The sequence below is a fragment of the Rattus rattus genome, chromosome 17 (assembly GCF_011064425.1).
Source record: "Rattus rattus isolate New Zealand chromosome 17, Rrattus_CSIRO_v1, whole genome shotgun sequence".
Taxonomy (NCBI): domain Eukaryota; kingdom Metazoa; phylum Chordata; class Mammalia; order Rodentia; family Muridae; genus Rattus; species Rattus rattus.
In genome coordinates, this window is record NC_046170.1 from 19,378,031 (window position 1) to 19,494,583 (window position 116,553).

The 116,553-nt window shown below is 43.1% G+C and overlaps 1 protein-coding gene across 1 annotated transcript; it reads right to left on the bottom strand.

Annotated features, from left to right (window-relative positions):
• Positions 1 to 1,148: 1,148 nt before the first annotated feature.
• On the bottom strand, positions 1,149 to 68,256 carry Frem3 (FRAS1 related extracellular matrix 3). Its single transcript, XM_032887859.1, is given in 10 exon segments — positions 1,149 to 1,600; positions 5,709 to 5,858; positions 9,092 to 9,343; positions 32,562 to 32,687; positions 32,908 to 33,138; positions 45,206 to 45,352; positions 61,050 to 61,142; positions 63,111 to 64,323; positions 64,325 to 66,816; positions 66,819 to 68,256. Coding segments are annotated over 10 exon segments (6,372 nt in total). The 3' UTR covers positions 1,149 to 1,370.
• Positions 68,257 to 116,553: the final 48,297 nt, after the last annotated feature.

Consider the following 116,553-nt stretch of genomic DNA (forward strand, 5'->3'; position numbering starts at 1 on the left):
ATTAAGAGCAATGACTGCTCTTCCAGAGGTCCTGAGTTCAGTTCCCAACAACGACCACATGGTGGCTCACAGCCATCGTAATGGGATCTGATGTCCTCTTGTGGCGTGTCTGAGGACAGCTACTGTATACTCAAAAAAAATTTTTTTTAAATTGTTTTTGTTTTTTGGTGGGAGAGATGGCTCAACATATAATACTAGCCACTCTTCCAGAGGACTCAGGTTTGATTCCTAGCAGCCACGTGGCTTTGTAACTTCAATTGCAGCAAATCCAAAGCCCTCTTCTGGCCTTGTGGGCACTGCATGCATGTGGAACACAGACATATATGCGGGCAAAACACCCATATTCGTAATAAATAAATAAAAATGAAATATGACTAAAAGACTTTTTTGGGGGTGGGAGATGGGTTAGCAGAGCTATGGTTTTTCTGGTGGAATGAAAACTGGAAAAGGCTTTTCTTAGAAACTGCATGGTAAAAACCTTGGACTGGGAAACACGGACTCCAGTACAGCTGCTAAGCTTCGGCTGATGGAAGTCATGCCATTACCCATCCAAATCACCTCAGTTAGGAGCCTTCTTACTCGGGGTGTGTCAAGTCGAGATTTAGGTCCCACATAGGCTTGGAAATCGGTTTACACGTGTCTGATAGAAACTAGATATAATGGGGCACAGAGATGTGGTTTAGAAATAACTTGGCGTGATGTATGCCTTTAATCTCAGCACTGAGGTGGCAGGCGGGTGCTTCTCTGTGAGTTCGAGACCAGTCTGGTCTGCATAGTGAGTTCCAGGACAGCCAGAGCTACGAAGAACTCTTAAAAAATGAAAAGTAATTTGGGAATTTTGATTTATGTACATTGCTAAGGTATGGAATGGTTAAATGCCAATTTAAAATTAGTTAACTTACTGGGTATTCTGGGAGCCATGCAAATCTTAAAATTTTTTTTCCTTGTCTTTTCTGCTGCTCTGTTGTTTTTCTTGTGTTACTGTTTATTGTCCTTTACATGGAAGAGTGGGAAATAGAAGATAGCTAATTGCTTTGATGAAGCTTGTGGATAGAAGTGAAGTAGTTGGCAAGAAGGAGTTTGGTATCTGCAGGTTTCAGCATCAGTTAGTAAACAGAACGCTGGCTGATTTAATTGATGACCATGGGTTTTGTTGGTCTAAAAACAAATGAAACAAAGTTTCCTTTTTTATTGGCTCAATCCTCTGTATAGATATTTCTATGTCCATGCAGTCAGACTATTCACAAAACACTATAGGGTAATATTGTTACAGCGGAGTTACTAAGCTCTGGCATGCCATATCTTTAGTTTGTGTTGGGAAACAGCTAGGATGCTATTCCCCAATTCAAGGTCTTATTTAGTCCAAGGGACTACACACACTCCTCTTCACAGTTGGTGGTGCTGTCATCGATGGTAACAGTGGTTTTATTTGGTTCTCCAAGCACTGCACCTGTGGGCATCTGGAGAAGCAATTCAAACATCTCTGGACCCTCAAAGGCAGGCTGTGGGAGGTCATCAAGAATTGTCACTCGGAGTCTCTGCACACTCACTCCTGGGTGAAAGTGCAGATTTTGGCTGACACCAATATAGTCTGTTCCCGCTGGTGTAGGGAGGAGAGAAAAGGCAGTAGTGAGACTGGGTTTTTAATGTAACTCTTGAGGGCCATGTTGTCTGTGTGTGGTTAGTATCAGATTCGTGATTGCAGTGGATTCCCAGAAGGGGCAGGAAATCTATGTAAACAAACGTGTAGTTCCCCATTCCATGCCCAGGTACCACCCCTACCGGACAAGGCTATCACCTTCTGCTGACTTCCACAGAGACTCCACACGTTACATGGAAGAGGCAGCTTCAGTTGGAAATAAAAACTTGCCCTTTAAACCCCATCTTGAAGGTAACATTTAATGAGGCTCCATGTCTCTGGTTCAGGCTCGAAAAGTTCCAGTTCACTCTTACTAAGCAGTGGAGTCCTGCCGTTCCCTGCCTTGGCTCACCAGCCATTTTGGCAGGCTGGCACACCTGACCATTTAGATTCTTGGGGACTTATTTAAAGGACAGTATGATGGCAGCAGCAATGACTAAGATAAGATCCTCTAGCAACACCAACAAAAACGTAATTTGAGGAACAGAATAGTTCTGTTGTATCAGGATCTCTCCGGAAGACAGTAATCACAAAGAAAATAAGCTAACTTTACAGTGGAAGAGCCTAGCAAACACCACTTGATCACACTTGATCAGGTGACAAGAGTTGGGCCACAGACAGTGCAATGAGAGCACAGCACCCCTGTGACAGTCTTGCTGAAGACGTGTCATTTCAGGCTCTCCATGAGGAAACCAGGCAAAGACGAGTTGAGTCATTCTGTATTTTAGAAAGACTAGCTCGGCATCTTGGAAAACAGCAGGGTGACGAGCGTTAAAGGAAAAAGGCGTGGGGCTGGCTCAGTGAGCAACGCGCTTGCCGCTGCAGCCAGGAGAATGCTGTGGAAAGCAAACGAGAATGGTGCACTCATTTCCCCTCCCATTGCTATGGTAAAGTACCCTGAGCAAAGCACCTTAGGCTAGAAAGGTTTCATTTTAGCTCCCAATTCCGGGTTATAGTCCATCATTATAGAGACGTCAAGGAACCAAAACCTGAAAGGATAGACATCCTTGGTGAAGGGTAGAGAGGGAACGAATGCATCCTTGTCTCCCCCTACCCCTCTCTTCTATAGCCCAAGACCCAAATCCAGGAAATGATGCCTCTCACTTTTAGGCTGTGTCTTCCCACACGACAACACCTGATGAGTCTCTGGCCTCAGAGAGAAGGGTCAGAAAGGAAGTGGGAACGATGAGGAAGAAACCTTTACATTGCTAGAAATTAAAGAGGGGCTGGAGAGATGACTGGTCCGTTAAGGACAATGGCTGATCTTTCGGGAGACCTGGGTTCCATTCCAGCAGCCACATGCCTGCTCACAATCCTCTTCTACTGCAGTCCCAGAGATCTGATACCCTCTTCTGGCACCAAGCATGTGGTTCACAGCTCTTCATGCAATCAAAACACATATGTAAAACCATAAAGAAATTACCCTAGATACACAGAACACATGAAACTCAAGAAGGATGACCAAAATGCGAATGCTTCACTCCTTCTTTAAAAGGGGAACAAGAATACCCTTGGCAGGGAATAGGGAGGCAAAGTTTAGAACAGAGGCAGAAGGAACGCCCATTCAGAGCCTGCCCCACATGTGGCCCATGCATATACAGCCATCCAATTAGACAAGATGGATGAGGCAAAGAAGTGCAGGCCGACAGGAGCCGGATGTAGATCTCTCCCGAGAGACACAGCCAGAATACAGCAAACACAGAGGCGAATGCCAGCAGCAAACCACTGAACTGAGAACAGGACCCCCATTGAAGGAATCAGAGAAAGAACTGGAAGAGCTTGAAGGGGCTCGAGACCCCATATGAACAACAATGCCAACCAACCAGAGCTTCCAGGGACTAAGCCACTACCTAAAGACTATACATGGACTGACCCTGGGCTCCAACTGCCTAAGTAGCAATGAATATCCTAGTAAGAGCACCAGTGGGAGGGGAAGCCCTTGGTCCTGCCAAGACTGGACCCCCAGTGAACGTGATTGTAGCGGGGAGGGCAGTAATGGGGGGGGAGGATGGGGAGGGGAAGCCCATATAGAAGGGGAGGGGTTAGGGGAATGTTGGCCTGGAAACCGGGAAGGGGAATAACAATCAAAATGTAAATAAGAAATATTCAAGTTAATAAAGAAAAAAAAAAAAGATTAAAGCAGACCAGACAACCAATCATAAGTGAGATCTTGAGTTGGGTTACTTGTGATTTGAGGCCCGTTGGTGGCTTAGACTGTAGGAATGTGTCAAGTTTGTTTCCTGGTTCGATGCCGGTGTTGTAGTTGTGTGAGAGAATATTTGCTTAGCAATCACATGCTGAGTTTTTAGTGATGATTCTAGATGGCTGAGGGAAAAAGTATGCGTGACTTGTGGTACTTTTCTGTCAGTTGGAGATGGTTTCATTGAGGAGCATTAAATAAATGACGGCATTAATAGAAAATATACAACTGTGATGAAAACCTCCAAGCAGGGAGTAAGAGAGAGAGAGAGGACTTCGCTTCCCATGCGTCTAAATCACATTTTGGGTCATTCCTTTATTGCGTATTTGTCAGCCTCATGTGGCCTCAGTGCCTTCAGGTGCAAATGGACATAGTTACAGCTGCTCTCAAGGTCATTGCGGCCACTGGAGACAATAAGTTATGCAGTCGCAGCAGCAAGCTATCTGGCAAGCATTGGGCACTGAGTATATAGAGTGAAGAGTACAGCCGTTCATCTATTTTAAAATATGTATTTAAAATACTTATTTAAATAGCTTATTTAAAATTATAAATTTATTTTAAAAATACATATGCAAAATGAGTATTACCGTCTGAGCAGCTTCTATAGAGTACCTGGTCTGAGCCGTTGTCTCTGTGTCTCTCCTGTTTAGACACGTGAGTTACCCACCATCCTGAAAACCATGAGTTCTGGTCCCCAAGGTAGCAGGACTTCTATGCAAAAGCTAAACCAGTTTAAATGTCTCCTCCAAATTATAAGCCAAAGGGTCCAGTGAACCAGTTTGCCTGTTCAGTTCTTCATTTCATAGACATATGTAGAGAGCAAGAAATGAACCCGTCTGCAAATTAAAGACAGGCGGACAGGTGAGATGGTTCAGTGGATGGAAACCCTTGATGAATTTGATCCCTGAAACCACAGACAGGTGGAGGGAGAGAAGTGATCCCCCAAAACCGTCCCTGGAGCTTCCTGTGTATACTGTGGTACCCGTACCCTGGCACACACATCTTGTACGCGCACACACATATGCACAGGTAATTTTTGGAAATGGAATAGATGAACTAGTCAGGGTCATCACTGCTGATTTCACGTATTTCCCTCTGATGTATTTAGTGACTGTTGTAATATCAGTTTTCCGAGTCTAAGCAAACAGGCACTGATTGTTTTCTTGAACTATTTCTGGGAATATCATGATACTATGTTCATATTTCATGCATTTTGCTGTCAGTATGTCTGGTTAGTTACTGCAAATGTTTAGATTGTTACTAGATTCTATTTGTTTGTTTACAGGGATTATGCTTCAAAAGTTATTTGTTTTACGTATGAGAGTATTATCTGCACGCCGAAAGAGGGCATCAGATCCCATTACAGATGGTTATGAGCCACTATGTGGTTGCTAGGATTTGAACACAGGACCTTTGGAAGAGCATCAGTGCTCTTAACCACTGAGCCATCTCTCCAACCCAGGCTTTTTCTGTTATATCAAAGTATTGCCATGTTTTTTTAGATACATAGGCTGCTGGCCCTGAGGTATGCTGGCTGGCGGTATCCCGGAACACTAAAAGATTCCAGCGGAAATGAGAAAACGCAAGCATTTATGTATTGGAGATGCCTATTTCTGTTGGGTCCTACTGTTTTTCCCTTTTTTGAGGTGAAGTTTCTCTGTGTAAAGCTCTGGCTATCCTTAACCTGCTTTGTAGACCTTGCTGATCTCCCAGAGATCTGCCTGCCTCTGCTCCCCACCTTACCCCGCCCCTCAGTGCTGGCATTAAAGATGTGTGCCACCATGCCCTGCATCTGGTTTTACTTTTATGATAAAGCAACCAACCATTAACATGAATAGTGATGATATGGCCTTCCCACGCCTCTCTCACCTTCTGCTGCCTGTTGCTCTGTCCTCCTAGAGCGCAGGACAACAGAAGACGCTAGCGAAAGGTCAGTGCCTCTTCTCCAGATGGCCACCTCCACAGAGCCAGCACTTTCCTTGACGTGGTACTCGGCGTATTCAAAGTGCAGAGCGGGCTCTAGGGAGGTACAAAGGGACAAGCTAAGAAAGGACGCGATGGCCTGCCAGGTGTACTTTCTGTCTTTGCTGGCCCGTGTGGGCCTAGACATTTGTCCCACCTGCCACACATGTCAGATCACACAGATCACAGGCCTCCTCCGGCAGGGGGAAAAATCCCCAAGAAAACAAAAAACCCAGAACTCAAAGAACCAAGTCAGTGGACAGCATGCTGTGACTCTTGGGTTGGGGCTCCACTTCCTCTTCTGTTTAAGGGCTTCCTGTCAAGTAGTAGGGGACTCAGTCGGTCAAGCAGATGCAGGCAGCCAACTACAGTTTTGGAAATGTAGAGGTGAAATTCATGCTTTACTTTCTCTTAAGAAACAGTTGAGTCACTGTTCTGAACTTGGGGACAACTACTGTGTTGTTGTTTTTTTTTTTTCCGTAGTATTCGTTGACTGCAGGGACAGACGGCAATCTGGAGCTGGGAAGGTGGGACTCTTGTTAGCTGAGACGCCAGAAAAGCTCCCCAGCGTAGTGGAAGTGGATTTGAGGAAGGAAGCTGAAGGAGGACAGAGTGGGCACCAGCTTCCAGGAAGCAAGCATCTTCTAGAAGGAAGGGAACCTTGATAAAGAGAATGTTAAGATTGGCCAAGTAAATATACTAGACTCACACTCTGACCTGACAACCCAACTATAGTTTATATGATGTTCAGGTCTGGCGGGTATTGTAGGGGAAGCCCCTCTCGCCACAATTAAGTTTTATGACCTGAATTTGATACCCAGGACCCAAAGGTAGAAGGAGAGAGTCGACTTCTGCAAGTTGTCCTCTGAGCTGCACGGGCTGTGACACACACTCCCAACAAAATAGTTGGACGACAGATAGATACATAGGTAGATAAATAAATGTAATAAAATTGAGTTTTAGGAAGTTTAGCTCCTAACACCAGATATATTCTGTCCAAAACGTGTTTTTTTTTAAAGTCAGGAAGCTTCAGCATGGAGGAATAACCCTGGAGATAGAAAGACAGAAAGCCACAGGTCAAGGAGATGGTTCCCTTGTAAGTATACTCAGTGAGAGCGTGTGTTTTAATTCAAGTAAACAAGTGTCGGGAGAGTAGAAGTCAGACTCATTTTAGTCCAACTTAGAAGTGCGGGTAAACTTTACAGAAGGTTCTGCGTGGCACACTGGGCCTCTGACCGCACAGTCCAACTTGAGTCTGGTTTTGTTCTTTTCCTCAGAAGTCACCAGAACCATGCTCCATGGAGCTCCTTTCTTCCCAGTTAGACTTAAGAGCTTGCACTATGCTCCCCACAGCACGAGTGAGTCACTGGTGATCTTCTCTGAGCTGGGGTGAGCTATTTTGACGACTGGGTGTTCTTCAACGCTTTGATGAGACATTACTGGGAACTGGGAACCCAGAGTTTCAGCTCTGAAAGCCATGTTGAATTTTCTCAGGAAATTGTGAATTCTGTAAGATGTGCTGTGTGGTTTATAACTGTGGGAATGGTCACTGGAAACTGACAACAGGCAGCATCCAGGGAAGGGTGTCCAGGCCACCTTCTGTTTCTGTACCCAAAATTCCAACCCCACTAACTATATAATGTGCTTTGAGCATATTCTGGCTACTCCCCCTTTTGTACTCACCCCCTCCCTTTAGTCCTTTTTTTCCCATAAACAGTTTCTCTCCTAGTTTTATGTCTGTACACATAAAACTTTATGGATCTGCCAGGCAGGTCTTTCTTGACAGACATCTTATGTTGTTGGTCCTCTCTGGTCTTGGATGGATGCAAAGCCAATTTATTTGTTGTGGAAATGTTGTGGCATCTTAGGAAGCCTGTCACTCTCACATCTGGGCATCTCTTGTTCGCAGTTTCTTGATAAGGTTGAAATGTCACCATTTGGGTTGCTCACTTGTCAATCCCACCTAAACCGGAAACATTAGGCGATGCCCTCTGTTGAGAGTGTCCCAGCCTCCAGGTGGCGCACTTGACTCAGCAGCACCTGTGGTAACCTCCCCACTCTGGACAGACTGGGAAGACAGCACAATCCCAGCAGGGTCCGCTCAGGTTTCTGTTCATAAAAGCAGCCAATAGCTTATGTCCTGGACTAGGGTCTTTCAGGCAGAGCAAGACCAACTCCAGGGAGCTGAAGCAGGGGAATTGAAGTCTATTATTATTATTGTTGTTGTTGTTATTATTATTATATTATTGTTATTATTATTATCCATGTCTCACTCTCTCTGCTTCTTTTGATTTTTTTCATTTTTCCTCTTCTTCTTTTGCTTCTTCCTCTTCCTCCTCCTCTTCCTCTCCCTCCTCTTCCCCCTTGTCCCCCTTGTCCCCCCTCTTCCTACTTCTAGTTTTTTGAGGCAAGGTTTCTCTGTGTAGCCCTGGCTGTCTTGGAACTCTCTGTAGACCAGGCTGGCCTCAAACCCAGAGATCTGCCTCTGTGTATCACCACTACTGGCTTCTCGTTTTCTTTTCTAACTTACTGATTCTTTGTGAGTTTCACATCATGCACCCCAGTCTTGCTCATCTCCCTGCCCCCTCATATCCACCCTTCGCCTTTGCATCCCCCCAAAATAACACACACACACACACACACACACACAAACAAACAAACAACAAACCAAGGCATAGGAAACGTCTCATGGTGGAAGCTGTAGCACATCGCAGTGTGTCCCGCAGTGTGTCCCTCTGTCCACACAGCTTCACTTGCGAATGTTCCTTGCAATGAGTCACTGGTCTGGTTCGAGGTCTCTGGCTTCCCTGACACCATCAATACTGGATCCTCACTGGGGCTCCTCCCAGTTATCCTGTTGGTGCCCTGTGCCATGGAGATCCTGAGGGTTTGGAACAGCAGGACTGGCCCTTTTGTGCACCCCAACCATTCTTAGATGATATAGATTTGGGGTGAGCCGATTCAGAGTCCTGGATCTGAGTCTGGGTGGTAGATGAGCTGGTCAGCTTTCCCCTATCCAGACCTTCAGGGTGAGCTCTCCAGCAGTGCTCTGGCTAGGTCACCAGTGCTGCCATCAGCAGGAGGGGGCCAGCTCTCCTGCTCTCTTGCCCTCAGGGTCAGCTCACTCAGGAGGCAGACATAAGCAGGATCAGAAGTTCAGGGCTATCCTTGGCTATCTAGTGAGTTTGAGGCGAACCAGAGCCACATGGGACCCATCTAAAAATTGTACAATTTACATTATAACTGTGAGAACAAAGCTGATCACCACTTAGAGCAGAAGGGGGACTTACCGTCCTCTCTGTCAGCCAGGATGGCTACCCTGGCAGTGGGGAATCGGGCTCCCAGCCGCCCTCCCACGGGCAGGCTCAGGGCAATGCTGAAGGACTCCTCCTCTTCGTAAAGGGAGTCATTGATAATCAGGACCTGGCAGGTCTTCTCGCGCTCTTCCTTCCCAAAGTGGAGCCTGCTCCTATTATCTTCTGGTCTTGAGATGTAATCAGACAACGATAGCTCCATGGAAGGAATTGTGCCAGTAGCAGAACCTGCAGGCCAACAGGAAGGTGAGAAGAAACAGAATTCCGAGTGGGAATTTCTTCCAGGATCATCCGTGTGTTTATGAACAGCAGTCAACTGAGTTACAGCCTCACCCCTACCATTCACGAGTGTTAATATTGCAGTTGTTAGGCTTCCACACGGACTACTATCTTGACATGGTGCACATCTACTGGTCTTTAAGTAGATGCCAAGTTTGAAGGATATTCCACCCCTACCCCCAATAAAAGGGCAGGCTCACCCACCGGGCCTAAAGTTGAGAATAAGCTCAGCTTAACTGGGATGATAGAAAGACTTCTGGCTGTTAGATAATAGCCATCCCTCCTCATGTGTTGGAGGAGTGTTCTTGTACTGTGGGGAGCTATGTCTTTGTCCTTCCTTGCCCGTCTAAGGCACCTTCTGATTGGTTAAAATGAAAAGCCTATGGCCTATAGCAAAAGGCAGGATCTTAAGGTGGAACATTTGGCAGAAATAGGAACTCTGGGAAGAAGTCAAAGGCTAGAGATTTGCCACCCAGACTTGGAGGAAGTTGGAGACATGTAGAATAGTATAAATTGGTCAATATAAGTTGAGTCAGTAGGGAACGATGCCTAGCTATAAGGTCAACAGCATTAATTAATAAATAGAGTCTCCATGTCATTATTTGGGGGCTGGTGTGAGCATAGAAAAGACCCCTTTGGTTACAGTCAGGAACTTGTGAAAGAGCCCATTCCCTTACCTCTGACAGGAGGGACATATGACTCTATTAACATATACTGTGGCTACACTTCAAAGCCCACACTGGCCTCCAGGTTCCCTTGGTCCCTACCCACAAGTACTTGCTGTATATCTTACCCACAAGTACTTGCTGTATATCTTACCCACAAGTACTTGCTGTATATCTTACCCACAAGTACTTGCTGTATATTTTGAAGTCCTTGCTCCCCTCCCATGTACTAGTTGGTTCTCTTTATAAGAGCAAGGTCGCCTTGTCCACTGTTGTCAGTGTTCTCTCTCTTACTCTCTATCTCCTGCTATTCTCTCCTTTCTCTCAGACAACCCTCCTGTGTCCGTTCTTTTTCTATTTCTCTTTGCTCTAGACTCTTCCAGATGTCTCTGAATATTTTCTCTTATGCACAATAAAAGCCTTTCCTTTAACCATATCACGGAGTGGTCATGTTGGCATTTTCTTTACTAACCCCCCTCGCATCCTATTAGCGTTTGGTTGCTATGTGTTCAAAGGCTAAATTCTGTAGGCTAAGATTTGGTTACCCCAAGATTCTAATGCGCACCAGCCTTTGCTATGGAAGCCTTGCCCCCAATTTCCCCTGAATGGTCAATAAAAGTTGCTGACAACTTGTAGCTGGGCAGAAGAGAGGTGGGTGGGGCAAAGGTTCCCAGGCTTGTGGTCTCAGGTAGGGACCAGTAGGAGAGAGTCAGGAGAGGAGGAAACAGAAAGTCATAGCCATGAGCATGTGGCCATGAGGGCTGGCCAAGGCAGGAGCAGTGCAAACGAAACATACGGTGAGTAACAGATTGGTGTTCGAGGCCTAGGAGGCTTAGAGGGTTGACGTCTGCCTAGCTCAGTGCTTTAGAGCTTACTGGAGTTTTCGAGGTTTCTGCGTCTTTTATTTGGGTAATATCTGGTTAAAAAGTGAGTGCTGTTGTTTTAGTTTCCAGCATTAGTTGATAACCACAGACTAGGTAAACCACGCGACAACACACAGTAGGGCAGGCTGAAGTTGGCTTGTTTAGATTAGGAACTAAATGAGCTGAAGGATGTAGAGTGCTACGTCTGGTTTAACCATCAACAGATGGGAGAATGAGGACCAGGACATTGTAGCATGATAATTGCCTTCCCTGCTTTCCTATGTCATAGTGACATAGCATTACATACACGGTCATTCACTCTCTGATTAGCGTTCCCTGTCTGCCGTTGTCATACAGACATGAGATTGCCTGTCAGCTTTTAGTGCAGGCTTGATCAGGAGACTTTAGCTGGGATTCAGTGCACTTTGTATATATGCATGTTTTTAGGTTTTTGTTTTGTAATTTTTAAATTGTGTGCATGTGTCTGCATCTGATCCTTTAGTATGAAACCTTAAACTGTAAACACAGTCCGAAGACAGACTGGGCACCTTATTTTTTGATTCTTTAACAGTGTGCTTTACAGAATACCAGCTTTTTGGTATGACTCAGTTTATATAAAAGTTTCATTTTGATACTAAGGGATCTTCAATTAATCCTTCCAATTCAAGATTTTAAGGCTCAAACTTAACATGGATAAAATTATAAAATCCTAATCTTGTAAAAGCTACTAACTTTTTGTAACTGTTAAAGATAATTAAGACAGACAAATTAATGATACATTATTGAATTCTTTAATGACTCCAGAACTATGCTTGGAATCACACTATGTACAAATGTAATTCATTTACAGGGACATGCTTTAGCCTTATATATATATATGTTGTCAAGGTTAAGCCTTAAGCCAGTAACTAAAAATGTGGTTTAAAATATGGTACATTTAATAGATTAGATGATGGCACTCAAATCTTCAGGGAGATCTGCTAAAATATCATTGAAGGTGTTTAATTAAAAAGGTTTCCCCTGACAGACAACTTACCAGCTTTTGGTAGCAGTAGCTGAGGCTGTCTCTAAAGAGGTTGGGCCCTAACAGACTCAATCCACAGTTTGCTTCAAGTGTGGTAACGCCGACCACTGGGCAAAGAACTGCTCGACTCCTTGGCCACCACCAGGGCCTGCCCAAAGTGTGGACACTGTTGGTTTAACTGCTCCTCTCTGCCTCACCAAGATAAGTAAGTTTTCCCACCTTCCTCTCTGCATGAAAATCTCTCAGATCTTCTACGTCTAGCTGCCAAGGGTTGATGCTGCCCAGAGTGCCAGCCGAATACGTATGCTGTCCTGTGAGACAGTCAAACAGTGACAACCTCTGCCCACAGCAAAGGCATCATGGTCACCAGGGGCGATGATGCTGGGAACAACATACGATGACAGGGACTGCCAGCAGTAGGCCGGGATGGAGACATCTCAGTAGCCTGCAGTAGCGCTTTGTAAAATCTGGTTGTTCCCATTTCTCCTACCCTTAGCCCTGGACAACGGCTGCATAATTTCATTTGTGCGTGACTGCCTCTCAGTTGGCCTTGGTGTGCATAATTATTCTATTATATCTGACTTTCCTACTTCTTTCTCCTTCTGCTCTGGTGAACTCTGTGAAACTAGATGTTCCTTGATGTTACGATTCTTAAACAATTGGAAATTGAGGCCTAGAGGCACAGCACAGCACAGCCCCAGTGGCCCAGGTGCATACCCTGTGCTCTCATCTTGGAAACAATGTAATAACTGCACAATGGTGGTTCCAGATTAATGCTTGACTTGCATAGAAACTTTAAAGAAATTATTAGAAAATGAACATTGGGACATTAATTGGCCAACATTGGGACCCTAAGAAAGGAAAAAGTTATTGAAGTTAAGAATTAAGTTTTATATAACATTTGAGAGTGGTTCTTTGATAAGGAAGTATAGAATACATAAAACTATATACTAGTAAACTAAGTCAAAATACTGGAACTCGTACGAGAGTCATTGTGTGCAAGGAACAGAAAGCTAGCAGAACTACTGAGTTAAGGGTTAATTTGTTTCTTTCTGGCCACTGCCTGGCCGCTTTACCTATGTCATTTATAATTAGAGCTTCACAGGAAAATGCAAGTAGCTGACCTGGGAGATCTGAGCTCTGAAGTATAATAAGTTAAAGTTAAAGTTTAAATAATGATAAGTTCGCAATTATTATTATTTTGGGCATAGGCCTGGGAATAGGGGAAGCTTGAAACTTTGGGGAACAATTGTAATTCTTAGTTCTTTGTGGGATGTGGTTATTCTTTTGAATTTGATTTGGCAATGATTATACAATGTCTTTTTTCTACTGCTTTTGGATTATCAATAAGAGACTGGGGCAAGTGAAAGGCTGGAGAGCATGAGAGAGAGAACGAGTGAACACGTGAAGAGTATGTGAAGAGAGAATGAGAAGAGCACATGAGAGCGAATGTGGGAGCGGATGAGAGAGCGAGTGAGCGAGCATGAGAAGAGAATGTGAAGAGTGAGTGAAGAGAGAATGTGAGGTGGGTATGAAGATTGTGTGTGAGTGAAAGGAGAGTGTATGTGGTGTGTGTGAGATATGTGTGAGGTGTGTATGAAGAGTGCGTGTGGGAATGAAAAGGTAATGAGCAGAGGTGTGAACGAGTGTGGGAGTTTGAGAAGAGAAAACCGCAATAAAAAAAAAGCAGAGTGCACAAGAGAATACAGAGTGTGTGCAGCCTCAAGCTGAGAGAGAGAGAGAGAGAGAGAGAGAGAGAGAGAGAGAGAGAGAGAGAGAGAGAGAGAGAGAGAGAGAGAGAGACTTTAAGCCTTGAAATTGCCTGTCAGTTTATACCCAAAGAGTAGTCTGTGTATATTTATTATGCGCCTTCCAGATATCCCTGCTTCCAGTTGAGAACTCCGATCCTGTGTCGAGGCTGGACCTGGCATGATCCCAGGGTGGTTGTCCGGGTACTGGGCAAGCCTCCGCTATTTTAAATGATACAGAGGCCGTTTGGATTATACTTCCTGCTTAAATGCGTCTGTGTCAGATCTCTGTGGTGGTGCTTATGGTGAGCAGGGACTTTTTATCAGTTTAGCAGCAGCAAACCTGCTTTAGCTAGCTCCTCCCTCTGAGGCTGCAGCTACCAGACCCATCCGTTTCATGTGTAAAAATCAGGCCTTGCTTTTCCTAGAGTTACTAGGTCTCCTGCTGGGAACGACAGAATCTCAGACAGGTTTGTCTTGCTGACAGATGAGGCTTCAGACTGGAAAAGAGAAACTGACAAAATGGGTTTCAATATTAAAATTCCAAGCTTTCAAGTTGCTATTACTAACTAAAAAGTTACCTGTTTTTTTTTTTTTAACTATTTTTTTAATTGGATTTTTTTTATTTACATTTCAAATGTTATTCCATTTTCTGGTTTCCTTGACATAAGCCCCCTATCCCATCCCCCTCCCCTTCTTCCATAAGGGTGTTCCCCTCCCATTCACCTGCCTCCCCCCCAGTTAGAGCCATGGGTCTGTCCATGTACAGTCTTTGGGTTGTGGTTTAGTCCTTGGGAGCTCTGGTTGGTTGGCACTGTTGTTCTTATGGGATTGCAAGCCCCTTTAGCTCTTTCAGTCCTTTCTCTAATTCCTCCAATGGGGGTCCCATTCTCAGTTCAGTGGTTTGCTGTTAGCATTTGCCTCTGTATTGGACATGCTCTGGTTGTGTCTCTCAGGTGACATCTATATCCCGTTCCTGTCAGCATGCACTTCTTAGCTTCATCAATCTTATCTAGTCTTGGTGGCTGTATATGTATGGGGCACATGTGAGGCAGGCTCTGAATGGCTGTTCCTTCAGTTTCTGCTCCAAACTTCGCCTCCATATCCCCTCCTATGAATATTTTTGTTCCCCCTTTTAGGAAGGAGTGAAGCATCCACATTTTGGTCATCCTTCTTCTTGAGCTTCATGTGGTCTGTGGATTGTATCTTGGGTAATTTGAGCTTTTGGACTAATATCCATTTATCAGTGAGTGCATACCATGTGTGTTCTTTTGTGATTGGCTTACCTCACTCAGGATGATATTTTCTAGTTCATTCCATTTGCTTATGAATTTCATGAAGTCATTGTTTTGTTTTTTTTTTTTTTTAAAGATTTATTTATTATAGATGAGTAAACTGTAGCTGTCTTCAGACACACCAGAAGAGGCATCAGATCCCATTACAGATGGTTGTGAGCCACCATGTGGTTGCTGGGATTTGAACTCAGGACCTCTGGAAGAGCAGTCAGTGCTCTTAACCGCTGAGCCATCTCTCAGCCCTGAAGTCATTGTTTTTTTGATAGCTGAGTAGTACTCCATTGTGTAGATGTACCACATTTTCTGTATCCATTCCTCTGTTGCAAGGCATCTGGGATATTTCCAGCTTCTGGCTATTATAAATAAGGCTGCTATGAACATAATGGAGCATGTGTCTTTGTTGTATGTTGGAGTGTCTTTTGGATATATGCCCAGGAGGGGTATAACTGGGTCCTCAGGTAGTGGAATGTCCAATTTTCTGAGGAACCTCCAGACTGATGTCCAGAGTGGTTGTACCAGTTTGCAATCCCACCAACAATGAATGAGTGTTCCTCTTTCTACACATCCTCTCCAGCATCTGTTGTCACATGAGTTTTTTATCTTAGTCATTTTACTATGTTTAGGTATGGGCCTTGAATTCCTGATCTTTCCAGTACTTTTATCATGAAGGGGTGTTAAATTTTGTCAAATGCTTTCTTGGCATCTAGTGAAATGACCACGTAGTTTTTTTCTCTGAGTTTGTTTATTTAGTGGATTACATTGATGGATTTTCGTATATTGAACCATCCCTGCATCCCTGTGATGAAGCCTACTTGATCATGATGGATGATTGTTTTGATGTGTTCTTGGATTTGGTTTCTGAGAATTTTATTGAATATTTTTGTGTCGATATTCATAAGGGAAATTGGTCTGAAGTTCTCTTTCTTTCTTGGCTCTTCGTGTGGTTTAGGTATAAGAGTAATTGTGGCTTTATAGACAGAATTTGGTAGCGCTCCATCTGTTTCCATTTTGTGGAATAGTTTGGACAGTATTGGTATGAGGTCTTCTATGAAGGTCTGATAGAATTCTGCACTAAATCCATATGGTCCTGGGCTCTTTTTGGTTGGGAGACTTTTAATAACTGCTTCTATTTCGTTAGGAGTTATGGGGTCATTTAGATGGTTTATCTGTTCCTGATTTAACTTTTGGTACCTGGTATTTGTCTAGAAAATTGACCATTTCCTCCAGATTTTCCAGTTTTGTTGAATATAGGCTTTTGTAGTAGGATCTGATGATTCTTTTTTCTTTTCTTTTCTTTTCTTCTTTTTTTTCTCGGAGCTGGGGACCGAACCCAGGGCCTTGCGCTAGGCAAGCGCTCTACCACTGAGCTAAATCCCCAACCCCCCTGATGATTCTTTTAATTTCCTCAGATTCTGTTATGTCTCCTTTTTCATTTCTGATTTTGATAATTTGGATACACTCTCTGTGCCGTCTGGTTAGTCTGGCTAAGGGTTTATCAATCTTGTTGATTTTCTTAAGGAATCAGCTCCTGGTTTTGTTGATTCTTTATTTAGTCCTTTTTGTTTCTACTTTGTTGATTTTAGCCCTGAGTTTGATTGTTTCCTGCCTTCTACTCCTCTTGGGTGTATTTGTTTCTTTCTGTACTAGAGCTTTAAGGTGTGTTGTCAAGCTGCTCATGTATGCTTTTTCCTGTTTCTTTCTTTTTGCAGGCACTCAGAGCTATGAGTGTTCCTCTTAGCACTGCTTTCATTGTGTCCCATAAGTTTGGGTATGTTGTGCCTTCCTTTTCATTAAATTCTAAGACGTCTTTAATTTCTTTATTTCTTCCTTGACCAAGTTATCATTGAGTAGAACATTGTTCAGCTTCCACGTACATGTGGGCTTCTGTCTTTTTTTTATTTTTTTTGTTGTTGTTTTTGTTTTTTGTTTTTTGTTATTGAAGACCAGCCATAGTCTGTGGTTATCCGATAGGATGCATGGGATTATTTCTATCATCCTGTATCTGTTGAGGTTTGTTTTGTGACTGATTATATGGTCAATTTTGAAAGTACCATGAGGTGCTGAGAAGAAGGTGTATCCTTTTGTTTTAGGATTAAATGTTCTATAAATATCCGTTAAGTCCATTTGGTTCATAACTTCTGTTAGTTTCTCTATGTCTCTGTTTACTTTCTGTTTCCATGATCTGTCCATTGATGAGAGTGGAGTGTTGAAATCTCCTACTATTATTGTGTGAGGTGCAATGTATGCTTTGAGCTTTAGTAAGGTTTCTTTTATGTATGTATGTGCCCTTGCATTTGGAGCATAGATATTTAGGATTGAGAATTCATCTTGGTGAATTTTTCCTTTGATGAATATGAAGTGTCCTTCCTTATCTTTTTTGATGACTTTTGGTTGAAAGTTGATTTTATTCGATATTAGAATGGCCACTCTAGGTTGTTTCTTTGGACCATTTATTTGCTTGGAAAATTGTTTTTCAGCCTTTTCCTCTCAGGTAGTATCTGTCTTTGTCACTGAGGTGTATTTCCTGTCTGCAGCAAAATGCTGGGTCCTCTTTATGTATCCAGCCTATTAATCTACGTTTTTTTATTGGGAAATTGAGTCCATTGATGTTAAGAAATATAAAGGAAAAGTGATTGTTGCTCCCTGTTATTTTCATTGTTAGAGGTGGAATTATGTTTGTGTGTCTCTCTTCTTTTGGTTTCGTTGCAAGGAGATTACTTTCTTGCTTTTTCTAGGGTGTTGTTTCCCTCCTTGTGTTGGAGTTTTCCATCTATTATCCTGTGTAGGGCTGGATTTGTAGAAAGATATTGTGTAAATTTGATTTTGTCATGGAATATCTTGGTTTCTCCATCTACATTAATTGAGAGTTTTGCTGGATATAGTAGCCTGGGCTGGCATTTGTGTTCTCTTAGGGTCTGTATGACATCTGTCCAGGATCTTCTTGCTTTCATAGTCTCTGGTGAGAAGTCTTCTGGCTTTCATAGTCTCTGGTGAGAAGTCTTGTGTAATTCTTATAGGTCTGCCTTTATATGTTACTTGACCTTTTTCCCTTACTGCTTTTAATATTCTTTCTTAGTTTTGTGCATTTGGTGTTTTGACTATTATGTGATGGGAGGAATTTCTTTTCTGGTCCAATCTATTTGGAGTTCTGTGTGCTTCCTGTATGTTTATGGGCATCTCTTTCTTTAGGTTAGGGAAGTTTTCTTCTATAATTTTGTTGAATATATTTACTGGCCCTTTAAGCTGGGAGTCTTCACTTTCTTCTATACCTATTATCCTTAGGTTTGATCTTCTCATTCTGTCCTGGATTTCCTGTATGTTTTGGGTTAGGAGCTTTTTGTGTTTTACATTATCTTTGACAGTTGTGTTAATGTTTTCTATGGTATCTTCTGCCCTTGAAAATTTCTCTTCTATCTCTTGTGTTCTGTTGGTGATGCTTGCGACTATGACTCCTGATCTCTTCCCTAGGCTTTCTATCTCCAGGGTTCTCTCCCTTTGTGCTTTCTTTATTGTTTCTATTTCCATTTTTAAATCCTGGATGGTTTTGTTCAATTCCTTCACCTGTTTGGTTGTGTTTTCCTGTAATTCTTTAAGGAATTTTTCTGTTTCTTCTTTAAGAGCTTCTACTTGTTTACTTGTGTTGTCCTGTATTTCTTTAAGGGGGTTATTTATGTCTTTCTTAAAGTCCTCCATCATCATCATAAAATGTGATTTTATATCTAAATCTTGATTTTCCGGTGTGTTTGGATTTGCTGGGATAGCTGGGCTCTGATGATGCCAAGGAGTCTTGGCTTCTGTTGCTTAGATTCCTGTGCTTGCCTCTTGCCATCAGGTTGTCTCTGGTGATAGCTTGTCTTGCTGTCTCTGACAGTGGCTTGACCCTCCTATAGGCCTGTGTATCAGCACTCCTGTAGACCTGTTTTCTTTCAGTTGGATCTGGGAACGGAGCTCTGCTCTTAGGTGTGTAGGTACTCCTGGTGACTGGCTTCAGCTCTCTGTGCAGGCAGAAACCTGAAGGGTCCTGCCCCTGACTGCTCCTAGGTCCCTGGACCAGGGGGCACAGACGGTACTAGGTGATTTCCCTTGGGTTGGGAATGTGGGCAGAGAGTGGTCTCCTCTGAGTTCTCAGGAGTGTCTGCACTTCTGAGGGTCCAGCTCTCTCCCCCATGGTATTTGGGTGCAAGGAGCTGTGTAGCCAGTTCAGTTCAGTAAAAAGGTACTTTTTTCTATTCCTGTATTTAAAAAGAACTTGTGTTTCAATGACTGCTCTTTGTAGCCTACGTATTTATGTATCTGTGTATCTATGTGTCTAAGTATCTATGACTGGATTTAAGAAAGGGGTTAAACTTACATAAGTAAGGAAAGGATTTAAGTTATGTGAAAATTGAGGCTTTAAAATGATACATGATGTTAAGATTTCCAAGCCCAGAGTTTGAACATATTAATCAATAGGGCTCTGATAAACTCTTTATCTAGCCTTGGTAACTGGCTACTGTCATAATCTCTGGCTCAAATTTTTAAATTTCCTTGAATAGTTTTCTAAATATGGACCTCAATATGATTCTAACCACTCTGTCCAATCCATGTACATCCAGACCTGCTTCATCTTGTTGACAACTTCAGGCTTTATTCTTGCCTTGGCTCTGAGGCACCTGTCACCTCCAGCGGTTTATAGACACTTATTAATTTGGTTTTCTACAAATAAGATCTGAGTACAGAGCACAGAGAGTAGTCATTCTAATATCTCTAAAACTTTTATCTCTTCTGTCAACTTTAAAAATAATCACGTTTCAGGAAGTTCTGACTTAATTTACCTGTTACAATCCACAGCCTAAGCCTTTCCACCTACCAAATATCTCTGAGGTGGTCTCTTTCCTTCTCTTGATCTTGGGACTTCTTTCCAACTGTTAGGACTTCAGGCCTGAGAGTTTCCCAGTGTAACCCCAGGATAAAGATTCCCCCACTAGGCTGGTTAACTTTATCTTCTGTCCCTAGTCTATGTCTGTCCCATATGACAGATATCATGCCGGAATTAACTGTGACCTGAAAACTGCTCCAAACAGCCTGCATCACAGCAGCCCAGGTGTTCCTGTAGAACTAGCAGCTCTGAACTTGTTGAAAGCTGGTGTAGACTGGTCCCAGTTGCTTCTGACGAATGCCCCCTACCATTGTGTGACTCCCTATTTCCTCCTGGCCTTTGACCCATATTCCAGCCCCAAAGACTTCCAAGTTCGGAATTTTAACACTTCCCACTATCTGGCAATATAACCGTGTCCTTTGCTCATTAGCCAGATGATGATGGGGCATTTCTATAGACAGCCCTCGGCTATTCTGAATTAATGCTTCTGTGAAATTCCAATGATGGTCTTTCAGTTGGTGTCTACTCTTACTTCTTTGAGATAGAGTAGCATTTCTAGAAATCGGTTTTATTTATTTATTTACTTACTTACTTATTTATTTATTTTTTGAGACAGGGTTTCTCTGTGTAGCCCAGGTTGTCCTGGAACTTGCTCTGTAGGCCAGGAAGGCCCAGAACTCACAGAGATCCACATGCCTCTGCCTTCCAAGTGCTGGGATTTAAGACATGTGCCACCACTGCCCAGCTTCATTTTTGGACAACATCGAAAACAGCAACACAATGGACTAAAGCTGTAGCTCAGTGGTAGAGTGTTTGCCTATCATATAGATGACCCTAGGTTCAATTCACAGTATTGCCAGAAGATAGCAATGAAAGCCAACAGCAAAGACAGATACGGTGTACACACCTGAATGGGTAACACTTGGGTGCAGGGCAGAGGATCAGGAACTTAAAGCCAGTGGATAAAAGTGCTTACGACCAAACATGGTGGCATGAATTCAATCAGGGACCCATATAATAAAAGAAGAGAAACAACTCCTACAAGTTGTCCTCTGATCCCTACTCATTTGCTATGGTGTGCGCGTGCTACCAACACACACACACACACACACACACACACACAACACGACAAAACAAAATAGAGTAAAAATAAACATTTCAAGACCATCCTGAGCGGTACAATGAGACTCTAAGAAAATGAAGGCATGACGCTGTAACTCAGTGGTAGAGACATTGCTTTCCATGGGCATAGGCCTTGAGTTTGAGCCTGTATATCACAGACTCCACAAACAATAAAACCAACAAAGTATCAACAATAGCATAGGCTTAGAGTCAAAATTGTGAAAAATAGTTGTAATAGTTTATGATTTAGGCAGAGCACGTCAGAGACTGTAAAATGTCTCAATATATTTGACAGGAAACTTTTGAGAAGTGCGAATATCTCCTGTCACTTTCTTCAGTATGAAGTAGTGGTTATAACTAATGAAAGCCAGTAAACAGCATTTCTTCATGGTTCTATTTCAGCTCCTGTTGGTTCTTGCTGTCTGTTTCTGCCCTGACTTCTTGTTCCAGAATATTTGGCCATGCTCTAAACCCTGAGATTGCGTTATTTACTGAAAAGCGTTTTTTTCTAGTTGTGGTGTGACACAAGCCTTATTACACACCTTTATTCCCTCTGGCTGGAACACAGACATGCTCTTAGCGCACACCTTTAATCCTAAACAATGAAGGTAAAGTTAGCTGATAGAAGGGAGTACCCTTGTTTGAAAGCGATGTCTAATTGAGTGGCAGACAAAGTGGTGAATCAGAGAAAGATTTGACAGAATAGGATATGACCAACTCTCATGAGAAGAGAGCAGAAAGGAAAGCTACTTAAGAGGCAGTGCAGACAGAGGGAAAACAGAAAGAAGGAGGGAGTTTTACCAGGAGAGTTTTACAGAGATAGGTGGAAGAGAGAAAAAGCTAGACACAGGTAAAGACAGAACAAGCCAGAGAGCGAGGAGCCATAAGATTACATACAATATGTTGTAATGGGGAGAGAGAGAGAGAGAGAGAGAGAGAGAGAGAGAGAGAGAGAGAGAGAGAGCGAGCAGATTGAATCATTCAGCATGGAGGGGAGTTTGAGTCAAAACAGCTGAGTTGACCAGCCAGCCAGAGATCAGAAAGGACTAGAAAGGGTGAGCTTACCCAGCAGCAAGCCTCAGAGACTGGAAACATTCCAGGCCTAGATAAGATAGTATGGGGGTTGGAAGCTTCCAGGATTAAGCCTAGGTTAGCAGACCGAGGCATTAAGCCTCAGAGATGACAATTACATCAGGTGAATGAAAGATAGGCTTATACCCTCTTCTTAAGGATGGCCTGTAAGTTGTAATCGGAAACAAACCCTTTCTCCCCAGGTTGTTTTTGGTCTGTGTTTTAGCTCAGCAACAGGAAGGATATTAGAACTCTACGCCTTGTTCAGATGACAGTACTTTACCCTGCTCCACCTCTTCCTCAGCTACTCCCATTTCTGTCTTCTCTGCTATGTTCTCTGAGCCTGTGCCATATATATCTTATGTAGGGCTTAGCTTTCAATAGTTTTTCTCAGCACTTTAATAGGTTCTGAGTCTCTGCAGTTACCATTGTCCACCCCACCAATATTTTCTATATTGAATATTTATGCCAATACTTATTAGAATTTCTTTTTTGTTTGTTTTTTTAGAACTGGAGCATGCCCTCAGGTCTCAAACAACCCAGCGGGGGCTTGGTTCTAAGTTGCTGCACTGTTGTTGTTGTTGCTGCTGTTGTTGATTTGTTTGTTTTGAGACAGAGTCTCAGGCTGACCTCCGCTAGCCTGCAGTTGAGGATGACCTTGAACTTCTGATTTTCCTGCCTTCAGCTCCTGAGTGCTGGACATTACAGGCTTGTACTAGCATGTCCAGTTTTATGAGCTGCTGGGCATTGGGCCCAGGTGTTTATCAATTAAGCGATATCCCTGGGCTTATCTGTGATTCTAATTTAATTCAGGAAACTCTTTGGCTAGGTACATGGGATAGTCAAGGACACAGAAGATTGCCATTTATATAAATAAAAAGTTTAATTTTATTAGAGGCAGTTTAATCTAGAGGGGAAAGCCTGGGATTGGAGAGAATGGGGGAAAAGTGGATCGAGGGCTTTAATCTCAGGGATTTCTTGCAACTTCTGCTCCCAGTTCTTGGCCAGGGAGACACTCGTTCAGAGGTGCTCCATTCTACAGCCAAAGCAAGGTCAACCATCTTGGCTTATCTGTGCTGAGAGAAAGCGAGGAAAATCACCCAGAGCCCCAAACAACAACAGAAACAGAAACAGAACATCCTGCTCCAACAACAACTATAACAACAACAACAACAACAACTACTACTACTACTACTACTACTACTACTACTACTACTACTACTACTACACCACAACAACAACTCCTTCAAGGTTCAAAAATAGAAACAAGAGCAATCATGGAACCTGAGGGACAATAGCTGGGAGTGTCAGAGGGGCCTTGAATTGGCACTGGTCCATGGATCAAGTGAAGTCAATCCTCCGTAAGTGAAGTTTCCAGAACTTTCACAGAAAAAATATATAACAGAAGATCTTAGCTATTAAAAAATCATCACTGCCAAAACAAAGATGAATTTTTAAAATAACAGTGGAAGTGAAGTGTTAAGATGCTGGGAAAAGACAGATATTCACCCTGGAGCTGATAAACAGGCCTTAGTCCACCAGAATAGACACACAGACCTTCTGAAGGATCTGATTTAGGTAGAAGAAAAATCCTCTGAGATGCAGGGTTTCACATCTATACACTGAAAACAAACCTGCAAACAAGTACATTGACAGCACAGGAAGATGTTAAGAGTGGTGCAAGTCTTCTTTCGCCTGGATGTTTAGAACTCACTCAGTACTTACCCACCTCTATCTACCTCTTATCAAGGCACAGATGAAAAAAAAGCCAATCAGAGAAGTGGGGCCAGGTGGCAGATGCCATCCAGGAAATGCTGTAGTGGAAAAGTGAGCTCACTGGAGATGGCCCACCATTTTGCTCATTTGCAATGGGTACACTCTGGTGAGGCACAGCCGGAGAGACTTTGTCCCAGTATTGCTCTTGCTGCTGATGTGCTTTCTCATGTTTGTCATTGCCATACTCCTCATTGATTTGGCATAGTGTGAGTGGACACTGGGAGACTTTTACTGCCTATAGCCTGGTGTGATTACTTCCTGGGTAATAGCCCACTTCATTGGACAAATTTCCTGCAGATCAACATGAAGATGAACTTTCATGAATTAATGCTGTTTAGATGAAGTAATGACTGACTTTATAAAATTCCTGATTTGATTCAAATCATTTTAGGAAGGAAGTTTAAAGAGATGGTTTTAGTTGTTTTGCCAGAAAGATGTAATAAATTTAGAATCAAGAATAGAATGAGCACTCTCCTCACAGAATAGTAAGTAAAGCCTGCATTATTAGGAATACAATGAGCTTTTATAAATTGCACTGAGAAGAGAAATAGGCTTGGGACAGGGATTTGTGGTCAAGTAAAAACATTCATTCTAGGTTAGGTCCAAGGTTGAAGGCACAGATGAGCATTATGGTAAAGCAAGGCCATGCGAAACTGTTGCTGTGAACTTATAATGAGCTTAGAGAAATGAAACATGCTTTGATTATGGACATTCTTCTGTTACTCCCCCTTTTGTGTAACATTTCATCTGTGAGGATTTTATAAAGAACTTTTGTCTAAGAAGGTATAAAGACTAAGAGAAGAAATAAAGTGTGGCTGTTGGGGCTCTGCTCCATCTACCAAATATGTGTGTTTTATGTATATGTATGTGTATGTGCAATATGCATATATGTCTGTCTGTCTATATATATGTACATACATATGTATGTAGGTATATGTGTATGTATACAAGTATGCATCTGTACTTGTGAAATTGACGAAACTGGTGGTCAGGCCCGGCCAAGTGTGTGTGTGTGTGTGTGTGTGTGTGTGTGTGTTTATGCATAACTTTCTATACTTTTCTTTCTCACTGACCTCTTAAGAGTTAAAAGCCTTTAGACTTTCTTGCTAATCCCAGATAATTGAGTTTGTTCCATCAGCAGTGTTGACCCCATAAATTGCCCGCTGCTATCAGTGGGGATCCTCATAGGCTGTGATTAGCATTGACATTAATTGCCAACAACATGTGCACTCCCTTTCTCAGTTACCTAGATGCTGAGTTGCCCCTGACAGTCAGGTCCATTATGTGTGTTTTATTCTAGCATCTTGCTCAACTGGATAAAGTCAATCATTGGTAACTTATGACGTACTCAGTTTCAGGCTGACTGAAACCATATGGTGACTCAACATTATTCCTGCTCCTCTGGGTTTATGGTCTGCTTTTCATTGACTGTTTCTTCCAAAAAGAGTAGTTTCCTAACAAGAAAGTGGCCAATAAATAAGAAAAGATAGATGATATCTACTTTGTGAACAATATTGGGCCAAGAACTATCTAATTAGCAAGTTTTTATATCATTAACACTAAAACATTTCACTGAAGAGCAATAAATGTTAGTTGGGCTGGCTGTATCTCCCAGGGGACATTTGTTAATGTCTGGTGACATTTTGAAGACTCACACCTGGAGCTGGTGGATGCTCCTGGATTCTAACATCTAGAGGCCAAGCATGTTTACATATAAATATTCTACAAACAATAAATTCTCCTTTGACCCTGAGGACTGAGGATTTGACAGTCTACATATCGTTTATCTTGAGCTAGTCACAATCAAGCAAAATGACAAGGCACTTGAGATGTATTTTAAAGGTTTTCGTGCTTTTGTGTTTGGCTGTCTATTCAGAGATGGACAATCTTGTGGCCTTTCAAGGGACTGGGGAGATGGCTCAGTTTACCCAGCTCTTCCTTTGCAAGCAAGAGGACTTGAGTTGAACCCCCAGTGTTCATGAAAAATGACAAGCATGACTTCGCAAGCCTGTAACCACAGTCCTTGGGGGACAGAGATCGGTGGATCCTAAGTGCTCACTGAACAGTCAGCCTTGCTGAAAGGTGAGCTTCAGGTTCAGTGAGAGACCAGGAAGCACATGGTAAAGGACAGCACCTGATGTCTGGCTTCTGCATGCACATGCATGGCACACACCTACACATTTGAAAACATGTAACATATGGATACAAACATATATACCTATACACAAAAAAGGTTCTATCTTGAAAACACCAGATACAACCAGATGCACATAGAATTTTTAATAACTCTAAGTTTAACTTAGTTTGATTCTTAAAATAAAAAAAACTAAACCTTTGCTATTATCATGAGTGTGTGTGTGTGTGTGTGTGTGTGTGTGTGTGTGTGTGTGTGTAACATGTACTGTGTGGTCACAGCATGTGTGGAGGTCAGAAAACTTTTGGAGTTAGTTCTTTCCTTCCGGGTTCTGGGGTTCAAACTCAGATGGTCAGACTTGAGTGGCAAGAGATTTTGCCCACTGAGACTCCTCCTTTCCAGCCCTGGGTTTATTCCTTTTTGGGTTTTGAAGGGCCAAAAGAAAATTAGGTGGGCAGAAGCACTCCATGAGGAATGGTCCTCCCCCTCCTCCTCGTCTTTCTCCTCCTCTTACTTCTTCCCTTTTTCCTCCTCTTCTTTTTCGAATCTGCTCATTTTGTTTTCCCAAGACAGGGTTTCTCTGTAGCCATTGTTATCCTGGAAATAGCCCTGTAGACCAGGTTGGCCTCGAACTCACAGATATCCAACTGCCTCTCCCTCTCCAGTGCTGGGATTAAAGGCATGAGCCACCACTACCCAGTGAAGTCCTTCTTTTTTGCCAGCCAATTACAGGGGCATGAACTCAATTCCAAAGAGCCCAGCATGTCTACAAAACCAATAACCATTCAAAGAGGGACCCACAAGGAGCACACAGGGCACAGAAAGTGCAGAGCAGCCTGGAACAGGATCCTTCTGCATCTAGATGCGTCTCCACCTGCATCCTAGAGCTAAGGCTGTCCCACATCCCTCAGCATCCAAATCCCACCAGAAGAGAGCTGGTCTACCAGGAGTGCTCTCACTCCTAAGATCACAGGCTCACAGGCCCATAGGAGGGACAAGTTCCAGTCAGAGACAGCAAGACCAACTAACATCAAAGATAACTAGATGGCAAGAGGCAAGGGTAAGAACCTAAGCAACAGAAACCAATGCTACTTGGTATCATCAGAACCCAGTTCTCCCACCACAGCAAGTCCTGGATACCCCAACACACTGGAAAAGCAAGATTTGGATTTAAAATCACACCTCATGATGGTGATAGAAGACTTTAAGAAGGACATAAATAACTCCCTTAAAGAGATACAGGACTACACAGGTAAACTGGTAGAAGCCCTTAAAGAGGAAACACAAAAATCTCTTAAAGAATTACAGGAAAATACAACCAAACAGGTGAAGGAATTGGACAAAACCATCCAGGATTTAAAAATGGAAATAGAAACAATAAAGAAAGCAAGCACAAAGGGAGACAACTTTGGAGATAGAAAACCTAGGAATGAGGTCAAGAGTCATAGATGCAAGCATCACCAACAGAATACAAGAGATAGAAGAGAAGAGAGAATCTCAGGGGCAGAAGATACCATAGAAAACATTGACATAACAGTCAAAAATGCAAATGCAAAAACCTCCTAACCCCCAAAATCCTGGAAATCCAGGACACAACGAGAAGACCAAACCTAAGGATAATAGGTATAGAAGAGAGTGAAGATTCCTATCTTAAAGGGCCAGTAAATATCTTAAACAAAATTATAGAAGGAAACTTCCCTAACTTAAAGAAAGAGATGCCTATAAACATACAAGAAGCATACAGAACTCTGAATAGATTGGACCAGAAAAGAAATTCCTCCCATCACATAATAGTCAAAACACCAAATGTACAAACAAAGGATATTAAAAGCAGTAAAAGAAAAAGATCAAGTGACATATAAAGGCAGACCTATCAGAATTACACCAGACTTCTCACCAGAGACTATGAGAGCCAGAAGATCCTGGGCAGATGTTACAAACCCTAAGAGAACACAAATGCCAGCCCAGGCTACTATGTCCAGCAAAACTCTCAATTCCCGTAGATGGAGAAACCAAGATATTCCATGACAAAACCAAATTTACACAATATCTTTCTACAAATCCAGCCCTACACAGGATAATAGATGGAAAACACCAAACACAAGGAGGGGAACTACACCCTAGAAAAAGCAAGAAAATTAATCTTGCAACAAACCAAAAAGAAGATACTCACACAAACATAATTCCACCTCTAACAACAAAAATAACAGGAAGCAACAATCACTTTTCCTTAATATCTCTTAACATCAATGGACACAATTACCCAATAAAAAGACATACACTAACAGACTGGATACATAAACAGGATCCAGCATTTTGCTGCATACAGGAAATGCACCTCAGTGACAAAGACAGACAATACCTCAGAGTAAAAAGGCTGGGAAAATTTTTTCAAATCAAATGGGTCCAAGAAACAAGTGGGAGTAGCCATTCTAATATCGAATAAAAGTGACTTTCAACCAAAAGTTATCAAAAAAGATAAGGAAGGACGCTTCATACTCATCAAAGGAAAAAATCTAACTAAGATAAACTCTCAATTCTGAACATCTATGCTCCAAATGCAAGGGCACCCACATTCATAAAAGAAACTTTACTAAAGCTCAAAGCACATATTGTACCACACACAATAATAATAGGACACTTCATTACCCCACTCTTATCACTGGAACGATTATGGAAACAGAAACTAAACAGAGACACAATGAAACTAACAGAAGTTATGAACAAAACGGATTTGACAGATAGTTATAGAACATTTCGTCCTAAAACAAAAAAACATACCTTCTTCTCAGCACCTCATGGTACTTTCTCCAAAATTGACCATATAATTTGGTCACAAAATAGACCTCAACAATACAAGAAAATTGAAATAATCCCACACATCCTATCAGATCACCATGGACTAAGGTTGGTTTTCGATAAAGACAAAAATGCCAGAAAGCCCACGTAAACATGGAAGCGGAACAAATCTCTTCTCAATGATAACTTGGTCAAGGAAGAAATAAAGAAATTGAAGACTTTTTAGAATTTAATGAAAATGAAGGCACAACATACCCAAACTTATGGGACACAATGAAAGCAGTGCTAAGAGGAAAAGTCATAGCTCTGAGTACCTCCAAAAAGAAACTAGAGAGAGCACACAGTGACCTTTAAGCTCTAGAACAAAAAGAAGCAAATACACCCAAGAGGAATAGAAGGCGGGAAGTAAATGCAGGGCTGAAATCAACCAAGTAGAAACAAAAAGAACTATACAAAGGATCAACAAAACCAGGAGCTGGTTCTTTGAGAAAATCAACAAGATAGATAAACCCTTAGCCAGATTAACCAGAGAGCACAGAGACAGAATCCAAATTAACAAAAGCAGAAATGAAAAGGGAGACATAACAACAGAAACTGAAGAAATTTTTAAAAATCATCAGATCCTACAACAAAAACCTATATTCAATAAAACTGGAAAATCTGGATGAAATGTACAATTTTCTAGGCCAGTTACTAAAGTTTAGTCAGATAAACTATCTAAACAGTTCCATATCCCCTAAAGAAATAGAGGCCAACCAAAAAAGGCCCAGGACTAAATGGGTTTAGTGCAGAATACTATTAGACCTTCAAAGAAGACCTAATACCAATACTCTTTTTCTAAAAAGATTTATTTATTTTACATATATTTTATGTAGCTGTCAGACATACGAGAAGGGGGCATCAATCCCATTACAGATGGTTGTGAGCCACCATGTGGTTGCTGGGAATTGAACTCAGGGCCTGTGTAAGAGCAGTCTGTGCTCTTAACTGCTGAGCCATCTCTCCAGCCCACCAATACTCTTCAAACTATTTCACAATGTAGAAACAGAAAGAATGCTACCCAATTTGTTTTTTGAAGCCACAATTATGCTTATACCTAAACCATACAAAGATCCTACAAAGAAAGAGGACTTCAGACCAATTTCCCTTATGAATATCGATGCAAAACTACTCAAAAAAGTTCTTGTAAACTGAATTCAAGAACACATCAAAATGATCATTCACCAGGGATGCAGGGGTGGTTCAATATATGGAAATCTGTCAACAGGATCCACTATACAAACAAACGCAAAGAAGAAAACCACATGATCATCTCATTCAATGCTGAGAAATTACTTGACAAAATTCAACACCCCTTCATGATAAAAGTCTTGGAAAGATCATGAATTCAAGGCTAATGACTAAACATAGTAAAAGCAATATACAGCAAACCAGTAGCCCACATCAAACTAAATGGAGAGAAACTTGAAGCAATTCCGTTAAAATGAGGGACTAGACAAGGCTGCCTGCTCTCTCCCTGCTATTCAATATAGTACTTGAATTCCTAGATAGAGCAATAGACAACAAAAGCAGGATAAAGGGATACAAATTGGAAAGGATGAAGTAAAAAATATCACTATTTGCAGATGATATGATAGTATACTTAAGTGACCCCCAAAATTCCACCAGAGACATCTTAAACTTGATAAATAACTTCATAAAGTGGCTGGCTATAAAATTAGCTCAAACAAATCAGTAACCTTCATCTACTCAAAGGATAAACAGGATGAGAAAGAAATTAAGGAAATGACATACTTCACAATAGTCACAAATAATATAAAATACCTTGGTGTGACTCTAACCAAGCAAGTGAAAGATCTGTAATGACAAGAACTTCAAGTCTCTGAAGAAATAGATTGAAGAAGATCTCAGAAGATGAGAGATCTCCCATGCTCAGGGATTGGCAGGATTAATATAGTAAAAATGATCATCTTGCCAAAAGTAATCTACAGATTCAATGCAATGTCCATCAAAATTCCAAGTCAATTCTTCATAGACTTAGAAAAAGCAATTTGCAAATTCATTTAGAATAACAAAAAACCCAGGATAGCCCAAAATTATTCGGAACAATAAAAGAACTTCTGGGGGAATCACCATCCCTGACCTCAAGCTGTATTGCAGAGCAATAGTGATAAAAACTGTAGGGATTGGTACAGAGACAGGCAGGCAGATCAGTGGAATAGAATTGAAGACCTAGAAATGAACCCATATACCTACGGTCACTTGATCTTTGACAAAGGAGCTAAAACCATCCAGTGGAAAAAAAGAGACCATAATGGCCCGGGAAACGGAGGGTGAAGGAGAGCTTTATCTCCGATACCTCAGATGAGAATGGCAGGAGTTGGCTCCAGTCCCACTCCCCTGGTGCCACAAACTTGACCTCCCCATCATCAATCGTAGCAAGAATTTATTACCCTGACAGTTATCAGGCTTCCCTCCTTGTTTGACCTTATAAGATTCCCCCTCCCCTCCAACAGTCCCTGAATATCCAGATGAAGCATCTTCCAACATCCTTTTCCTGGCTAATGGTACACAGCCACACAAACCTTGTCCTAGAGACCCTGGCCACCTCTCCAGGGGCATAAATGCCCCCTTTCTCCCCAGTATGCCTCACACTCACCGCTGACAGATCCTACCCGCACCCACCCATGCCCACTAAGCTTCTACCAGTCCAGCCTGGTGTGCAGCAGGCTTAGCTTCAGGGGGAAAGCAAACACCAGCTGGCATTTCTGGCCTCCATATGCCCATGGGTGTATATAATCACACACACACACACACACACACACACACACACACACACACACACACACACACACACACACACACCACACACACCGTGCGTAAATAAATACATACCCCACCCCAACTCCCCAGAACACCAGGAGCCCAGACAGCTCAGGAAGCTGAGTCCCAGATCTGCAGTAATCAGGACAAATGGTGAGGACTTGAGCCAGAACTCTCAGCTTCCACACCTTTTAATCCCCTCTCACTTAGGAACAACCATGGTCTCCTAGCCAATCACATAGGACACCCCTTACCTCTCTCAGCCAATCACACAGGACAGCCCTTATCTCAGCTCCAGCTTCCCCACACCCTCATCTGGAGTTAAGCCACACCTGACATCTTCCTCCTCTTCCTACCGCTCAGTTTTCCTGTCCTCCCTGCCTTCGAAACTCTGCCAAATGCCTGAGGCAGACTTCCTTGCTCTAGCCAGAACTAAACAAAAGCCTTTTCCTATTTCCACGTGGATGGTAGGTATTCAATGAACCTAAGGGGTAAGATGTAGGAGAGTTAAATCTTTCTCCCTATACATTTGGAGAAGCCACAAAGAATGGAACCGTATCTAGAGGCCAGCGAACTCCAGATCTCTAGGTCGGAGGCTACGTACAGTTGTAAGACTGAAAGGAAGAAGGAAGAGAGAGTAGGGTATTTCACAGTGTTGCTTTGAGGACATAGAGCCCGGAAAAGGTCTTGTGCCTGGCTTATATTTCCCATCAGTTAGTACCAACTCTTTTCAAACGTAGCTAAACACGAGAGCAGGCGTTCTTGTTCAGTGTCAATACATTTATCTCTGCTTGGCCGAGACCCGCTTGCTGGAGCACTCGGAAACCTGAGCAGGAGTCTGCAAGGACAGGAAACTGCAACTAGCGGCTGGGCTGAGCCTGGTGACCGATACCTGCCCCTCCGCCTCTCCACCCAGAATCCCACCCATTCTGATAGTCCCTGTTGCCATGTGCACCCTCCCCCCTTCGGATCCCCACGGAGTCTCAGACCTGGACGAGTAGAGCAGATGACTGTGAGCTCCTGGCTAATGTCTCCAGATCTTCTTACAGGGACCAGAAACTCCCCAACAGCCTCTGCCAGTTTGTATTCTGCCTCCGGAATGTAAACTGTTGATTCTAGAAAAGACGAGAAGACATTTCAGCAGGAGTAAAATACCAGGTCGGTGGTATTTTATCATACCTCCTCAGAAGCGTGCAGCCATTGGCTCCTATGTTTGCAACGACTAACTGTGCGGTTTATGAGAAGGACAGGAAGTATTTGTTAAGTAAGAAGCAGGAGAACTGAGTTCAGGAGAGCCCCTCTCCCGTCCCCCTTATTAAATCGTGTGTGGCATACCATCTTCAGGATCTACAATTTCAACCGTTGCCATCTCTGGAAACTCCAGTGCAGCCATGTCAGGTTCAGAGAGAACGATCTGGAACGTTTCTGAGGTCTCATACTTGGTGTCAGGTATAAGTCCCACCTTCCATGTGGCTGTAGACTGGCCCGGATTGAACTGGATCCGTGTAGGAGCCTTTCCTTTAAAATCCTTATTTTCTTCAGCAGTGTCTCCTTTGATTCCAATGCCTAAAGAAAAACCAGAAAACTCAACATAATTCTCAGGGTCTGAAGGAGTATTTTTCCCTTCAACATGTTTCTATTGTTGACAAACACAGATAACATAGTTGTTGCTTCTGTTTAGTGTCTGGAGAAGATATTTGTGGACACTGTTCCCAGCTACAAGAGTGAGCAGAAGTGAACTGAGTCAGGAGGAAAGCAGGAAGGAAGAGAGGGAGGGAGGGAGGGAGGGAGGGAGGGAGGGAGGGAGGACAAGGTGTAGCTCGGTGCTGGAGCAACAGCTAAGTGTGGGCCAGGCCTTGAGTTCCACTGCAAAAAGACGATCTGTTGGGAAGCATGGAGGAGGAAGGACAGAAGAAGGATCGGTGTGGGTGGATCTACCTTGTTTGTTTGTTTGTTTTAGCATATATTAACCCATGACCTCTGATTGGTCAAATCCTGAGAGTTCGAAGATGAGTGAGAACTTCCAGCCCCCAGAAAGTTCTCTGTTTAAATAGAACAGAGCGGAACATGAGTCCTGTGGAGGCTTGGGCTGCTGTTCACCGAGGGTGCTGGAGCTTGGTACACAAAATGTCCTCAATAAATATCACTGAGAGAATGATTATATTTGAAAGACTTCAATTTCTGCTATTCTGAGTATCTGCCTACCTGTCTGACTATCTGTCTGTGTGTCTGTCTATATCTATCTTCTATTATCTATCTGTCTGTCTATGTATGTATGTATGTATGTATGTGTCTATCTATCTATCTATCTATCTATCTATCTATCTATCTATCTATCTATCTATCTATCTATCTATCTAATCTATCTGTCTATCTGCCTACCTGTCTGACTATCTGTCTGTGTGTCTGTCTGTCTATATCTATCTTCTATTATCTATCTGTCTATGTATGTATGTATGTATGTATGTATGTATGTATGTATGTATGTATCTATCTATCTATCTATCTATCTATCTATCTATCTATCTATCTATCTATCTATCTATCTATCTATCTATCTTTGAGACAGTGTCTCACATAGTCCTGACTGTCCTCCAACTCTCTATGTAACTGAATATGGGTTTGAACTTCTGACCCTCTTGCCTCCATCTCCCAAGTTCTGGCATTATAGGCATGGTTTTATTAGTGCTCTGGATCCCAGCCAGAGCTTCCCACGTGTTAGACAGCTGTCCTTCCAACTGAGCCTCCCCCACACCTGCTTATTGACTTTTGATTGTGATCGTTGTAAAAATTGATAATTTCCGGACAGTTAGACCCCTGATAATTAAAATGGAGAGTTGGGGACTGACTGGAGTTCTTCTGGGAAGTAGGAATTAGTGACTTATGAAAGAAACCCATCAACAGCAATAAAAGCAACAACTGAAAACTATGTAAAATAGCCAGAGTCAGACACAGCACTCAAGACTCATTGACGAGCCAGAGCTGGAACAGGGAGCTGGACTTGGCACTTTTGTTTCTTTCTTCTTGTCGACCATGTGATCTGCTGCTAGACCCTGTCTGAGTGGTCTTGGGGAGCCAGGAGGGCTTCCAGGAGTGGCAGACTGAGGCACTTAGAGGTTCCCTTAAGGCAACAAAAGGTGGCTGTAACGGTCATGCCTTAGGGTTCCTGCCAGGGTAGGGTCAGCATTCTGCTGGAGAAGACAGACAGCAACACACAGGCCTCTTCTGTGAGGCAGAGGATGGCAAGCGCCATAGGATGTTGATTTAGGCGCACGGAAAGGCCTCCTGAGTATCTGTCTCACACAGCCAAGTGCTTCTACACACACACACACACATACACACACACACACACACACACACACACACACACACACACACATTACTTTAAAGCTGGAGTATGGAAATACTTCCTGACACATTAATTCAAACTCATGAGGAGGTCTTGGGTGACAAATTGCAGAAACCAAGTCCTTCAAGAGAAAGGAGGCTTATTTCAGCTGAAGAGCTTGGCAGCCATCCCAACCATGTGGTGATGAAAGGACCTAAGGTATGGGTGAGGTTTCCACTGACCTAAGAGGAGCCTGTTCCTAAAGCCTCCTGCATCACTCCTTTCCCTGACTAGCTACTTTTCCCTGCATCATGCTTCCTACCTGCCCTTCCCCGCCTTCGCTGGTTTTATATGTTGGCTGGATTCTAAGCCTGTCTGGGAGGCTCCTAACGAGCATTCGTAAAATGAACAACAACCACAAAAAAGGCTGGGTGCAGTGGCGCATGTCTTTGATCCCAGCACTTGGAGGCAGAGGCAGAAGGATCTCTGTGTGTTTGAGACCAGTCTGACCTACATAATTAGTTCTAGGATAGCCAGGGCTACACTGTGAGACCCTATCTTGAAATTAGCAATGTAGGAAAAAGAGATGAAAACAATGTACCCTTGTTTGATTCCTTGAGAGATTATACATATAAAGACAAAAATGACTTCCGAAGGATCTGGTAGCTAACAGTGCTGGGAAAATGTAGTGGGTTCTTAGGACAATTATCATTAATGATGACAACTGGGTCCTCTATGTCAGCCCTGCCTATGTGTTTACTCCAAAGAGCTATGTTTTGCCGGTAGGTGTTTGTAAAGTGTAGAAAATTTGACACTGCACATGTCCTTAAGCAAGTTATAGTCTCAGCACTGGGTTAAAAAAATTATACACAATCAAGCAATTAAATTTAAAACAGCAATTAAATAGAAAACAACACTTCAGAAGAATAGCTAGAACTAATGCATTAATATATGACCATATATTATTCTTTTTTTTTTTTAAACCCTATGAAGTTTATTTGAAAGTATCACAGTTCTCTGGGAAGCTCACTCACTGAAAATAACAAAGCACACTGACTGATGTCATCTGGTCTAACACGGTTTAAATATTATTAATGTAAGTTCTCCTTTCTATAATGCTTTAGAGAAATGACAAATATTAGATATTAATAGATATTATTCAATGGTTTTATGCTACCATAGCCCATGATCATAATTCTAACACCCCCTTTAGTTGTCCTTCCTACCTTTATTCCTTCTACCTTCCTTCCTTCCTTCCTTCCTTCCTTCCTTCCTTCCTTCCTTCCTTCCTTCCTTCCTTCCTTCCTTCCTTCCTTCCTTATGACACTGGGGTTGGATCCCAGAGTCTTATACTAGGCAATTGCAAATGATATTTGTGCTGTGCTCTATCTACAGATATCCCTTAATAGTATTGAATATTGAGAGTCACCATTACTCTTTCAGGGGGTGTTCTGTGATATTTTAGCCATGGTTTCAGAACTTACTATAATGTACTGAGTGGTCTTAATCACTTATAAGGAAACTTCATGTTTTTCTCTTCTTTGAGTTTCTACATTTTTATTTTCTTTTTTTTTTTTTTGGTGTATAATTGTTTTTTTTTTTTTTTATTTTATTATTAACTTGAGTATTTCTTATGTACATTTGGTGTTATTCCTTTCCGGTTTCGGGCAAACATCCCCCTCCCCCTTCCTTATGGGTGTTCCCCTCCCAACCCTCCCTCCCCCCAACAGTCTAGTTCACTGGGGGTTCAGTCTTAGCAGGACCCAGGGCTTCCCCTTCCACTGGTTCTCTTACTAGGATATTCATTGCTACCTATGAGGTCAGCGTCCAGGGTCAGTCCATGTATAGTCTTTAGGTAGTGGCTTAGTCCCTGGAAGCTCTGGTTGCTTGGCATTGTTGTACATATGGGGTCTCAAGCCCCTTCAAGCTCTTCAGTTCATTCTCTGATTCCTTCAGCAGGGGTCCCGTTCTCAGTTCAGTGGTTTGCTGCTGGCATTAGCCTCTGTATTTGCTGTATTCTGGCTGTGTCTCTCAGGATGATCTACATCCGGCTCCTGTGGGTCTGCACTTCTTTGCTTCATCCATCTTGTCTAATTGGGTGGCTGTATATGTATGGGCCACATGTGGGGCAGGCTCTGAATGGGTGTTCCTTCAGTCTCTGTTTTAATCTTTGCCTCTCTCTTCCCTGCCAAGGGTATTCTTGTTCCCCTTTTAAAGAAGGAGTGAAGCATTCACATTTTGATCATCCGTCTTGAGTTTCATTTGTTCTAGGCATCTAGGGTAATTCAAGCATTTGGGCTAATAGCCACTTATCAGTGAGTGCATACCATGTATGTCTTTCTGTGATTGGGTTAGCTCACTCAGGATGATATTTTCCAGGTCAACCATTTGCCTCACAATTTCATAAAGTCGTTGTTTTTGATAGCTGAGTAATATTCCATTGTGTAGATGTACCACATTTTCTGTATCCATTCCTCTGTTGAAGGGCATCTGGGTTCTTTCCAGCTTCTGGCTATTATAAATAAGGCTGCGATGAACATAGTGGAGCACGTGTCTTTTTTATATGTTGGGGCATCTTTTGGGTATATGCCCAAGAGAGGTATAGCTGGATCCTCAGGCAGTTCAATGTCCAATTTTCTGAGAAACCTCCAGACTGATTTCCAGAATGGTTGTACCAGTCTGCAACCCCACCAACAATGGAGGAGTGTTCCTCTTTCTCCGCATCCTCCCAGCATTTGCTGTCACCTGAGTTTTTGATCTTAGCCATTCTCACTGGTGTGAGGTGAAATCTCAGGGTTGTTTTGATTTGCATTTCCCTGATGACTAAAGATGTTGAACATTTCTTTAGGTGTTTCTCAGCCATTCGGCATTCCTCAGCTGTGAATTCTTTGTTTAGCTCTGAACCCCATTTTTTAATAGGGTTATTTGTCTCCCCTCTTGGTCTAACTTTTTTGAGTTCTTTGTATATTTTGGATATAAGGCCTCTATCTGTTGTAGGATTGGTAAAGATCTTTTCCCAATCTGTTGGTTGCCGTTTTGTCCTGACCACAGTGTCCTTTGCCTTACAGAAGCTTTGTAGTTTTATGAGATCCCATTTGTCGATTCTTGATCTTAGAGCATAAGCCATTGGTGTTTTGTTCAGGAAATTTTTTCCAGTGCCCATGTGTTCCAGATGCTTCCCTAGTTTTTCTTCTATTAGTTTGAGTGTGTCTGGTTTGATGTGGAGGTCCTTGATCCACTTGGACTTAAGCTTTGTACAGGGTGATAAGCATGGATCGATCTGCATTCTTCTACATGTTGACCTCCAGTTGAACCAGCACCATTTGCTGAAAATGCTATCTTTTTTCCATTGGATGGTTTGGGCTCCTTTGTCAAAAATCAAGTGACCATAGGTGTGTGGGTTCATTTCTGGGTCTTCAATTCTATTCCATTGGTCTATCTGTCTGTCTCTGTACCAATACCATGCAGTTTTTATCACTATTTCTCTGTAATACTGCTTGAGTTCAGGGATAGCGATTCCCCTGAAGTCCTTTTATTGTTGAGGATAGTTTTAGCTATCCTGGGTTTTTTTATTCAGATGAATTTGCAAATTGTTCTGTCTAACTCTTTGAAGAATTGGATTGGTATTTTGATGGGGATTGCATTGAATCTGTAGATCGCTTTTGGTAAAATGGCCATTTTACTATATTAATCCTGCCAATCCATGAGCATGGGAGATCTTTCCATCTTCTGGGTCTTCTTCAATTTCTTTCTTCAGAGTCTTGAAGTTCTTGTTGTACAAATCTTTTACTTGCTTGGTTAAAGTCACACCGAGGTACTTTATATTATTTGGGTCTATTATGAAGGGTGTCGTTTCCCTAATTTCTTTCTCGGCTTGTTTCTCTTTTGTGTAGAGGAAGGCTACTGATTTATTTGAGTTAATTTTATACCCAGCCACTTTGCTGAAGTTGTTTATCAGCTTTAGTAGTTCTCTGGTGGAACTTTTGGGATCACTTAAATATACTATCATATCATCTGCAAATAGTGATATTTTGACTTCTTTTTTCGATCTGTATCCCTTGACCTCCTTTTGTTGTCTGATTGCTCTGGCTAGAACTTCAAGAACTATATTGAATAAGTAGGGAGAGAGTGGGCAGCCTTGTCTAGTCCCTGATTTTAGTGGGATTGCTTCAAGTTTCTCTCCATTTAGTTTAATGTTAGCCACTGGTTTGCTGTATATGGCTTTTACTATGTTTAGGTATGGGCCTTGGATTCCTATTCTTTCCAGGACTTTTATCATGAAGGGGTGTTGAATTTTGTCAAATGCTTTCTCAGCATCTAATGAAATGATCATGTGGTTTTGTTCTTTCAGTTTGTTTATATAATGGATCACGTTGATGGTTTTCCGTTATATTAAACCATCCCTGCATGCCTGGGATGAAGCCTACTTGATCATGGTGGATGATTGTTTGATGTGCTCTTGGATTCGGTTTGCCAGAATTTTGTTGAGTATTTTTGCGTCGATGTTCATAAGGAAATTGGTCTGAAGTTCTCTTTCTTTGTTGGGTCTTTGTGTGGTTTAGGTATAAAATAATTGTGGCTTCATAGAAGGAGTTGGTAGTGCTCCATCTGTTTCAATTTTGTGGAATAGTTTGAATAATATTGGTATGAGGTCTTCTATGAAGGTCTGATAGAATTCTGCACTAAACCCGTCTGGACCTAGGCTCTTTTTGGTTGGGAGACCTTTAATGACTGCTTCTATTTCCTTAGGAGTTATGGGGTTGTTTAACTGGTTTATCTGTTCTGATTTAACTTGGTACCTGGTATCTGTCTAGGAAATTGTCCATTTCCTGCAGATTTTCAAGTTTTGTTGAGTATAGGCTTTTATAGTAAGATCTGATGATTTTTTGAATTTCCTCTGAATCTGTAGTCATGTCTCCCTTTTCATTTCTGATTTTGTTAATTTGGACACACTCTCTGGGTCCTCTCGTTAGTCTGGCTAGGGGTTTATCTATCTTGTTGATTTTCTCAAAGAACCAACTTTTGGTTCTGTTGATTCTTCTATGGTCCTTTTTGTTTCTACTTGGTTGATTTCAGCTCTGAGTTTTGATTATTTCCTGCCTTCTACTCCTCCTGGGTGTATTTGCTTCTTTTTGTTCTAGAGCTTTTAGGTGTGCTGTCAAGCTGCTGACATATGCTCTTTCCTGTTTCTTTCTGCAGGCACTCAAGCGCTATGAGTTTTCCTCTTAGCACAGCTTTCATACGTGTCCCATAAGTTTGGGTATGTTTGTACCTTCATTTTCATTAAATTCTAAAAAGTTTTTAATTTCTTTCTTTATTTCTTCCTTGACCAGGTTATCATTGAGTAGAGCATTGTTCAATTTCCCACGTATGTGGGCATTCTTCCCTTATTGTTATTGAAGACCAGCTTTAGGCCGTGGTGGTCCGATATTGCATGGGATTATTTCTATCTTTCTGTACCTGTTGAGGCCCGTTTTTGACCAATTATATGGTCAATTTTGGAGAAAATACCATGAGGAGCTGAGAAGAAGGTATATCCTTTTGCATTAGGGTAGAACGTTCTATAAATATCCGTTAAGTCCATTTGGCTCATGACTTCTCTTAGTCTGTCTACGTCTCTGTTTAATTTCTGTTTCCATGATCTGTCCATTGATGAGAGTGGGGTGTTGAAGTCTCCTACTATTATTGTGTGAGGTGCAATATGTGTTTTGAGCTTTAGTAAGGTTTCTTTTACGTATGTAGGTGCCCTTGTATTTGGGGCATAGATATTTAGGATTGAGAGTTCATCTTGGTGGATTTTTCCTTTGATAAATATAAAGTGTCCTTCCTTATCTTTTTTGATGACTTTTAGTTGAAAATTGACTTTATTTGATATTAGAATGGCTACTCCAGCTTGCTTCTTCCGACCATTTGCCTGGAAAGTTGTTTTCCAGCCTTTCACTCTGAGGTAGTGTCTGTCTTTGTCTCTGAGGTGTGTTTCCTGTAGGCAGCAGAATGCAGGGTCCTCGTTGCGTATCCAGTTTGTTAATCTATGTCTTTTTATTGGGGAGTTGAGGCCATTGATGTTGAGAGATATTAAGGAATAGTGATTATTGCTTCCTGTTATATTCATACTTGGATGTGTTATGTTTGTGTGCTTTTCTTCTCTTTGTTTTGTTGCCAAGACGATTAGTTTCTTGCCTCTTCTTGGGTATAGCTTGCCTCCTTATGTTGGGCTTTACCATTTATTATCCTTTGTAGCGCTGGATTTGTAGAAAGATATTGTGTAAATTTGGTTTTGTCATGGAATATCTTGGTTTCTCCATCTATGTTAATTGAGAGTTTTGCAGGATACAGTAGCCTGGGCTGGCATTTGTGTTCTCTTAGGGTCTGAATGACATCAGTCCAGGATCTTCTGGCCTTCATAGTTTCTGGCGAAAAGTCTGGTGTGATTCTGATAGGTCTGCCTTTATATGTTACTTGACCTTTTTCCCTTACTGCTTTTAATATTCTTTCTTTATTTTGTGCGTTTGGTGTTTTGACTATTATGTGACGGGAGGTGTTTCTTTTCTGGTCCAATCTATTTGGAGTTCTGTAGGCTTCTTGTATGCATATGGGTATCTCTTTTTTTAGGTTAGGGAAGTTTTCTTCTATGATTTTGTTGAAGATATGTACTGGTCCTTTGAGCTGGGAGTCTTCACTCTCTTCTATACCTATTATCCTTAGGTTTGATCTTCTCATTGAGTCCTGGATTTCCTGTATGTTTTGGACCAGTAGCTTTTTCCACTTTACATTATCTTTGACAGTTGAGTCAATGATTTCTATGGAATCTTCTGCTCCTGAGATTCTCTCTTCCATCTCTTGTATTCTGTTGGTGAAACTTGTATCTACAGCTCCTTGTCTCTTCTTTTGGTTTTCTATATCCAGGGTTATTTCCCTGTGTTCTTTCTTGATTGCTTCTATTTCCATTTTTAATTCCTTCCACTGTTTGATTGTGTTTTCCTGGAATTCTTTCAGGGATTTTTGTGTCTCCTCTCTATGGGCTTCTACTTGTTTATTTAGGTTTTCCTGGAATTCTTTCAGGCATTTTTGCGATTCCTCTCTGTAGGCTTCTACTTGTTCTCTAAGGTAGTTCATCATGTCTTTCTTGAAGTTCTCCAGCATCATGGTCAAATATGATTTTGAATCTAGATCTTGCTTTTCTGGTGTGTTTGGATATTCCATGTTTGTTTTGATGGGAGAATTGGGCTCCGATGGTGCCATGTAGTCTTGGTTTCTGTTGCTTGGGTTCCTGCCCTTGCCTCTCGCCATCAAATTATCTCTAGTGTTACTTTGTTCTGCTATTTCTGACAGTGGCTAAACTGTCCTATAGGCCTGTGTGTCAGGAGTGCTGTAGACCTGTTTTCCTCTCTTTCAGTCAGTTATGGGGACAGAGTGTTCTGCTTTCGGGCCTGTAGTTTTTCCTTTCTACAGGTTTTCAGCTGTTCTTGTGGACCTGTGCCTTGAGTTCACCAGGCAGGTCACTTGCAGCAGATAAGTTAGTCTTACCTGAGGTCCCGAGGCTCAAGTGTGCTCGCGGGGTTCTGCCCACAGGCTCTCCAGATGGCAGCAACCAGGAAGATCTCGCCGCGCCTCTTCCGGGGGCCTCCGTGCACCAGGGTTCCAGATGGCCTCCGGTATTTTCCTCTGGAATCAGTAATGTGTGCAGAGAGCAGTCTCTTCTGGTTTCGCAGGCGTGTCTGCCTCTCTGAAGGTTTAGCTCTCCCTCCCACGGGATTTGGGTGCAGAGAACTGTTTATCCAGTCTGTTTCCTTCAGGTTCCGGCGGTGTCTCAGGCAGGGCTCCTGCTGCTCCTGGGCCCTCCCCCACAGGAACCCAGAGGCCTTGTACAGTTTCCTCTTGGGTCAGGGATGTGGGCAGGGGTGGGCAGTGTTGGTGGTCTCTTCCGCTCTGCAGCCTCAGGAGTGCCCACCTGACCAGGCGGTAAGGTATCTCTCCCACGGGTTCTGGGAGCAGAGAGCTGCTGCTATATTATTCTTTTTTAAAAACATTTATTTATTATGTATACGTCATACAGCTTTCTGCCTGCATGTATGCTTGCAGGCCAGAAGAGGGCACCAGACCTGATTATAGATGGTTGTGAGCCACCATGTGGTTGGTGGGAATTGAACTCAGGACCTCTGGAAGAGCAGACAGTGCTCTTAGCCTCTGAGCCATCTCTCCAGCCCCGACCATATATTATTCTACACACAAAGGCAATTTTAAAAGAAAGTCATTGCAGATTTCTTCATAGTAGACAGAAACTGGAAAAAAACTGAGATGTGTCCCAACCAAAGAATGTACAGAGAAAACCTCCATTTACACAATGGAGTATGGTCACAGTCTTTTTTTTTTAAAGGACATCGTGAAATTTGTAGGCAAATGGGTGGAACTAGGAAAGAGCATCCTGAGTGAGGTAACACAGACCAGGAAAGACCGATGTGGAATGCACACATTTGTAAGTGGACATTGGCTGCTAAGCAAATGATACTCATGCTACAATTCACAGACCTAGAGAAATTAGGCAAAGAGGAGGGTTCTGGGGGATACATGAGTCTCCCCAGGAAGGAGAAATAGAATAGATTTTACTGATGGACTGGGGGTGGGTGGGGCCAGGATTGAAGGTATCAGGTGGGATGGGGATAAAAGGGTGGAAGGAGAGAGTTCAGGGAGACAGCTGGAATTGGGGGGCATTCGGGAGGCAGCGTGGAAACCTAGTGCAGTGGAAACCTTCTGGACTCTATGAGGTGACCCTAGTAAGGAGGTCTAGTCATGGAGGACACCGAGTCTGAACTGGCCTAGTTTTTGAAGGTAGGCAGAACTTCCAGGGGTGGGACTGGGTCACAGTCAGTTGAGTTGTTGGCTGAGGAGTTCACTCGGAGATCTCCAAACAACCCAGGCTGATGCTGGGACAGAAAGTCACGCTCTGAAAACTGACAGCACACCCCCATTGCGGAGGTTAACATCCACACTGCTCGTTGAATGTAGAGAGGTCATCTGGTGCCTGCATGGACCCTTTACTCCTATCTTCTAGTCTCTTTGGTGAAGGGAGGTAGTCACAGGCTACTGAAAGAGAAACCCAGACACCAACCCAGCAAGAAAACGCTGGACCTACAATCTGTCCTGCCTGCAAGACGTACTGGGGCAATGGTGGTGAAGAAGTTGTGGGAATGGCCAACCAATGTTTGGTTTAACTTGAGGCCCACACCATAAGAGGGAGCCCATGCCATACACTGACGGGTTAGCTAGGAATTGGAGACTGGGTAGCCCAGAGACCTAGGGCAGAACCAAACATGGCTGGGAGAAATCAATTAAATGACTCCCGATAATTAGATGATTTCTATTGATGTTCTGCTATAATCACAAATCGGTGCCTTGTCTAGTTCTCATCTGAGAGGCTTTTTTCGGCAGCAGATGGGAGCAAGTGCAGAGACCCACAGTCAGACATTATTCCGAGAGTCTTTATCGGGCCCCTCCCTTGGAGATCAGGGAACCCCGTGGAAGTTGGGGCAAAACGACTGTAGGAGCCAGAGAGGATAGAGGACACCAGGAGAGCATGGCTCACTGAATCAACTAAGCAGGTCTCACATGGGCTCACAGAGATTGAAGCAGCAAGCACGGGGCCTGCGTGGGTCTGCGCCAGGTTTTCTGCGTATATGTTATGGCTGTTAGGTGGGCGTTTTTGCGGGACTCCCGACAGTAGAAGCAGATGTGTCCCTGACTCTTTCGCCTGTTCTAGAGACTCTTTTCCTCTTACTGGGTTATCTTGTCCGGCCTCAACGTGAGGGCTTTAGCCTTGTCTTACTCTATCTTGTTTTGTCCTCTTCGGTTGTTGTCTCTTGGAGATCTACTCTTTTCTGAAGAAGACATAGAGGGAGAATGGATCTGAGGAATGGGAAGGTTGGGGGGAGCTGGGGGTAGTGGAGGGAGAGGAAACTGTGATTAGGATGTATCCTATAAGAGGAGAAATATATTTTCAATAGGAAAAAAGTTGGGCGAGCTGAGGATTGTGGGATGGCTAGGAAATGTCTCAATTTTCCTGGAGCTATTTGAATTATAGAAAAGGAAAACAATATAATCTGTTAGAGCAAGCAAACCACACAGAGAAAACAATCACAGCGTATCAACTGTAGCCTATCCTGTAGTGCACACAACACGGTTTTCCTGTAGCATTTGTAGTTGTTTCCATCAATCCAGCCATTGACTCTCCTCTAGCCTGCTCTCCTGAGGATGTCTGAAGCTCACACTCCATGTTTCCATGCTGACAGCCAATCCCAAGCTACTTACTAATGACAGATGTGCCTCCAAGGTATCCCCTGCGTGTGAGGGTCACTTCGAAGAATGGGGAGTCTTCATCCACAATGTAGTACTCTCTTTCCAAAGAAATCCAAGCCCACTTCAGATGGAAAGGTTGATTTCTTAACTGGCTTCCTCCTGTAATTGTGAGGGATAAAGAAGATCTGAGCAGAAGCGATGAAGGGCCTTATATATTGTTCTATTCTTTATAGAGAGGAAAGGTTCCCTGTTTTCTAGAGGACATCATAAAGGCTTAGGGGAAGAATACTACAGATCGTTGCTCACAAATTAGATACTCAATTCATGTCAGCTATTTTCACCAGGGTTTTTATTTATTTAGTCTTAATTTTCATTTGTGTGTGTGCATGGTGTGTGTGGTATGTGTATGTCTGTTGTATATGTATGTGTGTATGTGTGTGCAATGTGTGTGTATGCATGTGCGTCTGTAGTGTATGCATATATGTATGTATGTGTGGTGCATGTGTGTGTGGTGTATGTGTTTGTATAGTGTGTATGATGTATGTGTGTATGTATGTGTGGTGTGTGTATGTGTGTGGTATGAGTGTGCATGTGTGTGTGTAGTGTGTGTGTGGTGTGTTTATGTGAGTATATGGTGCGTGTGTGTGGTATGTGTTGTGTGTGGTGTATGTGTGAGTGTATCATGTGTGTATGTGTGTGTGGTATGTGTTTTGTGTGTGTGTGTTGTGTTGTGATGCATGTATGTGTATTTGTGTGTGTGTTTGGGTATGCACGTGTAGGTGAAGGTGCCCGTGGGTGACAGAAGAAATCAAAACATGTGGAGCTGTAGGCTGTCGTGAGCTTCTCGACTGTCACTGTCATTGTAAAGGAGCACGGACAGATTTCCACCAGGCTACCTACTCTTGGTAGAACATTTCTTTTTTACTAATAACTGAGTCATTTGTATTTAAAAATTTCTGTTAGCTATAAGAACAGCCCCCACTTTTATCACAACATCTCAATTCAAAGCAGTTTCTCCTCCCTTTGCAAAGTGTTCAATTTCAGTGCCTACTTCTCTCTGCCCAGTAGCCAGCCAGAGCAGTATTATTTGTTAATGCTTTAATGTTAATTTGCCTATCCTGGAGCTAGACAAGTAACGGTAAAAGTCTCCCTACCTCAGGCTGAGCTTATCAGTCCCTATGAGCCAACCTCTAGGGCAAGCCAGTGTTTTCTGCAAGCCCTTGATTGTCATGGGGCTGCCCATCAGTGCTCTGCTGGGGAAACGAGAAATGTCAGCAGTGTGCACTAAGAGAGCCTGCATGTGCAGACGTTTGCATCAGTGTGATCGGAGGAGGAGACAGAAGAAGCTGAGAGGTGAGGCTCATCTGTAGGCATTTGGAGGTTGTTACCATGGACAGTGCTAGATAATGCAGACTTCAAATAGAGAAGCAAATATCTAAGAAACATTTTGCTAGAGCTTCAGTGTAAGGATATATGGTGTAAGTGCATGCAGTGAGACACTGTGAAGAAAGAAAAAATCTAGTCATGAAAAATAAAAATCCCTAAGTGGTGAGGGAGCCTCAGAGCGTCCCCTTCCCAGAGATGAGTGGTCCACTCCCTCTGGAATATTGGTCATGACTCACAGATTGGTCCTAAATATGTACCTGTTAAAAGATGTTAAAGACATATTACATTTGAATTAAATATGGGCTTTGTCAATGACAATATTTGATGCTGGGGCTGGCATTTATACATGACGCTATCTTTAAGAGGTGGAGCATATACGGAGTGTTTGGTTCACTGAGCCATGAAGGGAATATCCCTACTCTAATGCTCTGAACCATAGGGAACCTCTTTATATTTTGATTCCATTAGGTTCTTTGTTACAGTGAAGAAAAAGCTCACCACCACAACTATTACCGGAGATAAACAATTGATTGCAGAATTTCTAACCTTCTCAAATGTCAACGACTGCTCTCTAGGTCTGAAGGATTCCAAACAGTTTGCCGTAGTATTTTTGGTGGGGGAGTGTGCTATTCTGTCCCTTCCACAGTGTGGCATCCTGCCAGATCTATGCCTGAGGGTGTGAAGTCCTTTCCACCTCTTGGGAAAGTTACACCAATCCATATCAGATTGACGATACCCATATGTGAGTAGCTGACCCCAAGGACCCAATCTAAAATGCACTTAAGCCTGGGAGTTGGACGTAGGTACAGAGAGCTTAGGTCATGAATGCACGTTGTGATAGACTACACTCTGACAGCCATTTCTCTGAACCTGAGAGCTCAGGTTGCCAGGGAAATCCCTGTTAGCCTTGGGGTTATGAAGCCACGTCTGCTGGTATGGACACTGGCTATAGAGTCAAGAGGACTCATCTCACCTTTAATCCCAGCACCCAGGATGCAGAGGCAGGTGAATCTGAGTTGGAGGCCAGCCTGGTCTACACAGGACAGCCAGGGCTACACAGAGAAGCCCTGTCTCGAAAAACCAAATAACAAACCTCAAACAACAACAAGAACAACACCCAGAACAACAACCAAACAAAAATACTGGAAATATGGCAACAAATCACATTTAGATACTTAGATCGTCTCTCTGTTTCCACCTAACTTAACGAAGGCACAAAGGAACAATTCCTTCATTTTGCAGTGCTGGGAATTGAACCCAGGACTTTGAACCTTCTAGGCAAATTCTCTATCACTGAGCTACATCCTCAGTCCCCAGCAAGACCCATATCATCACAACTCTCTTATCAGGCTGTGAAACTTGAGAAAATACATCAAATTTTTATCAGAGTACTCTATTCAGTAGTGTATTTTATATAGGTATCAAATTATCATATTTTGTAAGGGGAACACACACAAATACCACTCAGCAAAAAAGACAAAAACAAGCAAACAAAACCTCTAGACATTGTATCAAGGAAGACTCAGTGTCTGATTTAGCTTAGTTATTAAGTCTTATTGGTAAAACAAAGTTTCCTTTAAAAAGGAAAGAATTTAGAATTAAAGTTAAAAATAAAACTTGGGCCAGCAAGCACCTGCGGACAAGCCTGGTGATCTGAGTTCGATCCCTGGAACTCATAAAACAGAAGGAGAGACCCTACTCTTGCAAGTGGTCCTTTGACCGGCTCACATGTGCTACGGATGCACTTCAGTGGTGCAGAGTAGAAAACGAAGGCAAAGACTTTTAGCTTAAAAACAGATTATAGGGGCTGGAGAGATGGCACAGGGGTAAAGAGGACTCAGGTTCAACTCCCAGCACCCACATGGCACTCCACAGCTCTCTGTAACTCTAGTCCCAGGGGATCCCACACCCTCCCATAGATATATACTGGTAAAACACCAATACACATAAAATTAAAATAAGTAAATTATTTGCAAATAGGGATTATAAACAACCAGAGAAAAACTTGTAAGTACTCTGACTCCTTAATAGGCAAAATTAAATACCAAATGATAAATTAGCAGCTGCTGTCAAATGTTTAGGACTTTGAATGGGGGGGTAGGCATTGTTAACTAGGGTATTAAGATGTTTAATAATTTACACTCAATTTCACATATTTAGGTGTTTGCTGCTGTTGTTTGTTTTGCTGCATTTTTCAGGATAACATTTCTCTGTGTAATCCTGGCTGTCCTGGTCTCTGTAGACCAGGCTGGCCCTCAAACTCAGAGATCCACCTCCTTCTTCCACTGGAGTGCTGGGTGGGATTAATGGTGTGTGACAACACTGCCCAGTATATATTTATGTTTTCTGAGAGTCTATCACATGTTCAAATAATTTCAGTTGTCAACAGCACTCCAAGCCTGCAGCTCGCATCATGCTATAACTTAGTATGTGTCTGAATTCGTTGGCACTCTTTTATCACGACTTTGGGAATATAACCTAATTAACAGCTGTCACATAGTGGATGTCATTTAGAAAACACTACACATCCCTCATGGGGATGCATTCCTGTGAATTATGGTTTTATAGTCACAGTTACCTGGCCCAAGATTAAAAATGTTAACAGTGCCCCCCCCATCTATAAAGTTAAGCAAAAGGAAGAAATCTGAGATAGACAAGTTTGCTAATTAAGGAAAGATAACCCTCACTGCACATCCTTTGGGCTCCATTTGCTCTCTGCAGTCTTTCCCCAGGTGACTGGAGTTGTAGGGAACAGTGTCCAAAGTATGCCTTGTTGGATGAGTTACATCACCTTTTCTCCCAGACAGGATGCTCTTCCTGGGAGCTGTCATTTCTCAGGCTTTGGTTTAACTCATATTTATTCAGTTATTACATGGATCAGCCTGATTCTCCCCTCTCAGTGCTTTAGGGTACTGGGAGGGAGCGGAAACCTCCTCATTGGCACCACAGAGCTGGGCATTCTACTCCTGAGAGCTGGTAGACTTATTCTTGGGCCGTTGCATGTTAAGGCTTTCAGAAAAGAAGCAAAAAACTAAGACCAAAGGCTCTCAAAGGCTCGAGATCTTGGTAACTGCTTCTCTAGTAGTGACCCAAGCTGCAGCCCTGGCTGTCCTGGAACTCACAGAGATCCATCTGCCTCTGCCTCTAGAGTGTTGGGATCAAAGGCCACCATGCCTGCCCTATATTTTACATAGATGAACCTGGCACATGAACTTGGTGGCAAGATGTGGTGGGAAGTGCTGGACTCTGAGGGAGGGGACAAGATTGGAGTCTCAGCAATGTCACTAACTAGAGTCGGCTCTGCAGGTGACTTGCTTCTTGGGACCTCAGTGTCTTGCATATCATAGGGAGGAAGAGGAATTAAACCTTTTCTGAACTCATTTTCAGGCATCCCCAACATTTTTGTGTCCCATCTCAGTATGTGACACTGTCATTAGCATTTAGAAAAACATTAATTTATGTCCTATTTAGACAGTTTATATTACTTAGTGTCAACCCAAGGGAACTTGACAAGGGAAGTGTGAGCTTGAAGTTCTCTGGTGGTCCAAGCCCGAGTCAGGAGAGTAAGCTTTCTGGAAGGGACAGGAACTGTCTGAATTGTGCAGTCCTTTTCCTGACCGCACAGTGTTATTGTGCCTTTCCACTCCCACCGTCTCCTGTGAAAACCCAACCTGTAACAAGCTGGAGTAAGGATGCCAGGAATGGGAGAGCTTGACATTTGGCCAACTAAGTCGCTGTGGTTCTGTGACCAGGTCACAGAGTTAGTAAACAAACTAAAAGTTATGTACACCCTATCATGGTGTTCTTTTCTGACACCTCTTACCCCACTTACTGCCTCTGCAGAGAAATGTGCAATTTGTCACATTCGCTGTGCAGGGGCATAGCCTTGAAAATGCACACATCGGGTTATTGACAATGCTCCCCGGGTCATGGCTCATGTGCTACATGTCACCGTGGTGGCCCCCTCACAACACGCAGCTGTCCCCATGTTGATCTCGTTCTTGTTATGAAGCCGATTGCGGTTCGTGTTGGTGCACAAGCCACATCACTGGTGATAAATAGGGCCCCAGTAAGTACCTTATGGTGGCTGATGCCTCCTGGAAAACTCTCTTGCAAGTGGATGAAAGTGTAGCGCGGGCACCTCTAATACTGCAACCTCAGTTTGGAAAGGAGGAGAGAAAAGCCATTTCCTTTGTGTAAGCTGGGCACGGAGGCCAGATGCATGGCACAGGTAGCCACATGTCAGGGAGGGAACCTTTAGGGAAAAGGTATAGTAGCCTCAAGTGCCAGGAAAAGGTGCTTAGGTCTGAGCAGCACCCAAAAGAAAAGACGGAAGAGAAGACGTGGGAAAATTTCCACATTTCTGACTCAGGGGTCAGGACTCAGGCAAACACCATTTGGCTCAGCTTGGGATTGTGTGGTGAGGGTGGGGACTGTGGGAAGGAAGGCGTATTACCATTGGCTGATCATTCCTCCCGCCTCTTCTGCATGATGTAAGGTGATTGTGCCTCCCTGAGGTCCCACAGCCAGGCCATTGACCCTGTTCACCTGGAAAGCTGGGACTCCATCTCCACATGAGCCAGATTTCCCATTACGTTGACCAGAAGGAGGTTTCCCTCTGTTGAGCCTGCCTCACCCCCACTCCCGCAGCATAGCTGTGGTAGCCATTTCAGTCCATGCTTGCCAGTGATTTCATATTGCTGCTGTAATATGCCTGCCGGTCGTTGACACAGAGGAAGAACTTGACTCAGAGCAAGGCCATGCTGATCACATGTATCCTGTAAAGTTCTGTATGTTAATCTTATGAAATTCTGCAAAGCTTTGCATAGGACACATCAATTCAAGGTCAATATGAACTGTCAAGTCTCAAACGGCTTGAGTCAGAGCTGACCACTGGACAGTACTTCCTACACCTGCTCATGGTGATTTTTGTATAAGCTGACAGACAGAGCAAGACATTCGGGGTCGTAGTTCAGCCCTGAAATTCCAAGCTATGATCCTGATCAATCAGTCTTAGGGTGTGTGTTCAATAAATTATTCCTTTCTGACTGAAATCACTGTGCAGTTTGTGCGGTGACCCCTGGACCCCAACACCTTAATGGGCAAGAGAATTATTTATAGTATTTCTTGCTGGGAAAAGGGTTTCTTTCCATTAATCATTTGTTAATTATGTGATTTTTCTCACCAAGATTTTCTTAGGTTCCTAGACACTTAGGCTGGCTTTCTGTTGTCATCTTTGGAAATTCATGATTGAAAAATTAACTTTAAGTTGATTAAATTTAAAATTAAATTTATTAACTAAATTAAACTTTATTTAAATTAGATTTAATTAGTTAAGTTAATCTGTAGTGACAAATGAGGTCATGTCTTGCTTTATAAAGGTGGAGCTGGGGACAGTGCCATGCTTGATTCTTTCCTTGTTGAAAAGGTGCTACTCTCTGATTCATCTTTGCTTGGGTTTCTGAGTTCATTAAATTATTAACGGGATATTTCTAAAGCATGCACAGCCAGAATGACTAGAACATGTTGATTAATGTTATTGAACGGACTGGGTATGGCATGTTCATGCATTATCTCTTTTAAAATAGAAACTGCTTTTTCCTAATAATTGGAATGCATGTAGATAAGAAAATGTAAAAAAGTAAAAAGCAATAAAAGAATTTATAATACATTATTGCCATTATACACTAATTTTACTATCCCTGTATATACTGTAGAAAATTTCCTCTTCTTCAACATGCACATTGACAACACACACACACACACACACACACACACACTATCTCCTCACATACACAAACATACCACATACTTCATTCCCTTCCTCTCCATCACCTAATACTACAATCCCACACAGACATACATCATACACACATATATTCCTCCTACACCTATCCCCGCACACATAAGTACAAACCCATGCCCCCATATATACACAAACACCTCACACATACACAGACACATACCACAGAGACCGTACTCTGACTCTTTCACATTGCCCCACACCACACACATACAGGACACAGACACACACTACAAACTCCATGTCTCTTTTATAGACACACACACCACACACAGACACACACACACACACACACATTCAAAATTTTCTTTGTGTCTATACACACTGTTAGCCACTTCGATATCTTTATTTAATGGAACATTGATAACCTCTTTCCACATTTATAACTGTAGATTCATTATGACATCACGGATCCATGGAATGTTTTATATATAGTCTTATTAAAGCTATACTTTCCTTGATTTGGCAAGGAGCCAGAGAAACATAAGGAATATTTTATCTCATCACTGTGTTTCCCCTCAGGGATTATAATTGAAATATAACCTTTTGTGGCTACCCTCTCTTGAACCTCTTCCATGCCCCCAGCCAAATGGATAGCTTCTTTCTCTTTATTATTTTTAACACATGCACACACACACACACACACACACACACACACACACACACACACACACCTCCATAAATATAATGACATAGGAAGAAGACACATGAATGTGCCTAACAAGAGAAATCCCTGCTCCACCAGGGGCTTGCTTTCTTTCTTTTCTTTCTTTCTTTCTTTTCTTTCTTTTTTTTTCTTTCTTTTTTCTTTCTTTCTTTCTTTCTTTCTTTCTTTCTTTCTTTCTTTCTTTCTTTCTTTCTCTCTTTCTTTTTGGTTAAAGCAAATGGATTCATTTACATTTTGGCCAAAGTGTGAGGAGCATCTCATTTCCTCCCCACCACGCCTGTAGGCATCTCATAATTTATAGAAAGCCAGGAGACAAGGCTAGAGCACACACAATTTAACTATGAGATAGACCAATGGGTCCTGTTGCAGGAACAAGGAAATCTGGGTCCTAAGTTTTCTCTGAGAAAGGGTTTTTGTTGTTGTTTTGTCTGTTTTAATTTACATCCAGATAGAGAAACATGAGATCTTAAAGACACACCATTTTGAAAGAGAAAATAACATCGTTGAGTATAAGATTCTTGCCTGTTGTAGGCTTGATAACTGCCCATCTATGAAGGCAACATTTCTCATGGGTCCTTTGCTGGGTACAGAAGTCAAGTGTCCTGTTGCAGAGTTCTTTTGTTTGGCTCTTAGCAGACTCCATCTTCAGCAACTGTGTACACATCCTTCAAAATCAAACTTGACTGCATGGCAAGATAGGTTGTATGGTGAAATGAGACTAGGCTGATTTCTGTTCTGTCAGGAATAGTTACCTTTTGTCCTCCTTCCTCTATTGGCCGTCTACTTCCTCCTCTACTTCCTCCTCTTCCTCCTCCTTACTTCCAACTTCTCGGTCTGTGTTTGAATCACTGTCTCCTTCATCAAGGATTTCATTTTTAATAGCCTTGTACTTCTCTTCATTCTCCATAAAACTAGGACCCGTCTTGAAAACATTAAGAACATCTTCTGGACTGTAGTCATCTTCCAAGGAGAGCATATATGTAAAGTGACCACCCTCTTCCACTAAATCAAGTCCTTCCAGAATAACAGGGTGGTCCTTGAATCTGCCTTCAGCAAGCATCACTTCAATCATGTACTGAACTCTTGTGTCGATCTCCGAGTCATGAAGACTGTTTCCCAGGCATCAAAGATTGCACGGATTCTCCTTGGTGACACCTGGGTTAATTTGAGACCACACTCCTTGAGGAAGCCAAGAGCTACTTCAACACTGTCATCTGTTGGCTCTCTCAGAGCAAAGTGAGTGTCTCCAGGCACAGAACTTCATGTGACACATTCTGGTTAATAAGATGTGCCACAAATTTTGAAGCAGTCAGACAAAGTTGCTTATCATTCCTTTGATGTCCTTTCTAAAAATTAAGAATTAGTCTCTTGAGGATTAATTCTCCAGTCTGTGGGAATTTTGAGTCACCAGGGGCTTTCTTAGCAATCTTATATATAAGGAAACTTACCACAATATTAAAAAGCAGATGGAGGGCTGGGGAACACAGCTCAGTGGTAATGTGTTTGCCTAGCATAAGGCCCTGTGGTGGTTTGAGCAAGAATGACCCCGTAGGCTCTGAGATCTGAATGCTTGGTCAACCAGGGAGTGGCACTATTTGAAAGGATTAAGAAGTGTGACTTTGTTGGAGGAAGTGTGTTACTGGGGGTGGACTTCAAGGTTTCAAAAACTCATGCCAAGTCCAGAGTCTCTCTGTCTTCCTGCTACCAAAGGATCTGAATGTAGACCATGAGCTACTTCTCCAGCCATATCTGCCTGTGTGCAGCCATGCTCCCCACCACCAACTAAGCCTCTAAACTGTAAGTAAGCTCCAGTTACATGTTCTCTTTTATAAGAGTGGCTGTGGTCCATCCAAAGAAACTGGGTCATAAGGGAGGATACATGAATCTCACTCAGAAGGGGGAATTAAACGGTCATTGCAGGTGGATGGAGAAAGGGAACTGGGTAGGAAGGAGGTCAGGAGGGCAATGGGGATGGCAGGCAATCAGGTGGGAGGCGGGCAAGAGAGGTCCGGGAGTGAGACTAGAAATCAGTGCAGGGGCTGGGGATTCTCTGGGGACTAGCTGGAGGCCTGGGATGGGAGAGGATACCGGGAGTCTATGGGGTGACCCTAGCTGAGATTCCTACCAGAGTGGGGAATATAGAGAATGAAGTGGCCACCTCCTGTAGGCAGGCAGGACCTTCTAGATGAGGAAGGGGGACATCAATCCACCCACAAAACCCTTAACCCAAAACTTGTCTACAAGATGCACAGGGATAGAGATGGATCAGAGACTGAGGGGACAGCCAACCAATGACTGGCCCAGCCTGAGAACCCCTCCCATGGGAGAGAGCCACCGCCTGATGCTGTTAATGATTCTCTGCTATGCTTGCAGACAGGAGCCTAGCACAACTGTCTTCTGAGAGGTTTCATCCAGCAGGGATGAAGGCAAATGCAGACCCACGGATAAACATCAGACGGAGCCCAGGGAGTCTTGTGGGAGAGTGGGGGAAGAGTGAGCAAGCCGGAGGGGTCAAGGGCACCACAAGAAGACCCACAGAGTCAACTAAGCAGAGACTATGGGGCACTCACAGAGCCTGGGCCACCAACCGGGGAGCTCGCAGGGGCTGGACTTAAGCCCCCTACACATTTGTAGCAAATGCTCAAGCTTGATTTCCCTAACAAGTGGAGCATGGGTTGTCTTGGTGTCTGTTTCCTGCCGTTGGGTCTCCTTCGCCTTAGCTGGACTGTCTGGTTGGGCCTCAATGGGAGAGGATTTGACTAGTCCTTCTGGGATTAGATGTCCCAGGATGGAGTGGTACCCAAGGGTGGGGGCTCCATTTCTCTAGGGAGAAGGGGAGGGGGTAATGGGAGGAGGGATTTGTAAGAGTGGGGCTGGGAAGAGAGGAGGGAGGGGGTCTGCGATCAGGATGTAAAGTGAACTACTACTACTACTACTACTACTACTACTACTACTACTACTACTACTAATATAGCATGGCTGAGGTCATGGTGTCTCTTCACAGCAATAGAACACCAAGACAGACCTTAAGTTCAGTTCTCAGAAACAAACAGAAACATTTTCTCCTCTTATCCTGGGACTGGAGAGATGACTCAGAGGGCTACACAGAGCACCTGGTGTACAAAGACCTGGGTTTGGTTCCAAGCACCCGCATCTGGCGGCTCCCAACTATCTATACGCTCAATTCAGGGAGCTGGGGCCCTCTTCCTGCCTCTTTAGGTACCTGCATGCATGCGGTTCACATCTATGAGATAGGCACATATACACAATATACACATAAATGAACCTTTCATTAAAAAGGAGACTGGCAGCTTACACTGAAAGAACCTGACTTTAAATTCTTCAGAAAGCAGAAAGCATCGGAACATGGAACCTGGTCTTATTGTCAAGGTTTGCCGTTATGTAGCTGGTTTTGCAGTGCACAAGTATCACCGTATTTATAAACGTCTGAGAGGAAGACACTCTTACACTCAGGGGCAACTGATGATATGCAAAGGGCCGACCAGTGTGTTTGATGTCTGTTACTTCTCTGAGCTGTAGCAGAGCAAAAGGCACCGAGGATTGTGAAGCTGAGAACAGAATGGGCAGTGTCACCCGGGAACAGCTCAGCCCTCCATGCTGAAGCCTACAGGGCACCCGCGCCTCCTCCTCCTCCTGAGCCCACTCTAACAAGGAAGAGAAGCTGGGCGGAGTTACAGAGGTCAGAGTGAATACTGCGTGCACGCGGGACCCAGTTGAGCAGCCTAAGGCTTAAAGCTGATCCTGTGTAATCAAGCCAGTTAATTGTAGATTTTTGAGGACTAAATTGTTAAATTTATTTTCCAGTTAGAGGAAGAAAAACATACAGACTTCGGTCTCTGCACAAATAATCGCAAACACAGGTTTAATGCATGTGCTGTGCCTTCGGCATCCTTCCGAGGGCCGTGCCTGTGTTGACTTCCTTTATGTTTGTGGCTGGCACAGGACGCTCTCACGGCTGTCTACATTGCCCGGAGCCTGTGAGTGCATCACAGAGCATGGAGCAGAGCGAATGGGGCTTCGCTGCTGAGTGTTCTGTATGGTGCTCTGGACCGACCACAAAGGTCCATGTCAGTGAGAGGTGGCAGAGGCCACTTCTGGCTGTGTAGATAGGTAACCCCTGGCGCTGAGAGGAATCAGGGATTGCGGATACCCCTATAGATCTCCACAAGGACATTCACCTTGACCAAAACCTCAGTTCTGGACTATCTGAACCTCCTCCACTTCTAACCACCAGGATTGTTGGGTAAGCAAGAATGTTGCGGAAGTGACTGCAATTGTGGTGATTAGTTATACCTGTAGCGGAGCACTGTGTTATGTTCATGAACATGCGTGTTCATGCTATGACAATAAGCAGTTCCCAAACCTCAGCTCATCAAAAAATATCCCACATATTTCTACAGAATTGAGCCAGGACTTGGAAGTGTCAGAGTCTATGAACTGGAAGTTTTCATGGTATCAGCCTTGCGGTTTTCATAAGATTACAGCTTCGTGGACATCTTGCCAGTGTTTTCATCCTTAAGACTGCCTACTTCACCAGAGACGTATGTGTCATCCACAGTTCTTCAGGGATGCCCTCCTCTGAGTGAATTTAGCACTGTATTTTCATATCATTACCTCCCACCACCACCACCACCACCACCACCACCACCACCACCACCTCCACCACCACCATCATCATCACCACCACCACCACCACCTCCACCACCACCACCACCACCTCCACCACCACCACCACCACCACCACCACCACCACCACCACCACCACCACCACCACCACCACCACCACCACCACCACCACCACCACCACCACCACCACCACCACCACCTCCACCACCACCACCACCACCACCACCACCTCCACCACCACCACCACCTCCACCACCACCACTACCACCACCACCACCACCACCACCACCACCACCACCACCACCACCACCACCACCACCACCACCACCACCACCACCACCACCACCACCCCAACCCCACCACACCACCACCCTCCCACCACCAACACCACCACCACCATCACCACCACCACCACCACCACCACCACCACCACCACCACCACCACCACCACCACCACCACCACCACCATCATCCTGGAGCCAGGCAGGCAAGCAGTTAGACATGAGGACAAACAAAGCACCTGCAGATCGTGGGTCTCGGTGGCAGTGTTTCCTGATGCCCTTTCCTGGCTAAGCATCTTAGAAGCTGCAGTTAGGTTGTTCTGCTAAACCAGAAACGAAACTACCAGCTGCCACCCTTGTACACTAGTGAATGGCTACATCTCCAGAAGACCCCAGCACTATGACATCATTCACTCTGTCATTTTCAGCCCATGCTCTGTATGTGTGTGTGTGTGTGTGTGTGTGTGTGTGTGTGTGTGTGTGTGTGTGTGTTTACAGAGGCAGGAGAGGTGTGGGCTCCCTAAAGCTGGAGCTCCAGGCAGTCATGAGCTGCCTTCTGGGAGCCGAGCTCAGGTCCTCTGTAAGACCAATATGCACTTTTAACCACTGAACCCTTCCTCTAGCTGAAAGTGGGAATATTATAAAGAGAAAAAAAGATTAAGGTGGATCTCGTGGAGACAGAGACTAATGTTTTTTTGAAACTACCAGATAAGCAGTGTTTAAAGGAAACCCTTCATTTGCAGTTAGAATCACCAATAGACACCTATCTTAGTGCTACTTGGTACTCAGCAGGCAGTGGGAAAATTTACTGAAAATAAAGAGGATGCATAAATAAATTCTAGCTTATGGCTACTGTGGTGGTTTGAATAGCTATGGCTTCCACAGACTCACAGGTTTGAGTGCTTGGCCCATGGGGGTAACTTTATTAGAAGTATGGCCTTGTTGGAGGAAGTGTGTCACTGTGGGGGTGAGCTTTGAGGTCCTATATGCTCAAACTATGTCGAGTGACAGTGTCTTTCTGCTTTCTGCAGATGAAGATGTAGAACTCTCAGCTCGTCTTCCAGCACCATGTCTGCCTGGATGCTGCCACGCTTCCTGCCATGATGGTAATGGACTAAACCTCTGAACTGTAAGCCAGCCCCAATTAAATGTTTTCCTTTATGAATTACCTTGGTAATGGTGTCTCTTCACAGAAATGAAACTCAACCTAGGACAGCTATGCATAGATGTTTTAAGCTCTAACTGTGAACAAATACATCCCTGATGTTTCTATGCCTGCATTAGATTGTTCTGGTAGCTTTACTTTGTAAGGCGCTTCTTTGTTGCCATGGGGAGGGCGTCCTTGAGCTGTTCTCTGACTTCTTTTCATGGCCACACCTTCCTGGATCTCTGGCGCTTTAGAGTCTTAGCTTTGGAACTGGAGTTTCGATGTTTTCTCACTGACTTACTATGACTCCAATTTTGGACAAGTTCTTCAACCCCAGTATCTTCATCTTAAGACAATGTTGTGCCATTTTTTGTGGATCTTACAGGGAGTGCTACAAGTCTTAACTCATACACATACTGCCTGGTTCATAAGAAACACTCAAATAGTACTGATTTAAAAAACAACAAAACAAAACAAAAACCCCTCCACCAGAATCGGTACAGAATTATCTTGCTTCTGTTGCTGCCTATAAACCACATTGCCAGAAACAAGGGACATCACCTTTTAAGAAATAAAAGGAGAAATACTGACTATCCAGTGTCCATGTGCTATGTTCTTTTATGAATCTGTTTAAAAAGTATACATTCATCTTTTTAACAACTGCGGTTCTTGAGAACTTGGGAAAAGGAGGAAAGACTTGTTTTCACATTTAGGGGAGAAGTTGGGAGAGGAGCGATCAGTGAGCCCACAGCACAGTAGCCTCATCAGAGGAGGCAGGAGACTGGGCATCAGCTCCGTGCCAAGCGCTTTCTGTGTGATCTCAACCAGCTGAGTTAGATATGAAAACATCTTTATATCACTGGCTGATGAAGGAGAACAGGGCCAAAAACCCTCGTTCAAGGTTGCCTGGGGTGAGTTCACCCTCCAGCTTCTCATACAAGACGACTTTGGAATAAATTGGTTCTTGAATGATGACCTATGATTTGGGCAGGGACGTGTCACTTGCTGGGAGTGAGTAATGACCTCTACTGAGAAAGGTTATTGAGTGGCAAGCAGCACATGGACCTAATTTCCGGTCTAATCCTAACATACTTCAAAATGGCCTCTCTGCTGACCCCAGGATTATCCTGTCCCCTGCTGTGAGAAGTAAATACCTTCTGTTAACTGTTTACTTCCTGTTTTGTGACTTTGAAGACATGACAGATAGATTCAGGTGCAGCAGAAACCCGAAGGCAGCTTTTTAATAAGTTTTCTTCAATGTCAGTAAATCCATTCTCTTCTCCATTTAAGAAGATTAAAATTCCAGCAATTACAGTTCTCACCCATCCAAGAAAATGTAAGGAGATTACACTGGGGTGGGGATGGGGCGTGGGGCTGTCTAACCCAATGCAAAACATATGCTCCGCCACTGCACCCTATCAACCCACGAGAAAATTAAATTCTAATGTTAGAAAGCCACAATACTCACTCTGGAGCTGAAAATGCTGACCAGCTAGAAAAGGGGACATTCCACGTAGTGTCAGTATGATAGACACCATTACCTGAGGTTTCAGGATCTCCTAAAGTTAGGAGCGTCCATTAGGGTTGTTACCCATATCAGAAAGTCAGTTACTGCATCTTCTATTGCAGTCATCAAACCCCTGATCACTTTCTCCTCTTAAAAGCTGGCTTTTAAAAACTCTCAACCATTCTCTTTTTGTGTTGAATGCTAGCACTTCCTTGAGAAGATTGAGGAATAAAAAAATTTACTGAATAGAAACGTTCGTTTGTCAAGAAGCACCGAACATAGGAACACAGCGAAAGCAAATTCATTCGCTGACATAGTGTGCCAAGTTACTGCTGGTGACGACAAGGGTAGACACTGTTGGCGGCTGTATACTGACGCTTACTCACTGTGGTGCATTCTAGGGCTTTGCTCGACTTACCACTGGTTCCAACAGAGAAGTAGAAGGTATCTCTTGTCGCGCTGCCGTGGTCCTTGTTCAGGATGTAGTAGATCTGCATCTCATCAATGTCGGCTTTAAACAAGAAGACACTACACTGTACTAAGCATGTGTACAACAGGAAAGGGATATTGGCAACTCGTGTTTCATATGGTGTGGGAGTGAAACACAACTTTAAAAATTGGTGAAGTACTTTAAGCTTCCATTTACACTTATTTATTTAATGTGTGGGTGTTACGGTACACAAATGGAGGTCCCAGGACAGCTTGCAGAAGTCCGTTTTCCCTTCCCACCATGTGGGTCCTGAGGACTGAACTCAGGTCATTAGTCTTGGCTGCAAGCACCATTACCTACTGAGCCACCGTGTTGGCCAACAGATCTGTCTTTTAAAGTAGAAAGGCAAACATAAAAGAACATTTTAAAGTGCTGCTGTTAGCATGTGCTTTGCGGTACACACCCAGGGAGCCATGCTGGCTATACATGTTTTATAGCATCCAGCCACTCTGTGAAAAGCCAGGCCACATGATCTTAAGTTTCTGTTTGAGCAGAGAGCTTGCCTTAATGACTGGTGTCTGTCAACTCTTTGTCAAAATTAGTTTAAATAGCAGCTAATGTTATGTCTTGAGAGCAAAGAAAATGAAAACAAAGCTACTGGATTTTTTTCTTATTGTCTACAACCCTTGCCTTTAAACAACTTGTTCCTTAGATCTGTGGTTGTTTCTTATATTAGTAATCATTAGTATTTTAATGACGATTTGCTGTTAGGTAGAATTTATTTAGACAAACACATTTTTATAGAACCATATATGATTTTTAGAAGCAGTCCAAAAACCTAGCCACGTGAGGTTTTAAACACGGCGATGATTTGAATGAGAATACCCCTCCACTCATAGGCTCATATATTTGAATGTTTGGTCTGCAGTTGGTGGAACTGTTTGTGAAGGACTAGGAGGTGTGGCCTCCTTGGAGCAGGTGTGTCTCTAGGGGTGGGCTTTGAGATTTCAGAAGCTCGTGCCAGGCCCAGTTGGCTCTCTCTTTGTGTTGTGCTTGTGGATCAGATGTAAGCTCTTAGCTATGGCTCCAGCATCATGCCTCCCTGCTGGTTGCCCTGCTCCCTTACATACAAACTCACCCTCTAAGATTGCAAGCCTCAATAAACTCTTTCTTCTATCAGTTGTCTTAGTGGTCATGGTGTCTCTTCACTGCAATAGAAAAGTAGCCAAGACAAACCCTCTCCATGAATGTTACTCTGCGATGACAGTCAGGCTCATGTGTGTTGATGGTGGAGCACTCCATGCATCTCTTATCTCTTTATATCTCCTGGGCAAAGCTACCTAAAGAAATATAAAGAGTGGCCCAGGGACCTCTGGTGCCATACAACCTGGAAAAGCAGGGAACTTCTTTCTAGTTCAGCACTATTAACTCCAAATTTAAAAGAAAAATGATTTTAAAATACAGTCCTTTGTACACTTAGGCTGACTTAGTTCTATGCGTTTTTAATAAATATTTTTCCTACATTGAGATGGGAATTTACAGTGTAGTCCAATCTGGCCTGATATTTGTTACAGACTGGCATCGAACTTGCAATCCCACTACCTCAGCCTCCCGAATGCTGGAACTGCAGGGGTGAACTTTCAGCTTTGGAAGTTACTTTGAATAGTACATTAAAATAGATGACATAATTATTTATATCTCAAATCTAGATGACAATTATCTTAAAAATCTAGACTCTACTAAGAAACTATGACAATTGACATTCCTGACTTCAAAACATGTTATTAAAATAAACATAACCAGATACACCAAATGCTAAGGTGTAATTACAAGGTTCATTGGTTTTCTGTTAAATGGCTCTTCTAACGAATAGTTGAAAAAAGGACAAGTTCTTTTAATGAGGAATTTGATATTATACTATGTTCTTTTTCTCTTTTCTTTTAAAAAAAAATCAAAATTAGAGTCAGAACCATTTTACAGAGCTCTGAGAGCTCTAACCCACTGAGGAAGATAGACCATAGAGGCACTAGGGAAAATAATCTGACTGACCTTGTGTGAAGGTGTGCGTGCTCTCATCTCCAAGGCCAGCATTGACAATGTAGCCATGCTCTGGTCCGCTGGTCACTTTATAGGTTAGGAGTCTGTGGGGAGCATCCTGATGGGTTGCTTGTAAATACTTGCTGGTAATGAGGAAACCCACGTGTTCAGTGTGAAGGATCGTCAAGGCCCTGGCTCCCCTGTTGATAGTAATCTGTGGGAGCCTGTCGCTAATGGGGCTTATCTGGATCTGCACCATCTGAGGCACATGTATCTCCAGGGCAGTGTCTGGGAAGACATAGAAGCCTGCGTGGATGCCATCCGTCACGGTGAAGGAGAAACTGTCGTTGGTTGTCTCACTGCCATCGTGACGATAGAGAATCAGGTTCTCTGTCAGGTCCTTCTTGGTGAAAGTGGTCACAGGATGGCTACCATTGTACAAAATCCTGCCATGGATGGGCACCTGTGTGATGGTAAAAAGAATAAAGTCAGCTGGAGTGTCCTCATCCTCCACTGTCAACTGAGAAGGAGTGACCACTATGCTGTCCCCTCTTTGCAGGACTAGTGTTTGGATGGTCAAGGTAGGTTTCTTGTTGTCTTGATCTGTGACGAACAGCCTGAAGACTCTGGACACAGAGCTGTGTCCCCCAGTCACTCTAAGCTCAAAGTGATCCATCTTGCTTTCATCTTTTGAAATACAGACATAGGATATCTTGTTGCTGGCCAGGTGAAGCTGCGTAAAAGAAGCTGTGGGTTCCCCGGGCTGGTCAGAGCTTTCCAAGTGGCCTGTCCTAGGAGCTCGTTTGATGCAGTACTGAAGTTGTTCACCAGGGCTGTGGATGGCACTGGTGTTAAACAGTTCAGTGGTGAGGGTCACTCTGCTACCTTCTGTCAAGGTGACCCTTTTGCTGACTTCCTCAGGGATGACACTGTTTGAGTTGCTAATGGTGATATAGAAATAGTGGTCCCTCAAAGGGTTAACCCCATCAGTCACATCAAATTTGAGAAGGTCAACAGCTTCTCCCTGGCCTGTGTGGGTATAACGGATAAGGTCTCTGTCAATTTCATCCTGGGTGAAGTTCATTCCCACAGTGAGGTTGCTCCTCACGTCTCCTCCTGGCTTCCTCAGTCGTTGCAGAAGCCCCTGCTGAAGCTCAGAGTGGAGAACAAAACTGAGACTCTTGTTATCTGAGTCAGGATCTGTGGCTTTGAGCATGCGGTTTGTAGATGATCTCCGAGTGTCCAGTTTCTACTTCCAGCCCATCATTGATGGCCAATTGTGGAGCCTCATCATCCACCAAAATGACAACAATGGGCACCTTTTTGTGAGCGCTGTGCCTGCCGTCACTCAGCCAGACCTCAAAGCTGTCCTCCGTGCTCTCTGAGTCATCGTGTTCATAGACAATGGAAGAGGGCTCTTGGATCTCCTGCAAGGTAAAGCTGTGGATGGGCTTGCTGCCTGTGGCCAGCTGCTGTAGGATCCGTCCGTGCTGGGGCAGGACCGTGAGTCGGAAGTGCAGCTTCTCTGGTGGGAAGTCAGCATCTACCCCATTGAGCAGTGAGCTGTCTATGACCCGGCTCATCCCCTCTAATACCACAAACTCATGGGTGAAAAGTTCAGGCTGCTCATCATTGGTGGGCAAGATGGTTAGAGGGAGGAGGACATTCGGGGAGAAGTTGACGCCGTCGGAGCAGTAGAAGGTGAAGTGATCTGTTCCTGGTTCTACTCCCTTGTGGATACTCTGTACGTAATTGACACGCCCCACTCGGACGTCCTTGATGAAGAAGGCACTGATGGGGCTGCCAGCCCGTGACACTTCTGAACCAGGAGCTGGTGCCGAGTTTTCCAGGTAGCCAGAGGATGTCTGAGCAGTCAGAGTGCAAAGGATTTCATCTTCGGAAGTGTCCACGTCTTCAATGTTGACATGTTGTGGGGTCAAGAGGTTCTTCTCACCTTCATATACAACGAAGGGCTCTCCTACCAAGACTTTGGGGGCCGTGTTGTCCACGGGCAGCACTGTCACTTCCACCAGCACCCTCTCTGGCATGTTGTCTCCCACGGTCCGGTGACGGGCATCTGTGGAGAGGATGAAGCTGAAAACGTCGCACACCCCTCGGAAGCCGATTTCACCTCCAGTGTGAGCATAGCTTACTGCCCCACCAAGGAGGTCCTCCTGGGTGACTCGTTCTGCCGGCAAACCATTCACCAGAATGATGCCCAGTTTAGGCTTGTCCTCCACAATGAAGGATAGCATCAGATCCTTTCCGCCATGGGTAACACCCACAGTGACCTCAGAAGCTGCATTTTCAAGCACATCTAGAGAAATAGCCAGTACTCGAGTATCTGTGAAAGAGATCCCGGGACTTCTTTCAGCCACAGTGGGCAGCACGGAAACCTGGACAGTGATGGGTATGTGGTGTACTCCATCACTTACCTCTAGGTAGATGACGTCACTGGTAGCCTGGTCTCTGCTGTGCTGGTAAGAGATGCTCCCATTGACAACATCGGCTAGCATAAACGATTCACCTGGAACCATATACTTTTTAAAGTACTGCAAGTGTCCGTGCTGGGGACCCCAAACTAAAACGAAGAAAAGTTGATCAACATTGGTGTCAGGGTCTGAAACATTGAGTTCGCCTCTGCCAAGAATAAAGCTATGTCCCTCTAAGACAGCAAAGCCTCTATTGATGACTTTTGGTGGCTGACTGTTCAAAGGCTGCAGGAATAGTGTGAATGTCCCGGGCACACTGCTACCTGCAGTGTCTTCCACCTTATAGGTGAATTGTACAACTCGAGGTACGATACCTAGATTCCTCTGTGGGGGCCGATAAGCAATTTTTTGATGATTGACCTGGGCTTGGGTGAAATGAACGATGGGTCTATTTGGTGAGTCGGTGAGCACGATTTCTCCAGCCGGCACTTGGTGGTTGCTGTCCGTATCTGTTGGTCCTGTCAGGAGAGTATACCACAGGTTCTGGTCATCTGAGTTCTGGCCAATGTACTGGAGGAATTTCTTCTGGAAGGGAGTGAGCTGGTATCCTTGCACGGTCATTTCCAGGGTAGTTTCTGGAGATAGCTGAGGACTCCGCGTCTCTGCTGGCTGGATGCTGATGGTCAGGAGGTGCTGGTTGGAGAGATTTGGTGGGTCATGGTCATCCTGCACACGGAAAGCCAGACGGGTCACTGTCGATGGGCTGTGTGGTCCTAGGTGGGAGAAGAAAAGTCTCCCCTCCGTTATATCTCTCTGTAGCCACTCAGTCACTGCCTTCTCATACAGGCCCTCCTTTTCCACATAGTACCAGTCACTGCGCAGAGGGGACGAAGGGGGTTCAGCCTGCCTCAGCAGCATCTTGCCTGTGTACTGGTTTGAGCTGTAGGAACCGGGGGTCAGAGCCTCACCCCTCTTTTTCTCTTTTCCTTCCGGGTGTTGGTCTTCGAGCACAAAGAGGATAGCTGAGTCCTCGGAGTCAATATCGGTGGCACATAAGACAAAGGGGGATATCGGGACCGCTTGCCCTTCAGTCACTGAGAGCCCCGTGTTGGTGGTGAGTACTGGTGCCTCATCGTCTACAGGCACGATGGTGATGGGGAAGAGGAAGTCCACCTGGTGGTGCCCATCCTCCATCTTGAGGATGACGTTGTCACTGTAAGAGTCACTGCCGTCGTGCTGGTACACCACTCGCCCTGCACTTAGGTCTGCTGGTGTGAAACACTTCACCCAACTGGTGCCCCACGCACCACCAGCTGCCCGTGTTGCAAACCTCTGACCGCAGCAATTCTTATTTCTTTGGGATTATCACTGACCTGAAAGTTTTGGGCATCGGACAAGGGCCTTGCCTGGCCTTCATAAACGGCAAGTCCTGCGCTGTAGCCAGCTGTTGGAGCCAGAGCATTCAAAGACTTCACCACCACCACGAAGACAAAAGGCTCAGAGGTGTCACCATCCTCATCCTCCACTTGCAGTACCAGCTGAAAGACCCGGTCCCCTTCTGAGCTCCCTGTTGGGGGTCGATAGGCAATTTTCAGCTCTCTCAACTCTTTCTGGGTAAAGAAAGAGACTGGAAGGCCCAGAGGGTCATCTGTGTTCACCACAGAACCCTGTCGACCATGGTGTCCGGGTGGAGCCTCAGGGGCATTGAGAATTTTGAAGACTAGGTCGTCAGGGTCTGACTCGCTGTCTTCGGCAGCCAGCGCATCAGGGGTCAGGGCTGTCAGTAGGAACTGTTCAACTTTCACCATCATTAGAGCCGCGGAACTGGGTCTCGGCGCTGTGCTCCTGGTTCCCTTCTGAAGTCTGACCTGAAGCTGGCAGTACTCCTGGGCCAGCACCTCTGCTGACCTAGTACCTGGAGACTCTGGCCCTAGCAGCTCCACCAGCATGGGCACATAGTCCCTGGTGGGTGAGGATGGCGTGGCAGTATGCTGGTAGCGCATCCCAGCCTGGATAAAAGTCTCGCAGTCGGCCATATGGCCCCTGGAGAGAGGGGTCCCAGCGGCATCCACCAAGTGCCCATACTTGGGGAGTGGTCCGCCAGGGTGAGGAAGCAAAGTGAGCCTGCACCTGCTGCCTGAGGTGAAGTTTAGCACTCTCCCGTCAATGGCCTGGCTGCAGCCTAGCAGTCTGAACACTTTCAACGGCCTGTTGCACGTTACCAACTGAAGCTTGGGGAAGACTACGTTCACCTGCAGAGTAAAGGGCAGCACCAGCGTGGAATTCCCTGCCTCGTAGCGCAGCCGCAGCTGTATCCGGGTTCTTGTGGCGATGGGCGAGCCGAAGTGAATGTATTTGACCTGGCGGGCCCCGAAATCGCAGGGAAATTGGCGCGGGGAGAGCGCTCCTTGGAGCCGTGGGATGTCCAGCACTGTCACCTCGCACTGGTCGCCTGGCTGCACTTGAATCACCAGATCCCGCAGTGGGTCGAGCCAAACCGAGCGGCCCTGTGGCACTTGGAACCCAGGGTTGGTGATCAGAATACGGGGGTTCTGGTGACTGCCACCATCGAGCGCTCCCCAAGGAGGCAGATGGAGCTCCCCGTGGGACACGTTTTCACTGAAGGGTACCTGTTCCCTCAGTGCGCCACAAGTCAGAAGCAGGCAGGCGAGAGCCACTAGCAGCTGCGGGGACATCCCAGAAAGGTTCAGAGAATGCCCAGCCATGGTCCGATGGAATTCTGAGTTAATATACCTGGAGGATGCCCAGTCCAGTGGAAGCGGTGTTCCTCTGCGGAAGGGCGCGGATGTTTGGATCCCGCCAGAGCTACAGGCTGCAGCAGGTAACAGCAAGGGAAGGGCTCTCTCCTGTTTTCTGCATTCCAAGTCTCCACCTCTGCTGGTGTCAATGACCACCCAGATGTGCCCTAGCATCATCGCATCCACACCTAGTGAGCATGCAGGCGCTCGCTCCCCCTCAGTGGACTTCCCAGTGTCTTTATCCCAGTTACCTTGAAATGTCACAGCCTTGGGTTGCTTGCCTCCAACTGTCTTCTCTGGATACCCTTTCCCCTGGGATCCACAAAAGGATTGTCCCTCAGGGCTGGGAAAGCGGAGCGTGACCGCGCCTGGGTGAGAGTTCTGTGCGTGGGAGACACCGCTGGCACCGTTCACCCAGGAGGAATAGTGTCTCTAATAGAGTGCAGAGCCAGAGTCTCTCTTACCCTGACAGGGGTGCTTTTTCTCACAACCTGGCAGTTTCTTTTCAGGTTCTTTTTTTTTTTTTTTTGAGATGAGGGAACAGGATCCGCCCTCTCCCTCCTTCCCTCCGTGTGTGTGTGTGTGTGTGTGTGTGTGTGTGTGTGTGTGTGTGTGTGTGTGTGTGTGTGTGTGTGTTGGGGGCGGGGACCGGGACCGGGAGGGGAGGGCAGCTTCAGGGTTTGAGAGTGAGGAGGCAGTAGCTTCCAGGCTGGGGAACTTGAATAGCTTGTAATCTGTTCCCATTGAATGGGTCTCACCTAAAGCGATTGGGTGTACAGGTCAGCTTCCTGCGGCTTTCTTAGAACATAGTTTCCATACCCGATCAACACTAGACACGGCTGTTTCCTTTCATTCCTGTTACTTTCTAGTGAGAAAATATACAGTAGCCAGGGGTGAGGATGGGGGAGAAGCACTGCCTAAGAAAACCCACAAATAAATCTCCATGAGCCAGTCCTCACAGTCTTGGAAGCAGGTTTTCAAATGACCGTGTTTCCTCTCTGTGAGGGAAGTGTCAGGTCCGGACTTGTCTTAATTTCTTAGGGACTGGAAGAATCCAGTCAGTCACTGTGCATGATAATCCAATTCACCTGGTTCCCTTTTCCAGGTCAGGAACTTTTTAGTGACTGAAAATAGATGCATGCAACTCTTGATTAAAAAACATGACTTCAACTGGATAATATAAATCTGGGGTTTGTCATCCATAAATTAATCTTTTGATCTTTTTGCAATGTTGAAGATGGTTTGTTCACTTTAGCATCAGCAGCAGCAGCAACAGCAGCAGCCACTGCTGCTGCCACAGCCAGCACCATGCCACTGTTTTCAAACCAAGAATACCTTATGAGTCTGAAAGTGTTAATCTCTCTAAACAGCCAACCTGTGAAGTGTTGTGGTGTTTGCGGTCCACTAGAGTTGAACCCTACTCCACCTCATCAGCACAGATCTGTAGCAAAATTGTAAGAGGTGGTACATTTTAAATAATGCACATTTAAGCCTAAATAAGCCACATTAACTAGCACAGCCAGAAAAATGCTCTTTTAAACATGCATTTTAAAAATTTAAGCACAGCTATAGTTCCATTATGCAAGAGTGAAGCGTTCTATTCCAGAAAGTTGCTACCCGCCGTATGTAAAGAATGACCATCATAATCAAATGTTTAAAAGGGTTCTTGTTTGGAGGCAGCGTCTCAATGCTGGCCTGTGATTTCCAGCCTCAGCCTGTGAGTGTTGGTGCTCTAAGCATGCATCATTTTGTCTGATAGAACAGAACTTTGTTTTTAAGTCTAGGTATATTAAATTTGATCAATTGGGCATTTAAAATGAGTCGTTTGGTTCCTGTCTAAGCATTCCTTCCTCTAAGGCAATCTTTTGCACACATTCTTTCTCTATTACAGAAGTGGAGATGGATAGCTCAGATGCCAATTATTAATAAGTTGGTGGTTTCTCTCTCTGACCTTCTCTGCTCAGCATTCGCCTTTCTTATCACTTTATATCTGGAAGTGTCCCCTACGTCTTACCAGCTTATTTCTCCAATCCCTGACTTGCTCTCTCCTTGGGCACTCTAGTCTGGCATTAGACACAGAGACCAAGCTCTTGTTAATGGTCATCAGTGGTCTTTATGATTGATGTGGTCACACCTTTCCACTTTTCCTCCTCTCTTCCGGTCACATGACTCTGCCAGCAGTGTCACTAAATTTCATATGCATGCCCATAGCTGTCAATTGGAGTCTGTCTTCCCCGGGTAGTCTTAAAGCTCTATGCCAGCAGGGAGAGTGTGGCAGTCACCACAGATGCCTAAGAGCAGAGGAAAGGAAGCAACTGTGAAGTAGTAATGATAGGTCATGAAACTTAGGCATTCATCAGAAGCCAGTGCAACAGGTACAACTTTCCTCCTTTCCCAGAATGCACCAGTTCATTGAAAACTTCTGTCAGCTGTGCTTAGACCTCCCAGACTTGTTTTCTAGCCAAGTCTTTGTTATCATTAAACCTTTGTTTCCTCAGAGTAATTTCTTTTATCTCTGTATTTCATCACCTTGAGTTTATCCTTTGAGCCTGAGCTGCATCTCAAATCTATCATTAAGTGGGACAGAAACAGAACAAGATTATGACATATATTCTGACCATATTTTATAAGCATTTTCTTAATTATTGTGGTGTGAGGGCCCGCCCACTGTGGGTGGTGCTGTCCTAGAGCAGGTACATGGTCCCTGATTATATAAGAAAGCGAACCAAGCAAGCCATGATGAGCAAGCCAGGAAGCAGCATTCCTGATTTCATTTCTGACTCAAGCTCCTGTCCAGGGTTTCTGCTCTGCTTGAGTTCCTACCTTGGCTTCTTTTGGTGATGAATTGGAGCGCGTGAGCCAAATTGGTTTGGTCAGTGCGTTACTCCGGTGTAGACCCCTAGCTAGGACAACACTAGGGAAGAGGAGTGTATCACACTGAAACAGAAACAGTCCACTGGACCATGAGCTTGGGATCCTCTTCTTTGACTGGACATTGAACTCACTGTGTTCTTCTAGGTTCTCCCAGTAGGGAGGCAGCTCTGTACTCATGCCCTTGGTGGGCACGTGATAATATTCTGAGGCAGTTTGATGAATGATGATTTGCTCGTTTCTAGTGCCCAAACTATGCTTGATATTGATTCCTATTTGGATTATTAGGTGGGAAGCCAACTCTAGAAGTTTCTTTATACACAGTAATTTATCGCTTTGTTATTAGGTTCACTCCAGACACAGTGTCAAGGGAAATTATCAATGGTGGGTTGGCATGTAGTTATGCTTATTTTTTATCAGGATTAATTTCCATGGAGCCAAATTATTAAGCAACTCCAGCCTGACTTATTGAAGACCGTTAGTCAAAGCTAACCATATTTTATTTGATTAGGACTAAAAATGAGATGGATTTTTTTCTATACAAATGACCCTGGGATGATGGTGGGAAGATTGTCATATATAGTCACATGTGCAAAGAAACTGCCAAGAAGTATCAGTTATGTTTGAAATATTCCTAGAGCAGCGTGATGGTGAATTTCACGTGTCCACTTGACTGCATCATGGATTCCCAGGTCGGACATTATTTCTGGATGGGACTGGCGTGGGAATGAGTAGACTTGGTAGGGGAATCCTTTCCCCAGTGTGTCAGGGTGTCGCTGACAGCCTGAAGAGAGTGAAAACACAAAGAGGAGGCCACCCTGCCCCATCGGCTTGCTGGTTTGAGCTGAGGCACCTCTTCTTTGCAGCTCTGGCTGTTCCTCCGTCATCGTTCTTCACATGAGGCTAAACACCAGCTCTCTTGGACCCCTCGCTTGCACAAGGCAGACTATTCAGCTCCCATGATGCAGGGGCCAATGCCTTGTGATAAACCATTTCTTTGGAGAGCAGTGATTACTATAAATGGGGAATTAATTAATTTGTTTTAAGTACATTTCAAATACATTTAATAAACCTAGATAAAGTTTACTAAGCAGTTCAGTTTAATAAGAAAACTGAGTTATTTGTTAAAAATTAATGTATAATTGGCATTTCAAAGGCATTTTTAAGAGGCTGATGAATAGCAGCGTGAAGATTGCGTGAAATTTGTATGTGGATATTGGCGTGCGCTTTGGGTTCTACTAGGTTTGTCCAGGGTCGCTCCTCTGCTCAGTAGGCAGGGCCTGCAGGACTCTGAGCACGTGGGACATGCTTCATCTTCTTGGGCTCCCTAAGCACAGGCATGGGAACTTTGAGATCACTTTTTAAATGTGGCTTAGGAAAGAAACTCATTTTCAAGTTGAAACTAAATGGCATTTGGAATTTGAAGAGCCAGGAAGATGAACATGTGTTATAGGTCTGTGTTTGGAAAATTGGAAGTAGCAGTAAATTCAGTTCTTTACAGGGCTAGATAGGTAATGTAAGCCGTGGTAGCAGGGAATGAAGGAACTCGACGTCTCAGACTTTATTAGGTGAGCGTAAAGCGTACGCTTTGCACCTAAGGCATGATTTCTGTACATGTGGGTTGAATGTTGTGTCACAGTAGGCCTTTAGTCTTCTAAAAGGTATTTTGGAAGAGGATGCGTATCTGAGGACTATATCCCCCCAGGTTGATGACACCATGGGCTAGGGGAAAAAGCTTTCATATACATTTTATTTCATATCTAATGAAAATCATAAATTATCTTTAGTATAAAGCTGTGTGTATCCCAAAGTAGGGAAGGCAGAGAAGCACTTAGTCCCTGTCATTGATGAGCTGTGTTGCTGCAGGAATGTTGTGGTGTGGGATAAGCTCTGGATGATGTGGATTCATCCTAAGTGTTACATGCAGGTTGTTTGTCTAGGACAATACCCACTGAGTGCCGTATTACTCTATTGTAGGGGATTGTGGGGAAAATGGTAGGACATTTTAGGGAAAGCTAAGAGGGAGGAAGGGAAATAGATGCAAATATAAAGGGTCAGAAGCAATGGAAAGGAAGAGAAAGTTCACGGGGAGAGAGAGGATGAAGGACCTGGAACAGAGCATCCAGAGGGAGGAGTTCAGCAAGTGGTACAGGAGGGTCCTGGGCCTGGGCCTCCAGGCTGTCTGACGTCCATTGCTTCCTTGCTCACTGCTTCCATTTGAAAATTTCTGCTTGTTACCCAGGGTCAAATACTTAGTAGGTGCTTATAAGTGCTTTTACTTATTTTTTTAAAGTAAATAATTCTAAGTGTGTCTCCTGTATACATTGTATGTAATTATGCTGTCATACTAGACATAATTATCTGCTGTTTTATTTGTAGATCTTTATATTTTCTGGAGGAATAGGGTTTTCAATTTGAGGATTTTGCCTATTTAGAAATTCTTTCTTTCCCCTACATTTTACTTATTTGGTGTGTGTATGTGTGCGTGCCTGTGTATGTGTGTGTGTGTATGTGTGTATTTTGTGTGTACATATGTATGCATGTGTGTATGTGTGTGTATGTATGTGTATACATGTATGTATTATTATGCATGTATGTGTATGTATATATGTGTATGTATGTGCATGTATATATGTGTATGTATGTGTGTGTATGTGTGTGTATACGTATAAGCACAAGCACTGAAGTGCTACAGTGCTCTTGTGGTGGTCAGAAGATAACTTGCTGGAGTCAGTTCTCTCCTTCCTCAAGTGGTGCAGGGTGTGGAGGGCCTGAGGATCGAACTGAGGTCTTCAGGCTTGGAGGCATGTGCCCTTACCCACTGGTCTTCACTATGCTATTTAGAATGATCTAGATGGCTTTTGTGTCAACTGGAAATTGTGAGTTTTAGCAGTCCCAAACAGCTGCGGTGGGAGTGGAGCGAGCCCTCCAGCTGTTGTCATTGTCCGTTACTGCCACCAGAGCAGCTGGTTCCTAGTTACGTGACCTGCTTATTATTCATTCAAACTGTCTGTTGAAGCAGGTCATGAATAGCCACTTTGGTTTTCTCAGTGCATACATTGTTTTCAATTCTATTTTTCTTGATATCTTGTTATCAAGGTGTTTACAGAGCTCAGTCCCGTTGCTTTTGCACGCACACTTTAAAGTATCAGCTGTGAATTAAGATGCAGTCGGCAGTCGCATAGTGATTTGAATTTGCGAGCTAGGTTTGTAAACAGAAAGAATTGGACAGCATTCTCAGGCTTGGCAGAGCTAGAGAGCTTCCTAGCACATAAAAAGTCCCAGGGGACCCACAATACACACTGGTGAGCAGTTGCAGAAATGAGTTTGATGAAATAATGTGGTTTGGGAGTACAAATATTTTTGTTGCTTTGAAGTTTGACCACTACCCTCTCTCAACTGTGATATAACCAATGATGTGTCAGGAATATTTCATGTCTGGCAGGGTTAGATCCCCTTGAAATGAGAGCTTTGTACCATTACCGGGATTTTCATCCATGCCTGTGGGTTTACCGTGGCCACACTGTGTTCCCAGCTATGAAAAGCCCTGCTGTCCTGCAGCTTCAAGCAAAGCCCAGTCTACCCACCCACATGTACTCATGCCCCCTGTTGTCACAAACAGAAGGCATGGGGGATTGGATTCCATCCTTTGATATTGAGGATGCCAACGCCACTGTCTGCGCTTCCAGCTTAAGTCATTTTATACAACTATTGAAAAGCAGCTCTCCTGCTATTCTTGTCTCATTGGAATTTTCCAGAAATGCCTAGGAAAGCTGTAAAGACATAGCTCTCATTTATAACCGTATTTCTGTCTGAGTCGGAATTCCTATGTCTGTGACATCAACATAGACTGAAGAAGGAAACTGGATTCTGAGCAGGTGCAATGTGCTGCAACTTAAATGCTAACGGACTGAGGCTCCTGTAGCTGTCCTTGTTGAGGCTTGCTATCCCTGCTGATGACCATGAAAGAGATCTGGCCATCGAGGGCCTGGACTCTGTGGTAGCCATGATCCAGTGGGAAAGAATCATACTGTGCCCAAACTTGAGATCGAAGCATCTTGCCACAGTGGTGAGTGCTGGGATTACCAGCATGTGCCACCAGGCCCAGATGAATGCATTTAAGAGGCCTGGGTTTGCAGAAATATGTAGTGAATTAATTAAATATGTAGTGTATTATAATTAATAGATTATAAGGAATTTTAATGTAATCTAAAATAAAACAAGTCTCCCTATTGGATTTTAAATGTTACTATTAGGGATGGAGGATCCAAGCATTCATACTGTAACAGTGAATCTACATTCTAAGAGACACAATTTACAAAATTCGACCGAGTTCCTTATTTTACATTTAATCTGCAGAGGAGACTTTCTGGTGACTGCCAAGCCCATTCTCCACCCCTGGGCATTCTACTGACCAATTTACCCAGCTTTCCTGGTAGTGAGATGTGAACACGTGACTTGGCTCATGGAGTGGAAATGATCCACGATTTCCTCAGGGGAAGTCACAGAGACCCCTCACATGTGATGTCCCATGCTCTCACAGAAACCCCTCACATGTGATGTACCATGTTCTCACAGAGATCCCTCACATGTGATGTCCCACACTCTCAGAACCCTCTTACATGTAATGTCCAATGCTCTCAGGAGACCCCTCACACGTGATGTCCTATGTTCTCACTGAGAGCCCTCACATGTGATGTCCCATGCTCTATTCCACTTTTAGGTAGTTGGAATGGATATGATCCCACAAGGGCCTAGGAAACCTAGCATAGACGAATTGAGCCTGTGTCTAAAAGGAATCCGTGTCCCTGGCATTACACAGAGCAAAGCTCTGAAGTCAGAAATGTTCAGGCTAGACAGCTTCAGGTTTACTCATCTCTGTAGAACTGACGGGAGCTGAGTCTAACCTAATCAGGCCCTTCTGTGGACATGACATCTTGCTTTCTTGTTTTGACACAGCCAGTAGTCAGTCTTTTCCTGAGAGAGTTAGCCTGGTTACCCTTCCTGTCCTCCCCCTAACCTTGTAAAGGGGAGGACAAAGTCCAGGGCAAACGAATGTTAGTGAAAGATGATCCAGAAGGTCACACGGCCTCTTAGACTCAGTCACGAGCAAGTCGTGGGCTGAGGACAAGAGATGGAGATCAACCAAGAGACGAGACGATGCTGGAACTTTCCACGCAAAATGAATAGTAGCCAGAATCACAGTGGGAGTCAGATACAGAGTGGGCAGAGATTCAAGGGAGGTGTGAGAGTAACATCAGTTCAAGGGACAACCTTTGTAAGACCAAGGATTCCAAATGGCTAGATTTCTTTTGCACAAAGCTTGCCAACCTCCTGAGCTGGCTGATGGAATGCTACATACATTTTCAGTCGTTTCTCCCCCAGGGCCACTGAAATGCTTCTCCATGTTCTCCTCTCCCAGTGTAAGGAGTGTGATAACATACCATCCACTAGGTTCCTCAGAGTGAGTCGAGTGCTGCATAGGAAGGTAAACAGCACTAAACATTGTGGGTGTGCTCTTATATTTTCCCATCGCTTTTATTTATTACCTCTTGGACAAAGCCAGGCATGGGCTTCTGAAACCTTAGCCCACCCTGACTGACACACTTCTTCCAACAAGGCCAAGGCTTCTAATCCTGGCTAAACAGTCCGCCATCGTGGGATCAGACGTTCAAATGCATGAGCTTATGGGCCCATTCTCATTCAAACCACCACACACCTTCTGATTAGTCATGTTTGTGTTGAGATAAATGCTACTTCCAGCCTTCATCAGAGGCTCTCTACACTGAAAGGTGTTGAGTGTAGAGTCACATGACTGCTCAAGGGTCTGAAAATGAGTGACAGTTGAGTGCACAGCCTTAAACAAAGCATTTATGCTACCTCCTCTAAGACTTGGGACATCGGGAAAGAGGGGTTGAACAGAATGTAAGGGCCAATAAGAAGGTAAGAAGGAGGGCTATGTAATACCACAATCCCGGCGTGATCAGCCATTTCAGTCACGAGCACAATGTAATCACTCGTGCCTACTGAATCAGCACAAGAATGGGCCCTTCAAAGGCAGTCATGTATGGGGGATGGCTTCAGAGGCCTGCCCTCAACTATTGAACTAGTGGCCACTGACAGATTCCGGGAAATGGAGAGTCATTGCCAGCAGTCGTGGAGCCACTGGTGACCCGACCAGGCTCTAAACGCATGGGTACAAGGAAGAACCTGGTTAAACCCATTGGGTCTTCAAACAGAACTCAACAAAACCACATAAATATGCAAAAGGGGTTTGTTGAGTGGAGAAGGGGATTGGTAGAGGTGGGACAGAAGCCAGGGAGGGTGCGGTGACAATGACCAGAATGCTGGCAACATGTATCCAGGTATAAAAAGGCCGAAGATCAATAATTATACAGATAGAAGGGATATTATTGAGTTGTCAAAAATAGTCTATATTCTTAGTGTGTTGCATATTTCTCTTTACTTTTCTGTTAAAGTTGGTAAGAGTAGCCATCCTAGGAAGACCATCTTTTTATTAGTTTAATAGCCTTAAGAATGATTTACCTTGGGAAAATATTTTATACCTAAAAATGTAATATAAGAGAGGTGGGAAGTGTAAGTTGGAGAAAAACTTGGCTACCTTCTAAGATAAATTGGCTTAATGTTTTTTTAGTAATTCTAATACATACATACATACACATACACACACACACACACACACACACACACACACACACACACACGTATATTTGGGTTGCTTGTAATGCCCTTCAAAGCTCTATGAGGGCAATTTCTCTGAGTCATTCTCAAGTAGGGACAGTTTTCCCCTGTAGGAGACATTTCTGGCTGTCACACTGGAAGGGGTGGGGCCGTAGTCTGCCGGGTCTTTGTGGTGAATCAGTACTCCGCACTGCCCAGCAGGGCTTCCTGTGGTGAAGATGACTCTAGTTCAAATGTCAGTAGTGCTGCGGTGGAGAAACCCTGGTTTAGAAAACAGAGTAGATGAAAAAAGAGTCTTCTATCCACATTTCTGAACACCCTTTGTTCCCTTTCAATTCTGCCATGACGCCATTACTGGAATTCCCAAAGCACAAGAGTGAAGGGAAGGACAAGAGCAGTTTTGCTCCCTTTCGTGCTGAATGGTATTTCAGATAGAAATTTTGCTTGGCCTCTCTTCCTGAAGTATCTTTGTCAACTAGGAAGGAACAGAGTCGATGTGACAGCCAAGGGACCAGCTGCCTGTGGGAGCTGTCGCTATTGATCTGTAAGCTGTTGTTGCCGAGGTACCTGCTCAAAGGCTGCTGTAATCTAAAAGGAAGGGGACTGAAGAGATGGCTCAGAGATTAAGAGCACGTACTGTCATTCAGGAGCACGCTAGTGTGATTCCTAGCGCCCCTGTCATGTACCTCACAACCACCTGAAACTCCCGTTTTAAGGGGGATCCAACACACCTTTGGTCCTAATGGGCACCCATACTCATGTGCACATACCTGCACATAGACATGTACCCATGCACATGATTGAAAATAGTGAACATAAAGTTAAAATAAAAATAAGTCTCTTATGGTCTTTACCCAGAAGAAGCCAAGGTCTACCTTTGCTGGAAAGAGTCCCCTCAGCCCAAGACTCTAGGAAGAAGCTATGGTCTAAGTGAAGCCTGAGAACCAGCATAGGATTGTACACCCTGAAGTCAGCAGTGTTTGTGGGCCATGGGTGTACAGTAGCTGAGAATAGATGTTAGGGGGGTGTCTTTGGGGTTTTCAGCTGTTATTTATGCTCAGGGTTGGGATAAACATTCCAGTGACCACCTCTCTCATGACGGTGCTGTCGATTCTACCATGCGAGAATGCAGACACTGATGTTTGGGAAGAGCAGGAAGTCTGCCAACAGGGCTGTCTCAACAGCTCCCAGACCTGCTCTCACCAGTTATTCACCTCTCATCTTCCCAGAAAGCCATTTACTATCCCCCAACCATGTTCACCCCAAAAAGCAGTTTCTTTGGGGTTAGGGAGATATCTCAGTGGTTGAGAGCACTTCCTGCTCTTACAGAGGATCTGAATTCAGTTCCCAGCACTGATATCAGAGATGGCCCACAACTGTCTGTAACTCCATCTCTGGGGGGAATCTAATGACCTTTTCTGGTCTCCATGTACACTGCATTCATGTTCACAAACCTATACATAAACACACGCGTATAGATGAGATTAAAAAAAAAAACAAACAAAGAAAACCAATTTCAGGCCTGTCTTATTGCTCTCTCTTTCTCTCTCTCTTGCTCTTTAGTTCATGACGCAACCCTGTTGAGCTGACAGCATGTATTGTGTTGTTTTCTTCATTGTTTATTTTTATTTATTTTTACTTTTTGGCTGTTTTAAAAATTTAACTTTCATTTTTACATTATGCCAATAAAGTGTTTTGCATGTATGTATGTCTGTGTGCCCCTGTGTGGCTGGTGCCTGTGGAGGCCAGAAGAGGGTATCAGGTTATTCAGAACGAGAGTAGCAGAAAGCTGTGAGCTTCCATGTGGGTGTTAAAAATCAAACCTGGGACCTCTGGAAGAGCCACTGCTCCTAACCACTGAGTTATCTTTCAAGGCCGTGGTGTTTTGTTACAGCAACAAAATTCCTACCTAAGCCACCCTGGAAAGAAGAACTTATTTTGATTTTATAATAACTCAAAGGCATGGATTCTACCTGTATTCTATTTTTTCAGATGAGTAAGCCTAAAATAAGAAATATGTAAGTTTCCCTCAGGTTGAATGAGCAGCGAGTAGCAGAGTCAGGTTTAGCATAAGCCACCCCCCTGTCATATCAGTGGTTTGTGGGACAGAAGTGACTCAGATCAGGTGACAATAAAGATTGGTTGGTTGGATGAAATGGTCCCATGTAACTTCAGGCTTTTCTACTCATGCCTCAGTTACCAAATACTGACTCTGAGACAATTATTTATAAATGAATGCCTAGGCCACAGGCTTAGGATCATTTCTCAAGTAGCTCAAAAACTTATAGAACATTCTGTGTGTCTCATGGCTGGTTACCTCTCCTCAGTTCCACATATCTGTCTCCTCAGAGTCACCCTGATAAATTTGGCCATGCCAACTGACTCTCAGAGTTCATTTCTCTCTATGGAAAATCCTTCCTTCTGTTTCTTGCCTTTTGCTGATAGGCCATCAGGTTTTTATTGACAGATGATCTTCCACACAGTGCACAAGAGATTCCCTCTACAGCCCCTGAGCACATGGAAACAAAGGGTGGGTATCTCCCCAGCTGTTCGGACCAAGCATTTCAATTCTGGACAATCAACTATATAGACAGCAACCTGCTCTTTGGAGAATGTGAATATAACCTCAGTATGTAGGCCAAGCAATGAATTTTCTGTATAAAGGGAAACAATTTAATATTGGTCAAAGAGTAGTTCTACTCCCCAGGAAACCAACTCAAGTCTCCAAGAAACAAGTTCAACAAGACTGAAACAAGGAGTGCCAGTCCGTTCATATTGTATATCACCAACATTCATTAATTCAACCAATATTTATTATAGACCACAGAGTTCAATAGTAATTTTGATGATGTTCAGTAATCAAATACAGCTCTCTACTGGAAGCACAATATGAAAAGTAAGTTTTAAAAGAATAAATATAACATGTGTAAAATTTTCTGAGGAGGCTGCTGAGCTCTCATAAGAACTCTAGTTCTGACTGGGCACAAGGGGAAAAGTCTCTGAGCATTCCTACACATGGCTTAGGGAGCGGAAGATGCTCACTTCAGAAAGAAAGCGCAGCCTGTGTAAAGGGACGCACCCTTCCTAAGCCGGCCAGGTCAACTGGATATTAAAAACACTCTTGTTTATTTGAGACAAGGTTTCACCATGTTTCTCTGGACCACTTTGAACTCAAGATCTTCCTGCCTCTGCTGGGCTTGCAGGCTTGAGGCACCATGCCAAGCTAAATGTTAAAGCTGTAACATTGTTTTCTGTAACTCGAATTGAGCATGTGTGTGACTGTGTCCGTGCACAGCATGTGCAAACTGACATCCTCTCCCTCAGTGTCTACCAGAGAACTCTGTACACACATCTGAGGTCAATTCATAAAAACTCGGTTCTTCTGGATCCCAAAGACAGCTCTTACTGAAATGACAAGGACAGCACATTATTTATCTCTACTTTTCCGGGATGCTGTCCCCCACAAACACACGTTCGTGTCACTCTACCCCACCAAGCGCTGCTGAGGTGTCAGGAAGATAATTGGAGGTGCCACATGCATGAGTCAATATGGCAAATTTGTAGATGACTACAGATCCAAATTACCATACCGTAACAATGCAGTAAAATATTAACAATGAAATGCAAATATTAAATTCAAGCAGATCCAAAGAAAGTCTCTGAACCACGAAGAGAAGATGCCCATGTTGGGTAGGGCTTCAGGTTTAAAGAGAAGCTTCAAGGGCAGTCTACAGACACAGTGACAATGTAAGTCATGATCGTGACACTCGTTACACTCAGAGAGCAATGTACTAGAGCCATATCAGGGAATCAGAGTTCCTCCCACACGGAAAACCCAAGGGGGATCTTCTACTTTGGAAGTCATGATGACACAGTGGGCGGTGTCAGACACCCTCCTCAGCAGTACTGAGAAATAGAACCAACAGCAGCATGGACTCCACGGAGGGCTCGCCCCTGTTCCACAAAGGGAATATGATGTCTGCTGATGTAACTCATCGCCAGTTGGAAGTGGGAGTGCACAAAGGCCAGGACGGGTTATGTTTTGTAAATGGCCTTTACTGTGAAAGTTACTGACTCTCTGCCAAGGCTTTGGTGTACTTCAGGGCAATGAGGCAGTGTTTCTGACAGGCTGTGCAGCCTTTTAAAATCTATGGATTCATTAAAAATGCAGAGAAATTAAATCATTTATACACTCACTGCTAAGGATCAATGATGGTAACATTTGTTTTAGATTTAAGACAGTAGTCAGTGTAGAAGGCTCCTTGGTTTGATGTGCAGCCCTTCTTCCTGTCAGGAGAGAGCAGGACTAGCACACTGCATGAAGTGAAACCTTGGCCCTCCATGTATTGCATTTGTAGCTGCAGCAGACTTTTGTGCTTTCAGCTTTCAGGCGAATCAATTTAGCGTCTTCCCACTAAGTCTTTTTCTTGTTTGTTTTCAGACAATGCTTTACTGTGTGGCCCTGGGTGGCCTGGAAATCACTGGGCTTGAACTCACAGAGATCTGCCCACCTTTGCCTCACCAGTGTTGGGATTTAAGGCAGCTGACACTATGCCTGGCCATTTTTCTCATCTTGAAAATTAATTTCATATAGTATTATAAATAGATTCTGTATGTATTTGATGCAAGTTATAATTTAACATATAGTCTACAAAATGCGTGCCTTCTCCAACCTCAGTTTCTGAGGTATGCATTCTATTTTCCAAGAGGCAAATATAATTTGTTATGTAATTTCTAGGGAAAATTGGTGTACTTTAACATTGTCTGAATTTCATTTTTTTCTCAGTATGAACAAAGTGGAATATTCTCATTGGTCATTTTCTATTCTGTTTTGTTAACTGTCTTTTTAAAAATCCTGTTTTTTTTTTTTTTTTTGGCATTTTCCCTTCAGGTATTAGGAACTCTTTTTTTTTTTTTTTTATTTTTTTTTATTATTAACTTGAGTATTTCTTATATACATTTCGAGTGTTATTCCCTTTCCCGGTTTCCGGGCAAACATCCCCCTCCTCCCTCCCCTTCCTTATGGGTGTTCCCCTCCCAACCCTCCCCCCATTGCTGCCCTCTCCCCAACAGTCTAGTTCACTGGGGGTTCAGTCTTAGCAGGACCCAGGGCTTCCCCTTCCACTGGTGCTCTTACTAGGATATTCATTGCTACCTACGAGGTCAGAGTCCAGGGTCAGTCCATGTATAGTCTTTGGGTAGTGGCTTAGTCCCTGGAAGCTCTGGTTGGTTGGCATTGCTGTACATATGGGGTCTCGAGCTCCTTCAAGCTCTTCCAGTTCTTTCTCTGATTCCTTCAACAGGGGTCCTGTTCTCAGTTCAGTGGTTTCCTGCTGGCATACGCCTCTGTATTTGCTGTATTCTGGCTGTGTCTCTCAGGAGCGATCTGCATTCACATTTTGATCATCCCGTCTTGAGTTTCATTTGTTCTAGGCATCTAGGGTAATTCAAGCATTTGGGCTAATAGCCACTTATCAATGAGTACATACCATGTATGTCTTTCTGTGATTGGGTTAGCTCACTCAGGATGATATTTTCCAGTTCCAACCATTTGCCTACGAATTTCATAAAGTCATTGTTTTTGATAGCTGAGTAATATTCCATTGTGTAGATGTACCACATTTTCTGTATCCATTCCTCTGTTGAAGGGCATCTGGGTTCTTTCCAGCTTCTGGCTATTATAAATAAGGCTGCGATGAACATATTGGAGCACGTGTCTTTTTTATATGTTGGGGCATCTTTTGGGTATATGCCCAGGAGCGGTATAGCTGGATCCTCAGGCAGTTCAATGTCCAATTTTCTGGGGAACCTCCAGACTGATTTCCAGAATGGTTGTAGCAGTCTGCAATCCCACCAACAATGGAGGAGTGTTCCCCTTTCTCCACATCCTCACCAGCATCTGCTGTCACCTGAGTTTTTTGATCTTAGCCATTCTCACTGGTGTGAGGTGAAATCTCAGGGTTGTTTTGATTTGCATTTCCCTTATGACTAAAGATGTTGAACATTTCTTTAGGTGTTTCTCAGCCATTCGGCATTCCTCAGCTGTGAATTGTTTGTTTAGCTCTGAACCCCATTTTTGAATAGGGTTATTTGTCTCCCTGCGGTCTAACTTCTTGAGTTCTTTGTATATTTTGGATATAAGGCCTCTATCTGTTGTAGGATTGGTAAAGATCTTTTCCCAATCTGTTGGTTGCCGTTTTGTCCTAACCACAGTGTCCTTTACGTTACAGAAGCTTTGCAGTTTTATGAGATCCCATTTGTCGATTCTTGATCTTAGAGCATAAGCCATTGGTGTTTTGTTCAGGAAATTTTTTCCAGTGCCCATGTGTTCCAAATGCTTCCTAGTTTTTTCTTCTATTAGTTTGAGTGTATCTGGTTTGATGTGGAGGTCCTTTATCCACTTGGACTTAAGCTTTGTACAGGGTGATAAGCATGGATCGATCTGCATTCTTCTACATGTTGACCTCCAGTTGAACCAGCAGGTATTAGGAACTCTTAAAGCAACTGGATATAACTTTGTTTTCTGAGTTCCTTACCTTTTCATCGTTTTGTCTTTATTGCCTTTCTTCTGAAGATGAATTTGGGGTGTATCTGTGTACACTCTCTGTGAGAGTGCACGCTCAGACGCATGAATGCTCCTGTGCACCCACACAGAGGACAGAAGGGGAAATGGGCGCCTCCTTCCTTCTCTCTCCACCGATCTCTTTGAGGAAGGGTCTTTCCAGGAAGTGAGCTCGCTCCCACTTTCTCAGCGAGTCTGGAAGCCAGCAAGTTACAGTGGTCCTTCTGCTTTGTGTCTCTCAGAGCTGGGCTTACAGACGTTTGTGGGGTCACTGGGCTTACTATATGGGTACTGGGATTTGAACTGTGATCCCCATGACTGTGGGTCACTCTCACCCCCTGATGGTAGAAGACCACTTCTGTCAGGCTAAGCCTCCCTGTACTCTTGGAGATCCATTTGGGCCTGTGCTTCTTTCAGTTTTTCCTGCGTCTGCGTCACCATTTCACGCATGCTGCTCTTTATCTGCAGGATCTTTATAGACCATGTTAATATCTAGAAGTATGACAATCCGTTCTAATGTAAGTTGTTCCTTCTTGTTTATAGTTCACATGAATTTCATAATTACTTTGCTCGCATGCCCAGTGAATCATGTTGCTGTTTCCTGTTGATTGCGTTCAGTTCCTAAACAGAGTTTAAGGCTGCTGCATAGCCCAGGCTAGCCTTGAATGTTCAGGCTTTCTGCTTCAGCCTCCTGAGTGCTAGGGTTGTAGGCATATGTGGTGTAATAACTATTACTGAATACACAGTATTTTTTATATTGTATCCTTTAATATTAGTTTTGCATATTAATGCCCCCACCCCCACCCCCGGTGGCATGTTGACTTAATAGTTGAGAATTTTCTTAGGTAAATCTTTTAAACGTTCCAGTTGTATAATGGTGATTTCGACACAATCTTAATTTTCTCTCCATCTTATTTTGCTGATCACATTTTACTCACTGTGTTGGTTTCATGAATATTAGTGATGGCAGAGCGCCTTGTCTTGTTCTTAATTTTAATTGGATGGTGTGATGCCTAATCTTGGCTGTCAACTTGATAGACCTAAGAAGAGTGTACATCAACTGAAAAATTCTTTCAACAGATTGGCTCATTGCCTGATGTCTGTGGGGATACTTTCTTGATTCATAATTGATGCAGGATTGCCCAGAACACCGTGACAGTACCGTCCCTAGGCAAGTGTGTCTGACCTATATAAGAAATGGAGAATGTGAGTCTGGGAACAAGGTTCTAAGCAATGACCCTCCATGGTTTTGCTTCAAGCTCCTACCTTAAGTTCATATGGTGTTTTTGCTGGTGATGAACTGTAAAGTGTAAGAAATAAGTCTTGACTTCCTCACACTATGTTTGGTCACACTGTTTGCTGCTGAGACAGAGAAACAGCTGAGACGAGATCCTTCCAGTTGTTTTCCTACTCTCAGTAGGCTCACCAACATTGCAATGCCCATTTCAGCCATTTAAAAACCTATATATTTTTGCTTTTTAAAAAGGGCGCTATTATTGAATTTATCAAGCCATTCTCTAGTGTCTGGAGATAATGATGAAATTTTTTTTTGGAGCAGCTATGGTACTATGATAAATTATTCCATTTACTGGAAAGAGTTTTCCGGTAAATTCTGGGTGACTTGGTAATATTTTAAGATTTTTGTCTCAAAAGGTAAGTATGGTATTTATTTTTATTATGTCATCTATTGCTGAGATGCCATGCCCTTCAGAAACAGGGCCTGGAGACCTCTGAGATGGAATCGCCCCGAGTTCTTGCTCCCTCAGAACTAGTTTCCATGGTACCTGAAGGCACAATGCAAGCTTCCAAGGGAGGGAGGCAACCGACAGTGTTACCCAGCTATGACCTCCATGGTTTAAACTACGTCAATGACCAGCGTGATGTGATAACCCTAAGGGCACAGCCGTGGCACTGGACATAACTTTGGCAATAACCAACAGCTATCTAGTTGGACTCTAGTTGAGCCACTCAAGAGGGAAACCATGGCTTGTACCTGAAACCTTGATAACCACCCAGCGGCAGTGAAGTCATGGATCTTGGAGAAGACTTTGCAACCATCACTTTACTACTGCATGTTAACTATTCCTAACTACATGCTAAAGATCTGCCCTTCTATCCACAGGTAAATGTGGTCTTCACCCCTCACTGTAGAAACTTCTCTTTGCAACAGAGACCACTACAGAAAACCACAACCAATCAAAATGCCAAGTTGTAGAATTCAGTCTCAAAATACATGCGCGTGTGCATGCGTGCGCGCACAGACACACACACACACACACACACACACATACTCTCTCTCTCTCTCTCTCTCTCTCTCTCTCTCTCTCTCTCATGGAAAATACTCCCATTTTGGAAGAGGAGGAAGAAAAATTTTAAGAGTCAGAGTAGGATCAGGGAGTTTGCTGTATGATTGTGTCTCCTGTAATTTCAGAAGCTACACCCATAAAGTCGTTAACACGACTGCCCTACTGTGAACTGAAGAAGGATGGCACCAAGGCACATGCCAAACTGGACAGGGAAAAGCCCGGAGGGCTCAACCCTACAAAGAATGAAACACAACCCAGGAAAGCGTGGAGTGGGAGGGGTGGCCTTCTCGTTCGCACATTTTCTAACTCCCATCTTTTGCTTAAATTCATCTTCCTCTTCTAAACTTTGGAGTTTAAAGCCTAGCTCATTTCTTTTTATTACTTCTCTATTCACATGACTATTTAAGTTTAACGGCTTCTGTTTTCAGTCAGGCTTTACTTGCTGAAAGTGTAATCGCTACCACTTGCTATGTGCGTGAATGTCTCAGGAACGGTTCTAGCCTTTTCAACACCAGCAAGAAGTAAGAAGATTTATTATCACTGCCATTTGTCAACCAAGATGTCAAGGCTCTTAGGAAACAGCCCAAACACGAGCAAAAGGAAGCTTCTCTCTCAAGTGTGTCAGGTACAGTCTCTGGGAACACAGGAAGTGGATGTGTGCTTTGATGCAGTCAGCTCTTCTGCTGAAGGCTGAAGCTGCCATTAGTCCCTTGGTGTAGGGAGGCTGCTTTGAGACAGAGATTTGCTATGTAGCCTTGGTTTGCCTTGTAACCCACTGTGTAGCTCAGGCTGGTCTCGACTTTGATTATCTTCCTGTCTCTGCCTGCCCCTGAGTGCTGAGATTACAGGCGTGTGTCCCAGTGCCCAGGTTCAAGTTTGGTTTACACATATCCACACACACATCATCTCTCCGCTGGCTTGTAAAGCGACTTTGTCTTTGTTAAATTATAAGAGTTATTAATATCTAGGAGTAACTCTACAAGGAGAGTTCAGAAAGGTATCAACCAAAGATACATTTTCTGCCTGCTTCACCTTTGACAAGCCACAGAAACAGTGCAGGGAGGAAAGTCAGGCAACCTTGGGAGTAAGCAGGTACCATATGGAGCTCCACATTGTGCCCTGGGAAACCATGTTTTTCCCTATATCACCTTATAACCATGCAAGACTATTGGGCTTCCTGTTCCAGGGTCTTCATTCAGCTCATGGACAAGTGTACAAGAGAGACCATGATGGACTTCAGTACCAGTCATAAGAGGGCATGTACTTCTGCAGGTTTACTCCTTCTCAAACTAAGATATGTTTCTTAAAACCAGCAGAGCGACATCTTCCCAGACAGGAGTGGCCAGCTTGTTGGCTTTTCTGGACTCAGAATTGTCTTGAGCTCATGGATTGAAAGAGCATATATGTATTTATTTTGAAAGCCATCGTGCTATAACCCTGTCGTTTACAACATGCATGCTCAAGAGCTGTGTAATCGAGTTTCAATAGCAATGGTAAAAATAATCTCATGTTTTAAAGAAGTTTCTGATCTTGTGTTTAGCTGCGATCATAGATACCCTGGACTTTATGTGGTTAGCAGTGTGGGTTGAACACTCTTGTACTGGATGATCTATCCATCCTTTTTCTTTCAGGGCCTTTGAGTTCACCAGAGTGCTCACAGCTGAATGCATTAGAAGTTAGGGAGACAATTTAGATTCGCCTGAGAAGTCATGGGCACACCACCAGAGAAAACAAGGCTTTCAGAGAGAGAGAGAGACAGACAGAGGCAGAGAGACAGAGAGAGGCAGAGAGATACGCAGAGAGACAGAGAGTCAGAGAGAGACAGAGAGACAGACAGAGAAACAGAGACAGAGAGAGACAGAGAGAGACAGAGAGAGACAGAGACAGACAGAGAGAGACAGAGACAGACAGAGACAGAGACAGAGACAGAGAGTCAGAGAGAGGCAGAGAGAGACACAGAGAGAGAGAGAGACAGAGAGAGACAGAGACAGACAGAGAAACAGACAGAGACAGACAGATTGAGACAGAGAGAGAGAGAGAGAGACAGAGAGTCAGAAAGAGACAGAGAGACAGGGAGAGACAGAGAGACACAGAGAGGAACAGAGAGACAGACAAAGACAGAGAGAGACAGAGAGTCAGAGATAGAGACAGAGACAGAGACAGACAGAGACAGAGAGAGACAGAGTCAGGAAGAGACAGAGACAGAGAGACAGGGAGAGACAGAGAGACACAGAGAGAAACAGAGAGACAAAGAGAGAAAGACAGAAATTTTTTATTGACCTCCAGTGGCTTATCCCCTCTTCCTGTGAGACTTGGTAGTACCATCCCGCCCCAAGTTCTGAGCTCCAGGAGCATCCCTGCATGTTTCCAGGAGCATCCATGCATGTTTCCTTCATCTTTAATTCAGTTCAGCAAGTCATGCCCCTGACAACTGGACAGATCCTTGGCTATTAAGTAACAATGGCGTCAAACAACCTTAGTATAGACACACACACAACTCGGTGCCAAGGTCATCTGCATCTGTGGCTCAAAATAACACACTAATGTCTGTCCTATATTCCTAGGGCACACAGTTCATGATCAGAGCTGAAAGCAGGGATAATGGATGCTAAATTACATGTGGGGGCAGATTTGTATAATCATAGAATGACTGTGCTAGAAGGAGAAGCTGACAATAATCAGGCCACCTTCGTTCCTTCACCTTCCTGTTTCTTGTTTCTAAGCACTGTACCACACGCTTAGAGAAGGAGTGTCAATTGTTGTTAAAGTGTTTGCATTTATTTATTTACATATTTATTTAATGTATATGAGTACACTGCAGTTATTGTAGCTGTCTTCAGACACACCAGAAGAGGGCATCAGATCCCATTACAGATGGTTGTGAGCCACCATGTGGTTGCTGGGAATTGAACTCAGGACCTCTGGAAGAGCAGTCAGTGCTCTTAACCTCTGAGCCATCTCCCCAGCCCTGGGTTTAAATTTAACACAGCATTTGCCACCTTTTTGCTTTTCAAAGTTCCCCAACAGCATTTATTATTATTTTTAAGTGTTGAATCTCCACGTAGACCAGAAGTTTCAATTCTCCCCTCCCTGTTTGTTTTCAATCATTAAAAAAAGATTGTTGGTTGGGGATTTAGCTCAGTGGTAGAGCGCTTGCCTAGCAAGCGCAAGGCCCTGGGTCTGGGTCCCCAGCTCCGAAAAAAAAAAAAGATTGTTAAAAAAAAGATTGTGTGTGTGTGTGTGTGTGTGTGTGTGTGTGTGTGTGTGTGTGTGTGCGTGTGCACACTGTGGTTCATGTATAGAGGCTGTGGGTCTGTTCTCTCCTTTTATAATGTGCCAGAAGAAATATTCGTTCAAAGTAAATCAGAGCTGAAAACCAGGTCCTCATCACTGGTGATTTGAGATGTACAAACCGGGTAGTCTTGAACATTCTGAAACTGAGAAACCATTGGACATTCTTACTCTTTACTAAGTAGTTCAATGCAATATAAAATGTTCAAAAGTTGAAGAGATTGCACTATTTTTGAAGCTGTTTCAGGTTGATAGAAAAAGTAAGAGGAAGGAACAAGGTTCACAGCTCTCTCCTTGTGTCACCAGAGGCATGTCATTCCAAATGATGCACCCATCCACCCACCCGCATCGCTACCCTCGAATATCACGGTGTATACCCAGGCTTGTCTCCACAGCATCCCAGCAGCATGTGGTGTAGTAAAAACAGAGGGTGAGAGAGGAGAGCACACATTTCAGGAAAGGAGCCATCAGCTACTCATAAGCCACCAGCCACTCATGCTCGCAGAGCATTTCTTGTAAATGCTGTCACAAAACTTGTTCAAACAGTGTGCTTCTGTCAAACTTTTCAAATCATGACCCCACCCAAATGAAAAAACTTTCAGTGTAAAAAATTGTTCAAGAATCCAATTTATTTTGTAATGCATTTTATTTAGTTTATTGTTCAAGCAATGCAAACTCAAATAAAGAAATTGAAAACAGTTATTGCATTGAAAGAGCAAGCTTCAGTGACTAGGAAATATTGGTTTAAATAATGCACTGACCAAAGATGTTCAAGCCCAGATTAACACTATGATCACAGAAGTGGCGTATGACAGGTAGAAGATGTGGAAAGGGAGGAGGAGTCGGTATAACAGTTTCTTTAAAAAAGAGACAAGAATTGGTGAGATGCTCTGAGTTCAATCTCTGTATCCTACATAAACACAGAAGGGAAAAACACAGTTCTACAAAGCTTTTCTTACACACACACACACACACACACACGCACGCGCGCACATGCGCACTCACACACATGCATGCACACAAACCACAACAAAATGTCCTAATAAATCTTCAAGGAATTCTAAGATCCAACAAATAAAAGGAACCCATTTTAAGATCTAAAGATGAGAGAAAAAGAAGGTGAAGCTAATCTACTTTAAGGTAAAGATAAAAGGATTTTTCTGACACTCCCTAACCCTCCATGTACAGCCATGATTTTCTGACACTCCCTAGTCCTCTATGCATGGCCATGGCTGGCATTTTCTTTCTTTCCTGCAGAGCAGGGCAAGCGTCTGCCATTAACAGACTTCTCAGAGCTTTAACTCGGTGCTCTGAATGACTAGTTGATATTAAAATCCTAGGTCGGCATCCCATTGGAACACAGTATCTGAGGGCAGTTTACAGCAAAAAATGAAACTGCTAAATCGCCCCTTAATTTGTATTTTACAATAAGGAATTCATAGCCTGGTCTGGAAGCCTTGGGTGCAATCTCAAAATGGAAATACGGGTGTGTAATTCCGAGAGTTGAGGAGGCTTTAAAGTTTTAACTGAAGCTGAAGGGAAGGTCTCAGCGCCTTAAATCTGGAAGATTTATTAACGTATGTTTTGAAATTAAAATAAGCTTTTTAGATCAGCAAAATGGAAGTAGTTGCAATTAAAAGATTATTTATATCTTTTTCTTTTTTTAATAGCTCCATAATGAGCAATCTATTCCAAGACACCAACTGAATAGGCTCTTAGGCTAAATCAAATTCTATTATCTATCTTTTCTCATATACATGGGTTGAGGTCTACAATAGTGATATATTTCATTCAAAAACTTTTTTCTTGTCAGAGTTAACAAGTAGAACATAGAATTGTTTCTACTTACAATCACACACACACACACACACACACACACACACACACACACACGCACACGCACACGCGCACACACACACACACACACACTTTGGATAAGGTTCATTATACAAAGAATGAGGTTTTGCAATATTAAGATAATTTTGGGGTTGGGGATTTAGCTCAGTGGTAGAGCGCTGGCCTAGCTTGCCTAGCAAGTGCAAGGCCCTGGGTTCGGTCCCCAGCTCCGAAGAAAAGAAAAGAAAAAAAAAAAGATAATTTTGCATTCGCTGACTGATCCTAAGACCATCCCAAGGTCCAAGAAGCCTAATGTTTGGTGCTTCCATACAGAAGTTCAGGTCGATAAAAGTCTAAGTAAATGAATAAAGACCGGTAGTGACCTACAGACTGAAAAGCCCTTCTTCCAGTTCTTACGCAGTTCCACTTGGCTGTGAGAAACATTGAGAATTTCTGATTTTTTTTTTTTGAAGATGCACTTAGCTTAGTCCTAGAAAGCCTTGATGCCCCAGGGAAGGGGGAGGCCTGGTGCAGGGGAGAGCACCCTCTCAGAGTCAAGTGGGAGGAGGAATGGGATGAGGAACTGTGTTGGGGAGCAATGACTGGAGTGTAAATAAACAAAATAATTCAGATTAAAAATAGAGCTGAAAGCAGTATAGTTACAAACTAGGTAATATACAACATTAAACTTCCTTTTGTATGCTCAACCAAAAATCTCTCTTCTTTGAGTTTCGTGAAACCTTTGACCTGACACTGGCATGCAAAACTGCTTAGAAAGTACAAATTCTTTCTTTTACATTGTGCTCCACAGCAATTGAGGTTGGTTAAAGACAATGATCATAATTCAATTGGACACTATCTTCTATTTGAAATCGTGGTAAAAGACTTATAATTGCATAGTGACAACGGTTTCAACATTTTACTATATTCTTTTTTTTTTCTGAGTATTTCTGATTTAAAACGGAAGAGCTTCATAAACTGAAGTGTTCAGAAAGGAGCTACAACTGCGCTAAACGTCCCACAAGGCTGTTCGTTTGTGACGTGCTGGCATATTATAGGTTGAGAGCCAAAATTATCTTGGCTTATCTTTGGACCTCTAAATAGCCATTGGCTGTTTATGTAACAACACCTCTGCTACTCTTTAGTCACATACTTTTCAAATGTACACATAAACCCAAGATTCTACCCACCCCCACAGGCTACGAATGTCATCAGGCAACACCTGAGACCTATAGCAAAGAGTCCCCTGCTTCATTACCCTGCCCATTTACTATCTCCACCAAATGCACTTTTTAAGGTGTCCTGATTTAGGATCGACTTTGTTGTAATTCTATAAAAAGTTCATGAAGCTATTGCCACGCTGAACAGTGTTTGGAGGTAATCTAAATTTGTGTTCCTGGACCTTAACCATTCGTATTTGTCTTCAAAATAAATTATCTCTTATTACCTTTAATGTGTGAGCTCTGATTTTGTCAATATTTGAGCATTTCCCTGTAGGCAACTTCCTTGTAGGAAAGGGAAGGCAAAATATAGCTGGATTGAAGGATTCTTTCACAAGGCCCAACCTAAAACGTGTTTGTTTTTATTTTATGTGCTTGTGTGAGTGCTTGCATGCATGTGTGCACACCATGTATATGAACATGGAAGCCAGAATAGGACATCAGATCTGAAACTAGAGTTACATGCAGCTAAGAACACTCTCATGGGGGAGCTAGACACACAACACAGGTCCACTGTGAGAACAGCAAGTGTTCTTAACTGCTGAGCCATTTCTCCAGCCTTTGCCTGTTTTTATTGCTAAATAGTGTTCCCCTGTATGAATGTGCTATATCGTGTTTAGCCATTCATCTGTTGAAGAGAATCTTGACTGATTCTAGTTTTTGGTTAATTCTAATGGTGGGAGCAGGGTCTAGACAATAACAAAACCCCAAGAGCTAGTAATCAGTACATGAAGGGAAATGACACAGGCTGAAGAAGCCTGGTAAAGCACGAGGCCTCTCTGAAAGCCCTGGGTAAAGGCTCACTGAAAGGCAGAAAACCTTTGGAGACCCAGAGACCGAGAAGATAAACACTCTGACCATTTTCTTTTCCCTCCTGCCAACTAACTCCTGGCTTTCTGTCTTAGGGTTTCTATTGCTGGGAAGAGACACTATGACCAAGGCAACTCTTATGAAGAAAAACATTTAACTGGAGCAGCTTACAGTTCAGAGGTTTAGTCCATTCCCGTCATGGTGGGAAGCATGATGGCATACAGGCTGACATGGTCCTGGAGAGCTCCAAGTTCTACATCTGGATCAGCAGGGCTCAGGAAGAGGCAACCACAAAGACCTGGCTTAAGCTTCTGAAACCTCAAAGCCTGCCCCCAGAGACACACTTTCTCCAACAGGGCCACACCTCCTAATAGTGCCACTCCCTATTAGCCTATTGGGGCCATTATTTTTCAAACCACCACATTATATTAGGTGCATTTTGTTGCTGTGGTAAGGTACCATGGCCAAGGCAACTGAGAGAAGAGAGAGTTTGTTGGGTTTACGATTTCAGACGGTGAACCCATGACCATCACGGCAGGGAAGATGGCAGGCATTATGCCAGTCGGTATAGAATTGAAACAGAAGCTCAGGGCTTGCATCTGATCCACAAGCAGTAGGAAGCTAGGTGGGAATGGCCTGGGCCTTTTAATCATCAAAGCTCACTCCCGGTGACAGGGCCACACCTCCTCCAACAAGGCCACACCTCCTCCAACAAGGCCACACCTCCTCCAACAAGGCCACACCTCCTCCAACAAGGCCACACCTCCTCCAACAATGCCTCATATCCCAATCCTTCCCAAACTGACTGGGCAACAATAATTCAAATGTATACACCTATGAGGACCATTCTCAATCAAACCACCACAACGTCTATGCCTTCCAGTGACTTCACACTGCTCAAGCTATTGCAGAAAAAGTTCATGCATGTATGAACCCAGGGTAGGGTGATACTTGGTGGGGAGCACCCTCTCAGAGGCAAAGGGGAGGAGGCATGGGAGGGAAAACTCTGCGTGGAGGGACCAGGAGGGGGCAACTTTTGGAATGTAAATAAATAAAATAATCAATTAAAAATAATACAAGATCCACATGGGATGGAGGATACCAGGAGACAAGTCTCTTTAGATCAACTGAGCAAAGCTCATATCAATTAACAGAGACTAAAGCAGCAAGCCCGGGGCCTATAGGAGTCTGTACTAGGACCTCTATGTAGATATTATGGCTTTTAGGTTAATATTTTATGGGATTTCTGAATGTGTGAATGAGTGGGTGTCTGATTCTTATGACTTCTCTTGTGCTTTTTTTCCTACTCTTAATTATTAGTCCTTTTTTGTGAGTATTTTCAAAACTGGTATCATTAGACCGAAGAGAAGGAAAAAGGTGAAGGCTCCTGAAAGACTTGCTCTGGACACATAATTAATCTAAAACTCTGATTGTTATGCCTCTAAGAACTCGCTGTTTGCTTCAGCATTATTTCTACATGTATATGTACATACATGTATATACATGTGTATATGTAAAATATATTAATTTATGCATTTTAGTGAACATTAAGGTCTTTAATTGGCAGTTATTATTAACACATAAACATCATAAGGTAATTTGAAAATAAGGCAGTATATAGCACAGTGGATCAGACAAATATTTGAGATACATATCTTTTGTTGCTGAATGAGAAAAATAAACATGTTTATTAATTTGTGTTTTCCTCAAAGAAAAAATCTGCTTCTAAAAATGTGACACAGGATTATTGTTTCAAATATGTGTTTACTCAGCTATGTCATTATATTTTTATGAAAATCAAATGTTTGTAGATTGCTTCAAAAAATATCTGTTCCGGTTTTTCTCCCAATAGTGGCATCCCATTTTCTGTCTTCCTTCCTTCCTTCCTTCCTTCCTTCCTTCCTTCCTTCCTTCCTTCCTTCTCCTCTCTCTCTCTCTCTCCTCTCTCCTCCCCCTCCTTCCTTCCTTCCTTCCTTCCTTCCTTCCTTCCTTCCTTCCTTCCTTCCTTCCTTCCTTCCTAAGATTTCTTTGTGGGGCATGAAGTTGCACACATTTAATCCCAGCACGGGGAAGGGGGTGGGGTGGGGAGGCAGAGGCAGGTGGACCTCTAAGAACAAGGCCAGCCTGGACTACAGCGTGAGAAACCTTGTCTTGAAAACCAAAACCAACCAACCTACCAACCAACCAACCAAACAAACAAAAACAAACAAACAAACATAACCCAGACCCAAACCTAAAACCAACCACAAACATCCATGTATTTTTATTTTATGTGCATGGTTGGGTTGTGTGTTGCCTGTATGTCTGTCTATGTACCATGGATGTTCAGTACAGAGGAAGCCAGAAGAGAGTCTCAGATCCATGTGGGTGCTGGGAACCACATCTCTGGCAGAGCAGCCAGTGGTCTTAACTGCTGAGCCATTTCTCTGGCCCCCTGTAGATTCCTTAACTCATCAGGGCAAATTCCTGAGTTCATTTTGTGAAGCAATTCAGGAAGCAGCAGAAACTCCTCAGTCCTTCAACCCTTCCCTTTAATCAAAATATTCAGAAATTTAGGCCACCAGACAGGCTGGTCCTGAGGACGCAGTGACTCATTGTTTGCTAAATCACCTAACACTTGAGTATTTAGTGGTCTGACCCCTCAGTGAGTTTGCCATCTCCAGCACTCCTTTTCCGGAAGCTGTCACTCCTTGTCATTCCTGACCCGTCCTTGTTTTCTATGTCTCTGGAGCCAGATTGTCTGGCCTCGAGTCTTGGCACTGTCATTATGAGATATTCGACCTTGAGTAACTCATCAGGCTTCCTTGGGATCTGGTCTTCTCATAGTAAAATGGGCGTAAAATAGAACCTGTAATAGAGAAAGGGTGAGGCCACATGTGTGAACCTCAGTGCAGGGGTGAGGCCACATGTGTGTACCACAGAGCAGGGGTGAGACTACAGGTGTGAACCTCAGATCAGGGATGAGGACACATGTGTGAACCTCAGAGCAGGGGTGAAGCCACATATGTGTACCTCAGAGCAGGGGTAAGACCATGTGTGTGAACCTTAGAGCAGGGGTGAGGCTACAGGTGTGAACCTCAGAGCAGGGGTGAGACTACAGGTGTGAACCTCAGAGCAGGGGTGAGGCCACATGTGTGAACAATTGACCTCCCTTTATCACAAGCATAGGACACTGGCTTCTTGTAAAACAAAAGCCCTATTTGAATTGTCTGCCAATTTTCTTAAGACGACCATCAAACAATTTTGTGAATGTATCAACAATGTTGGATGGAAGAGGTTGGCATAGTTAACCCTTCCAAAGCCAAGCACTCAGGGTTACTTATGCTTGCCACTGGAACAGTTCACATCTCTACCCAAGCCATAACTTGCTGTAAAAACCTTCTCTGGCCAAAGTTGAGGACAACACCAACCTCTGCCTACCATTTACTCACTTGCCATGAACAAGTCGATGTTTTCCATGTGTTCCTAGACTCGTTCAATGATCACTTTAGTAAATTGTACCGTGTTCATTATTTACAAGGTAACTCTGCTCAGTTACAGCCATTTCCATCCCCTTCTTTCCTAGGTCCAACTGACAGTCGGCTTTCTGTCTCCATATGTGAGCCCATTTTGGACAGCTCATGTAAATGAACCATGTAATATGTAGTTTTTGTAAGTGCCTTTATTTACTTTGTAAAATATTTCCAATGTTTATCCATGATGTATCTTATTCCTTTTTAAAATCAAATCTTATTTTATTAACTATTTTGCTCACACACACAAATGCAGAAACGTGGGGGTTATGGAGTGTGTGTGAGATCTGAGGACAACTGTGGTATCAGTCATTGCCTTCCACTTTGACAGTGTCTCTGTTGTCCTCTGCCATGCCCCCCAGGTCCAGGAGCTTCTGGGGATCCTCCAGCCTCTGCCCCTGGTGTCCCTGCGGTAGCACCAGGGGTCACAGATGCTCAAATGACCGCTCATGTCTTTTACATGGGATCCAGGGATTTGAACTCGGGCTTTCATGCTGCAGAGCCATTGCCCCAGCACCTTCCTCATTTATTTTGGAACAATAGTTCAATATATTGATTTATCACTGTTGCTCATCTATCCATCAATTAATATGCCACAGATTGGCTATTATGATGAATACTTTTAGGTTTTGCTTTTTTTCCCCCCAAGACAATGTTTCTCTGTGTAACAGCCCTGGCTGTTCTGGAACTCACTGTCCTCAAACTCAGAGCTCTGCCTGCCTCTGCCTTCTGAGTGCTGGGATAAGGGTGTGTGCCACTGCTGCTTGCCAAAGGCTGTGTATTTTTGAGTCTCTCTTGAGAATATATATATATATATATATATATATATATATATATATATATAGTATAGGTCACATGCTAACCCTATCATTTCCAAACTGATTTCCCAAGAGGATGCGAGATTACAGAAGCATTTCTCTTTTCATATCTTGCCAATGCATTCTCCCTGTCTTTTGATTATAGTTGTTCTAGTGAGTGTGAAATAGCATTTTCTGCTATTTTGATTTGCATTTTCCTGATGCTATTGGACATCTTTTATGTCCTTTCTGATCACCTGCACTTCATCTTTGGAGAAATGCCTCTGTGTTTGTCTATTGGGTTATTTATTTATTTTATTGAATTATCATTATAATGGCTTCAATTTCATTTTTATTCTTGAGGCTGGAAACAAATATTAGGACTCCATATTTCTTGTTTGAGCTTCATGGTTGCCCCAGAGCTTCCACAGTTTCACAGACTCCTCAAGTCTGCTTGTCACTCTGAATTATCTCAGTGAAAGCCCCCGCTATCCGCACTGGAGCCGGAATGCCATCTTTATATAAAGGTTTGCTTTTCCTTTATATTCAACCACAGACCACTGGTTGCCATTTCCACCTCTTAAAGCAAAATTTCCATCTCAGCTGCCAGCCTTGTCTGGACCCACATCCCTGCATCGCCTTGGTTTTGCTACCCTGCCCTTCACAGACCCTGAGAAGGGATTCCCTCTGTGTTTGGAAATGGATGTGTGTATGAATGGGCTCACATGCTTTACGTTACATTCTCTTGAGGGCAGAATTCAGAGTCACGGGTGCTGTGTGGGTTAATATTTAAGAATGAGAGTCAATAATACGGTCGGATGTGTTAGACCAGCTCTGAGTCTGCGATCATCTCTGTGGGGCGATGGGCATGGCCATACTTTAAGTAGATGGGAGACTCTGAAGACTCCTTAATACGTAACCAGTGGAGAAGACAGCAGCCGAAAGATCCGATGACCGAAAAGACCCCACTGATGCACAAGTGCGTGTTAACAGGGTTTTGAATATATACAGGGAGAGTTGTGATGCATCGTGAAAGGTCCTAAAGCGTCCAGTTCGAACACTGCAGGAAAGCTCTGGGTAGATGAGGAATTCGTCCTTGTATTAAGGATAAAAGGGCAGAGTAAATTTCAGAACCAGTCGGAATTACAATCAGATGAAATTTTAGTTTAAAATAAATCGAAGGAAAGCTCACTGCTTTTTGCCAAAAATATCATTACCTCTACGTACATGGAGAGTTGGTAATTTAAAAGGCTGATAATCATGAAGGGATCTCGCTGTCAAGTGTATGCCTTCAGCTCCAGATTTTCAGAGTGCCCACGAGGCTTCTGAGGTCCATCTATGAATATACACTAAGGAGCCCAGATCTACAGAGTACAGAGGACGCGGGGTCAGAAAAGACATAAAGCACTGCTGTGTGCATTTCATTGGTGGGCTAGCCTTACCTACTCTAAAGGGCTATTTAAAAATTACAAATGGATCATGTTGAGGCAGCAAAAGTAATTAAGTAAATAATATATTCAGTAAGGCAGCTATAATTTGCACATACATGTCATCTCAGAATTCAAGATGAGACAGGAGAATCACAAGTTCAAAACCTTCACATAGCACAGACATGTTACAGACATGTTACAGACATGTTACAGAGCAGAGCAAAGAGAACTAGGAAGACAGTAGTCTAATAGTAGAATTTCTATTCTGCACTAAGAATTTAAATTATAATGGAGTTATGAAGACTATTTAAAATGTAATACCCCCTATGTACCCCAAGAGCCTATTGAAACTTTTACATGGAAGATTATTTTGAATATGTTTTATTTACTCTGACAATTTCACATGTAGATACAATGTCACACAATCACATTTACTACTCCTAATTTAACTTTCCCACTCCCTCAGAAACCCAGAACGTCTCCCTCCCACCTTTATGTCCTCTCTGTTTTTGTTTTTAAAACCCACTTCATCCAAAAAGAGCTGCCTGCTGGAATGTTGACTGGTCTCAATGACTTGATCTTGTGCAGGGTAACTGTGATGGTTTGAATATGCTTTGCCCAAGGGAAGTGGCACTATTAGACCTTGTTGGGGTGGGTGTGGCCTTGTTGGAGTGGGTGTCGTTAGAGAGGGTGTGGCCTTGTTGGAGTGGGTGTGGCCTTGTTGGGGGAAGTGTGTCCCTGTATAGACAGGCTTTGAGACCTTCTAGTGCTCAAGCTCTGTCCAGTGCAGAAAGTGAGCCCCCTCTTTTCTGCCTGTGGACCACAGCCTCTTCCTGGCTGCCTCTGGTCAAGATGTGCAACTCTGGCACCTCCTGCACCATATCTGCTTCCCACATGATGATAAAGGATTGAGCTTTCAAAACTGTAAAACACCCCCATTTAAATGTTGTTGTTGTTGTTGTTGCTGTTGTTGTTTTGTTTTCTTTTTAATAAGAGTTGCCTTGGTCTCTTCACAGCAATGAGACCCTAACTAAGACAGTAACCATATCTGCTGTGAGTTTGAGTCTAACCACTGTACCATGTCCGGAAGACAGCGTTTCATGCACTCCTCCTGGCCTTTGGCTCTTACGTTGTCCCCATCCTTTCTTCCTTGGTGCTCCCTGAGCCTTGGACAGTGTGTTGGAGGTGGGCAGGCAGGATGCAGGGATGTGTAGGTGCCCCTTTGGGCTGAATACTCAGCAGGCACTTGCTCTCTATACTGTGACCAGTTATGAGTCTGTGCGTTGGCTTCTGCTCACCTTCTCTGGCCAGGGCTGAGAGCAGCACAGATCTATGGGTGTAAACAGAAATATTTAGGAGGCAGTTGCACACCGCACCCATTTAGCCCAAAACACTAGCTTGTTCCTTGCTGAGCCTCTGATCCCCAAGACGTAGACTTTGACCAAGTTCATAGCGCTGTTCATGAATTCCTTCTCACAAAAGATTTTTAAATAACCCAGACAGAGATGCAGTTGTCTGTGCCTTGAGACTTGATCTCAAGGGTTTAGAGTGCTCGAGCTTCCTTGGTTCACTTCTTTCTTAAATATTATTTCAAGATGAGAATCGATCATGACAGAAAAGGCAAGACATACTCCTATGGGCCTTTTTTACAGGCTTTCAAAATTGAACAATAGCCTGATTTACTTTCAGAGGAGAGAGATATGGTTCATGGTCTGCCTGGGCCAACTAAGTACCATGAATAAAAGATGTTGTTGAGAAGCAGCAAGACACCAGTCATTAGTTTTGCCATGGCGGGGTTAAATCACGTCCTCAAGTGCTGCCAACTGTTCTAAGTTTGATGTCACTAAGGACACACCATTAATTTGTCAAACTGCTTTGTCTGAGGGGGATGAAAAGTGACTGTATTATTCTCCTGGCTTGCAAGAGGAGCCAAGAAAGAACAAATGTCTCTTTTGCTCCCATTAACTCGGATGAAGATGGATTCTGAGGAATGGACACTGGTAACCCTTGAGTCCCAGAGACACGACTTGTTGAACTGAACATTGGATGTATCTGTGCACCTGTTAGTTGGCTTCCTGTTGTTGTACCTACCCCAGGGACCGACTTACAGAGAGCAGTTTCTTTGCCTGATAGTTTCAGGGTTTTCCAGGCTATGATTTTAGCTGCCGGTGGCTGTGATGGTGAAAACCCACTTTATGGTCAAGAAGGAGAAGAATGAGGGGCACACCAAGGGCCCATTCAGGGTGCGACCCCAATGGCCCTACTTCCCACAGATTCCATTTTACTCTCCATATGTAGCTGAGCCCCACTTCTTGTCTCCAAATTCCTGTGCCCCTCCTGAGGTGATGGTACTTAGAGGCAGTGCCTTTGGGAAGTGACTAGATTATGAGGTTTTGGTCTTTATAAAGGAGACCATGGAAATCTCTCCCTTTGCACGATGTGAGGCAGTAGTGAGAAGGTATCACTCGTAAATTAGGTAACAGACTAATGCCTTAAGGTCTAATGAAGACACTACGATTTGGGACTTCTCTATCCCCAGACGTCTGAAATTTATTTTCTGTCGTGTGTATGCTATAGAGTCTCTGATATTTTGTTAAAATACCTCTGTGTTATTTTCTTTTCTTTGTGTTGTGACAAAATACCCTTCACAGAAACTTAAGGAAAGGGAGGTTTACTTTGGCACACCGTCAGCGGTACACAGAGTACACGTGGTAGAGAAGACAGTCACCAAACATTTCTCTGTGTCACCAGAGCGTCATCTTCAGTCTTCTGGTCCCCGTATCTGACAGACTACTTATTCTGTGAAGTAGCAATCATGAAGGACTGCTTACCCTGTTTTGGCAAAGCCCAGTAGTCTACTTCCCTGTGTCTCCCATGTCCAGTTTGGACAGCATTCTGTCATTCATTGAAACAGAGGCAGTTTCTTGCCCAGTGGCTAGTTTGCCACTTTTGAAGCGAACTCCACATGGAGGTTCTTTGATGTCCATTGTCTTCTTTGAAGTAGAATGGGGATGCTGCCAGGAACAGACCTGTCTCGCTGTCAAGAAAGCCTTTTATTAATAAAACAGCTTTAAATGTCATATTCTGTAGATCTCTGAGGTTTTGAAAGACTATCTATCTATCTATCTATCTATCTATCTATCTATCTGTAGCATATCTGAATTGTTTGTTTAAAGCATTTGCTATTTGTTCAACCTAGGAAGCATATTTCTGTAATTGACTAAACTAGTACCTAGCATGATCATAAATATTGCTGATTAATTACTAACTTTCACTTCTTACTTATCCTAAACAGTTTGTAATCGTAGCTTTAAAAAGGGCTAGAACTTAACATTGCATTTTAAAAGAATTACCTAGGTACAATGCCTTAGTCTGTTTATCCTTGGAGTAGAGGAAGGCTACTGATTTTTTTTTTTAGTTAATTTTATATCCAGCTACTTTGCTGAAGTTATCAGATTTAGGAGTTCTGTGGTGGAATTTTTGGTGTCATTTAAGTACACTATCATATCATCTGCATAGTGATATTTTGACTTCTTCCTTTTCAATTTGTAACATTTGACCTCCTTTTGTTGTCTGACCACTCTGGCTAGGACTTGGAGTACTTTATCGAATAAGTAGGGAGAGAGTGGGCAGCCTCGTCTAGTCCTTGATTTAGTGGGATTGCTTCAAGTTTCTCTCCATTTAGTTTGATGTTGTTTACTGGTTTGCTGTATATGACTTTTACTATGTTTAGGTATGGGCCTTGAATTCCTGATCTTTCCAGAACTTTTATCATGAAGGGGTGTTGAATTTTGTCAAATGCTTTTTCAGCATCTAATGAAATGATCATGTGGTTTTTTTCCTTCGAGTTTGTTTACATAGTGAATAATGTTGATGAATTTCCATATATTGAACCATTCTTGCATCCCTCGGATGAACCCTACTTGATCATGGTGAATGATCATTTTGATGTGTTCTGGGGTTCGATTTGTGAGAATTTTATTTAGTATTTTCACATTGATATTCTTAAAGGAAATTGGTCTGAAGTTTTCTTTCGTTGTTGGGTCTTTGTGTGGTATAAGTGTAATTATGGCTTCAAAGAAGGAATTGGGTAGTGTTCCTTCTGTTTCTATTTTGTGAAATACTCTGAAGAGACTTTTGATAACTGCTTCTATTTCTTTAGGGGTTATGGAAGTCCGTCAATGGTTTATCTGATCCTGATTTAACTTTGGCACCTGGTATCTGTCTAGAAAATCATTTATTTACTCCATATTTTCCAGTTTTGTTGAGTATAGGCTTTTGTAGTAGAATCAGATAATTTTTTTTTAATTTCTCCAGTTTCTGTTATTAGTCTCCCTTTTCATTTCTGATTTTGTTAATTTGGATACCCTCTCTGTGCCTTCTGGTTAGTCTGGCTAAGGGTTTATCTTGTTGATTTTCTTAAAGAACCAGTTCCTGGTTCTTTTGATTGTTTTGTTGATTGTTTGTATAGTTCTTTTTGTTTCTACTTGGTTGATTTCACCCCTAAGTTTGATTATTTCCTGCCATCTACTCTTCTTGGGTATATTTGCTTCTATTGGTTCTAGAGCTTTTAGGTGTGCTGTCTGCTAATGTATGTTCTCTCAATTTCTTTTTGGAGGCAGTTAGGGCTATGAGTTTTCCTCTTGGCACTTCATTGTGCCCCATAAGTTTGGGTATGTTGTGCCTTGATTTTCATTAAATTCTGAAAAGTCTTTAATTTCTTTAGTTCTTCCTTGACCAAGTTGTCATTGAGTAGTGTATTATTTAGTTCATATATTTGTGGGCTTTCCTTTTTGTTGTTATTGAAGATCAACCTTAGTCTATGGTGATCTGATAGTATGCATGGGATCTTATTATTCAATAACCGTGTATCTATTGAGGCCTATTTTTTGACCAATTATCTAGTCAGTTTTGGAGAAGGTAACATGAGGTGCTAAGAAGAAGGTATATTCTTCTGTTTTAGGATAAAATGTTCTATAGATATCTGTTAATCCTATTTGGTTCATAACTTCTATTAGTTTCACTGTGTCTCTATTTAGTTTCTATTTCCATGATCTGTCCATTGATGAGAGTATTGTGTTGATGTCTCCCACTATTATTGTGTGAGGTGCAATGTATGCTTTTAGCTTTAAAATAGTTTCTTTTATGAATGTGAGTGCCCTTGCATTTGCAGCATAGATGGTCAGAATTGAGAGTTCAGCATGGTAGATTTTTCCTTTGATGAATATGAAATGTCCTTCCTTATCTTTTTTGATAACTTTTGGTCGAATGTCAGTTTCATTTGTTATTTGCATGGCTACTCCAGCTTGTTTCTTGGGACAATTTGCTTGGAAATTTTACCCAGCCTTTTACTCTTTGGTAGTGTGTATCTTTGTCACTGAGGTGCGTTTCTTGTATGCAGCAAAATGCTGGGTCCTGTTTACCTGTCCAGTCTGTTAGTCTATGTGTTTTTATTGAGGAATTAAGTCATTGATATTAAGAGATATTAAGGAATAGTGATTGTTGTATTTTTGTTGTTAGAGGTGGAATTATATTTGTGTGACTATGTTCCTTTGGGGTTGTTACAAGAAAGTTGTTTTTCTTGCTTTTTCTAGGGTGTAGTTTCCTCCTTGTGTTGGAGTTTTCCATCTGTTATCCTTTATAGGGCTGGATTTGTGGAAGGATATTGTGTAAATTTGTTTTTGTCAAGGAATATCCTGGTTTCTCCATCTATGTTAATTGAGAGTTTTGCAGGATACAGTAACCTGGGCCGGCATTTGTGTTCTCTTAGGGTCTGTATGACATCTGCCCAGGGTCTTTTGGCTTTCATAGTCTCTGGTGAGAAGTCTGTTATGATTCTGATAGGTCTGCCTTTATCTGTTACTTGTCCTTTTTCCCTCCTGTTGTGGTTTGCCCTGGAGTTATCTGTATTTTAATGCTAATTCCGCTGCCCCAATGAAGGCTGCCTAGTCACAAACTCAAGACTCAGGTGACTGCACCAGAACCTTCTCCCCATTTAATTTGTAAAATACAGGTGAGGGCAGGTACAGGATAGAAGGAGGCGTGTCATTGGATAAGAAGGGAAGATGGGAGGGAGAAAAGTTTGAAGGAAGAGGAGGAGTCTGGAATGGAAATAGGAGAGACAGCAGGGACAGAGAGAGTAATCATGGCAGAGAGAAAATGGAAGCTGATGTTAAGATTCCACTCTGTGTATTTACAGGTTGTTATTAATGTTCTTACGGGATGGATGTGTACTGGGCTTTGTATGTTCAGGTGGGCAATTATATCTTATCAATTGGGTCAAAGGTTATTGTGTTGTGTGTTCTTTTATGTGATGGTTTGAATGTAGGAAAGTGTGCGGTGGCTGGAGACACTGGGCCACCACGGAATTGGGATGTGTTCTTTGGCATGGAAACCTGCCTTGGAAACTAGATAGGTAGAGAGATTGCTGGCAGGCTCAGATAGAAGCCTTCGGCAGTGTGATAAGGGATGGAGCAAAGTGGGTGAGAGGCTTTGCTGACTGAGAATTAAGATATCTAGTAGATATCTTGGGGCACTGCGGTGCCAAACCTAGAGCAGAAAAAAGACAGCATTTTATTTTTTATATTTTTACAACACCCTCCTACTTTTAATATGCTTTCTTTGTTTTGTGTATTTGGTGTTTTGACTATTATGTGATGGGAGGAATTTCTTTTCTGGTCCAATCTATTTGGAGTTCTCTATGCTTCTTGTATGTTATGTGCATCTCTTTCTTTAGGCTTGGGAAGTTTTCTTCTATAATTTTGTTGAAGATATTTACTGGTCCTTTATGTTGTCAATCTTCATTCTCTTCTATACCTATTATCCTTAGGTCTGGTCTTCTCATTGTATCCTAGATTTCTTGGATGTTTTGGGTTAGGAGCTTTTTGTATTTTGCAATTTCTTTGACTATTGTGTTAATGTTTTCTATGGTATCTTCTGCCTGTGAGATTCTCTCTTCAATCTTTTGTATTCTGTTGGTGATGCTTGCATCTATGACTCCTGATCTCTTTCCTAGGTTTCCTACCTCCAGGGTCGTCTCCCTTTATGATTTCTTTATTGTTTCTATTTCCATTTTTAGATCCTGGATGATTTTGTCCAATTTTTTCACCGGTTTGGTTATGTTTTCCTGTAACTCTTTAAGGACTTTTTCTGCTTCCTCTTTATGGGCTTCTATTTATTTACCTGTGTTCTCCTGTATTTCTTTAAGGGAGTCATTTATGTCCTTCTTAAAGTCCTCTCTCCAAATCTTGCATTTTCGATGTGTTGGGATATCCAGTATTTGCTGTGGTGGGAGAACTGGGTAGTCTTGGTTTCTGCTTAGGTTCCTGCCCTTGCCTCTTGCCCTTGGTTTTGCTGTGTCTGACTGGAGTTTGTTCCTCCTGTGGGCCTGTGAACCTGTAATCTTAGGAGTGAGAGCACTCCTCAGAGACCACCTCTCTCTGGGCAGGTTTGGGTATGGAGGGCTGTGGGATAACCTTAGCTCTGGGTGCTGATGATGACCCGAAGGTCCTATTGCAGACCACCCTGAGGCTCTGTGCCCTGTGCACTCCTGGTGGGTTTCTCTTTGGAGAGTCCTACTTGTGGGCTTAGGAGGTAGAGCACTCCTGGGAGATCATCTCTCTGCTGGCGGGTTTTGGGTCCGAGGTCTGTGGGACAGTCCCAGCTCTGGGTGCAGATGGAGACTGGAAGGCCAGTTATTTTTAATTGAGGTACTTCATGCTATGAACTTCTTAGCCCTGCTTTCATTGGTTCCCATAAGGTGTATGCTATGTATTCATTTTCATTGAATTCAAGAAATTTCTTTCATTGTTTTGTATGCATTCATTTTTTTAATTTAGTAGAGAGTTATTCTATTTCCATAAGTTTATAAGCTTTCAGTCTTTTCTGTTTATGTTGATATCTAATCTGTGGTGGGTCTACTAGGATACAGGGGCTATTTTAATATTTTTGTATCTGTCGAGACTTGTTCGTGTTCTCTTAGGTCAATTTGTTTTATAATACTTGTTAGCTCCAGTATTTTTCTGTTTAGTTTTTGTCTAAATGAGCTGTCCATTGACATTGGGACACTGGGGCATTGAAGTCTCTCATCAGTGTATGAGGGTCAATATGTGATTTGAGCTTTAGTTGTGTTTCTTTTACGAATGTTGGTGCCTTCATTTTTGGTGCATAGATGTTAAGAATTACAATGCCCTCTTGGTGGGTTTTTCCTCTGATGAACAGGTAGTGTCCTTCTCTAACTTTTCATTAGTTTTCATTTAAAGTTTATTTTGTTAATGGCCACACCTCCTTGCTCCTTAGGTACCTTTGCTTTGAATATCATCATCATCATCATCATCCTTTTCTTCTTCTTCTTCTTCTTCTTCTTCTTCTTCTTCTTCTTCTTCTTCTTCTTCTTCTTCTTCTTCTTCTTCTTCTTCTCTGTTGCTGTGTGAGATGCTGATAGTGTGCGTAACTGTGTATGTGCTGATTTTGTTGGTGTAAGATTATTTATTCCTTGTATTTTTCTTCTAACAGTTTTTGTGGTCTGGATTAGTAAATAAAAATTGTTTAAATTTAATTTTATCATGGAATATCTTATTTTCTCCTTCTATGATAATCAAGAGTTTCGTTGAATACAGGAATCTGGTGTGGCATCTGTGGTCCCTTAGAGTCTGCAGCATGTTTATCCAGGCCTTTCTGGCTGTTATAGTCTTCATTGAGAAGTCAGATGTTTGCCTTTATGTTACTTGATGTTTTTACCTTGCATCTTTTAATATTATTTCTTTTTTCTGTATATTTAGTATTTGATTATTATGTGGCAAGCATACTTTTCTCCATCTTTAGAAGCAAATGACTCACTATGATTGGATGAAATTGAATTGCTATACTTTGGTTATTTTTAATCATTTTACTCTAAGTAATACAATTTCAGACTATTATGCAAGAAATATTAAATAAAGTTCAGGACCTTGACTTCTTCAGAATAGATTGTTACATATATTTTAATCTTCAGGCTTTGACCATATCTAAAATTAATCTGAGGATTCGAAGAGGTCACTAACCAAAGAAAATTAAAGTTGTAATTTAAAATAGAGATTTTGGAAGCAACACAATGTAACTTTTTTTTCTATTGAATATTTTAATTTCTATAAAGACTCCCCTCACATATAAATGCTCCTTTGTTTACAATAGTAGTGAATATGAAAAAATGTGTATTGTGTGTGTATGTGTGTGTGTGTAGTGTGTGTGTGTGTGTGTAGTGTGTGATCACACGAGACAATCCTCTCCTTAAATAACTTACCAACGTTTCTGCCATTTACCTTCAGTCCTTACTGCAGCAATCATGCCAGAAAGCCACCAGAGGTTCCAAATCTGAAATTCTACTCTTTCATTACATGTCTGTTTTTCTTGACTTAAGAGACAGTGTCTAAGTTAAAACTGCTTAGGAAATAGATAGCTTTGCAGTTAGAGACACACATGTGCATTTTTTCTCTTTTTAAGATCTCTCTCTCACACACACGTGTGTGTGTGTGTGTGTGTGTGTGTGTGTGTGTGTGTGTGAGTTTATGCATATGAGTGCATGCCTTCCACACCACAGCACATATGTAGTGGCCAGAGGATGACCTTGGGTATTGCTTGTTCTCCTTGCCTTCTACCAGGATGTAATGGTGAATTAGTTACTCCATTCTATGTCCCTGGTGGGTTGCACTTTCAGGCACCTACCAGAGCCCTCTGGATTCTTAAATGAAACACACACACACACACACACACACACACACACACACACACACACACACAGAGCAGCCTAATTTTGATATGCCTTGAATAGCTCAATGACTGGACACTTCTAAACCTCCCCACAGTAAACACTCCCCTCTAGCACTCCTGACTTAACATCTCCTAACCCTATACTTTATCTTTGCTGCCCTGGCTCCTCTGGACAGCCCTCTACTTTTGTTGCCCAAGACATTTCTAGGCCGTCCTTCTGGGGGCCGCCTTTCTTTTTATATCTATATTTTAGCCGTTGTTCCCCTCTATTCCTTCCTGCATGGTCTGTCTACCCATTTTCCTGGCAGCCTTTTTCCTCCTCCCCATTCTTTCCTCTCCCCCAAAAACCTAGAAGTCATGCTGCTTTCATTCTGCCAAGCCATTGGCCATTGGCTCTTTATGGAGCAATCAAAACCCAATTGGGGACAGGGACCTTCAGCATTTGGACATGCAGATTCCCAATTTTGGGGACCAAATTAAGACAAACATTTGAACCAATTCCTAACACCAGGATCTCGTGCCATTTGCAGTTTCATGCATCAAGCTAGCTGGTCTCTAAGCTTCCAGGGATTCTCATGTTTTCATCTCCCATCTTGCCACAGGAGCATTAGAATTGGAGACATGAGCTTATATGGGCTTGGGGATTTGGTCTCAGGTTCTCATGCTAGTGTGACAAATCCACCTATTTCCTCAACTGAAATTCTTCTTTATTTTATTATGTGTATTTTATGTGTATGAATGTTTGTCTGCATGTACATGTACCACGCATGTGCCTTGTATCTGGTTGAGGTCAGAAGGGGACATTGAATGCCCTGGAATTGGAGATATGGATGGCTGTAAACTACCATGTAGATGCTAGGAAGAGAACTCATGTCCTCTGCAAGAGCAACTACTGATCCAACTCTCTAGTCCCGCAACTCTACTTCTTAATCTCATCTAGATTCATTAGCCCAAACAAAACTGTAACAATGTAATTTTAATGCAGATGTCCCTCTTTTCCTGCTATTTTCTTGCTTCCCAGGTTCTCATTTCATTGGCTTGTCCCATGTGACTTCCAGCATTACACACTGTAGAGCGTAAGCCAGGCCTTATTGTGAAGATTTTGTTTCACATCCTGACAAGGACACAGACCTAACCTTCATTTGGTGCATGCTAGCCTGTGGCTTGAAGAACATCTGGACTAATAGTAGCTGGATAATTACTCAGCAAACCATTAGTCTGGGATGCACCTCAGTCAATTTTTAACCATTTTTGCTTTACCTGACAGTCACCTGCTCAAATGATAGATGTGTTTTCAAAGGAAATAAGTTCTTGTCAACGAGGGTGCAGAGGGTACCTGGAAGAGAATGGGAGACAAGAGACACGAAGAAGGACGCCAAGACAAGAGTCTGATCAAGGTGACAATTTTATTTTTTCCCAAGGCTGAATTTATACCATAACAGGGGTAACAGAGAGAGGGGGGAAGTGGGAAACATTTACTCAGGCCAAGGACACAGCTCTCTTGTGGTCAGCTGATGTCTACAGGATGTTGGTTTCTCAGAAAGGTTACCGGTCATCACATTGGGCATCTTGACGTCAGATGTATTTCTCAGCAAGGTCACAACTTTATCATATCATTATTCATCTTGACCACCAGATTTGTATTAGTCTTCTGTAGCTGGTTGGGAATTTTCCATGAACCCAGTCATACTTAACTCTAACCATAATATTAACATCAATAATGGAGGGTTTCAAAGGCATCGCTCCCAACAAGTTCTCTTGCTCTAGGATTTTAAACCTCAAGGTAGCTTTACAAAGTTAGCACATAGTCAAAAATATGAAATGACTGCAGTAGATGCTCTGAGGATCAGGCATTTGGGCTGAGTATTCTGTGCTTTGATTTGTATAGGAGAGATGGGCTTCTAAAAGTCCTAATAAAATGCTATATTCCATGCGGGCTCTCATTTTTTATAATTGATGTCGATAGAGATGAGGTTAATGGGAGAACAAAGCTTCTAGAACTTTAATACAGCTTGAATGATATTTGAAACATTCAGAGTTCTGATTTGTAGCCAAGCTGTGAAATTCAGCTTCCAAGAATCATATGTTAAGTAGAAACACATCAGATGGTCTAGTTGCCTTGCTTTTCAATCTAGGGTCTCTGGCAGTAGGAATTATTTGTTTCAACTATAACATTCTGAAACTGTAATTTGGTACTGACATTATTGTCAGTTTTTCCCCCTGAATTCCTTGTGAACCAGAAGGACCTACACTCTCAAAGAACACATTCTTTATTTACTCTGTAGGAGCACTGAGGATTAGGAGGGCTTCAAACCTCTGTGCTCTTCTGTACAGTGAGCTATGAGGAGTTTTTACTGATGGGGCAGGCAATGATGGGTCACTTGACCCTTTTGAAGAAGGTTCAGATTTAAAAGAAGATAGAACCAAGAAGAGTTGGCAGGAAGTAAGAACACAGCTTGGCAGTCAAACTTCGGAGACAGTGATAGGATGTTGGAGTTGAACAGGAGTGTGAGGTCAGTTGGCCCTAATAGATGATGGGACTCAAAGTTGAGTTAGCTCACTGATTATGGAAGCTTGCTTCCAAACGAGTGGTCTCTGTTACTTTACTTTTTTCAAGGCCATTAAAACGATGGTTCGTAAACACTTGAACCTCCCTTGTAGCCCACCACCCACCAGAGGTAGTGGAAAAGAAAGGATACAGGGGAAGTGGAGCTGTTTAGAAATGGTTCTTTGGAGCCAGTCACATCTGCTTTGTCAAGAAATCAGCAGTTTGGTTCACAGATCAGCAGTGGCACCTCAATCCACTCACAGACACTTCACAGGCACACCAGCAGTCCAGTTCAGTAGTGTTGGGAGAGCAGCAGCAGTTGCAATGACCTAGCATAGATAGTCAGGCCTCAGCTGAATTAGCAGCATCAGTCAGCAGGAGAGACCAGAGCCATCAGGGATGATAGGAGAAGTTCCTTGGTGTGCCTCTCTCAGTAAAGCAAAGGTCAGCAAAGATTCCAGAGACCAAGAAATGTTGCAGAACTAGCTCTACCACAAGCCTCTCTCACAGTCCATTGAGTCCTCAAACATCACTTATCAAGGGTTTTGCCTCAACATGTGTCTTGCCCCAGCATGTGTGTCTGTCTTAGTAAAACTCCACATGAGCCTGTCTCAGCTCACATCACCCTGCCAATCAGCCCAAGTCTATGGGAACAACAAGAAACTATAGCACACCAGCAGAAGTTTTGTGGTGTTTCTCTCTACAAAGGGATCTCAACTACGCACTGTAAGGCAGATCAATACGTGCTTGTCCTTAGTGAAGAATCCTTCATCACGTGTCCTCTCACATGATTGATTTAGCAAAACATCCTTTCACCTGTGTCTGCTTCAGGAAAATACTCTGACTTTCCAAAACACTCTTAAGTTTTCACTTCAGGTGTCAGCTAAGGCATGGAGTGCAATGTGCTGCATTACCAGGAACCTCCCTCCCAGCTTCTGAATTCAGCAGTGTGTACTTCATGGCTTCAAGCTGTGCTGTGTCATCTGAAGAGGTGAGTGGTGGGTAGGACTCCGCTGCTATTCTCTGTTAACCTGGGTCTCTAACTTCTGTGTGTGTTAATGAAGAGTTTGTAGGGTGAAAGACAGTGAAATATTTGACTATAAAAACAGTCAATCCATATGTAAGTTTTCAGTTTCGTTGCCATTTTTTTTATTACATTTATATTTTTAAGGATGAAGAATGTATTTTGGGCATCTAAAACTTAATTTTACTGACAGATGGTCATTGGGAGAAACAAGTAAAAGTTTGAAAGTTCAAGTAGACAGAAAATAAATAAATATATGGAAAGATAAATTAGCGTTATCAATCTTTCACTTTTGTCAGTCGCGCCATGGGTCCTTTCCCCCCAACCTCTTCTGTCGGGTGAGACGTGGTTTTGTCCTCAAATGTAATTCTGGTAAAATTTTCAGGGAAAGGGACTGAGGGCATTACTAGAGAAGAAAATGGCTCTGATGTCTATTAGGAACAAACTGCTCTGGCCCTGACTGTTCAAGCAGTCAACCCAGGCATAATGGAACAACGGGTTGAATGTGGAGGCTGATTGCCTTAATTGTTCTCTGGGAAATCTTAGCCAGTGCATGATGATGAGTTACCAGGAAATATTTGAAGCAGGAAATGTTTTTGAGAAACCTGAAGTTTTAGAAGTTAAGAGAATTGAAGACACCGAGGAAAAGGAACACTGGGCCTGGATCACTAAAGACTGAGATATCCATAGAAAATACAAAGGAAAAGGCAGAGGGAGAAAGAGCTGGGCCAACTGGATTAGTGAGCAATGGTGAGAGCCCCTATGAGGGAGACCTCTGAGAGTAGAAAGTTGATTCAGAATATTATCTGGGGAAATTGGAAGATATGTGTATAGTAAAAGGGTAAAAGTGGGTGTTAGAGTGTGGACCCCTCAAGGGGGCATTAGATTAGTGAGCTGACCATCCTGGGAAGATCAGAACATACTGATTTGACCCCCTGGCATTGCCTGCCTAAGGAAATTTGGGTACACGTTTTAAGAGATAGAATTTGGGCTTGTGAAGGAGTCCTGGGGGCAGATGCAAGAGGAATTAATATAACATATGGGATAGAGTTTGAACAGTAGTGTAAAATAGATATTTGGATGAGCTGAATAAAGAGATCTTGCTAATTTTAGACAAGTTAAAAATATTCATATTACTTTGACCTGTTTAGCACCTTTCTGTTTTCATGCTAATGCTGTAACTGAAAGTTTATGCCCATAAGGCCTGTGATTTGCAGGTTTTCCTGAGGGTTGAAAGTCAATGTATAACCTGCTGTAGCACTCACTGAACTGTGACTTTGTGTGTGTGTTGTGCTTTCTGGAAGCATACTTCCATGGGGTTTTTTCGGGAAAACCAATGGGCTTGAGGAAAATAATGAAAATACTTTTGATTATGTATTATGTATAACAAGGAAGTGTGTAACCAATAAAAGACTGGGGTGAACTCAGAGAAAAAACATGAGAGAACCTGAGGAAAAGAAAAAGAACCATGAGACAGACAGACAGACAGGGAGAGAGAGAGAGAGAGAGAGAGAGAGAGAGAGAGAGAAAGAGAGCGCCATCAATAAGCGCAGCTTCACAATCCCACTAAAATCAGGGACTAGACAAGGCTGCCCACTCTCTCCCTACTTATTCAATATAGTTCTTGAAGTTCTAGCCAGAGCAATCAGACAACAAAAGGAGGTCAAGGAGATACAGATGGGACAAGAAGAAGTCAAAATATCACTATTTGCAGATGATATGATAGTATATTTAAGTGATCCCAAAAGTTCCACCAGAGAACTACTAAAGCTGATAAACAACATCAGCAAAGTGGCTGGGTATAAAATTAACTCAAATAAATCAGTAGCCTTCCTCTACACAAAAGAGAAACAAGCCGAGAAAGAAATTAGGGAAACGACACCCTTCATAATAGACCCAAATAATATAAAGTACCTCGGTGTGACTTTAACTAAGCAAGTAAAAGATTTGTACAACAAGAACTTCAAGACTCTGAAGAAAGAAATTGAAGAAGACCTCAGAAGATGGAAAGATCTCCCATGCTCATGGATTGGCAGGATTAATATAGTAAAAATGGCCATTTTACCAAAAGCGATCTACAGATTCAATGCAATCCCCATCAAAATACCAATCCAATTCTTCAAAGAGTTAGACAGTACAATTTGCAAATTCATCTGGAATAACAAAAAACCCAGGATAGCTAAAACTATCCTCAATAATAAAAGGACTTCAGGGGGAATCACTATCCCTGAACTCAAGCAGTATTACAGAGCAATAGTGATAAAAACTGCATGGTATTGGTACAGAAACAGACAGATAGACCAATGGAACAGAATTGAAGACCCAGAAATGAACCCACACACCTATGGGCACTTGATTTTTGACAAAGGAGCCAAAACCATCAAATGGAAAAAAGATAGCATTTTCAGTAAATGGTGCTGGTTCAACTGGAGGTCAACATGTAGAAGAATGCAGATCGATCCATACTTATCACCCTGTACAAAGCTTAAGTCCAAGTGGATCAAGGACCTCCACATCAAACCAGACACACTCAAACTAATAGAAGAAAAACTAGGGAAGCATCTGGAACACATGGGCACTGGAAAAAATTTCCTGAACAAAAACACCAATGGCTTATGCTCTAAGATCAAGAATTGACAAATGGGATCTCATAAAACTGCAAAGCTTCTGTAAGGCAAAGGACACTGTGGTTAGGACAAAACGGCAACCAACAGATTGGAAAAGATCTTTACCAATCCTACAACAGATAGAGCCTTATATCCAAAATATACAAAAGAACTCAAGAAGTTAAACTGCAGGGAGACAAATAACCCTATTAAAAGATGGGGTTCAGAGCTAAACAAAAGAATTCACAGCTGAGGAATGCTGAATGGCTGAAACACCTAAAGAAATGTTCAACATCTTTAGTCATAAGGAAATGCAAATCAAAACAACCTGAGTTTCACCTCACACCAGTGACAATGGCAAAGATCAAAAAACTCAGGTGACAGCAAATGCTGGCGAGGATGTGGAGAAAGGGGAACCCTCCTCCATTGTTGGTGGGATTGCAGACTGGTACAACCATTCTGGAAATCAGTCTGGAGATTCCTCAGAAAATTGGACATTGAACTGCCTGAGGATCCAACTATACCTCTCTTGGGCATATACCCAAAAGATGCCCCAACATATAAAAAGACACGTGCTCCACTATGTTCATCGCAGCCTTATTTATAATAGCCAGAAGCTGGAAAGAACCCAGATGCCCCTTCAACAGAGGAATGGATACAGAAAAATGTGGTACATCTACACAATGGAATATTACTCAGCTATCAAAAACAATCTGATATTTGAACCTCATGAAAGGGCTATTTGATCCCAAAGGTTTGTGACCCAGTAGGGTTGAGAATTACTGTGATAAGCCTTTTCAGACACATAAAGACAACTGTTGATGGAGCCCTCGTGGATTAAAATGCTGGACAGCTTATTCTCTTTCTATTGTCACAGTTGTTTGAGAAGGTAGTAGATCTCCTTGGGCTCATAATACTGTATTTGGTTGGATGGGGCTAAGATCTCAGGAGCACATTGAATTGACAGGTTGCCTTTTTGTTTACTCTTTGGCTTCTAAGCCA